The 133,109-nt window shown below is 38.4% G+C and overlaps 1 protein-coding gene across 1 annotated transcript; it reads right to left on the bottom strand.

The window, feature by feature from the left end:
* Positions 1-13,166: 13,166 nt before the first annotated feature.
* Positions 13,167-130,396, bottom strand: SEMA3C (semaphorin 3C; the record flags this gene model as incomplete). Its single annotated transcript, XM_080638929.1, has 17 exons — positions 13,167-13,580; positions 15,477-15,607; positions 18,768-18,835; positions 21,803-21,960; positions 23,249-23,290; positions 27,152-27,240; positions 36,392-36,614; positions 40,052-40,196; positions 42,848-42,917; positions 44,082-44,196; positions 46,279-46,421; positions 47,796-47,915; positions 51,755-51,845; positions 55,744-55,863; positions 59,679-59,741; positions 62,134-62,294; positions 130,294-130,396. 17 exons carry the CDS (start codon positions 130,394-130,396, stop codon positions 13,167-13,169), a joined length of 2,256 nt encoding a protein of 751 aa, XP_080495055.1.
* Between the last annotated feature and the right edge of the window lie 2,713 nt (positions 130,397-133,109).

Here is a 133,109-nt window from a genome sequence, read left to right as displayed (position 1 = left end):
TATAAAGCAGGTTTTATTCTTGCAGTGCTTGTCAGGCCCTCGACTTGGAACCACAAAGCTTTCTGGTTGCCACGCTTTTCCAGGCAGACAATAAAGCTGCCTGCTTTGTGCAGTTTGGTATGACAGCATGGCTCGTGCGATTCTTTTAAGCAATGAAAGTATGCCTGAGACCACAAGATTGTGTCAAAGATGAAGGAGATCCCTCTTGCATTGTTTTCTTTTCACAGGAGCGCTAAGGGTATCAAAATGCTCCTGATTCACACACATATGGTCCCTTATTTATTGGCTCTGGAGATCCAGTTACAGCAAATGACATTATATGCCCTCCTCCCTAATTACTTAATGAAATCCCCTTGGGCTGCAGCAATTTCCATATCAAAGTGGGTGGTTCATGCATAAATATAATGACTGGAGCTGAAGCAATCCTTTTAAAAGCAAAGGCATAAGGCCAAAGGCCATTTCCTGCAATTAAATGAGATAATTTAAAATCAAGTTTGATCAGGTGGGTTGCCGTGGTCATAAAGGTGTGCTGGGCAGTCTGAATTGCTCTCTCAGAAAGAATGTTAAGGTTGTACCTCCCATCTGCTTGTGGTGGTTGGAAGCTGGAAAGGATGGAGGAGGCAGTTCCTCAGAGCAGCTTCCCAGCAGCGCAGGGATTTCAATGAACATCCAGGTATATCCACCAGCATCACTCAGTCTCACTGCAGCCTTTGAGCTATCCTGCCCTGTGACTCCTTTTGCCTCTTTTCTTCCTTGTTGGCCTATTACTGTATCTGAAGAGGGCCAAGAGCAAAAGACTACTGCTCTGACCTGGAGCCTCTAAGCACTGTTGCAGTACAATGTGCAGGAGGTACATACTTTTCAGAGTATGCTGCCTTTCACACAAAGCTGAGGGAAGGGGGGAATGAGCCCAGGGCCCTCACTGTGCACATGTCCCAGTGCATGCCCCTGAGTGAGCTGATACATATGAAGACTTTTGATTGGTCCATGGTGTTGATGTTACTGCTCTTCCTCCATTCTAGTGCTTGACTCTTCAGTCATCCCAGGAGGCAGATATGCTGAGGTTTATCTCAGCTAATACGACATACATTATATTACCAGAGGTTATATATGGTTATAATATCAGCACATTACACCCTCTTTATAGTTAATGAGCAGATAGAGGTACTTGTGAGTCACGATTCCTCTAACCTCAAGGCTTGAGATGAGATATACCACAATTAACAAAGGCTTATTTCTAACTCTTTGACGGAGAAATTGAAAGAAGTAGCTCATATGCATGCTTCCCTTTATGATATTTGGTGTGTTTAGGGCTGCCCAGCACTAAAGGGGAGGTTTTGGGTTTTATTTTGGTACGTGTGCCAAGGATTAAGCTTCAGGAGAACTGCCTCTTCAATATGTTGCATCTGGTTTTGGATGCTTAAATCAAAACTCCCACTGACCTAAGTGACATTTCTTGAAGCTAATCTTCATTTGCCCACATGTGAACATACCTATTACCTAAGCTTTTGGGATTTTTGAGGATTTCCATAGAAGATATAATTCCAATTACAAAACATGAGCTTGTAGTTGTTCTCAGACTATGTGCAACCTCAGTTAAGCAAATCAAGAGAAGGATGACTCCCCTCCTCCCTTTTCAGTCACAGACTCCTATCCTCCTCCCTTTTCAGTTAAATCATGGGCCTAACTCAAATGCCAATCTCTCTCCAACCAGAAGAGATTTTAAACTGCTTCTCTCCACCAACTTGAGGCTAGCTCCCTCACTGCATCTTAACAGGGAGGATCTAAGTCTCTCTTGCTAAAGCAAGAGAGCATCCTTGCTAAGGATGGTTGGCTTTGCATGGAGAAGAGAAGAAAGGTGAAAGAAATCTTACAACCCTCAATAACACAGTGCTCAGGACTGTCACTTAGCAGAGAAACCAGCACGCTGCTCTCTTTGAGCATTGAAACCTCTCTTTTGTACAGATTGCACTGAAAATCCAACCCAGAGCCTACTACATGGAGCAGCTCAACGTTGAATCCTGAGTCTTGCTGAACATCTGGCTTGCTCAAGAGGGAGGACTGACAACAGCAAAGCCTACATGAATGAATCAACAAGTTCTGCATTCACAACACAGGTCCTTCTGCAATAATTTGAAACTTACTCCTCCAGAAAGTGTGTTAATGTTTGTTTGAAAGCCCTTTTATCTCACAGAGGTATTGTTTTCCTCAGTAAATACGGCAATAAACAGCTGCACCAATATTTACCTTAGCAGAAAAGTGTTTTCTCTCTTTCAGTTGTCTTCTTTTCTGCATTTTCTCCAGCAAAAAAAAAAAACCTTATCTTTCTGTTTCTCCAGTTTTCAGATTGGAGGGAAAAGGGAATGTCCTGCTATTTTGCAAATATGCAACCGCATTCACTGCAATGGCTGAGCTGTGATCAGCTTTCTTGTATGGCTGGAAGTAGCTGTGCAGTGGTGGGCATGCGGCTCCTGCAGGCTTTACAGCAGTCAGCTAGCACGTACCAGGAAAGGTCCAAATCATTTCCCCAAGACTAGTTATAAAATGCCAGCAACTGTTTGCTTACAAGCAGAATATTAGGACTGTATTGGTACACATTGCGTTTATTTGCTATAATTCATTTTCAGCAGTTCAAACCCTTTTTTTTTCTTATCTTTGTGGAAAGGCCAGTAAGCAATGTGGGGTCAGTGGTAATAAGAGAAGTTGAATGTATTGGAGGTTAAATATTAAATTAAATATTAATTTCAGCTGTTGCTGTGCGTGTGTAGCTGTCCACAGAACGGAGTGTGAGATCTGGAGGACACATGCATTTTGAATCGTAACCAATTTTCTGACCAGCCAAATGAAAATATAAATTCAGGCTGTGCTCAAATATCTCTGCAGCTCTCCCATATTCATTACATCACATGTTTCTTCAGCTGGGAGACCTGAGTGAGTTATAAACAAACAAACGATAACACAGAACCACCCTGCAAAGACAGCCAGGGAGAACAAGGTCAAGATTTGTGGTGGCAAGGAAAATTAAACCGCAGAACTGGTACTACTTCTGATAGTGAGGAAGACAAAATAACCTTCAGAGATAGAAGCACCAGTACATTGCTAAGCAGCTGTACACTATAGTAATGGAAGGGATTTAATTATTATTATGATTTTAATTTCTGTCCTTAAAATCAGCTCAATATTTAGTTAATGGGCACTGTGAATAATCTCTGGTCCAGGGCTGGACTGTAGAACTGGCTCACTTTACAGTTTTTAAGCGTGGAGGCATGCTGTAACAACAAGTTTTAAGTACTCTGTGACCAACAGTAAGGAGAATATGAGCCATATGCTCGTTAATGTAATGCAGGAGCGTGTTCTAGCACCACCTAGCCAACTTCAAAGGCAACTTCAAGTCAGCAAACAGGCCCTGACTGTCACAATTCATCAAACCGGCAGTTAATGGTGTTGGTACAGTTGCTGGACTAATCAGCATAGTTACAGGAAAGCCAGCGTTGCAAACTCATGTGTGCCTCCCAGCTTGGTTCAGGGCTGCATCCACTCATGAAGAAAAACCTTGTCCTTTCCACTAGAGAGAACCTCCAGTGGAGAAACTATTTAGTTGTCTTATTACTCAGTGTGGAGGAAATAAACCAGTTATTTGGGGACCTGAGTGGTTTGGGGTATGGAGATGAATAAAATTGTCACAGTTCTGACGCGATTTAGCAAATAAAATCAACAGTAGGGTGCATTTTCATTTCTGTTTTACTACATAATACCAGAATCTGTAGGGGATTATTTAATTCTGATTTTGGTTTTGATTTTTTTCTTAACACTGCTAAGCCCATTTTTGTCTAGTTTTTTTATTTTTTAAAATATATCAATTGAATAAATTCTCATTACTGTGTGTTTGCAATGTCCTGATTTTGTTCATGGTTACTATGGCCATAGTAACCTAAAATAAATAACATCATAGAAAATAAATCACTCTTCTCAGTGACTTGGAATGAATTTATGAAGAGGGGATATAGAGCACTCACGATCAGGTGGTGAGAAAGATTTCAAACTCAGAAGACCCTGGACAGGGGGAAAAGGAGGCTGAGCATGATTCCCTGAAAGGCAATTCCCACAGGCCTTGTTCAGCCCTCACTCATCCAAGCTGAGTAACTAACACCAGTAGGAGTTTTCACTAGGAACCTGGCTTAAGGAACTGAGAAAGGGAGTACATTGGACTGGGCTGCACTTTAATATGTCTTCAAGGAAGTACTTGCTGGATCTTTCCTAGGATCTGGGGATGGGAATTGCTAGATGATGTGTGTGTTAGCCAAGGAGCTTATGACATTACACAAGAGTCAGGGTATTTTAGCATGAGCGGCTTTGACTTGAATTCTACTTCTTTTGTGAATTATACTTTTCCTGCTCTTTTTCAGTAGCTAAATTTCAAGTTCAGGGTGTGATGTACCTTAAGGAGTGTCTTGTTTAGTGAAACACAGGTGTGCAGCATGAAGAAAGCATTACAAAAACTATTCTCCCATCTTACAGCTGAAAGAGGTCACTATAAAGCATTGTTTGCAAATCAGAGCTTTCCTGATTATGGCATCAACCTTACCAGTGCTGTGTCCTTCTTTGGAATGCCAAAGTCTTGAAGTTGTCTTTGTGCAACTTAGTGGCTTGTTTGAAGGGACGTAAAATAATGGCCTAGATCCAATGGTTGCTTTGCAAAATTCTGGTGACGAAAAGCAGCTGTGAACTGACTTAATTAACCAGTTAAATAGTATTTATGGCTGTTTCAGCTTTCTGAGATGGCAGAGTAGCTGGTATGAACCAAAGGAGAGGCTCAGAGTTGCCAGTCTGAGGCAAAGGAAGGGGGACTTACTACACAATATCCTCTTCCCACACTGACAAGGCCAAACCTGGTGTAAATGGGGCCAGGGTGGGGATGCAGCATCTGTTATGGCATGACACTGTCTGCCACACTCAGCTCTGCCTTCACAGCCAGTAACAGCTCAGTCAACAGCAGTTACTTCAGAGGTTTCCCTCAGAATGAGATTTATTCTTGGCATCCAAACCCGAGTGTTCTCAATGCAGCAAGGCTTGTACCATTTCCAGGATTTCTGCTGGCTGACTTTACAGTTGGCTGGAGGATGCAGGGGAAGTTTCTGTTCAGCTTATGTGGTTTTTGCCATCGTGTCTCTAGCTCCTTTCAAAATAACAGTTTGCCTTCTTGACAGGAACGAATAAACTGGCAAGGCAATTCTTTCTTTGTTAATCCTTAGCTGGTCTCCAGCAACACTCGAAAATGAACCATCTCTAACTCCATTTAGGGCTCTTCAACCGATGGGTACCACACCACAACAGTCCTGTGTGCTGGGAGATGACAAGCATGCTCCAGAGGGCCAGGTGGCTACCAAATGGCAGCAAACATTATTCCCTACTTCTGGAGCCTTGGATAAGCCACCAGGCGGGTTACTCTGCTTTAAGCATTTCCTGATAGCTGCAGACGTTGCTAGGCGGAGGACACAGCACAGGGCAGATCCATGCATAGGACAAATCCATATATAGGTAAATAGCATAAATCTTTCTAGCCCTTAGAAGTCTTGGAAAGGGAAGAAAACTTTTTGTTCCAGATACATGAAGGAGGCATATGGATTTGTTGCTGTGATAATAAAGATAATCTTTCTCTTACATGGCAAAGGCATTTGATATTTGCCCGCAAAGAAAACAGTCTTAAGAACACTTTTTTGTCCTTATTGTTTTGGATAACTCAGACTAGTTCTTTTGATTATTGACCTTTCTGAGTTACCGAGTAAGTTCTTCTCCAGGTAATTTAACTAAATATATTTGTGAGTGGCAATCTGAAAAATAGATCTGTATAATATAAGATATTGATACTTTTTCTCTTCATCCTTTACTTTATCTCAAGTTCCTCAAAACAAAATCCTTGAGCTAGGGTACTTGTATTTTCGGGCATGAAATAAAGAATAATCTGCAATATGAATATAGTGCTGAAAAAAACAGAAAAAAAATATTACCCAAATATCTTTTGAGCGTGAACATACACATCAGAGAAGTAGTCTGGTTCTAATGTTTGTTCAAGAAAAACAAGCAGCTCAAAGGCTGCAAACATCTTGGAAGTACTTTATATTTTGTTTGTTAACTGACACTACGAAGCAGACAAGCTTGATGAAGTAAATGATGTGTGGCATCTTTTGAAGATTGTACTAGGTAATATATCTCAGAGTATTGGAGTGAAGGGGGTTTGTAATTAAATCAGCTAAATTAAAGTAACCCCTGTGGGACTAGTAGCCTGAGTTCAGCTGAGGAAAAGAACAGGAGCAGAGTCCATACAGAAAAGGCAGAGTAAAATGCTAAAGGAAGAAGAGCTTTTGAAAGCTCTTTTTGAAAGCTCTCAAAAAATGGTTGAATTTTTAACAAAATTAAGTGGGGCACATGAAAGCTCTCAAAAAGGCCCAACCAAATCCTTGCTGTGAGCAATGAAAGGACTTTAATCTGACTGAGCTTTGACCTACGGCAAAATTGGACCTTTAAAGCTGAAAGAATCATATTTTTTCCATCATATGCCAACATGCAAGTCAATGTTCACAGCGTTCATCTAAGGACCATGGCATGTTGCATCGCCCTATTTTTTTCTGCGGTCCTGTTCTTCTCTGTCCACCATTTTGAGAAAAGCTTTCAAAAAATTGTAAATTTTTTTTGCCAAATATGGCATCAATTGCTAAAACTGTTTAGGCAGACATCATAGATTATAGTATACATAATACTATTTTTACTAAGGTCTTATTAAACAAAAAGCCTGAAAGGATGCCCTGGACATCACATCCTAAGGCGTCAACTTGAAAGCAAGTATAAACCCTGTAACTCTTGGGTACCTTTGAAATGGAGATAGAGAGAACAGATACTGGGAAAAGAACTACTGCAAAGAGTCAAGGAACAACAAGTATCCAAAAGGGTTGTGAACCTAAGGTTAAGCAAATGTATTTTTCTTCACTTTCCCCATGCTGCATGTTGCAGTACAAGTTGCTCAGCTGGAAAACAGTCTGTCTATTGATTCTCGTTTCCCATGGACAACAAGAATGGCCATTTTTAAATTAGCTTTTTCTAAAGTCCTTTGAGAAAAAAAGAAAAAGGCTTTTAAAAGTGTTGATATTTTGAAATCCCTTGGCCTAAAGTATTTTGAATGTGGAGATCAGCAAACATTAAAATTTGTATATAAGGCTGGCATTCAAATCAGGAGTAATGAAGCTGATACAGTGCAAAGAATACACAAATGCTGTTTGCTTTGTAAAGCTGTATATAGAATCCAATCACGAGTCCTGGGATACAGGACAGTCTATCACTGTAAAGCAATTATTGGTTGACTGCTGAGCCAGCTGTGTTGAATTTGTGTCTTGGAGTATTCAGAATGCCAAAGCATCTTTAAATCTCAGTCTTTAGTTTAGATTAGACATGTTAAATGACAGCACATTTTTTACTCCTTACACTGTGCTAGTCTCCTGATGCTGGAAGGAAATTCTTGTTGAGATAGTGCAAAAGCAAGTAAGTTAGAAAGGGGAGTGATTAGAAGAACGGGCTTTTGTTGACCAGTTACTTGTCTTTTAAAATGTTCTCAGAGAGGGTAACTGCTCTACACACAGGCTATTGATGCGTTGGGACTGTGAGGTCTGATGCTGCCCATGTTGAAACAGAAAAAGAACATTTATGTTCTTTTATACATACGTTGCTGTCGTGGTTTAAGCCACATTAAAGGAAGTTACATGTATGCATAAAATATGTGTGCATAAATATGTATGTATAAAAATATAAAATAACATGTTATATGCATGTATAAAATTACACACATGAATGTTAAAGGAAGCTAAATGGATCAGCAAATACTGTATAGAAAGAAAAGCTCCTTTATATGCAGACAGTTTTATATATGTATCTATCTGGAACCAGTTGGTGAATATCTGTACATAGTTTTACTTGGGCTTATATCACATGAAGTCACTTCTCCCCAGGCCACCTTGGGGTGCACGAGAAAGGCTTAGCAAGCCAGCTGCAGTGCAAAGGATGAAGAAGTATTGGTCTCCTGAGACAGCCCATTGCTTTAGGCAAAAGCCACAATGCCTCAACCTGTGTTTATGGCCTGTCCTGCCGAATTACATCTGTTGGGTTAATTTTGGAGGCAACAATTAATTCCAGAGGTAACAATCATCCTGCAGCACTGGGAGCCACCCCACTCTTAGCAGTGCCTCCTGTTCAGGCAATACTTTTCACTGGCCCTCTCTGGGCTTCTGTGGCTGCATGGGGGAGGCTGCACTTTATACTGACTTGTGCCGTAGGCATCCTACATGGACACATGCATTACAATAGACTGTGTGGGTTTTGCATCCTACTTTCATTTTAAGGACACCTGAGAAACGTCTTGTCACCAGAAGAGAGACCTGAGTCTATCTTCTGTGGCAGTAGCTCCCAGATAGAAAAAAATTAGAAATAGATAAAATATTCCAACATGCATTTGAAAGACAAACGAGAAAGCTCAGACCCTTGAAGATTTCACATCTCATGTCCAGAGAATTCCCATATCTTGTCTTGCCACTGCTTGGAACTAAGGAACCAAAGCAGTAAGTGTTGAACCATGCTGAAACCCTGTGGGAGGGGGAAAAGAACAGAAGGGGGAGAAGATCAGCTAAAGGCAACTGAGCAGGACAGAGGATCAGATCTGGGAAAGGTTTCTCAGAGTATAAAACCCTGTAAATGTCCAGCTTTTTTAAAGCCCAATCCAAATATTTCCTGCAGCATGTGGGAGTGCTCAAAACCTCAGCTTCTGACCCAAGCTGGCCTGAGAGCTGGGCAGGTATCAGTACAGTATCAGCACATCTAGGGAAAAGCCAGTACGGAAATCCTGGAGTGAGGTAACCTTATCCACTCACACCTCATAAAGCCTTGCAGGAACCTGTCTATCTGGGAAATCAAAATCTGGGCTTAACGATCCAGAACCTTGTTGTGAAGGTTAGCATTTGTGACATGGAATTTCTAATTGTTATCCCAAAGAACTGAGGAAGCCATATGCATTCTTATTGAAACCCATCTGGAAAAACAGATGATAGGAAGAGCAGTAATAACACTGCTTGGATGATAGATGCAGGAAAAAAGAGCATACTGTAGGTGTCAGGCAGGTTATTTCAATTCAAGCACAGGCCAGGATACAGGAGGAAGCTGTGGCTCCCTGCGGGCAGCCCCACCAGCCTGCCTCCTCTGCAGAGCTGGTCAGAGTCCCAGTTGAAAGACAAAGCTGAAAAGCACGATTTGTTTCACCAGCAGGATTTCACAGAATGCACTTGGGTTTTGTTTGGTTGTGTTTTGTTTTCCACACTGGAATAAAAGCAGAAAAATATTTACACTTCCCTTTTGTAGTCAGATCATAGAATCATAGAACAGTTTGGGTTGGATATTCCTGATTGAATTTATACTTCTTGTAGTTAAACTGTTTATATGCTAGGTCTTCATAAGGGGTAATATCTGAAAGAATCAATCTCTGACTCTTCATGAATTCCGAGCAGGGCTCAGAACTGATTAGCGGCAATACCTGATGCTACAAGTATTTTCTTGAACTTGTTTAAGAAAGTCTGTGGGATTGCTTTTTTTTAACATACATCTACAAAGGTGAAACCAACAAATTTTTAAGATGTTGCAACACACTTTATTTTGTCAGGCAAATAGTATTTTAGATATTTAATTAAATAACACTATGTTAAGCTACATTTTTTTTCTTTCTTACACACTATATAATGCATATTCACTGTAATGACAGTTTCATCATGCTAGGAACTTATACACATACCTACACTTTTAAAAACAAGATTTTCTTAATAAAACACACATATCTACAGTAACAACAATTGCAAAGAACACATTGTTAGGTCAAGATTTCAGCAAACTTTACAAACTACACAAAATAAAAATAACAAAAAAAAAATATCAGTACACGGTGAAATTCTTAGCAGAGAACATATCTTTACATTTGGTGAAGCTTTGCCTAGAAGTCATTTTGCTTTTGTATTTCTTAAGGAATAAAATTATATACATTATTTAGTAATCCTCAAAATAGGAAGTATTAAATAGCACAATCAATATTACAGTCTTAAGTTTTGGTGTTACCTACAGTAGAGGGGCTGCTTCAAAGAAATAAAAATTGCAGTTTGTCTTTTTTATACACTGAGGGCCAAACCCTCAGCTGGCATAAACCACAGTAGCTAAACGGACAGTGAGGAAGTCACATTAGTTTATATCAGCTGAGCATCTGGATCCTGACTACTCTATACACAAGGGAAGGCTTCTAAAGCATGGTAGCTTGGACCGGTTCCGCACTTACAGAAGCTTATTATATATATGCTGAAGTTTTCATGCAGCAGGAAAAATGTTAGTTTAAGTATAATCCCTTAAACAGTCATACCATAATAATGGTATATGAAGCAGCTTTAAAAATATTATTTTATAATCATATGAAACTCTGAGCTATGCTGATTGTTTTAAAGGAATCCCTTATTGCCAATGTTCTATTACAAAACAGTGTAACTGTAATTTCTGAGGCCTAATTGGTGGCTATTAAAATATCACTGTAGCTAACCACTGAAAGGATAAATTGTACCATTAAATACCTATTAATCACCATATTCCATCTGGAAACAATTATGATCCTTGCAATAGACATTAATATCATCCTAACTCTGCAGTGAACTTGCTGGGGATATAAGAAGAGCATGGCAGCAAACAGAGTATATGCACTGATGTCATTCCAGGAGGTAGTTCTATTTTATGGCACTCAATTTTTGGTTTGTCACTTACACACTTCAGAAGTCACTCATCCTCAGAAAAATAAAAAGCAGTTTGCTGCACTGAAAGTCAGCTGGGGTGGGGAGAGAAAAATAAACAAAAACCTTATTTTTCCTTAACCATCTCATTTTCTTTTTTTTTTTTTTGTAACTCCAAAGACTGCTTTGCCAGCTCTTGGGGCTAGATCCAAGCTCACCAAGCTGTCTAGTCAAAGAGAAAGTTTTCTGACAGTTTCCATAAAAAGGACCTTAAATACCAGTGGCTACATGTTGTAGAAATATGTATTTAGGCCTTGATTAAGGAAAGCGCTTAACTAGATGACAATATATGAGCAGGATGGCATTGCCATCCCCTTTGAAGCAAATAGTAAGCACACAATTTAAATTCAAAGAGCTCCCGCCAGCATCAAAGAGACTGTTTAAGTGGTTTGATCAATCAGGGCCCATTTCCCAGCTGTTCTGCATCACGTGGTGATAAAGTGATACTTCTAATGATAAAGCTACTGATAAAGTAACTGATATCAGGTAAATACCGGAGTTACCTCCATTGCACTAGATCTTAATTCCTACTGGCATAAACCCAGAGGTGTTCTACATGCTGTAGAGTTACTCTCAGAGTATTCTAATAGAAGCAGAATCAAATTAATGCCCAAAGAGTTTCAACAAAGACCCATTAAAATGTTTAAAACTATGTTTTAAAGTACAGTAGCTATCTGCTACTGGCTGGAACTAACAGCTTTCTAAAAATATTTTTTCTTATCTTCTCTGGATCCAGAAATTATTTTCACTCATTTTTTAAACAGAAATATAACTTTTTTTTTTTTTTTTTTTTTTTTGAGCTTAACATAGCTCAGTTTTGAGCTGAAAATTAGTTTATATTTTTGTATACTATCATAAAAGATCATGGAATAAACCATAATTTTTCTAAGGTACTCATATATTTTAAATCCCTGTTATCTATCTCCTTTACACAGATGCAGTGGCTTCTGGAACACTCTTACATAGTGAATGAGAAGGATTTGTCCCAATATTCTGGCATTAGTGTTGCTCAAAACCAGAAAGCGATAGCTTTTCCCAGCATGGCTTGATGCACATTTACTCAACTTTCCATTAAACATACTGATTAGACCTGACAGCTGCTTCTTAAACAAAAATATTTCTGCATAAATTTTGACCCAAATCCATTCTTTATTTTTATTTTTACCTCAATTTTTTTTCCTGATCTCATTTTCATCAGAAAACTAAAAATAACAGGAAATTGTGAATATAACATTGGAAAGAAAAAGGGTACAAAGACTGTAAAATGGAAATGTTTTAATTTAAAAATTCTAGTTAAAATATTTGCAACTTTGAGAAAACAGTTGAAAAAATAACATCTTAAAATTTTCGAAGATGCTCATGACTTGTTTCCACATCACAGACCAACTCCAATTTAATCATGGAATAGATCTGTATTATTCATTTCGAAGCAGAATACCATACAGTATACCCACATTATCCCCTTCGAAAAAAGTGGAGTGTAATTCTTTGAAAATCGCTAAAATACCTAAGTCACTTAGGTGTTCTTCAAAACTGTATGTAAAATGAACAATTTCATGTTAGCTTAGTGCCATTTATAAAGCTATGTAGTGTTATAGGACACCCTATTTTAATAAAAAACAATATGAGCAGAGATATTTTAAGTTACATTCCAGAACTCATTATTAATTTATTACAACTCATACTACGCACAATAATCAGTGTTTCCTCTGACAAAGTATATTTTTTTTGTTTTTCTCCTACTCATTCCTTCATTTGACCTCTGAATGAATGAAACATTTCCACTATACTTTCCTTGTTTCCTATCAGCATGCATTCATATGATCTGAACAATAAGTGAAAGCTGTAAACCCAATATTGAATAGTAAACAAGAAGAAACTCATGCTCTCAAATGCAGAGCAAGGAAATCTTAGTACCATCCTGCTTTGAGCATGTATCTTAACCCAGATTCTTTCACCAGGAGCCTGGCTGGTACAGGTTCAGAGTTGAAATAGAATGCATTGATTTTGTAAAGCCTTCTGTTCAGCTGTAATTAAATACTGAGATGTTAATGGTGATTCTGGCTTAAGATGAATACCCAGTTCTGAATCTAGGACAGAGCCTAACCTAGTCAGTAAGCACCTAGGAAAGAAAATGCTCTGAATTATTTTCTTTAGTTAAGTTACACTGCATTTTTTTGGGAGACGGATCTTTTCCGAGACTTGTTGGATTTTCATTTATATTTTTTATCAGATTTGCTCAAATTTGTTCTCAATAGACAAACATAAGCCCCCTATAGTGAGGACAAAGGAATCTATTGCTACAAAATAAAATTAAGATCCAGGTAACTGATTCCTTCTATTTCTACTTTTCCTGCTATTGATAAGGGCCTTTAATTTGCTGTAGTCCCCTCTCATCTTCTGGGGTTCTTCCCTCTGCTGACCTTGCTGTCTGCTGTCTTTGCAGTATTGGTTAATCATCTGCATTTCTGAGTGGCTGAAAGCTCCCACAAAGTCCTTTGGGTGGAACTGCAGCGCTCTTACTGAGCTGGCCCAGGTCCAAGGGGACCATTTGTCAGTCATGATGGCCACCATCTCTGAATCCAGCACTTTGAAGTTGATCTTTGCTAAGGTCTGCTTGAAGCTGTTCTCTGTTGCAATGCAGTGGTAAAGCCCCCGGTCGCTGTCTTGGACAGAGCGAATGAGGAGTCCTTGCTCAGTAGCTATGATCCTCTCATTCAGCTTGACCTAGATGGCAAAAAGTCAGAAGGAACTTTTTAGGAAATGTTATGGAACAACAGAGCATTGGACCTCCTGTGGCAAGTCTCTCTTCAAACACCTCTTTCTTCCCTAAAGGGTTTCTTAAAGGTACCATACTTTGCTTTTATCACATCTCCCAGAGACCACAGTTATTGCTACTGTTAGGAGAGAAACCACCTCAAGGCAGGTAAGTGTCATTAAAGAATGACTTCAAAACTTTATTCATAATGTTGCAATAGATTTGATCAGGATGAAGACAAAGATGCAAACCTTGAGACTACATGAAAGAAGAGTTTTCCTAATGTTCAAATAGCAGAACTGAGGAAGTTAACTTCCAGTACCAGAGACTGCTGATGAGACTTGATGGGGGAAAAGTGGACAATGGGAGGTTGAGCTGGCATTGAACATAAAGTGGCTGCTAGTTAAATATTTTGACCTTGAGCAGGTTCCTGGGGCTAACTTGTGAAGAACTGTGTCTGCACTGCAGAGTTTATAGTCTGTTATAAACGTTTTCACCTCAGTGGCCTCAGATGGGACTTGGCTCCATGGAAACCAAGAGCAATTTTTCTATTCTCCTATTTCCTTCCTGGCTTCAGAATCTGGACAGTCCCAGGAGAGGGTCACACCATCTGAAGGAAGCAAGGTACCACAGCTTCTTGAGTTATTATCTGACTATAAATGACTGTGCACATGTCACTTTGCATATCAGCTGTGAAATAAAAATTGTTAATTTAACCCATTCTGACAAAATACCAGTGCTGGTATTTTAATGACTGATTTCTCTATTTTGCTGCTGCACTTTGCATTATACCTGATTCTCTTTGGAATTCATTTATTTATTATGCTGTTCTGTTATTGTAAACTTTTGTAGACATTGCAGAGGTAAGACTTCCAGAAATCTGACAGCTTGAAATGTAATTAACCTATTGATTGCTTCAGTTTGTCTTGCATTGATTCCAATACAGTTATTGAACATATGAACAAGACGGGAGATGTTCTGCTGAAGAAAAGAGTTGAAGATTTGCACCTAAATTGGCAGGACATGTCTTAAGTCTTTGAAGAGTAAGTGAGAAAAACAGCATGAAAGCCTTGAAAGTCCTCTCTGATTTTGGAAAATGGCCTGATATGAGAATAATGCTTTTCAGTATTTATAATTTATCAACAGACACTGTATTATGTAATAGTTTTTTTCAAAAGATGTACTTTTTTATTCATATAGTAACTGCCTTGGATTTGAAATGGATTTTTTCCCCTTTTATATTACTTAAGGAAGGCACATGCCCCATAAACAATCATCCTGTGTATTACAGTGCTGAAACTTGAGAGCCTTAGAGACTGCAGTAATGGAAAATGTGATTGCACCATGGTGGGGAAATGCTTTTGTCAATACGTGTTCTTAGCCTGGACTAGTTTCTTGCTAAAGAAATCTTTCACATTTCTCTCACTTTTGCTTTTTATCTCTTCAATAGCATAGAAGGGCTACTGCATTCTGACTTCTTCCTAAACTTTATACAGTTTATTGCTTTTATGCATATTTCCTTGGATCAATAAGAAGTCTTGAGCACTCCAAACCTTCAGTTTGCAATTAATAAGGTGTGAAGGAAAAATTCATTAATTAATTCCCTCACTTTAAGGGCTAACAGGAATTTTGTAATAGCTGTTCTGATCCGATAGAAATCATTGGGGTTGAGGAAAGTCCTATCTATACTGAAAAGCCTGCCCTTATTTACATGTGTGAACTGCTGATCACTGTCCTGCATTCATACAAATTCTCCAGCATCACTGTAGCTGGGTTGTCTGATGAAAACACAAATGTTCCCTCACTTTGGTCTGGGGAGTAGATGAGATGCTGACATATGATGAGCAACTGCTCATTTTGCTCACCTCTTTCCTCCTGTCATTGTCTTTCTGTAGCAGCCATTTAATAGAAGCCTGAGGAGATTTGGGTGTGCATTCAAGAAAGGTGGTGTTGTTTTTCACTCCGTACTGAACTATTTCTGCAGCGTTTCTGTATGCTAGAAAGAAAAGAAAACAGGTCAGGATACTGTGAACGGTGCTTTAGTACAGAAAGCAAGTATCTCTTTGCAATAGAGGTAAAATGTTTGCAATACAGGTAAAATGAAGTATATCTGATCTTGGTATTGGCCAATAACAAGCAATTTAGGACAGAAAAGATTTCAAAGAAATGAAATGTGAAGAAGCACATCCAGTTCCAAATAGCAGTGTTTTCAAACTGACAAGGTCTGTTCTGAAAAAAACAGAATACCTGTGGGCTCTGCTGATGGGATAACTGAGCTCAGGGATATTGTTCCCTGAAATGATCTCATTCTCTACTACTACAAGAACGCCTGTCTAGAACTGTCCAAAGGAGAATGAAGCTTTTAATATATTTTTTCACACTTCACCATTTACGAGCTGGGGGAATATGGTTGTATGACTCAGAACGCAGCAGCATGCCATAAAAAAGGCTATGTGTATTTCAGCTGCGTGCAGTATCACAGGGAGGCGAGAGAGGGCGGATTTGGCTTCCCACTCTGCCGCTCTTTACAAAGCAAGGAAAGGACTTGGCTCTAAATCTGAGGTGCAGTGAGTACGTAGGCATGCCAGCAACAAAGAGCAGGACAGATTTATAGCACTCCAGCAACACCTGGGCAAGTGCTGAGCATATGTCATCACTTAGACTTGTTGTGCCCCTTTACAGTCTCAATAGATGAACAATTGGCAGTTACCGATAGGAACTTTTAGATGCTCATTGCTTGGCATAAATCATAATGCCGATCGTGAAAACAATACAGTTCCAGATTTAAAAGCTGACATCATATATACAATATATATGATGAGAAAGGAGCAATGGATACAAAATATTATGAAAAATGCAAATACTGAGAAGTCTGCATGCCTAAAATCTGACTCTTTTTGCGCAGTCCTTAGACTGATTTTCCTCCCACTCTATCTCCCATTCTTTTCAGCTTCTTTCATCAGCTGATATGTGAAATTGGAATCTGTTCTGCTAAAGGAAGGAGACATTGCTTGCTCCCAATCCTTCAAGGTTTTTAGCATATTTATGAGATTGTACCACAATCAGTTGTACCTTTTAGGGGAATAATGTGGAAATGCTTGTATTCAAAGACCATAAGCTAGCAAAGCATCTGTCTGTGGGCTGACCTATCCGTACCAGTGGAACACTGAGAATCAGAGCTGTAACACAGTGTTATTTTTATGCACACTGGAACTAGGTGTACCACAGAAAGGCATTTTTACCTGTTTAATTGATCAGTATATAACTTCTTACCCACTACATACTACTGTATACATGCTAAAAAAAAGACTGAGAGAATACAAATGCATTTTTCTAATGGCCATAAGGGCTAACACAGTATTAACCAGAACATTTAAAAAGCAGTCAAACAAGCCCCTTAGTTCTTGATATCTATTTGAAAATTGCAATATGCCAAACCCGCTGAATTTATGCATGCTGAGAGCTTCAAGACATGCAACCTATACTGTTTAAAGTCTTCATTTCAAGACTTTGGTTCCCCATAAACTTGGATGATTTCTTGCTATTGCCTGATTCTCTCCTCTTTTGTCCTTTAGGTAGATATCATTTTCCCTCCAAACAGTAGTTTTGCTATAAATGGTTTTAATTATATTTTAAAAAAGTCTAAGTTGCTATTTCTTTTAATCTTTTTTTCCACTGAGGAAACAATTGCCATCTACCTATGCTATATGCCACTGATGTCATAAAAACATCCTTTATGAAGTTGCTAAAACACATGAACCTATAAATACATCCACAGAGAAAAAAAAAAAAAAAAAGAAAAATAAAGGTTGGAAAACAAGAACCTGTTTCTCAAGGCAGTCAAGGTCTAAACATTTGTCTCCCCTCAGACCAGAAAGCAGACAGTTGACATTTTCACATTTTCCACCTCAAAAGAGGAGACACCCACCCTTGGGAAAGACAATGGGTGGGTGGTCACAGCACATGCCTGCAAGGCAGGACACGCAGCTCAAGTTACTTCATGATTCGGAGCCTAAGCTTTAAAATGGATCTCAGAGCTCAGGTGCATGCTCTAATGGTGGGGTCATCTTTTGTAATTACCTGCTCAAGCTGTTCAGCTTCATAGAAATGACCTAATACTGAGTCATGGGGAAAGACCCTCTGGCACTGTAGACTGGCAGCTAGAGAACAATTAGCCACGTCTGGGCTGAGGGACTTACACCCAACTGACTATTGTGGTCTGTTTTGATTTAGGAGATTCTTCTGAGACCATTTCAATGGAATTATTATTAACTGAATCTTTCACAGGTAACTCTTACAGCATTGTTTCCAAAAATTCAATAAAAAATTTACCATCAGGTCTATTTTTTGGTCTCCAGATGGTACGGGTAAGAATGCACTTCAAAACGCCTACTCAGAAACAGTTGAAAGGAGAAGAATTCTCTAATGTGTGCCCTTAGTTTCATGGCATACATTGCCACTGTCAAGCTCACACATGCATGTGGCTGAAGAGGATTCAGATGCCTTTATGTATGTGTCTATTATTAATACGACTTTGGCCATATTTGACTGGTGTCCATCAGCCTGGAGAAAGTGGTAGCTGGGAGGGCAATGTTGGCTTCCCAGTCCAGACATTCCATGCCAAAAGAGTTGTACAGCTAGAAGGAAGAGACTTTGTAAAAAGATTTGGAATGGTTTGTTTTCCTAAGTAAAGGGAGAAGGGAATAATCATAGCTCAAAAGACAGGCTATGATGAGCTAGAACCTGCTGTTTGCTGAAAGATGTGCTCCAAAAATCAGTACTACGTCAAATGCTCAGAATAATTCTGAGGTCCAAGAATTAAATGCATGAAGAAGCATGCACTAATAAACACTGAAGGTATTTAGAAGTAGAAAAGCCCTCAAATTAACTGGACCTTTTCCTAGTAAACACTGTCTGTCAGCTTCTCATTTCATGTATGCTGACCTATATATTTCATGGTTCATCATTCTATCACCTATAGGCAAGTTTCAAGTAACTGCAAGGAAAAATGCTAAAATCAAATCAAAACAAAACTCAGACTTGGAAAATAATTATGCTTTACTGGTAAACCACACAGATAATGTGAGTTATGATGAATCACATAAAGGAAAGCCATGTGTTCTTTATATAGCATGAGGATCTCCAAATTATAGTACCTTTCAGGTTGAAACCTCGGCACTGAGTCAGAGGGTTTCCATGTCTCACGTCTTGCCTACGACTCCTCCTGAAATATATTGTAAAAACAAAGTGTTATTCCAGGATAGTTATACTGCAAATAAATGCTCTTTTATTTTGGGGCTTGTCTGGTTTTTTTTCTGCTATCAGCCATTAGGGATAGTTCATGACCTACTGATGGTGTTCTTTACTCTTTGCAGGCTTGCTAGAGTGAGGATACTGTTAAAGTGAATAATCAGTTTGATGTTTATAAAATGGTTGTAATTTTAGGAGGCAAAGTAGTTTTGTAAAGGAGGTATAGAAAAAAGGTTAGAGGTGATGCATGAAATACACATTGGTTTACTGTTGCAAGAGCTAACATTCAAAGCCAGAACCCCCAGCTGGTTCTTAGGTGCAAATAAGCACCTAAGAATGAGATGCATGAGTGACAGCGCTCATATCTAATGCACCAACAGAACACGATGATATAAGGCATGTGACCACCTTGATTCTAGCAGGCACCTTATTTTTGGTGCCTGTAGCCACCTTGGTAGCAGAGTGAACTGAAATATAAATCCAGACAGGTAGAGAGCTAAGATTCAGTTCTGTCCTCTACTTGACGGTATGTGACTATTTTCAAAAAGTACTCAGACTCACCAAGTCTCAGAATACTTCTAAATGGAACTTCATTATATTATTTGGATGACAGATGCAAAGTCACAGTTTTGTAGCAAATGAGCTAAGGAGCTTACTGGGGTTGAGAATACTGGCTTTTCAGTCCTCCTCAGCTAGGGGGTCATAGCTCACAGAATTCAGTGCATGAAAATCTGGTACCTGAACTTTTTATTGTTAAGTTATATTATTTTGTTTGCTGAATATTCTGTAAGGTGGTTCAATATTTATCAAGTGTAACAAAAAATGTATTGATAATAGCTGGAAATGGATGCTTCTGGGAAATGTAACAGCTGTATTCTGAACTATGCGCTAGTGACTCGCAAGATAAGAACACACGAAAAGCCTCTAGAGGTCCAGTACCACTGAGTGAAGGGTGATGCCCCTACGGCCACAGTATACCAGCTACTGCACAAGCACCCAAGGATGGTGTTTATAACCCTATGTCATCTGATCCTTCACTGCGTTGTTTTAAAAGGAAACCTCTGAAAGGTGATGTTTCAAAGGATTAATTTCTGACATTCCAAGTATATTTTTGATGTTTACCATCAAAAAAATTTCATTTTATGCCTTGGGATGTTAACTCTTATGAACTAGGAGACAAAGAAGAGTTTCTGAGTGAATGTCAGGATTCCTGTGCTACTGTGAATACTGTGAGCTGCTCCACACTCAGAAATGGCATGCCGCTTGCATTAAGTAGTTCTGAAAATGGAAACTTAGAGTTTCATATTTATAAAACATAAAAGGTTGAGAAGGTGGTGGTTAGAAAATAAATACTGTCAGGTGTTTTGAGGTAAATCAACGCTGGATGAGGAACCATGAGTAATCCATGTGAGACAGAAGTGTCAAAAGAAGCAAAGAAACAAATATGTCCAGCAGATACTACTGTCTAGACTATGGGATTTGGCTCTTATTACTAATGTTTTCTCCTTCATAATCTTTCTTTGTTAGATAAAGGGACAAGTCATTTCCTTCACATATGAAAAACAGATTATTTTTTTCCATACCTTTTTAGGTTTTTGTTTTGGTTTGATATAAAAAGCAAATTGCAAACAAAATGTCAGCAAGAAAGCAAGCCTCAGCGGAAATAACCCCGGATGTATATAATAGCGATTGTAAAAAAACCCTGGAAACTGCACAGACGGGGTATACCTGACTGCTCATTATATCTTTCAGCAGCTATGTTAGTGTAGGAGTTAGGTGGCCTGAGACCTGGGGAATTTTCTGTTCATTCCTCCCCCTGTTTTCTGACCTTTGTTCCACGGATGAAAATGATCAGTTTGCAGACTGGAGGCTGAATATGCTGCGTGAAAGCAGTAAAAACCCCAGGTACTTTACCAATTGCTACATGGCCAGGTTGGGCTTTACCTTTTAATCTCAAATAAGGAATGAGTCAAGAAAACTTTGCAATAATGCAGTAACTGTCTTTAATCCCAGGCAATGACACTGTCACCAGCTGGCTGGGTCACTGGAGCAGAGTTAAGCTTTGCCTGTTTTTGTCTACTGTCTCCCTCCATGTAGGTAGAGTAAAGCCTATTAATTGCATCTGGTCCTCTGCATCTGCAGCTCAAGTGCAGGCAGTGAACAGTGGCACGTAGTGAGTAAAGCTCTGGTGTACTTCTGAAAAGTTTGTCTCCTCTGCAGTAATACCTCATTGTGTATTCTGTAGCGTTGTTTGTATATGAAGTAAAATCTTAGTAATACAAGAGCTCACCATGGCCTCCTGCTATTAAATATTTCCCTTGGGAGGAGGAAAAAGGCTCCTGTTTTGCATAAGAATTATGAGATGGACTATTAGCTCTGTTGTAAATTAAAGAGAAATTGCTTTCCCTGCCTGCTTTAATAAATCTCATGTCAAAAAACCCAAATCTGCAGGCATTACATGGAAATCACATTTGACTAAAATTTCTCTGGAAATAATTCTTCTCTCTTAGGAGCAAATGAGGAAATAAAAAAATATTTTATTTAATTCTTCAGACAGCCCAAGAGATATTTTCCTGTATTTAGGGCTATCATAATTACATCCATAGTGAGCAACTGAATTTAAACACAGGGAACAAATGTTTCACTGATTTTGTGTGCATGAGACAGAAGGATTCATATTTATGATAAGGAATGGGGGTTTTCGCTTTTTTTCCATGTATTACTTTAAGTACGAAAAGGCAACCTCTTTGTCATACACTACTGCACCATACACTCCTAGGTGATGAACAATGCCAAGCACAACAGCTACAGAGGTATTGTTTGTACATGCTCCTGAACAGAGTGACATCCCATTTTATCCATCATTACTGCACCCCCAGGCTCCATAGCAAAACAAAAACCTTTCCTTGCAAACTTCACTGGGCTGTTTAATACTGCTCACCTTTTTCCTGTGGGATAAAATCTGGAGCAGGAGTTGCCATCCCAGGCACAGTACGGATCTCGGGCTAAGCAGCAGTCAGCACAGGCGGTCCCATAGATGTGGCAGCGATGTAAGGATACCTGGGTGACCCCTTCATCTGAGCTTACGTACAACTGTTGCTGTAGAAGGAAATGCAAAGATTTATTTCAGATGTTGAGAAGTTTCACTTGAGACTCTGCTAACACACCTAAAATCCTTTCAATTAATTTTAGAGTTACCTCAAGACCAAGAGGGAAGCCACTAATATATATAAAGCCAAGATAAATAGAATTCTCCCAGGTGAATAGGCCTATAGTATTTCTACCTTCCTGTTAGAAAACATTTAGAAACACTGAGGAATGTTAATGGTTTTTGGACACTGAATGTCATTGTTCTGTTCTGGAACAGACATGATGAGTTAATACTGCCCAGCTTTGAGAACTTGGTTCTTATTCAGTAGGCTACTGGCTCAAGCCTTTGAACTAAGTATTTTCTCTGCATATAGTCACTTCAATAAATATTATGCAGAGTTCCTAGTTGGATTCTCCAGTGCATAGATTTCCAAGACACAAAGCCTAGAGATTATGTTGAGGCTTATGGCCAGATTCTGATAGCCTTATATACCTGGAAAAATAAGACAAAAGAACTTCCATAATAAATGACAGCTTTTGCAAAAGAACTTCAAAGTGCATAGGTCATCAAGAAAATCTGGACCAAAATGGCTGTTTTACTCAGAAACAATTATTTAATTATTCTTAGAATATAAATTAATATTGAACAAAAACCTTGAAAGTCCCCTGATCTTTTTGTCGTAAAACTAAAAAATTACAGTGAATTCAATTTAGTGAATAATATTTATTAGCAGTTTTGTAAAATACTGAGCAACGTGTTGCTTGAAAAGTCATAGAATACATAGCTTTAGTTTGGATGTTTAGCATTTGGAAGCAATTTTCTCAGCTATTTTCATCAATTCTTATTGTCATTGTTTGTTACTACTAAACCAACATGCACAATTACATGAAGAACCCACCAGCCCCCAAAACTGCCTTTCTACATGGATCAGACTTCCAAGGGAAAATTTCTATTTAGGACTTATATAAAAAATGGGGAGGGCAAATTTTCTCTTTTGGTACACTTTTTTTCTTTAATTGTCAAACAAAACAAAAAGCTTACACATTCAGTGAGTTAGAAATGATACAGAATGAATAGAAATTGGTTTATCTTAGTGGCTCTGGGGCATATAAATAGCTCATGCAACCTTCAGTCAAGTTTCGCTATATTCATTGTGGAAAATCTCCTGCCTATATTCAGTATTCTGCACAACAATTGCTATTGCTATTGCTATTGTTGGAATTGCTATTCCAACACCTTTAAGTCAATTTTCTTCTCATTTAATAAGCATTAAGTTAGCATTCCACTTTTCTTTACCTTTTTAGATGAAATCTTCATTGTTGTTATGGGAGAATTACTCTGAAAGACAAAATTACAAACCACACTTATAAGGACTCTCCTGTTAATATTGTCCCAAAACTTCAATTTAAAATTCAGTAAAACCTAAGTCACATCTAATAAACTAAAACTTTTCATATCTTGGAAAAGTATCACTCACTCCTACTAAGTTTTTGCTATTTTCAGAACTAAACAAATAACATGCATACATAATTAATGTCTCACAAAATGTATTGGCTAAACTCAACTGTATCATTATTGTTCCTATAATATTAAAATATGGCATGTGTGTTATTGAATGTTGCTTTCCCAGAGACAGTACTATATACTACTGTGTGTCATCACAGCAGTTTATTAACATGTGTCCAAACCAAATGTTAAAGAGCTGGAAAAGGAATTATCACATTCATCACCTTAAGCAAGTGAGGCAATTTATTACCCAAACAAATGATAAAATTGATGGTAATAAAAATGTTCAGCACTTTTTCAAGATTTAGCATTTGTTCAGTCACAGAGGAAAGCCATAACAGTGGGCTAGAATTAATTGCAAAGGATTACAAGCACAGCAGAGAGGTCAAGACTAGAAAATCTGGATGCAAATCATGTGAATTGCAAAGGTTTGAAGGAGTTCTGATTAGTGGCACGGAGTCTAGTTGTAGATCTGTGACTAGTGGTACCCCCCAAGGGTCAATACTGGGTCCAGTATTGATTGGCTTTTCATCAATGACTTGGATGAAGGGATAGCATGCCTCCTCAGCAAGTTTGCTGATGATACAGAACTGGAAGGAGTGGCTGGTACCCCAGAGTGCTGTGCTGTCATTCAGAAGGATCTAGACAGGCTGCAGAGATGGGCAGAGAGGACCCTTCTGAAACTGAACAAAGGCAAGTGCAGGGTCCTGCCCCTGGTGAGGAATAACCCCATGCACCAGGACAGGCTGGGGGGTGACCTGCTGGAAAGCAGCTGTAAGAAGAAGGACCTGGGGGTCCTGGTGGACAACAAGTTGTCTGTGAGCCAGCAATATGCCCTTGTGGCCAAGAAGGCCAATGGTATCTGAGGTGCATTAGGAAGAGCATTGCCAACAGGTCAAAGAAGACGATCTTCCCTCTCTACTCAGCCCTGGTGAGGTCTCCCCTAGAGAACTGTGTCCATTTCTGAGCTCTGCAGTAAAAGAGAGACATGGAGCTCCTGGAGCAAGTCCAGTAAAGGGCTACTAGAATGACTTAGGGTCTGGAGCACCTCTCATATGAAGAAAGGCTGAGAGAGCTGTGTCTGTTCAGCCTAGAGAAGAGAAGGCTCTGGGGGGATCTGATCAGTGTGAAACTGAAAGTAGGGTGCCAAGAGGATGGGACCAGACTCTTCAGTGGTGCCAGGAGACTAGACAAGAGGCAGTGGCAATAAACTAAAACACAGGAAGTTCCACCTGAACATGAGGAAGAACTTCTTTACTGTGAGGGCAACTGAGCAGTGGAACAGGTTGTCCAGAGATGTTGTGGATTCTCTTTCCCTGGAGATATTCAAGAGTTGCCTGAACACAGTCCTAAGTAATGTGCTCTAGGTGATCCTGCTTGAGCAGGTAGGTTGGACTAGATGACCTCTGGTGATCCCTTTCAACCTCAACCATTCTGTGATTCTGAGTTTAGAGCTGCTGTAGCATTTCACGAACTGTCTACGGATTCGAGATCAAATACAACATTAGGTCTGATGTCACATTCTCCTTTCCTTGCTTATACTCTGGAAAGGAATTAGTGCTTTGCTTACTTTGGATATTTATTAACACATAGCCTGCTGTCTTGGAGAGTAAAATACTGCCATGCTGCCCACACAAACTGCAATGGCTGAGGTTATGATTTCATGATTTTTAGAGTTCAGGCTAAAAAATCTGTGCACAGTGGCTCAGAAACTAGGTTTAATGTGAGGATTCTTCTCAGCTCACCTATCTTCTTGCTGTATTAATTTATGTTTCAGTAAATGGACGTACTACTTGGTTGAAGGGTACTCTTTAGGTAATATTACTCACATATGTCTTTCTTATTGGGAAGTCTTCAACAGAAGGCCAGGAAGACTAATTATGCCTTTAGGAGGGTTAACACAGAGAGTATTAATTTTCTTAAAGTAACTGTTAATACTGCTTGTCTAGACAAAAAAGCTTAAATTTTCCTTTTTGCATCCCTTCAATGAAATAGAGAAAAGCTCATGACAAAACTCTTAACTTAGTTTATAGACGCATACTACCATTTGACCTGAGACTACATGTTTTCAAGAATAGCTCATTCAAAATCATAGAATCATAGAATAGTTAGGGTTGGAAAGGACCTTAAGATCATCTAGTTCCAACTCCCCTGCCATGGGCAGGGACACCCCACACTAAACCATGTCATCCAAAAAAGGCTCTGTCCAACCTGGCCTTGAACACCGCCAAGGATGGAGCATTCACAACTTCCCTGGGCAACTCATTCCAGTGCCTCACCACCCTCTCAGTAAAGAACTTCCTCCTTATATCCAATCTAAACTTCCCCTGTTTAAGTTTGAAACCGTTACCCTTTGTCCTATCACTACAGTCACTAATGAATAGTCCCTCCCCAGCATCATTATAAGCCCCCCTTCAGATACTGGAAGGCTGCTATGAGGTCTCCACACAGCCTTCTCTTCTCCAGGATGAACAGCCCCAACTTTCTCAGCCTGTCTCCATACGGGAAGTGCTCCAGTCCCCTGATCATCCTCGTGGCCCTCCTCTGGACTTCTTCCAACAGTTCCATGTCCTTCTTATGTTGAGGACACCAGAACTGCACACAATACTCCAAGTGAGGTCTCATGAGAGCAGAGTAGAGGGGCAGGATCACATCCTTCGACCTGCTGGTCACGCTCCTTTTGATGCAGCCCAGGATACGGTTGGCTTTCTGGGCTGCGAGCGCACACTGAAGCTGGATCATGTTCATTTTCTCATCGACCAGCACCCCCAAGTCCTTCTCTGCAGGGCTGCTCTAAATCACTTCTCTGCCCAACCTGTAGCTGTGCCTGGGATTGCTCCGACCCAGCTGTAGGACCTTGTACTTGGCATGGTTAAACTTCATCAGGCTGGCATCAGCCCACCTCACAAGCGTGTTAAGGTCCCTCTGGATGGCATCCCTTCCCTCCAGCATATCAACCGAACCACACAGCTTGGTGTCATCGGCAAACTTGCTGAGGGCGCACTCAATCCCACTGTCCATGTCACCGACAAAGATGTTGAACAAGACCGGTCCCAACACCGATCCCTGAGGGATTCTGAAAGGGTTTTTCCAACATGAGGAAGAACATTTTCTTTAGGTTATTACAAGCTGCCACATGTCAGGGTGATTGACAGAGGCTATTCCCTTATTTCTCTGTGTAGTTGTTTGTGTTTCTTTTCAACTTGTGTTAAGCTTGTAGCTTTTTTGACTCCAGAGGCATGTGGCTTTGAAGAACTGGAGTTAAGCAAAAACAATACTGGTTTGCTTCCATTCTGCAGCTCAGAATCACGAAGATTATCTGATAATCAAAGTACAAAAATTTTAGATTCCATCTGTAATTAGCGACAGTCTCAATACATGATGCCAATGATAAAAGTTGCCTTCTGGCAGCTACTATAACATGACTTCGTAAAAATGTGATTATCAAAATCATTCTAGCCAGTATAACATAAAAAATAAGCAACTTAGAGGAGGGGAAAAAAAGCCTTAAGCTAGCTACAGCCTTCATAAAAATGGGCATTTTATATTTCTCTTTGGGTGGGTATCAAGCTGATAGTGTGCACATTTACTTGATCTTTTGTCAAGTCACAGTTGTCCTTGCCAAAATATCTTAGAACAAAGTGTTTGTGTGAACATAAACATTGGAAGAGTAAAAATAGGAGCAAGCCAAACCTGAAAAACCTCCAGCTCCTCTAAAATGAGTTCTCCACTTGCAGAGAAGTTGGTGGGTAGGACGACAACTTTTTGTACGGTTCCTTGATCTAGGAAAGATGAGAAAAAGTGAGATCGCATAACAGAGAGATAAAAAAACAGATTAATTATTAGCAATTATGCAAAGAAAGCATCAAAGCAAACACTATGACACAGAGGAAGGTAAGAAATGTTCAGTAATTTCCAGGGTTTTGGGGTCAGAAAGAACCATGAGGTGATTCCTTATATAGGAATACTACATATGATATTATTCTCATATATGAACACAAGGAAGTCGTGGTAAGATTGGACAAACTAGCATTACTGTTAACATTCTATCCAAAAAGATCAATGAAAATCAGTATCTTCTGTACTAGTCGCTGTACAGACACACAGACAGAACAGAGGCAGTATCTATCCTAATGATCTTAGATAAACTCACGGCTATATAAGCAGGTAAAAGGGAGCGACTGTAGAAATTAATATATATTCATATTCCATAATCAAAGTGTAATGACAACTGATGATATGAAAGGGAAACCTTTCAAAGAATAACTCTCCATATAATAACTCTCTATATACCTAAACAAAGTAAGACGAAAGCTTTTTTATTCTTCAGGATTAATACAGACATTAATCAAGTCCATTATGTATTGGTAGGGGTTAGTATTTTCATCTATAAGGAAAAAAGGAAAAGCCAGGTGAAGATATTGTAACCCTACCATGGCTGCCCTCTCAAAACACAGTTCCAACCCTCTCAAATCCACTCAGATCAAAGGAGAAAGAAGTAAGAAGGATGGGGTAATGGCAGTGTTTTTGCAAGGCAGATGTGATAAGTGAGACAAAAGGGATATTTGTGATTAGTTTTCCAAATTTGTTGTGTGGAAAGAATACATGAGATGGAGAGGTCCATCTGTGAAGGCTGCGAAAGCCACTGAAATACTTCCGATGTGGCAGAAAAGGCAGACAGGGAGAATCACAAGGGCAAGCATTCTTACTTGGAAAAGCACAGCACATAGAATTCCTCTTGCCTGAAAGGCCTGGAAATTAGTCTGAGTAGAATAAATTTATTTGCTCAATATGAAATTCTGAGGAATGAGACCACATGGTATAGATCCTGTTTGGCCTTCAAAAGTTTTATGCGCAATGTAGACTTGTGCAGTTAGTAAAACATTAATATAGCACAATATAAGTAAGTATCTACATGTATTTTTATGAATTTTTGACTCTGGAAGGAAATATCAGCTTCCTATTTGGCAATTCATGATGTAGACAACATAAACTAAAAAAGGCAATTTTTCTTTTGCTTTAAGGTCAGTGATTAAATTCCATAGCTGGAGCTGCAGGGCAAGTTGGTTACAGTAAATAATTTACATTTTATTTCCTTGGAGGAAGCCAGAAAATAATCATATATTTTATTTTTAAAAAATAAGGTTCAAAGCCAGAATATTGATTTGTAGTGGCCTGACCACACACAGAGACCACATCGCAGCATTTTGGCTTTTAAAAAAAAGGAAAAGAGAAATTGAATGCTGACAAGGCTCTAAAATATGTAACTATTAATTGTACATGCTTAGGGCAGGTTAGGCATGAATTTTTCATGAGGCTTTTCTATGGAGAACATTTATTCTCATTGTACAATGGCACGATAAACTAGTTCCTTCCGAAGAAACTTTACTGAAACTAAATCTTGTGATAGCACAGCTGTGGTCTAGACTGGGTGCCAGTATTAGCAAAGCTATGAGAACCTGAAAGAGATTTACTAACTGCCTGGACCCACCAAAGCTTTAAACTGCTGCAGATGTATCTCTTGGAGCTAAGGAGAAGCATGTGCATGTGTGTGTGTATTTCTGCTCCTACTAGAGGGAATAAACCACTCACAAATATACAAATCTGAAGTCCAGTCTACCTCTGCTTCTTTGCATCCTTTTACCAATGTTCTCTCTTAAACGTTAAACTAAACTATACAAAATGGCACAATTGCAGCATTTTGTGGCTTTTTTTTCAGCTGTCTGCAAAGCGTCAGCTACCTGTAACCCTGACATACAGGGCTCTAAGCATGTTGATGGTGACCTTACCTGCAAAGGAATGTGAGGCTGCTGAGCCTCTGGAGAACCGGTTTATTTCAATGATCCATTAGCACATGCCACACATTTAAAATTCCTAAGTTGTCTTCAGTTCCCAAGCATAGCCTCAAACTGAAATCAGAACCTGAGGGGAGATTTTATCCTGGCCACTGGCACAAAAAATACTGATAATGCCTGACGCCAAGTCCTTCTTGTCCTAATAACCTTTCCTATTTGAAAAGGAGGTTCCTATCTACCTTTTTGTCACACTCCAGCAAAATACACAGAGTTAAGGACTGTTTACCTTGGTATTCATTCCCTTTGACTCAATATTTCACCATTTGCTTTGACTCAGTATTGTATCGTAAGACACATATCCTTTCAGAAAGGAATGTTCCATTGTTTTAAAGGAAACTTAATACAACGTTTAAAATAAATATTCACTTTACGTAAATAAGGCAATAGAAAGCTATTCATTAAATAAAATCACTTAAAGCAGGGGATTCCAATCAGCTGTATATACATATAAACATACTTCAAACAATACATGGTGTATAGGTTATAGCCCTCCACCAATTCTAAAACCAGTTTTTCTACTATTGCTCAGACTTTCCCTTAATAAATGAAAGGCAAATATTTATGCCCGAAAACCACTTCTTATTCCTTTCTCAGTAGCATTGGTGTCTCCACTATAAGCTCAGTAGCTGACAAATCAAGTCACTTACTTACTTTCATGTCAGAAAGCTTATGGTACATCTGAGTTGTGTTGAAAAACTTACTTCTTTAATTGCAAGGCAGCAAATTAAATTCCCTGGGTCAGAAGAAAGGTTGGAAAGGATGCAGTGCTGTGCACTGCAGGAGAAACGTGCAAGTAGCAGTGCCTGAGTTGTTTCCCTGTGTATTTCACAATAGATAATTTTTTTTATTGTAAGCCAGGCATAACAGATCAGCAAACAAGTTTAAGTAAAATTTTTTCACATTTAGGTCAATGTATGAAATTATAAGCTGATTCTGTAAAAAACATAAAAATGAACAGGATGGTTTCATTGGCTATTTACTTGTTACTTACAGATATCCACTTGAAAAGAGTTCAACATTGTTATGATTTCACATAGTTATGAAAAAAGCTATAGTTTCTCTAGAATATCAATCCACCACTAGAAAGCATGAAGTGAAGAAACAGATTTATGCTCACCACTTCCCTGACTTTTCACTGGGAGCTGTTCACAGCCTCACATCAGCCCAGCAGCCTGTGAGTTAAGGGCAGATGGAGAAACGAAAAAGAATCTCTCTCAAGGTGTTGTCAAGAGGATGTGAGCTGCTCATAATGTTTTCCTGTTTCAAACCTGCGTGAGTGACTGCAGATCTCTCAGCTTGACAAGCAAGAAAATCTTACTGAGATCGTGTTCCCTCTGAGAGGACTGAGAAACAGGGAACAGCAAGGGAGGAAAGTGCTTAATATCCCGTAGACTGAAAAATGGTATAGAATATGTAGAGTTGGAAATAGAGAAGGAAATTGGTCCAATAAATAATTCAAGGAACAAGGAAGAGACAAATAATAATAATAATAGTAATAAGTATTATTAATAATAATCCTTGATATTCAGTGCATGATTCTGGGCTGGTATCAATCAGTTATGCTTCACTAATGCCAGTTGGACTATGCCTGATTAGAGTAATTCCTGGTCTGGCTAACAATGGGCAATGGTCAACAATGCAAATGAACAGCAATGCAAAATGCACAGATGTTCGGCTGAATCTGCAGGTCTGAGTTTAAACCTCGTTCTCTGGATTTTGACTAGCTTTTCTTTCCCCAGCCACAAGTAAACACTGAAGTTGTCAGTACTGTGACCCTCAAAGAGAGTCACAACCCATCTACCCCTGAGCCACATCATATGCACAAATTGAACAACAAATAACCCCTCTGACTTTTCCACACCATAAAGAAATTACTGCAATGGACATTGAACTGCTATTCTGACAGGAGTTTCATAGGGAGGCTTCCTGATGTGTCTGAGACCCTCTGAAATATTTACTCCGTGTTGTACCTCTCAGCCTAATGGTAACTTAATTATTTTTGGTCTCTGATCTGAGTGGAACCTGATGCAAAACAAATAACGTTACAGAGAGAAAAAGAAAGCAAAGAGTTGAATGAGTTGATCACTGAAATGTTTTGAATGACTCAGACACTATGACCTAGAGGAACAAGCAAACTCTCTCTGCTGCCTGTTGTGCCAGTGTTGTGCAACATCATCTTGCCAAGCTAACAGTCACGAAGCGGTAGCCAGCAAATCTATGGGAGGCAAAATTGGTCTTCTGACCAGATTATCTCTTTCCATTAGAATCTGTAGCTCATTGCATGATTTTGGCTACTGCATTATCAGAGGCTACTGTTGTCAGCAAGGGTTAGTTTTCCAAAAAGACAGCCATCAAATTACACCATGAAAATAACTATTACAACCTTATGCTCTGAAGGGACTTACTACATCCAGACTTTGAAAACAAGTGTTGCATCAGAGAAGAAAAGAAAATAAGAAACATCAATGAACCTCATGCCTCATCAAACACATGTGGCCCAGATTAATCATCTGAGTAAGTCACACTCAAGTCTGACGTGCCTTTTCATGACAAAAACTTAGATCTCTTTCCACGAAAACATATCCTATCTTGATAGGAAGGGGCTGAAAAAAGTCCTATTGGTGCCCATGGCTGTTTAATGTACCCAAGTTTGACCCAGACATTTAAATAGTTTCATAACACCAAGAGCAATAAAAAACCCCATGCGTAATCTTTCGGTTGTGCAATCTGCGTGTACTTTGACCGAAGGCTTTCGTACTGCAAGCAGTAGGTGGCATGCTTAAAAAATAAATATTAATCTCAGGAAAACGTTCTCATGCTGCTTTACTGCTGCTTTAAAACTCAGATGGAAAACAATCTACCCAAGGATAAACAGAAAATATTCAAAGCTTGGGTTCTTTATAAATAACTGAAATGAGTAAAGTAATTACAATAAAACTCTAGGGTGAATCAAAAACTTCAGGACTGAGTCCTGGCCTACCACATAAATTGGACAATTAAAGCAGAATTCTAACCCCAAATTCCTGAACTAAATATGTTATTACCTATTGCATAGGGAAAAAGTACCATCAGCATTGCCTTTTTCAAATATGCAAATGAGAGATTACATTCTATCCAAGTAAATTATCCCTCTGGTTTCTGTCTGGGGAGACGAGTTCTCTTGTAGCACTGCCCTCTACCATTAAAGACTTGCTCGTTACTCCAAATCAGCTCTTTTCAGAGGGGTGAAGAGATCTCTTTGGGTGGACTTAACAAAACTAGCAAGTTTTGTTAAGTGCTTTGGGAGACTTCATGTTGAAAAATATAGGGAAAACAGATCATTATAATTTAAAAAGCGTGTGAAATACTGCAAGAACAATGTCTGTCTGTGGGATTAATTTTGTTAGCTATGTAGGTGAGGGAGGGAGAAAAGCAGTGTATTAACTCTGGGCATGGACCAGCTCCTGTGAGCTCAGCACTTTTACGTGGGGGTGCAAAGGCAACACTACATTTTAGTTCACATTAATGTGAAAAAATGACACAGCTGCCAATACCCTCCCATGCCATAGCTGCATGATGAAATCCACTGGGGTTCTTGGAGCTTTATTCTTCTGTTATTCCTCACTTGCATTCAGGAACTGATTTATTACTAAGTCTATAGAAGAGGGAGAGGAAAAGCTAAACATTTTGTGTGCTCCGCATCTGGCAAGACATAAAACACTCCAATTTCAAGCATGAGACAGGTCACTGACAGTGACAGACATGGCTGGCAACATCTCAGTTCAGCAGCAGTAACTCATCATCTGAGCTGAGTGTAATTGTCACCAGGTGTCAAGTCCCATTGTCTCTGGCTGTGGAGCTCCAGACTCCCAAGGAAATTATCACATGAAATTCTTCTATACAATGTGGTTTTTGCATTTGCTGGGACGAACTGACACCAAAGCAAATCTCCTCTGCATTCCTTTTGACACTTAATATCTCTATCAAATCCTCCCGAGCAGAGAATAAAGAAAACAAATTTCTCCTCTCAGTGGCTGAAACTCGATCCCTTTTATTTAAAAGGGCTGAGAAATGCAGTAACTTGCATTGTACCAATTTCTGTTGAGGAAGACCTTGGAAGCTATTAATATCTTGTGACCTACTCAGGAAGAATACTACCTCCACTCCAACTAACTAGAAAGCAGACAATGACCCTCATCTCCAATGTAATGCAGAAGATAAAGCAGTGAAAGTAAAGTATCAAGAGCCGCAGTTTATGTGTTTGATCCATAATAAATCCCATGCTGATGCAGAAAAGAGGATTAACAAGCTGAGGTATGTTAATGTTTTTAATGAATCACAGGTGTATGTGTGAGGCCACACTGATCACTTATAAACAGTAAGAAGCTAATCAAAATATAAAATGAAATTATCTATATTTATCTCTTGCAGAATTACTAAAGTGCTATATATCAATATTATGATTTCATGCAAATTTCAGATATCCAATACATTTCCAGTAATAACTACTACTGCTACATTAAGCATCTTATATTGGTTGGAAACTTACATATCCTTACCTTTTCCACTAATCTTTCGTAGAATTTTCCTCTAATTAATATTAGGTGTTTGTAGAGTATTTTAGAACAATGGCACCACTATTTAAAGAAATGCATAGAATGTTTGTTTGAAAGATCTGTGCTAACCTACTCAACTTATTAGTCTGGCTAAACATAGCGATTTGCAGGAATAAACCTAACAGAAAGCCAAACCTAAATTTTTGTGCAGTTGTATAACAGTAATAGGGACAGTAATTACAATTCTGATATATCTACAATAGTGTACAAAACCTCTTTTCTTCTGTAGGAAAGCAGGAAAATAACCCTCAAGGGTCCCAAAGTCAAGAACTATAGCTGCATTTATTAAACTAAAAATACAATGTGGTTTCAGGTTGGGGCATGTTTGTGTGAAAATCGCCTTGAAGAAGGTCTTGTCCTAATTAATTTGTTAGTTTACAATAACTCTGCAAGTAGGATCAAAGATATATTCATGAACACCTTAAAACTCATTTATCAAGTGCCAGCCAAGTATACAAAAAATACCCAGCTCAAAACCTGATGAAATTCCTAATGTGATTCATTACCCAGAGCTTCCTCTACCCTGACTATGCCTCACAGTATACTAGGCATTCACAGTACAGGAGATGGTGACCTGGTAAAGGTTTGACACAAGAACATTGAGTCCTTTCAGGACTCATAAACCCCTTTCAGGTAATTGTAGACAGTGATAAGGACTCCCCTGAGCCTTCTCTTCTCCAGGCTAAACAACCCCAATTCCCTCAGCTTCTCCTCGTAAGATTTGTTCTCTAGATCCTTCACCAGCTTCGTTGCCCTCCTCTGAACCTGCTCCAGCACCTCAACTGTAGGGAGGTGCCCAAAACCAAACATGGTGTTCGAGGTACGGCCTCACCAGTGCCAAGTACAGGGGGATGATCACTACCATAGTCTTGCTGGCCACACTATGGCTGAGGATGGAGAATTCACAAACTTTCTAGGTCCTTCTTCCAATGTTTGATCATGCTGATGGCAAAAACCTTTTCCTGTATATCTACTTGTAAATTGCATTCAATCTCTCTCACCCTGACACTGAGCACTTTGAGATGAGTCCAGATATCCTTTTTTTCCCGTTAGCTAGTAGTACCCTCCCATTAGACAGCTGTCAACAGCAGTAAGATCTCCCCTTTGCTTTCTCTGTTTAAATCAAATTCTCTCAATCTCCCTCAGTTGATCTTGTTTCATCAGGTCAAAATATTCCTTGTACTGGGGAGCCCACAACTGGCCATGGTACTCCTAACAGGAGCCAAATACAGGGGAAGAACCCTTTCCAGTAACCTGCTGGCTGGATACATTTTTGCATGGAATTGCCCTCCTTTGGCACAAGGGCACCCTGCAGATTTTGGTAGCTGGGAGGTTTTTATAAGAGTGAAGAGAGTTCCCTTTAATCCTGCCACTGTTGAAGCCTGACATTTTTTTAGCACCAGCTTCCTAAATCTATTAGAACAGGATGGTTATTCCCAGCCGCATGTGAGTTTGTTTGCAGACATGGTTATTCTATAAGCACAAAACAGCCAGGACCCCAATAATATGTGAACTGTAAAAGTAATGCAAGCCATCTCTGTAATTATTTTCTGATGTTCAGATATGTATTTGTTCTCCTAGAGTTCTTTTCCTTTGTTCTACTTGAAACCATCTGCAGTAAAAAAGATTAGCCTTTGTGCCTATCAACCTATAATGCCCTGTTAAGCCAGTGGGAGTTTCAGACATGACTGAATCCTAGGGTCTAACCAGAGTACCACTCTGCCTGTCTGCTTCAATAAGAAGAGTGTGATTCATATCTGAATATTTTAAAATATCAAAACTGATCAGTATGAGAATCACTTGACCTGTTCACTGCAGACTTCAGAAGCATTAGACCAGATTCAAATTTGACGTAACTAAAACCAAAATGTAGGTTATATTAGATAGAAATTACTCTAGAACACTTGGACCAAATTCTGTGTCCACTGCTGTTAAGACTCCATTTGTTTCTTTTGTTCTACTACGTGGTTGCATATTTTTACTTGTTTTACCTTTTCTTTTGTGGAGTTGTTATTTCTGCTTTTGTATTATCCTGATAAGATTGTGTTTTTCTTCAGAAGTAGTTTATAGAGAATATATTAAATGATGATGATGAGAGCACACAAAACAATACAAAGCCAAACTTTGGTAATTTTACTTGTGTTAGAGAGCATCAAATTCTAATGTGGAATCATGTTGCAGACAAACCATATTCAAAAGAAGTATTACAATTTAGATTAAATACAATGCACATTAGTACAGATTTTGGTCTCAAATAAAATTCCTATCAATATATTGTCTCTCTTGCACATAATTAACCTCTACAGTAAACATAAAAATGCACAGAAAGTAAAAGAATGTAATTTATGGATTACTACAGACATTTTTGTAGATAGAAAATATGTTTAAACAAATGTGTCTGAAAGCTGTAAATTGTACAAATCAGAATTGATTGCAAATTATAACGCAATAGGGGGGAACGACTGCTGCTAAGTTTGTCTTACCTGTTCCAAGAAACAAAACATGGTATCTCCCATCAGCAGCATTCACTCGATCCACAGCAATCTTTGTATACTTGTAGTCAGCTCCTATCCGGATGATTAATGGCCTCTTGTGTATTGGGTAAATGGGATTAAACATCAAAGGGTGGTTCCTGATGAAGGTCACAACATCATCTGGAAACTCTTTGGTTGTCCGCATATTAGGTGTGAAGGCTCCTCCTGGACACTGTAAGAAACATGCACAGTAATGCTTAACAATACTTACCATCTTTCAGAGAGTTTTCTTCTCCAAGTCAATTACAAATATTGACAGACAGTTGACAAAGTAAGCTCCCAAAAGAGCACTTCATACTCTGACTGAAAGTAATTATGTTCCAGTAAAGGGAATGAAGTGCTTGAATAGATATTCTTTGAACTCCCATCAATTCCGACAAAGCAAACACAAATGTATTTTTGCATTTTCAAAACTCAGCTTGATGGCAAAGATCCATACTTCTGGACCTATTTCCACATTCTTTATGCTTCCAAACTGCCTGTTGAAAAAAAAAGATTCCAAGTGATTGGTATTGGAAGATATCAAGCTCTTGCACCTAGTTTGTTACAGAATTAGTACAAAGGTAAAAGGTAAAATCTGATACTTAACTGTACTTTGGTCAATATCCCTCTAGCTATTACATTGATTATGAGATGGCAAAAGGGCCTGTGACTCATCTTCATTTGAAAAAGCAATAATATGGAGTTGATCCGGGGGTCCCAGGGCAACTTATTTATGTCTGAAAAGATTGACCATTCACAGGATCTTGTCTATAGGTTCCCCTATGCCCCAGAAATAACAGTGGTCCATGAATACTCTGGATGCTTCTTTAAATGTCATGAAGAACCATCCAAACAATCAGCCTTGAGGCATTCTGGACCTCATGAGGAAATAAAAACAATCTTAGAAAACTCGAGTGTTTTGAAACTAAAAGAAAACTGTGGGAAATCAGGAGCTATGTCAGTAACTGGTACAATAGTCTGGATGTTAATTTACATGACTTTTTTTCAGCTACCATTACCTCACTTATGGCTGCTCCTGAGCTTTTATCTCCCCCATTACCAGACTTCTGAGCTGTGAAATTCTCCTCAGAGTATTGGAGCTATTCAGAAATGTTTCAACATGGTATTTTTTCCAATTGGAAAATGTTGATTTCTTTAATATGAAGCATTTCATGGAAACTTGTTTATTTTGATGAGGACCATTCTTACGTCTAGGATAGAATTTCTGGCCAAAACCACAGACACAAAAATAGCTAGTAGCTTAGGGAGAGATTTACCTTACCTGACTTCTACTGTCTCAAAGTCAGACATTTATTCTTAGTTAGACATCTAGGTTTCCTCTGTAGTTAGTAATTGAGACTAGATGTCCTGCTTTTAGATGGCTAAAATTACAGAAAATGAATCATACTCTGAAAGACTACAAAAACTCACTGAGGATGTGTGAGTCATGTGTCCAGCCTACCTGATGCAAGTAAGTGCTAGAATCTGGGACTTCACCTCCCAGGGGATCCCTCTAACCATCAGGCAGGAGTGCCCCTTCTACCCTCACTTCTAGAAGATGTTCCATCTTGTGAGCCTAATAATTTTTTGAGCAATACCAGAAGCCAAGTAGAGAGGAGACTGCATCCTAACACCAGTCTTTTGAATCATCTTCTGGCACAATTAGGATTTAATTATTTATACAAAATAGGACAGGTCTAGTAGGAGTTCTTTAAAAGAAACTGCTCTGACATCAGTTACCTTTAGGCAGAAGAACTGGGACTCAGCTCAGATATGGGTCTCTTCCCATCTGGTGTCCTTGACAATTGATTCTTCTGGACTTTGATTTATTCTGAGGATTTTGGTATGGTTCTCATTATAAATGACTCTACAGGCTAGCCCTCTAAGATTGCCCAAAAGAATCTAATTTTTATCATCTTGCTTGCTCTACTCCTTCCCTCTGTGGCACTTCCATCCACAGTCTTCCAGGAAATGTATGGAGCTATCTGCTAAGATTAGTAACAAGTGCTGAAAAACGAACCGTGTTCATAAATCTGTGGGCTATTAGCAAGATTATTCTACTTGGTAGTGATATGCCAGACCCCAGTTCCTCTCAAGAGGGATTCTGTTTCACGAGCAGTTGAAATTAAACTTTCCTGTCCCACACAGCTCAGTTAAAAGAAGACTTTTTTTGATACTTTCAGTCCTGCCATTCTTGAACTGGAAATTGTAAGACTTTTGTGACTTCCTGCAAAAATGTTTGTGCTACGGTTCACCCCAGTATGACCCTAAAAATTTACATTATATCATTTTCTCAGCAAAGGTTTAACAAACATCTTTAATCAATTAATTCTTTTGCTATCCCCCATATAAACCAATGGCAAGCAACAGATGTTACTGAAGCACCCTATAAGCAATCCCTTTCCTGAAGGGATTGAATGTGTATCCTTTACACCTCATTCAAGGACTTGGATATATAATTTTTAACGTTCACAGTTGATACACATGCAGTTAGACTGGAGAGAGAAACAGAATTCTTTAACTTATAGCATATTCCCCAACATGCTGTAGGTACAATAACTATTTCTGTAAACTCTGAAAAATGGAAACTATCCTCAAACATCACTGAATTTAGTAGCAAGGTGCCAATTATGTAATTTCTTTTTTCCTTTCTTTTTCTGTAAGTAAGGTTTGCTTGTGGAAGAAATAAGAAACCATTGGTATTTAGTGAAGGGCAGCCAAACACTCCAGAGTTGATTATGGCCAAATGAATGTATTGCTTTATTTAATCCTACTGAAGCCATACTGAAGCCTTTTCACTGTTTATCCAATGTACTGAGACACAATGAACATTCATTTTTGGCCAGAGGTTTAGTATCTCTTTAGGCAATAGTAAAGTAGGATTTTCCGTGTCCTATAAAAAGGCATCCCTGTCTAGTTCAGCATCCCAGAAGATGCCATAACCCCTACGTTCCATGGGCACATGCCCCATAGCCTACAAGCAGGGTTATTCATAGTTAACCCTTTGAACACAAGTTCTGAGCAGCAAAACAACATCCACATCCTAATTTTTACAAATGCTTTGACATAAGTGAAAAATAGAGTTTGTGGCATACATTTAAAAGTGGAACTATTTGGCAGTGAAATAAAGCAAAGACAAACAAGACCCAGCTTAGAAAACATACTTTTAAGATACTGTGTTGTGGCTGAATTTTGAGGAAGCACAGAAAAGCCAGTGATCAGAAAACCAGCAATGACCAATGATCATCTGAAAATAATCTCTTTTGCCTTTAGTCTTTGTGTGAGCTACAATCTAAGGATTTATCTTCAAATTCAGAGCTCATTGGCACATCTGAAAAACATAGATAATTTCTGTCACCACGTCAAATCCAAATCTGAATTTTCTTTTTTCCTTTCCATTGGGCTGCTCAATTTCTTTAGGCCCATCTGGAATACCTCATAAGCCTCCATGAGGTAAACCAAGAATAACATGGCAGTGGTTGAGGAAACAATATTCTGAAGCAGCAAGAAACTGTAACTAAGTGTCATAGTCACATACAGTCCATTATTCCAGAATAAATAATATTTATTTATGGATTAAACATAGACAAGTAATTGGCAAGCCTGCATAAACATCTTTATACTTACGGTGCCGGGTCGTGGGTAAGGAATTCTGCCCTGATATGGAATCAGCTGGTGGTTTGGGCCCTCCTTGTGTGCAAATGGCCCATTGAACACAGTCTGGATGTCAGACAGATGATACACACAGACGGCTGAGCCTTTAAATATGGAGCTGAGACAGTAGGAAAAGGTTAGTATTGCAATCTACCTACTTTTGTAGAGCTTTCCCATCATTTTGCTTTCCCATCATGGTCCAAGGATGAAATAGATCTCTAAAATAATATATTTAATACAATCTAATGCTTCTATAGCATGGATTTAATACATTTTAAAATAAACTCATCTAGTTTCCCAATATACACCATTACTCCTTAGAGACCTAGCACCTTTTTGAACACTGAACTATAAAAAGAGGAAGGAAGGCACTGCACTACTGGTGGGAAAAGAAAATTTCCTAATGTTCAATATAAAAGAAATATAATCTAGCCCTGGTTATATCAATGCCAAAAATATTGCTGACTTCAGTGAGACAAGAGTTTTATAAACTTTGTACTGCCAAGCTCAGCACAGGTTTCCAGAGCTCCCTACCAGTATATTAACCACAAGACCTCCACGAGCCTTTTAAATACATGGATACAATATTAATCAAAACATTAAGTGCAATTGCAATTGGATAGATTGTTACAATCAGTTTCCAACTTTTCTAAGCAAAATAAGGGCAGGTTGTGGCTGTAAAGGCATTACTCCTATACAGTCCTCAAATCCACCCACAAAACTGGTCTTAAAAAGACCTCTTCAAGAGGGTTGAAGCTTGATATTTCCTGAATAGAATCTGGGGGGTCACTTATGAGAAGGGCCTGTTTTTTCCACCACTCTGTGTTCAGCAATGGTCTCAGATGGTCTCAGGCAGCATAAGCCCTGAATGGCCTCCATCACCCCTTAATGATGAAGGGTACTAAGGCAATAATTTCCACAGTGATGCTAAGGTTGACTGTAGTGAATTAACTCCCTTTTTTCTCTCACTGCATATAAGGCTTGAAATATGTATCCTAACAAAGTGGAAACTCCAGATGGTCTAAAATCTGCCTGATGTTAACTGCAGTATGAAGATAACTAAAGTAACTCTGTTTCCAATTGAAAAAATAAAAAACCACTCTAGAAAAAACCTAAAACATTACACATAATGTCTAAACAAGGAATGTGCAATCCACATTGCTTTCAGTTGTATATGGATTAATAAGAGGAACCTTTTAGGTGGATTATGGTATTTGTGGAATTTTAGTAGGCATTAATAAGTTTTAAGAAATTTATTTCCAGATGGTTTATGTTAGATTTACAGCAGATTATGCCACTAAAATAACTTGCTTTAATATTACTTAGTTTCCCTCTGTATGGTTTAGATAAAAATACTAATAATTATTTGCTGGGATGTTTCTCTCTTGCTACTGTTATAAGTTGGAGGTCTACAGAGGTGAAGCTAAAGGAACTGTTTAGGAGTAAAAATCCTCGTAATTGCTGTATTCATCTAGGTAACACATTCAAGGTACTGAACAAAGAAAAAGGACACACAGACCATGTGATTCACAGTAACAGAAATGTATGAGTGTAAAAACCTCAATAAAGAGAGAAAACAGCTTGAGATCCAGGAAAAAGTGAAGTTTTCTCTTTGTTGTCACCGTATATGGTCCTGTGATTCAAACCTCATTTCCACTGCAGAAATACCAGGAGGATTAGGTAAAAGTGTTTCTAGGTCAGGCATGTTGCATCCACAACCTAATCATAAGTGTGGTTTTACTGCTAAATATAACATCAGCATTTTCTCCTTTTGTGTAGTAGAAAGCATAAAATGTAGACAGCACCAAACATTTACAAGTTATGGGATTCTTTTTCTCTCAATGAAATATCATAATATCATATTCACATATTTGGGACAGCAGATCCCTGGATCCACATGAAAAAAGCATTTCGGGAAAAAATCTTTTTTTATGCAAGAATTTTTAGTAGAAATTATAATTTCAGCAATTTTTAGTAATAAGCTAAATAATTGCTAATTTGATCAAACAAAAAAGGCAGAAAACTTTTCTGAAGGTAATAACAGCTAAATAATACAGGCTATCAGAAATCAGCAAGCTGCAACTATTTCTACTCTGTATACTACACAGAAAAGTGACAAAAGGAAAAGGCAGAGATTAAAGATGGCACAATTTGTTGGTCTACCTGTTGCTCTATCTTTGTGGAGAGTTTCATCATAGTAAGCCGTAGCTAGTACTTCCACTGTCATTGGGAGCTCACTGAATGCTTTCTAAACTGGATAGTAAGTGAATACTACTGACTGATAATGGCAGCTTAAGGCTGCAAGCAGGTAGCCAGCTAAAGCCGACATGGGTCATTTGCCATCTGTGCGATCATCTGCCAGCTGAGAGACAGGAAATGATTTGTATGAGTTCATGTAAGAATTCCGGGTTTGATACTTCAGGGTGCTGGATGTCCTTCAGGAGGTGTTAAGTACTCTCAGATGCCACATGAGTTCACTGTGCTGAAGTCATTTAGCTTTCTGCTGCTGAACAGTAACAAGTAGCCCTCCATGGAAATGTTTTCCCAGTGCCAGATGACAGTATGTCAGGGAGCAGCTTGCACCAAGCAGCGCAGCTCTAACATGGATACCAACAGTAGTGATACTGAGACTCTTACTCCCGCATGTCAACGGCAGCCACAGCAGACATACAAAATTGCACAGCACAGCCTCCACCACAAACCATCGCTTATCATATAGAAAACCGGGCACTTCAGAAAGGTAATCCTTTTCAGAAACTCCCCAATTACCTTGATGTTGTAAAAATTCCATACACAAGCGTTGTTCTGGGGTTATCAGTCTCTAGAAGAAACACATCCTCTGTAAGAAAGAGAAGGAAAAGAAAAAGATTTGAATACTAATAAAAACTTTATTTTCCAGTTTAATTTATAATTTTTTTTCCTGCTAAAATCAACAGTAGTTTTGTCTCTGACTTGAATGGGGAAAAGCAGACTTATCATATGAATGGACCATATGCATATATCTAGCATTTGAACATTCAGAAGCAGATCTGGAGATGAGATCCCTGCCATCTAGCCTTACGAAGACAGAAGGCAAAGATTTTCAAATATGTTGAGGATCCATGTCACGCATTTCTCTCAGCTGGATCTTGTTTCAGCAGGTTGTTTAACAGTAGGCAAACCTTTAAGTTGCAGTAGGTCAAAGATGAAGAGTTCCTATTGATTTAATCTAAAGCAGGACAATTAGGTGTTTTATTGTCCAGTACACACTCCAGATGCCCTCACTAGCTCATTTTCAACATATGAATGATACACAGCTTTGCAGTGAAGACACTGAGAGATGTAAACCTCCCAGCTCCCATTGTGTAGGGATTTACTGACTGCACTATGCAAAATTGTACCTACTCACTGAACTGAATTTGCCACCATTGTGTCTGCTGTATGGATCATTCACTGGATATCTGCCGTGTTTCACATGGTTAACTGAAAATCTAGTGCCTGAATGAATCCTGAGAAACTGTATTTATTCACAGTACTATTGCTGGTGCCAGGAAAACAACTTATTAGCATTTATTAGTATTATTTTGAACTATTGAGGCCTCTACCCAGTTATCAAAAAAGAAAAACTGTATTGTAGAAAAGCTGTGTATTACACAGTGGTATAAGAAACAGTTTCAAGGAGATGCATGTTAAAAAACCTCTATCACAATCCTAACTAAGAGCAAAACAAAAATAGACTTCCCTCACATGTTCCCTTCCTAATATTAATTATTTATAAATATAATTCCCTTGCATAGTCAAGACTAATTACTTTTATTTCAAAGTTAACGATTATTACCCAGAGAGATTTATAAGGCTTTTTACATTTCCTGTCACAAAACTGCAAGGGGAATTTCATCATGAATTTCTAGAGCCAAGATTTCACCATCAACAACTTGACTAAGGGGCTGTGTGAACTTCAATAATTAAATATGCACAGGGTGTGAGATATAGATAAAACTTTTAAGGGATTTTATTGTCATACCTAATTCATCAAAATACGTTTCTGTTCCATCTTCATCCATTACTGAGCACACAAGTCTTGCTTTCAAGAATGTTGTCCACTTGTTCACGAGGCTGCGCTGACCTCCTGTGTCATTCTGGAAAGGAATACTATTTTCAGAAAAAAAACATACAACACAGCTCGCATTTTACTGGGCTTTTACACATTTTCCTGAGCTTAATTTGACTCATCACTAGACAATTGTGCTGGGAAATTAAATATAAAAAATAGATAGGCCTAAACCAAATCCCTTCATCCAAACACCCCAGATACAGGATGAGCAAGAACTGGGCTTTTTGAGCAGAGTTTCTGTGCTAGGATAGCAGTCTAGGGAGGGTCGGGCAGTAGATCGTGCAGTAGGTGGTGCAGCAGCAGTGTGTGTAGATAGGTATGACTGGGAAGGACTGTGGAGGTCTGTATTACTCACTGACACCTAGTGTGAAGAAGTCCATGCTATCTCTAAAAGTTCTAATAATCCTATGGAGAGATGTGTCTTCCAGTTGTGACAGCAGTATCGCCACATCTGATGTATTAAGCCATGCTGGCCCATGAGGTGGATGCTCTGCACTAAATTCAGCAATGATGGCTAACGTGGCTCAGGCTCATCTTGCACTGTTGGAAGTCCCGCTAGCTTGGTCCAGAGCTGGCTTGGTCACAGTTCACTCTAGGATCTTCCCATCTCTCTCCATTGCAAGGTGGAAACTGCTACTGCTAAACCAGATGGTGCAGCACAGAGGGGACAGCTCCTGCCTCATTTCTTAGTTTCCTTTTTCCCTACTGTTGTGTGACATTGTGCTAGGCAGTTTGGAAGATACTGCTCTTATCTATGGCGTTCACCAGTCGAATGAGGAAACTCAGAAGCTAGACAAATGTGATTTCAGTGAAATACTGTGCATGCCTCATTGGTGCTCTTGGACTTTGTAATCCAACTTTCTGGGTGACCTATAAGGAGTCTTTTGGGGGGTCTTTCTTGGCACCATTGTATTAATATATTTGGCTAGTCTCAAAGGTGTTGATATATGAATATGATGGTATACAAGTATACAAATACGACTGACTCAGATTTATTTTCATTGCCTTTGGGATTCTGCCACTGACTTCAGTGTAAGCCTAAACAGGCTGAGGCCTTTCAGAAATCATCTGGGCTTCATTACAACAGTAACAATAACAAATACAGCTATAATTGCATGAAATGTCTTTTTACAAAATACCCAAAAAGGCCTTTAGGCACCCTCACAAAAATATAGAAAATGGGGATTATAAAGGAAATCACATGTCTCATCATATTGCCAGACAGAGTTCAACACAATCCCAAAGATGCCCTCCCACCCATACACAACAACATCACAGAGCACCAAATTCTAAAGAAGACTAAGATTAAAGACAGAGACTACACAAAAGCTCACAATTATCTTCCTGAGCCTTTCCAAAAGAAGGAATGAAAAGGCTATCAATAATTGTGCATTTACAATTTTTCTCTCCTTAAAAAAATATCCATTCCACCAGAGATGTTAAGAGCTGCTTCAATAATTTTTCATCTGCAGTTGACTACAGACATGAAAAAGGAAGTAGAGACAATGAGAGCTGTTACCGTAAATTAATTACAGCACAGGAGTAGCCATAACTCCTGAATTTAATTTTCCTGTGCGCATTTTTTAAATTAGACTCACACATACATCAATGCAAGAACTCAGAAAGGACAGATATTGTAAAAATGAAAACAATAACTGAAAGTTAAATCGACCCATTTAAAAGTTGGCTCCAGTATTCCCAATGTGTTTCAAAGATTTTGTGTGTGTGTATGTGTTTGTGAAAGACTTCGCTGTCTTACAGTTCAGTTTTCCTGAGCAAATAATGTACATCATTTGGGCAAAGGACAAAAGTTTGGAAATTCAACACTGGTTGAGTTGTTGATTCTGTTGTCAATTCTGACACAGAGAAATACACAAATCCCTGAATCTCTAGAATTCCATATCATTATAGGTATAGCCAGAATACATAACGTGTTCGGACCCTAGCTGTGTGTTCAATAACAGCTCTTCTTAATTATGACTGTGGAAGCTGAAACAGGAAATTTGTTTTGAGTATAAATCAAAGGCCTTTCAATCATTTAGTGTTTTAGCTTATCATGTCACACTAGCAGCTTGTCCAACAACCTGTCAAACAAAATAGTTCTTACTGGGCATATTCTTGCAATCATGGAATGAATTTGCTTTGTGCTGCCGCTGTTGTCTGTGAGTTTCTCTTTGAAGAAGAAGTAGATCTTGGCATCATTGGGGTCAGTGCCATCTGGGATAACATGAGCATCCACAAAAATAGGCTCTGAAACGAAACAGTATACCAAAAGGATGAAACCAAAAGATGTATCAGTATAAGCAATTAATGATTTGACAGTTAGTGACTGCTTCAAGGAAACATCATATAATGCATATAGAAGTATTGCTGTGCCAGTATTGCTCTAGCCTTATGTCGCTATACACCAGATAACACCAGGTAAATGGCTTATTGCTGTTAGCCTTCAGTTTTTGCATCCTTGCATTTTATCTCACAGCAGATTTTAGAAAAGCGATTCAAATGCAGAAGCAGAAGTATTGGATTACTGCAGAGATTCAAAGACTTGGAGAAAGAAGAGGCAAGAATCAGTGTGTTATAAGGGGCACTTAAGGAAAGCCTCATTGAGGCAAAACATAAAATTAAACTGTTAAAAGATTCATTGGGAAAAGAACAAATAAGAGAGATAAATAAGAGAGGAAAACAACATGGAAAAGATAATCAGGGTAGACAAATGCTTGAACTGCATTTGAGTTCCTGTCACAGGTCAATAAACATAGCAAAGTGTACATGCATAATGCAGCAAAGAAGCACCAAGGGGAAAGCAAAATAATTTATATCCTTAACAGCAAGCATATAATGGACAGTAGAAAAGTCCTTCTCCTTTGTCTGAATGAAGTGGACCATCTTCCTGCATGAAGGCTATACCTTTTAATTATCATGCAAGATTGCTTGATTGGTTGAAATTCAATAAAAATCTTGAAATAACCTGATACAAAGGATGGATGTCTGACAGAAAACTCAGTAAGATAAGACTGCAGCATTTTTCTGTTCACATTGCCTATTCTCAATGGCAACAGCAGAACAAAATCTTCCCTTCACCACACTGAGCTGCAAGTGGTTTGGCCCACTAAGAGCGTCCCATACCAAACATGGGTAAACAGAAGCATGTACACGGAGAGGATAAACATTTAAGAGGGATTTACATCTCCCAGAGCACTGCCGCACACATTTTGAATGCAAGTGGCGGTGAGTCTTCTGAGGTAGGTCAGTCTGAATTAACTGAGTCCTAGAATCAAGCATCTAATTTAAGGCAGTGTTTGATGCATTACAGGTAGAGAAGGCACTTCCCTAGAAGTCCAACTGTGTGACCACTTGCCATTTGACAAGTGCCATATCAGTTTGGTTGCACTTTAATGCAATAAAAGCCATCAGGTGAGGTGGCCTAAGGGCTTAGCTCATGCAGTAAACCCTTTACATCTGTGCATTGTCTACAATGTATTTACACACATTTCTTTATGGTTCAACTTCATAAATTCAATTCAGAGAAAAGCTCTGTAAAAGACAAGCTTTTTGTTTTAAAGAAAACAGAGCAGGATCTTTGTAAAATCCATTAAAAGCTCTGGTAAAAAAAAGGCATCTCACCACTCAGCCACTTGGAGTTGTGCTGGTCCGTTCGCACTGCATTCCTCCTGGTCAGACTCCGAAAAATGGCCGCATCTGTCCCCATGAAATCAATATACATTCCTGAGAAAAGCTCCTCATCTGCAAAGAATTGAAATGGACAGGAAAAAGTAAATGCATTGTTATGGCTTTTGGGAAAACCGTATTTGCAGATCTATTTTTATTTTAAATTCGTCAGCCCTTTACACAGGAGTGCATGCAGATAAGTTTTGGGTCATGGGAATGGGATTTCCCTCTGATTTACAAAGACACAATCTAGAATGCACAAGAATCATCAGATTTTTCTTAAAGACTTTAGAGAACTGCATAATTAAATGCAGCAGCAGAACTGCATATGTGGTGAACCTTTCTTTGATATGAAGTTTGGCTGCTCAGCTTTCACTGCAAAGGATCACTGGAAAATCGGCCTAGTGTTATCAAACAAAATCACATTCAACTTTTTAAGTACATACTTCAAAAAGCTTTTTTTTTGTTATGGAAGTAGAGAAAACGACTGGGCTGAATTTATTGCTGGTGTAAACTGGCACAACATCTATTGCAGTCAATGAGTCAGCAGCAGTTTTTACCAACAGTATTGTCAAGGCTGCCCCAGGCAGCCTCAAGCTGACTTCAGTATTGCAGAGGCCAGACAATCATATTATTGAACTTTACTCTGAGTAAGATGGAGCAACAGTTGTCCCCTTTTATGTACTTGATTCTAAGTATAGGGTCATTATTCTTGAACAGAATTAGACACGCAACTCTTACGTTAACAGAACTGTGAACTTTTGCTCCCTGTGCAGGGCTGAAAACTCAGTCCGTCAGTTAGGATGCATATCTGTATTTGTGTGCATAAATATTCCTATGCATAATTATAATCATAACTACATATACTATCATTTTCTACTCAGTGAATAACTAAGCAATTTCCACTGACTAATGACAATGAAACCCCAGAGTATAAAACAGTAGCTAAAATAAACTCTAACTCTCAGAGTGGGAGTGGTGGCTGAATACATTCCAGTACAGCTGGGTCCTTTGATTGATGTTTTTGTCTGAATTCCTGGACTGCACAGAGAGTGTGGTCAAGCTGGCAAGAGGTACAGGTTCAGAAGCGCTTGAGGCTATTTTTATGCTCTCTGTGTGTATGCATCAATATGGAAGACTATTGGCTCATAAGAGAATTAAAACTCTGGAGATTTTGTTTTTCTGCTGTTGGCTAGAGCCTGAACTGAACCCCTGCAGCCACTCTTCTGCTCTCATCTCTCCCAGTGATGACAAGATTCATGCACAGGGGATTTAAACAATGCTTTTGCTGTATGTTTGTGAAGCATTTACTTCCTGAGCATGTCCTGATGGAATGATGTTAGACCTATACTGATTTATTACTGATTTTGTATATTTGTCTCATCACCTCAATCTGTCAGAGCTTTATTCTTATTATGAAATAAACTGGTTGAGGGAGATCAGGCTTATGGTTCTCACTAAACATTATGTACAGTCCTATGCATACACATGCACACACACTTTAACAACTGCACTACACTATGTAATTTTAATCCTATTACACATCAACTTTATTAGTTATATCTTAAGCATCCCTAGTGTCTGCTTGCTAATCACGTATCAGATGATAACTGTCAGCTTCACTTCCTTTTGGTTAAATTCTTAAACTTTGCACAGCACTTGGTCTGCACAGCACACTAGTTCACACTACTTCTCTTTGTTACTGGGGGGAATTACTGAATTGATGAGGTATGTCTGCTTTTATAAATATATCAGAGTCTTGGCAGGGAAAGAGACATGCATCCTGCACATTAGTTACGACAAGCTTCTTCAAAGCACATTTTTCATTGCTTTGATGCAAAAGTGCTTTGTCCAATGGTAAACTGCACCAGGTTCGAATTTATTTCTATAGCATCACTTTCCTCTGAAGGATGAATCAGCTTTCCTGCTGCATTCTAGGCTGGTGATGCCCAAAACTGTCAAGAAAATGTATCTATATTTAAAACTGATTCTTTTGTTGTGGACGAATTATCTGGTCTAGCAGTATTTCCCATCTTCTGAAGCAAGGGGAAGGAATTCCTCCTGCAGAAGAATGCTCAAAGAAGAGTCCAGTATATGGGCTTCATCCTCTCACCATAACTCAAGATACGACTTACAAAATCTTCCCCCTTCTGGCATGGATATTGAGGCTAAATTCATTCACGCGTAAAGTTTTTGAAGTGACTGGACTTTGTAGTAAGAGGGAGAAAGTATAAAACCCAGTCTGTGTGACTCTTTGGAGAAGGAATGTGACCTTTGTGGAATAATTTAAACTTTGTAGATGAATTATGTCATGAAAGATAAGTCAAACACTAAGGAAGGTCTCTTCAGTCACATAGCTGAGACATCAAGGAAGATAACATAAAGTCCGCTAAGATGAACAAAGCTTCCAGAGATCCACTGCAGAAAAAAAGACAGCTTACTATATATACAGCAATTCAGAAACAGTGTACCTTCATGGTGCTTTATAAAATCCAGAAGGAAAAAGGAAAGGAAACCTTACTTTTTAGTGCCAGATGATTCATTTAATAATACCAGAATAACAATGAGTGGATTAATCCATCACTGACTTTGAATAAACACTTTCATTATGCAGTGAGTATCTGTAAACACCGACCATAGATCACTAATGAGATAGAGACATAAGCGCAGCCAAGGTCCAGAGAGGTATCTAGGTAGTATTTTAACTGTCTTATAACGATGTTTCAGTTCATACCTCTGAATGAAATTACCAGTCATTTGCACTAAATATATTTGCAATAAGGAATACTAACAATAAAAAAATAATTCGTATTTCAAACAGGCCATGTAGGGCACGCTATGTGACACTTCCCTTAAGCTCCATGACTTAAAACTCAAACTTTAAAGGAAGTATCTGGCACAATAGTAGTTGCCATCGGCTTCAGTGGAAGCTGAAAGGCAGAAACACCATGCATTGTTCCCTTGTAAACCTGGGGTGAAATATGCAGTACCTGTGTACTAAGCTTTATTTACTAAGGAAGCCTGAAAAATCTCTTCAACTGCTGTTCCCTTCATAGCCAAAAATATAGGAAGGAGTAGGCACATGTTTTAAAAACAAGGCTTTGGCACTAGAAGTCTGTGAACATGATGCAAATGCGAGAGGTTGGATTAAACTAAGTGTATATAACGTATCTCCTGGCTGGAAAACAAACAAACAAACAGTGTTTTACTGATGACTTAGGTTGCACAAAGCATATGCGTCCTTTGAGTCTTCAGTTAGGTGTGCAATAGGCACTGCGGTAATTCTTTGTCATAGTCACTGACCCCAGTCACCACCAATTGACAAAGAGTATTTGAGGTGTGTCAGTTGTATCATTTTCTGGCCTTTCAAGTGGAAGAAATTTGCAAAACTGCTTGGATTTAAAGCCAATTGAAGAATGAAGAGGCTTGCAATAGCTGGTGGGCTCTACAGCAGAGATGACAAAAAAAATGAAATTCAAAGTAACTAAAGTCTTCAGGCTTTCTTTCCCTGGCTACTCTGAGATTCTACAAATAATAAAATGAGACACAAATGCTGTCTAGGATGAACAAGGTCAGAAACTCTTCAAACATAAAATGCTAGACAGGCTAATGTATACTTGAAAACAATCCTGGGAAAAAATGTGTAAGCTGGAAAAGGCACAATCTTTTGTTTTCTGTTTCTCTCTCTCCCGCTTCCAACAACTTCTTTCTGCATTTCATTTGTATACTCACCTTTAGCTTCCCGCAAACCTTGGAACAAGGATGGACCAAATCCTTGTGCCCATCAACCAGACACAGGTACTGCTTCTTGGAGGCTGAATTCTGTGTCCAGCTCATTTCAAATATCCCATTAATCCACACCATGCATGATCATATGGCTTTAGACATCAGCAACTTGGAGTATTTTTACTTACTGATCATAACAGACACCGTGTTCACATTAGGATTGAAAGAACAGCGTCCCTTCCCTGATTCACACTTGGAGTCGATCTTGAAGACCTGTTCCTGCAAAGTAGATTTGTGTGTCACTTCTCATTTCAGAAACCATCAGATGTGAAGTGATTTTTATGCTTGGTTGTTTCCAGCATTATTAATGTTCAGCATTGCCGAGCACTTTTATTGTACTATCATCAGTGTAAGTTGCCTATTCAGAATTTCATCATCTTTTTAAGACAACCTTTTCATTGCTACCCAGTTGTTTTCCAAGACTTTTGTTATAAATTCAAGACATTGAAACAAAGAATTTTCTGTTCTAGCTCAGTTGTGCTTTGGGGAAGTTCACTGGTCTCTGCAATAACATTTGTGGAGATTACTTTGGTGACAGAACACTGGAACAGGCTGCCCAGGGAGGTTGTGGAGTCTCCTTCTCTGGAGACATTCAAAACCCACCTGGACACATTCCTATGTAACCTTATCTAGGTGTTCCTGCTCTGGCAGGGGGATTGGACTAGATGATCTTTTGAGGTCCCTTCCAATCTCTAACATACTGTGATACTGTGATACTTCTGTGTTTTTGAAGTTATTTATCAATTATTTGCTGAAAACATGGTGATAATTATCCTAGTCTAGGACATTTTAATAAAGATACTAGAACAACAAAACATATTAAATAAAAATCTCTTCTGACAACTATAATTTGGTGCTAGTACAAATAATCTGTTCTTTACTGAGCTATCAGACCTCCGAAAATACCCTAAATAATAGTTATTTTCTTCAATACCATCTCTTATATTATGTGTACAGCTCAAGATCCATCTAGTGATAGATGATTTATCAAGCCTGAAATAGCTTGGAATTTCTTTGTTGCTTAAGAATCTTGGTATGGGGATTTGTTTATATTTTATGTGATTTATAAATAGGAAATCCATTTGGCAAAGTAGAAACAACCTGGACTACAGCTTGAAATGCAAACAGTCTGAATATCTTTAGAAAACTTGCCCATCTCAGTGTACCCCTTCACTTCTTTGTTCCTAGCAATACTGAAGAGGAAGAAGTGACTCTGGTTCAAGTCTATTACTTAAAAATAGTGGCCAGTTATGGCAGGGACATTGATCCATAGTACATCAATTCACATACCACTGTATACCAAAGAAATGACTTGTTCCTAGCCTCCTATAGCAAACTTCTCATCTTTAATGAAAGGCCAAAAGGCATAATTGCAAAACCAAAAAACAAACCCAGCCATCCAAACTTAAAATATTTATTTTTCAACAGAAAACCCAAGACACTGACAAAACTTCCAAAGAAGCCTTCTGTGATGTGGATGCCAATGTATCAGTTACTCGACTAAAGGCAGGAAGTCTTTATATTCACTTTAACAATTTACATATATCTCAGGGATACGGGGATGTCACACAGATCTCTGAGCAGCCATTTGATGACAAGTTAGAGACTGCCCCAACCTGACATACTAAGCTACAGCAGGAAGTTCATTATCCCCGATCTCTTTTCCCCCTCTTCTGTTTTGCCTAATTTAATCACAGAGATCTTATCTACTGTTCCAGTCATAAGCTCTCTAAACAATGTTAAAACATAAGTATGAAGTTTCTAATGTGATCTTGGTTTTATTTTTGCTGTTGTTGTTTTACTTCTAGATTAATGTGCAGCTTGATGTTAATCCATATTTACTATATTACTTTGCTATTTACCAATTTTAAATGCCCATTACTGCACTATTAAACTAGCTCCAGGATTACACTTGATTTTCATATATATTAAACTACTTTTTAGACTATAATTAATTCACATAGTGATTACTTTTCCTTCTGTTTGCATTTACTTTAACATTAGAATATATTTTGGTTAGTAAAAACATCATTACTAAAGACCACAGCATCAAGTGTGCCAAGCAAGAAAATTAATTATTTTTTAACCTCTGTTTCAATGCCCCATCAATGAAACCGCTTTTTCTGTGAGATTATGTGGAACCTGGAGACAAAAGAGAAAACAGGCCCAGGTCTTAACGATTGCTGGATATGACTCTGACTGCTTTGCAGCTTCTAGAGAAAAACAGATGTGATTTCTAAAATATCCATTTTGCACGTGCAAAACCAGCCTTCTGTGCATGGAAAACTGTACTAAATTAAAGGTGAAATGATAAAAGCAGAGAAAAAAATGAATTCTCACTAGTCCCATAAGTACTACATAGTTCTTCATTCTACCCTATTAATTAGTCATGCACTGATATATGCAGTGAGTTCAGAAGGAAATGCTTGGTTTTAAACTGTTATGCTATTGTTGGCCTGTACAGTAATAGCTTTGAGCATGCAATGCCTACAGTCAAGTGTCTGACAGACTCCAGACGTCTGAAAACAGCAGTTTATTTAATCAATTGATCATAGGCATGTAGCTATACAGACAGGCTAAGTGAAGCCAGTTCTGCTCTTCCAAGACATGTATCTTTATTTTTAACTCAAGAAATTTAACATCTTGCATCATCTGGAGGTGGCGTTTCCTGCCCTCCCTCTCCCCCCCACCATCTCATTTGCAAAACCCATAAAAAAATGAGATTCAGGCTACAGTACTACTGCTTAAGCTGACAAAGGAAAATTGTATTAATTAGACACAAATGAGATAACTTTCCATGTTTTAAATAATTTGTCAAGAAATAGGATGATGCTGAGGAAAGCTGACCTCTGTTTCAAAATACATCCAAATAAATTAAAGTATAGTCCATTAATCAGAAGGATGGATTTGCTTATTCAGTTCTGCTTGCTTGTGCTTTTAAATCCAGGCCTATGAAACTCTACTTTTAGTCTGTTCATTAGGACCAAAGGTATAGTGATTCAGGGGATACACTTTGTTAAGGAGGCTGATGCCAAGTAGGGATCTACCCAAAGTCACCTACCTGGAGAAACAATGATGTATCACCTCCCTAGCAACCTCTGCAGTAGTCTTGGGTTTTGGCCAGAACTCCCATCCCACTCCCAATGAAATCAGTGATGAATTTCCCAGTGTCTTCCCTAGCAGCTAGCCCAGCTTTTAAAGCTGCCGTTGCATGGCGAAACTCCAGGTAGCATGCTCGGATCTTTCTTCCCAAAACATCTGCTTTCACATTGTTCAGGAAAATATACTGCACACCCCTGTGCCTGCAGACATTAATCTGACCAAAAAGCTACTGAGGTTCTGGGTCTCAGTTAAGTGCCTTTCTTTCTCCTTCTGGTTGCTTAATTTATTACGTATTATATTTGCACAAAAACAAACATTTCACTTTCAAATCAGGAAATTTGGACAATATACTTCTGGAAACATCTGGTACTTTGTGCACTTAAAATACACACTGAAACTGAATATAGAAAAAAAACCCCAACAACTGGAGACCCATCTAGAGAGAATAAGATTTACACCACGATGGTAAAACTTACTTACTTTACCCCAGCAGAATCTAATGGGACAAAACTTGTGCAGCAGATGAAAGTTACCTGTACTGGGACTGCATCTAGTGGATATTAAGCTGAAGTCCAGCAAACCTTCATATACCTGAGCAGTTAGCTCACTTAGGGACTTCTCCCAGGAATCAGTAACACATGGAAGTTATTAAAAGTGGACTGCATATTTTACTTTTTATCTAAATGGCCATTTCTTTTCAGGTATTTCCTGGAAATTTTTCCAACAAATAGCAGGAATGAATTCACCAGACAATGTCAAAGAAAAAGTAGTATCAAATGTAGCCCAGCATTTGATATGACTGTGGAATTTTGGATAACCGTCGTATTTGAGGCATGGTTTTTGATCATGGCTTTGTTTCTAGCTGCTAACAGGTCAGAAATCTCTGGATCTTTGCTCTTTTTCTATTTATCATGGGTGAAGGAGCCTCCGTGGATCACCGATTTTTGCATTTTGTGCTTTGCATAACTGATAGGATGCACCACAAAATGGATGGATAAAATGCAAAAGGACTTACCTCCGACCGGCGTCCTCTGTTGACATAGACACACACGGGGCTGAAGGCACCACTGCCGCACACATAGAGGTGTGTGCGATTGTATGACTGTATCACACGCACAAAATTTCCACAGCCATGCTGCAGGGGATACAGGAAAAAAATCATTTCACATTGGCAAATGTTGTTGGATGCTGGGAACTATGGGAATAGACACGGTTTATAATTTTAATAGTATCATGAAAACAGCTACTGAGCGTGGTAGTCTCTAGGCTTGAACAGCTGTAGACTTCTGTTTTCACACCATTTTGCCTAGTCTGGGAACTGGGCATTGATAAGGCACTATAGAGGAGTTACAAAGGAGTGTGTATAACATTCCCATTTCCACACAGCAACCTAATTTTCATCCACAGACTCCTCTGTATCTTGCAATGAAGGAAGCAGGGCCTTTGCAGGAACAGTCTCTTTTCCCCCCTAATTTTCTCATCATAGCTGGAGACACTTAAAAAACAAAGCAAGGCCAAATCTTAGATCCCATTATTTTTATAAACAATTTCTTTCAAAAATTTTAGAACATTGAACAACACAAACGAAGTTTAAAGTGAATTGTTCCATAATACTGAAGATTAACAGTAACATCTTCAAATCAACATGAAAACTAAACCAGAATGTTAATGGCCACACAATTTCCTACCACTGAATTTACAGTTTTCTCCTTCCAGCATACCCCTTTCTTCTCTTGCTTTTTCCGTTTTTGACTATGATCAACTGTTAATTTCTTACTGTGATCCCAGAGCTGCCTTCATATTCAATCATCCAAACCTTCACCACAGACATTGAGAATTGCATGTGTTCTGTGAGCACAGGATTGGAAACTGTGTCATTAGTCATGCTCCTGAAAATCAGTAGAGTTAATCCCTGTATAGCAGACTGCACAGTTTATTTATATTTAAAGTCATTCACATTTTTGGTTCAGCAGGAGCTGGTACTTTACTACATCTGAAAAGTAGTGCATAACTGTAGGTAGTTCAGCGTTCATAGAAGGAGTTTCTCTACAGGGAACACTGCATGCCCTCAATTGTGCTAGCTCTAGCTATATTTGAAAAGACCTTTAACTCAGTCAAAATACATTGTTTCTCTAAAGCTGAGGGCTGTTCCTAAACATTTCCATTTTCTCATATCCAGCTATCTTAGTTTGGCACAAAGATGGCTTTAGTAATGTCCTGCTATCAAAATCATGTTTTTCCCAGCAGTAATGCCACATTACTGCTGTGGAAAGAGAAGAAGGATGGGTGAAGGTATACCACTAGCTTATATACGCTAGGGTGTAAACTGATTGCTTTCTTTTCTTGCTGTCTGCAGCAAGATTTATCTAAAAGACTCCTAGATAAAGGGTTATTTCACGCTGAGAAATCTCAGAATGAAAGTCTTCCAGGATCAGGACCAGGAAATAATGTCTACACGAACAGCGCTGGTACGTGGCACTTGCTACTCTGCTTCATGCCATGGCTTTCCAAAGTGTCTATGGCAAGAACATAGGGGTGGCTTTATGAATGGTTCTTTCAGGACAGCCTTCTGGGTAACCATGTCTCTTCAGTGGTGATTTACAGACAAATAACACAAGTTGACTCAATATCAATATTCTCTCATTTTAATCCTGTCTGCCAGTAAGACCATTTTATGATCTCCGAGTCTTTGCCCATCTCTCTAGTGTTGAAACACTGAACTCCATCTGCAATTTGTTGCATGTTTAATCTGTATACTGCGCTGTGCAAGAAATTGCTACTTCAGAATATATTCTGTAGGAATGCATTCAAGAGCACCTATGCTTAGTTTATTTCCCTTTCCTTGATACTGGAGTGCTTTGTCCTTTCAAATCAGTCTGGTCTGAGGTGACATGATATAGTTGTCTTTAGGATGGACATTTTTTAAAGGTAGATATTCACATACTACCGGTGCTTCCCTTGGAGTTGATACCAAAACTCAGTGCCTGGGGAACTCCCTTACCGTAGAAATCTGGAAGTCAGACATCTATGCCCTAGGATCTCATCACAGTAAATGGAGAGAAATAGATGTCATACTAATGTAAGCATCTAAGTTAGCCCAGTGAACATACTATTGAGAGGTGACAATTTCTTTTCAGTAACGACAAAAGCAGCCAAAGAGGAAAAGTCAGACACCTATATTTGTCTAGAGGTAGGGCAAACAACCACCCTCCAAATCTCCTGGGAAAAGAATTCATTGATTGCATTAAGTCCTTTACTGGTTGTTCCAAGTATATCTATTCCTCTTTTACCTTGTGACAATCACTGTTCTCTGGTAGGCCAAATGTTATCATGCATTCCCTCCCTCTCCTCCCCATCACGCCTTTTTATTAAATTTGAAACGCTTAATTCTTCTGAATTCATTCTCTGCTTCACCCATACTATCAAGAATGCTGTTAAAACGAACTATATATTTTAAGTTGCAAGCAGTGATTTAGCATTGGTTTCTCTTTTTCTCAGTACTTCAGTGAGCTTTCAATAAGGTACATCACTGATTCTAGTGAGAGCAGCAGCCGCTCCTCAGTACCCTTTTTTTTCCTCTTTTAAACTCTTGAGGACTAATTCTAAGAAACAGTGTGAACTTCTATCATTGAAACTTAATTTTTCTTCTGCAGTGCACAGCTGGGATAAAAAAATCAGTTGAAGCTGATGCACATAGACATGCTTAACTACGTTACAGGGTATTAGCTGTACTCACAATTAAACTGTTGGAAAAACAGATTCTATCCAGAAATTTGTCCACTAATGCAGCAACATTTGGGTACTTCAATATGATTAAAAGCTAGGAAAGTCTCATCACTAAATACCCAAGATTAGAAGTCCTTCAGAGAATCCAGTACTTAGTAAGGTCTTAGGCTTTTTTCCTGTGGATTACATATTTTGCATACTACTTTCTGCTTAGTGTGTACATTTTTCCTATTTTTGCCCTAGAAGAATGTTATCATATCTTGTAAACATGACTAAGGCTAATACATTTTTGCATTTCAAAGAAAAGAAAATTCCTTAACCAGTCTATGACAAGTTGATGATGCAACTGGCAAAATAACTATCCAACATTAATCACCATTAACAAAGCTGTCTGTTTTCTCTTCACATTCAGTGCAACCTAATAGGCCGCTAGCTGTTGAATTTACTGCATATTGCAATAACTAGAACAATGTAAAAATATATATATAAAAAAGGATATTCAGTAGGAAAAATACTTGGCTTTCACTGTTATAGCTATCAGAAAAGAAAGTAGATAAGCTTCAATACCAACCATAATATAGTTATTCATTAAGAAGCATTCTATTGCTCTGCATTACTCTCCACAGTAATTTGAAATAGTCTTACAGCAGTACTGCAGTAGGCCAACTTTCTGTTTTCCTTGCATTCATCAGCATTTGCAATTGATTTTCAAACTAAAGCCTGCACATTTTTCCTATAGAATGGGCTCAGGTGGATTGTTGTAAATGTATTGTAAACTGGAAAGAGGTGTTTGGAGTGTTCCTGCATCTGGGGTCTTCAGGCTCCAGACAGTAAGAACCACCTGCCTGTAGAGTCTGTTCCTGCGGTGAGCAGCCAGGCAGAGCACCTCCCCACCCTAAACAACAGCTTAGCAGGGCTCTTCAGCATCACTCCCAGGAAATATCTGGAAAAACACCACCTAGTTTGAGTAGTGACAAGAGAAAAAGGCAAGAAAGTGGACAGTGCATTTCTCTTTCCATCTGTCATGGTCTCAGAGTACATTCTGTTTACATAGCCTGTTTTTCGTTCCTTCACTTTATTGGTTGGCCTGCAGAGCATTTCAAAGGCATAACAAATACTTCTTTTGCTTCGTTTTGGCTGCATTTAAGATGCTGTTACTTTACTGCCAACTATGTAATTTTCGTATATGTGTGCCTGTGCATGTTCACGTGGATTATAACTTACTGTAGGATCTTTGCCAGCCATTTTACACTCTTCAACCTTGTTTGCCGATGCTGGCCAGAAAATCTGTGAGGAAAGAAATATCTTTTAAGTAAAATAATTATTATATAATGTAAGTAAAACATTTTGCTGCCAAATTTAAGCTAGTAAAATAATAATTTGATATCTTTCATACTTTGTTTATAAGGAAAAAAGAATTTTCATTGATAAATGAAAACAACTTTCTGTCTTAGCATGCAGTAAACAAAATAAAGCCCCAGGTTTTTTGCTGATATAAATTAAGTTCGCTGTATATTTTTAACATAATTTATTTAGACTTCTTTCTTCTAAAAAGGAGAGATGTGTCGACTAATTATTGACTGATTGTGTATTTTTGACTAATTCATTGCCTAAACTATTGTCCAGTTTTACTTTTTTGCTTTTACTGAACTAAAAATTATTCACACTAGAAACCAGAACAAAATATTGCAAGAAGAGTTCTTGTAGCAATTTGTTGGTTTTAACAGCAAAGGTTTGCATAGATTATGATCAAACCTGATAGAAATCTTAAGATTTCAGGCTGATTTCTTTCAGACAGTTTTCCAACAAACACCTCAATGCCTGAATGTTTTATCTGATCTATACTCAAACTTTAAAGATTTTGAACTTCTTCCATTATTTATTTTGATTTTGAAATAGAAGACATCCATTAGAAATCTCTCCCTAGAAATTTAGTAGGTGACAGAGTCTGATAACTGTTAGCCTTAGGATAACATAAATAATAAAGATAGAAGATCTCTGTATACATATACACATACATATAGAGAGTTGTAGGCATGCATGCATATGTATAGAGGCATAAGATCAGCAAAATTAATCTGTTATGAAAATAAATAAATGGAAGAACATGTGGAATTGCAGAGATTAATTCTGAGCCTAATACTGGGTTATCACATCCACTGCCAGAAAATTTTGGGTGTTTTTGCTTTCTATGCTTTCTGTTGACTTTTTTTGTTCTTCTTTTCCCACATTGAAATGCTTTGCAGCTTTATACTGCAGAATATATGTCATGCAACAAAGGCCTTCCTATCTAACCAAACTCTGCACAGAATTAATTAAAACCATCCTGCTAAGGGAAGGCTGGAGTGTGCCATGCAGGAGCACAGCAGCTTCCAGGTAAGGGTGCCTGTATCAATGGTGGTGAGATGGGAATTAGCAAAAAGGTCACACAAGCTATTTCAGATCAGAAAAGGTGGCCCCATTTCAGAGGAAGTTTTCTGTACCATTAGAAGGTGGAAGGGTTCATGCCATCACACAAGAGGCATTTAATTTAAATGTGTAAGTTAGAGTTAACCTCCCTGGACTGCCTGCACAATCAATTCAGATAGACAGGCATATCCAGAGGCTGATTCAGAGCAAAGCCTAATTTAACTGCGCTTAATCACCCTCTAGAGGGGCCTCTCTCACTCTCTTCTGACACATTAAAAGCCTTGCCTCTTAAGGAAAGCATTTATCTTCACTGCTGCAAGCTGGATATCTCTGCCTCTCAGTACTCCTGAGGTACAGTAATAAAGCCCATAGATTAAAGGATCAGATGAATTTGGTAGAACAGGGCCTTTAAGGCACGCTTTAAGGCAGTGCTGTAGCTGTGATAATCTCAAGATACGCAAGGCAAAGTCTGTAGAGAGGTAATATCTTAACAGACTTCTGAGCACACAAGTTCTTCTGGAGGCCACCTATTTTAAAAGCAGAGAAGCTGGATTTGAACTGGCTCTGCAGACAAGACAGGAATCTGTGAAAGTAGTTTAATTTGATTATTTTCATACACAGGTTGCCTACTACAGTCTGGGGAGGTGGGACACAGACAGTCCTTAGAAAATCATGTCTTGATAAGTGAGAGAAGGAGCTACAAAACAGGCAGTGTTGAAAAGGAGATGTAGGTCATAGTGTCTAAAGAACCCCAGACAGGAGGTGTCTCAGCTACTGAACTGAAGGGCTAGGGCTGACACAGACATAACAGAAGATTGGAAAATAGTTTGGCGATCAGGCTGTAGAGTACAAAACAATAATAAATATAGTCCAAGGTTAAAGGCAACTCTATCCCTGTTGGTTTTTTGACCTGCAGCCAGAAATGATAGTATGTATCTTGTTCTTCCTTCCAGACTTCTGTTAGAAGTGCATCTCTGAATTTTCTTAAATCTTGGGAGAGCTGCAGAAATCATCAACCCTTACAAATTTTCTTATGGGGCCAACCCATGCTGAACACTTCAAAACGAATAAACAAGTGTTTTTAAACAGTGTTTGAGGAGCAGCCATGCTAATAGCTTGTTCATCTTGCATTAAACATAAAACAAGGACTAACGATTCAGTCAGGGTCTGGGCTTTTGCCTGTTGCAAAAGCATGAAATACACATTCTTTGTCTTAAGAAGAAAGGCATGTAGTGAAGCAACCTTGGGTAAAAATAGATCTGGAACTTACACTGAGAGGGTCCTGGCTTATATTATTAATATTCAATGACAGAATATGATCTTTGCTGCCCACATAGATCCGATCCTGATCTTCATCCATGAATAATATCCTGTAATCCAGGGGACTGTGGGATATTCTGTGATATTCAGAGGTCTTAGTTTCTTGCAGCTCTGAAATGGTAAAGGCAACAAATTAGTAAAAAATTTTAGCTGACTTACTTGCATTGCAACTGCATTTCTTTCTAAATAAAGGCATTTTTGAACACAAGTGGGGTCAATAACAGAAGAAAAACTCTCATCAAACACTTGGTAATAATATGATAGTTGAGTTAGAATGAATTTTCCTTTCCCAGTTTGAGTGTAATTCTTTTATACATTAAGTAGCTAGACCTATCTAATAAAAATCAGGCATTGATGCTATTCATTCATCTAATTAATTCTTTTTGTAATGGATAAAATTATTTACACCTCTGGCTTTTAAAGAAGATTATATATTAAATTAATCAATGTGCTTAATACGCTTTGAAATTTATGACAGCAGAAAATCCACAAGATCAATGAAAGCTACATAAGAACAGTTTACTTTCTTTCCCTAACAGGGGGCTTCACTAGGAATAGCTTTATTGTGTTCAAGGTCAATTTTATTTTCCTTATTTTAGTTCTTCATCACCATGCATGGCTTATTTAAAAGAAAAAAAATAATGTATTCAAGCTTAAATGTGTCCATTTATTCAGTTGTTCGCAAATGAGATTTGGACCAAACTATCAGAACTGTAGAACTAGTTCTATATTTCTACTTAAAAATTTCTTCAATGAAGAGAAGTGAAAAACATCCTTTGATGTCAGTGCAGGATCAGGCTTGTTAGAGGAAAAGCATAAGCATCTGCAATGCAAGTATTACTTGCTGCCCATGAGAAAGCTCAGCCTTCCTGTCTTTCCTTGGCCAATATGTTTTGGCCCCCACTCAGATATTTTTCTTTTCAGTAATAACAGAAGAGATATTTCTCAAAAGCTGAGAATGGAAAAATAAAAAAGTAATGATCAATTTGTCCTTATTTAAATATTTAACATATAATTATCTTTTCTTACCTCATAAACATTATTGGATTGTTTTTTCTATGACTCTAAAAGTGTGGCAAATACACAGTATATATGAAAACAAAGCCTCGCTATAATATTTATTCATAAATCTAAGAACTGAATCCACATCCCTTTTGCAATCTGTTTGTCTGGGGCCATACTTGTAACTGTTACTAAAGCCCAGTTTTTGCTTAAAGCAAAGTTTTTGCTCACTAGTTCTCTAAGAAAACAGCAGATGTCTTATCCAAAATTAGTTATCTAAACCTGTTAGATGACTAGCTTAATGTGGTCAAATGTTATCTTGGAAAACAAAACTCTCAAAGCAAAAATATTTCTGGATATGTGCTCTTTAATAATAATAAAAAAATAGTGCCTAAAGTATGCACTTTCTGCAAAACACATTTAGCTGGAAGCATAATTTACTTGGAGAGTAATTTTTGACAAGCTGTAGACAGCATAAAGACAAAGGCTGCAGTCTTGGGACTTAAACCTATCTTCTAGAGCTCTAATGATGAAAATAACATATCAGAATATAATTTGCATACATAAATATGGTACATAGCTCTACTTAATTATTATAACGATTGTTAAATAGTTTCATTGAAAGATGGAAAATATCTTTGATTAATGAAAGATATGTAATTTTGATTCATTTAGGTGCCTATGTGCATTTACTTATGGTAAAATAAAAAAAACCACAAATAAATAATACTTCTATTTCATAAGAGAAGGCTGCGTGGAGACCTCAGAGCAGCTTCCAGTATCTGAAGGGGGCCTACAAGGATGCCAGCCTTATGAAGTTTAACCATGCCAAGTGCAAGGTCCTACACCTGGGTCGGAGCAATCCCAGGCACAGCTACAGGTTGGGCAGAGAAGAGATTCAGAGCAGCCCTGCGGAGAAGGACTTGGGGGTGTTGGTCGATGAGAAAATGAACATGAGCCGGCTTCAGTGTGCGCTCGCAGCCCAGAAAGCCAACCGTATCCTGGGCTGCATCAAAAGGAGCGTGACCAGCAGGTCGAAGGAGGTGATCCTGCCTCTCTACTCTGCTCTCATGAGACCTCACTTGGAGTATTGTGTGCAGTTCTGGTGTCCTCAACATAAAAAGGACATGGAACTGTTGGAACAAGTCCAGAGGAGGGCCACGAGGATGATCAGGGGACTGGAGCACCTCCCGTATGGAGACAGGCTGAGAAAGTTGGGGCTGTTCATCCTGGAGAAGAGAAGGCTGCGTGGAGACCTCATAGCAGCCTTCCAGTATCTGAAGGGGGCCTACAAGGATGCTGGGGAGGGACTCTTCATCAGGGACTGTAGTGACAGGACAAGGGGTAACAGGTTAAAACTTAAACAGGGGAAGTTTAGATTGGATATAAGGAAGAAATTCTTTACTGAGAGGGTGGTGAGGCACTGGAATGGGTTGGCCAGGGAGGCTGTGAATGTTCCATCCCTGGCGGTGTTCAAGGCCAGGCTGGACGCAGTCTTAGGTGGCATGGTTTAGTGTGAGGTGTCCCTGCCCATGGCAGGGGGGGTTGGAACTAGAAGATCTTAAAGTCCTTTCCAACCCTAACTATTCTATGATTCTATATGTCCCTCAACAGAAGATGAACATACAAGCAAGATTTACAGTCTGCACCTAAGCACTTCAACTGGAACTGTACTCATTAAATGTAGATGAAAATTGTCCACATCACCTTTAGAAGTCTTTCTTCAATGCTTGAAAAATCGTTTTACTTTATTAAAAAAAACCAATCCTCCCTGTAAGCTTTTAGCTAGAGTTTTTAAAGGCACCAGGGAGACTCAGCAGCACAGTGCCATTAAAATGCAATCCTTTTGCCTGCTCTGAAATTCTCAGACTGACCTTTTATTAGAAGCCTGAGAAGCTAGTGCTCATCCCTTTTCCTGGTGCCCTTATTAACTTTACTGTAATATTTGGCAGCTAGAAGGTAAACTGAACTTTCTCATAACTGTATATTTGATGTACAAGGAAAGCACAGATAAACTGTGAGAGGCAGCAGTTTCCTGCACAACACCAGGTAAATGTGAACACAGTGATTGCACAGAATAATGCCCCTCCCTACTGCTTCAGTGAATGACAACTGACAATGAATCATAGAATCATAGAATAGTTAGGGTTGGAAAGGACCTTGAGATCATCTAGTTCCGACCCCCCTGCCATGGGCAGGGACACCTCACACTAAACCATGTCACCCAAGGCCTCATCCAACCTGGCCTTGAACACCGCCAAGGATGGAGCATTCACAACCTCACAAGTGCACTTGGCAATGAATAACCCATCAACAAAGATGATCAAGATCATGATGATTCTATTTAAGGAAGAGACATAAATAGCATAAGATACGTGATTTCCACACCTTTCATTTATTAAAAAACATTATTTTCTGATATTAGTAATATCTTTGCAATGGTATTATGGTTTCTAAGTCACCTGAATATGTCTCCTTCAACCTGCTGAGGAGAATACCTTATGACATGTCACTAGACAGACTATGGAAACTCAACACCATTCACAAGGGGAAGGAAAGCCCTGAAACAAATACTCTCATACAGATTTATTAGTTTTATTTCTTTCGGTGCTGAGGCTTCTGGCTTATTAGCCTCTTAGGGCTACTCAAGCAAGTGGAGAGGGAATTTCTAACTGATCAAATTTTCTTTTCATTTAACAAAATTTACCACTCAATCATCCAAGAAAATTGTGTTTTTTAAAGATTTACTATCTGGGTGTTGTTACTTGGAAAAAGTGGTGGCTGGAAATATTCTGTAAGGTCTTCCACATTCCTTTTCATCTCCAAAATGTTGTGTAAAAAAATGATTCAAACATTTCCTGACCTTCAAGGCAAATTCTAATCCATGTTCTGGGAATTTAACCAAATACTCAAAGCAGTAAACTCTCCATGGAGAATGATGTTGCGGACAGCTCCCTTTGAATATTAACATTTTTTGCTTGACAGTAAAACAAAAATTACAATATATTCCACATGCAAATAACTGTCATTCTTAATGATACGAGAACAATCTTTGTTCACCCTTTTCTCATCAGTCAGTGAGTTATTTTTGGCTTTCCTCAATTATAAAGCCAATACCAACTTGATCCATAGTGGCAGTAACCTGATCTAGAGGACAGGTTGTATAGCTCTTGTCCCTTTTAATGAAAAAATAAGAGCTGCAGTGAACTCTCTCCCCAGAACTATTATTATTAATAACCTACACATTTTGGAGATGCCAATGACTGCGAGTTTTCTCCATTCAAACTGTACAGCTGACAATTAGGCAGTTTAACACCTACTCTTTAATTAGCCTTCTAATTCACCACAAAAAAAGTTAATGCAAGTATTATTTTTAAAAAGTTGTGTTCCTGAAGGAGAAATAACACAGTATTTGAGTAATATCTATAATTAAGCCTTTGTAACACTTCAAGCTCATTGTGTTGCCCTTGACAAAACAGATTACAGCTACCAGAGACTGGAAATCTAGGAAGGTGAAAATATCTCACACACTGTGTTATACACATATTGTCCAACCTGCACAAGGGTATATAAGCTGTATCTACCCATCAGGTTCTCTGAGTGTCTTCTTTAATCACAGAACGTCAACCTTTCATCACTCCTTAATTCAAATTCCCTGGTGTCACAATGCTGAAAACACAGCCTGACTTTCCTAACATAATATAATAATACCTAATATTAAGAACCTAATATAAGTGACTTCTTCAGTAGACATCTTATACTAATATGTATGTTTGATGCATATGTCATTTAAACTAATACAATTTTTAGCAGGACCTTTTCAAAACATGATTATTTTATATTTGCAGACCCATACAACCACTTGTTACTGAGAAGTTCAACATAATCTGCTTTACCTTGCAGGGTTTGGTAAGCTACAGCCATGGTATGCAAGCATCCCCAGCCCAAGTTCAAAGCACCGAGTTTATCCACTGATAAGCTGTGGATACATGAGAGAGTGCACAGTTGTCTCTGCACTACACCATCACTGGGTTTCCAGCTTAGCAGGGCTTCTTTGAGCAAATCTAGAATGCTCTGTCAAGCTTTTAATTTATGATCCCCTGTGGTAATGTTCAAGAGATAGTATGTTTTCCTCCTCTTTCCTGCTGGCATAAGGATTCATCCTCAGAAGGTTGTTTATGGAGAAGTTCAGATCAGAAGCAGAGATTTGGTGTATGTGCCTCAAAAAAAGCGAGGAGTAAAGCATATTTATAAAGTATCCAGTTTCAAACGCAGCACCACAGTGAAGGGGACAAACATAGCTTTCCATAAAGTTGGGCTACCTCTCCCCTGGGAACTTCTGCTGCCCAAATTGGTATGGATTTTACGTAGCCTTAGTGATTTGGAAGTCAGCAATACAATGCTGTTTTATTTTATTCCCGCATGGGGTATGGGATGCACCAATGACAGGCCTTGTGTAGACATAGTAGTAGGCTTGACATTAGCTTCTAGTTAAGGAGGCTGTAAGACTCTCTTAAGCCTCATTAAGCCTTCAGCTTGTGCCAGCAGATAAACCAGCCCATGCCAAATGTGAAACTGCAATGTAAAATCTCACCTTCTAGGAACTGTAATGAAACCAGTTTTCTTTTTTCTTCTTTTTTTTTTTCCCTCAGAAATAAATATTTAAGTAGAATGATGCTTTTGCTTACAGCATCAGATGGAACTGGCTCCCTTTTACTCAAGAGGTCACTTTTCAACAGGTGAAAAAATAATCTGCATGCATAAATTTTGTAAGACTCTGTATACAAAGTCGGTAGCATTGACAGAAATGGTTGTATCTTAAAAAACATATGAATAGAATCAGAGATACCTGCAAAGTTGCAAAAAATCATTTAAAAAACTGCTTCAGCCAGAAAAAAAGCTCCATTTTATTTCAGTTTAAATATTTTCCCTTCTACTTTGTGTTGACTAACTTCTCTGTTTTGTACCTTATTACTAGGAATGACTGGAAAAGATCTAGATAAAGGATACCAGATTTTGTAAGAGTCTAATGATTTTAATTATTGTTTCCATGGCCTTATTTCTGATTTTTCAGTGTAAAGACATGCATTATTTTTATAGTTTGAATAGGACCTGTGGAAAAATTATGCTATTTATAACACTGCTTTCAACTCTGAGGATACAATCATAGAATCATAGAATGGCTAGGGTTGGAAAGGACCTTAAGATCATCTAGATACAATGTGACTATTTGTTTAATTTTATATATGGAAAGAGAACAAGGAAAGTCTGAATATTTCCTTTCAAGCCTTCAGAAAGAGTCACCTTTGCACTGCCAATATTCCTTTTTTTTGAAAAAAAATCTGTATTGATTCCTTCTACTTAAGGGGGTGAGATAAAAGAGCTGTTAAAGCATTTTTCCACTGCTCATGCAGTGTTCAAACTAAAATTCAATCCTCAGCCAGTTCACAGGTGAAGCTGATTATAAATGGGTACGCAGACATTTGGCCAAAGAGCCATAGGCAGCCAGATGTGCTACTAGTGAGTCCCTCATGTGCCTTAACCACATGGGGCCCAAAAGCTCACGTGGACCTTTGACCTTTTCTTTATCTCTTTATCTCTTCTTCATGCATAGAAGTCTTTGCACTTTTCTTTAATGCTGTTACAATGAAATTTGGCTTTTTGTAAAAGATAATAGGTTTATAAGGACTGGAAATCACAGATGTTCACACTTGCAAGCTTCTGAATCTGTTTGAAAGGGGTTTAATTGCATTTTTATAAAAAAATATTAAGATAGAGTGAGAGAGGAGAAAATAGATTTACAAGTGCTCATAAAATCATAGGCTAACTAATTAACAAGATCATTTCGAGGATAGGTGAAGGGGAGGTCAGACAGTACAGGCTTAAACAGGAGCCCTTTTGCTCAGAGCGAAAATGTGTAATTTGCTAGAAGGAAATTTAATTGCTGTATTTGGAATAAGAGTAAATAACACAGAAATGTCAATGATATCTAAATAGGATCTGGTTTAAATATAAACCTTGAATACTTATTGGCATATTTGCTGAATTAGTTGAAAATGGAATTTAAACACTGCTGGAATGAGATAGTGAAGGTCTTTCATAAATAGAAAGAATGGCACCAAGGTGAAGTCTTTGGAGAATCAGGCCCTGAGGTAGCTCTAGTATGTCTGAAGAACAATCTTTCACCTTCAGCAGCTCAACATACACATTAGGAGCAGTAAAACACTCAATAGCTCTTTGTGAAGGGGACCATGTGTTGATATGAAAAGACATGCCAGTTAACAGTTGACCTTAAGCAGAGCATTCACATATGCCAGTTACATGAGTCTTTTTTTAACAATTCACAAGACACACAGAGGTCCTAAAATCCTGATAATTTGTAGAATTTAAAAAGATCACAATGAAGTATTAACTGGTTTTTGATCTGAGGGCTTTTTAAAAGTTGTGCTGCAAGGGGAATCACTCATGAACAGAGTGTGTTTCATTAAAATTATTAAAAACTATGAGAGATTATTTCATCTTTGATTTGCTACTTTGAAGAATAAAAGAGGGGAAGATCCACTGAGGTGTGGGCAACTGCCACTTTTGTGCAGAAGGAATGGGCTTTCGAAGCAAAGGCAAACACACAATGGAAGAAAGTCACTTACTTTTGTGTGGCAAAATGTATTAAGATGACTCTGTGGCACATTCATCAACCCGACATACCCCACAAGGTTAAGTGCATTTTTACTGAAGCTTTACATCATTGAGAACAGACACTATTCAATGTTGATTCTTTTTTACTCACACAGATACTGTCATGATGAAATCATACCACATTCCACAGTAGAAGCCCCACTCCAAAACAGAGGAAAAATATGTCAACTTTTTCCAAACTGCAGTTGCACAGCTATCCTGAGTCTTGCCAAATATTCCAGTATTGAGGTTCCTTCATTGAGAATTATGCAAGACCACCCACACCCTCCAGCCAGCCAGTCTCGCTAGGCTGTAGACACTTACAGACATCATTTTCATATTACTCCTTCACTTGCCTCACTGTAAACCTGGAATAAGTCTATATAGGTATTTCAATAAAAACATTGAAAAGTTGGCTTCTTGTTTTTTAATAAGTAGTGTGCAGTTATAATTTTATTGGTCATCACCTTTATTCCTTTTTATAATTGCTTTTTATAATTCCTTTTTATAGTTTATAATATTTATAATTTGAGAAGACATCACAAATACTGCCACTCTACAGAACTTACCAGAAGTTATCTGATTTTTCAAATACTACCTTACTTATTTCTGCCCATTTTTGACCTGTCCAGGTTTTTAGTCCCAAACCCAGAGAAACATCTTTTGCAAGCATGAGAAGCCATAAAGACAGGCCAACTGGGTTTAAGGTTACTGCAGCTGAGTCAGCCATGTCAGATGAGAGCCAGTCTCCTTCATGTCTTGTGTATAAAGAGCTTGAGTATGACAGCCCTGCAGCATGCAAACTGCTCTCCAAGAGCTGTAAGCTGCATACTTCGAAGTCTGCACAGTTAAACAGAGTTTACCCTTTTGTTTCTTCCCAAAAGACATGGAAAGGATCGTTGCCACATTGCCTAAGACTGCACAAGCTCAAATCATCTCACCCTCTAGCCTGGGTGCACACAGTGGCTTTGCCATTGGCACTCAAGATGGATTTGGTTTCCAGATGCAGGAGTGAGAAGCTTTTGGTCGCCAAGTATGACATTATTTTTGAGACAGAGTAAGAAAAAACACCACTCCCGTGGAGAAGTCAGACAAATTCCACATAATTTTACTTCTTCTGGGAGCAGTATATCTTTTCATCATAATCTCTTGTGTTTTCTCTCATGCTTCTCTTTCTAGTGGACAAACAATCACGTCATGGGTGGAATGGCTGTGCTTCCTCCTGCAATGCTTAGTCTCACAAAGAAATGTTCCAAGTAGCTATCAGACTCACTGCCCAGCTGAAGCCCTGACTGTATGCAGACACCAAAGCTCTTTGATCCAAATTTAAAGAAAGTTATGAGAAATGAAAGTGCATTATTGTAATTGTCTGTCTGAAAACTGAATTAAAACCGCAGCTAGTGCTGCTCTCCAAGTCAGAACTGGGCAACAACATGAGACTTCAGAGCTGTTCTCCCAGTTCATTCATCTTCATCCCATTTGTCACTAGTGGGTTGACCTCTGGGTGTAGCGCGAAGTCTGAGTGGACTTCTCATTAGTTTTGCATCTCATTCAGGCTGTTATTTTTGTGATAAAAAAGCAAACCTTTTTAGGCTTAGGTTTGAGTACCTGACTGCTTCTCACAAGTTAACGTGACAGATAATGTCAGCTGGGATGTTTTTGAATATTGGGGAGCAAGGGAGAGTATAAGTAAGGTTGAGTGAAAGGGAGGTTATTTCACTGCTAGAGTTGTCTTTGCAAGTTTATCTTTGACTTTCAGTGTTAAGAGTGTAATCTTTAGGCTTACTGAGGTAGCCTGTAGACAGTGAAGACATAATCTGCCCTTTGCGGAATTGACAGAGGCAGTTGCTCTCCAAATGTGCAGTTTTGAGGTGTTAATACATTTTCATTGATGTACTGACAACTGTGCCTCTGAACTCTAATGAAGAACTACCAAATGTTGCAAAATAATCAATACCTTAAATATGAAAGTATGATAGCAGTCTCTTAACTTCTTTTCTGCCCAAAAGAGCTCTTCACATCAACTCACATGCAGTCTTTCTTCTTCTCTCCTAGCATACGGTTGCTAAGCTGCCGAATTACTCTTGTTGGCAGAGCTAATAAAAACTCATTGAGAAAACACAGTTCAATCACTGCAATGTTTCATTATGGTTTCTTTAATAAAGTAAGAACCCACTTCACTGTGGCGAGGCAGAGGAACTCTTTTCATTATATTCCTTTCTCTCCTTCAAAGAGCAACCTCCCCAGAGATTCAGACAATCTCTGTATATCTAGGATTGGCATTACTGCTCTTGCTGCAGTAATCCTTGCCTTTATTGATGTTACCAGGTTCAGCTGCAATTTTGGCCATGCCACTTTATCCATAGGTTTTCTTAAAACATATTGGCCCTTTCTTTGGCAGTCCCTTTTCACCCCTACTCTGTATAAAAAATGGCAACTTTGTATATGAAGGCTTGGTTTCAGTTTCATTAATATTATCATCATTTTAATCAAATTAGGATTAGCTATCAGGCATAAAGAGATCCAGCTAAATCCCAGTGCTTAGCTTTTATTCATTCTTCAGTAAAATAATGTAAAATTTACTCAGCTATGAGCTGAAGAAGGCCTGGAGGGCAGTATTTCATACTCAAATTTAATTAGTAAATTCATTTCAGTGGACTGATGAATTAACAGGTAGTGCTTTTACACACAGACAATTCTGAAGGCAGAGATGCTCGTAAAAGAAGTCAAGTTTGCTATGGCAAAAATAAGGAAACAGCTATGTGGAATGGTGAGTACAGCATACAACTAGGGAAACTACTGCTTCCTTTTTATAGTGTTTTTTCTTGTTTTCTATCAGTATCAGCATCCGTATCAGTATGGCATCAATGGTATGCATATACCAGGTGTCCATACACTCTTGTCGATGTACGAGATATTAATCTCCATATATCAAGCCCAGAAAGTTAGCAAGTTCTGCTTTTCATCTGGGAAGGATAAAAGAAACATTTATTCTCACTCCACTATGTGAGAAAACAAAGCAGCCAGAGGTCAACAAATGGCATCCCCCCTTCAGTGAACCTTCAATGAACCCCTAGTCCAACATGATGCCAGAAGGGTCATTATATTGGAGATAACAAACTTTACCAAATGAGACAGCCACACTTGATTCCACAGTTCTATCACAACTGTATTTATCCAAATCTCCTCTTGGTATTTCTACTTCTAGAACAGAAATATTAGAATAGTAAAATACTTCTCCACAACATTCTTCATTCCTTTTCCTATATTTCTTTGTTGTTCTATATGGTTAAATTACCCTGTGTAGCCTAATTTGGGCTCTTTGATTAAATTGATTCTGCATCCAGGAGGCCACCCAGCCTTTTACATTGACAGGAAGCAAGCTGATTTCTAATCGTGGGTGTTTGGGATTCCTCCTGAAGCCAAGGAAAGTTTGGTTTGTGAGAAGAGAGAAGGTCAAGCCTATCCTTAAATGTTTTCCTCTTGTTCTTTTCCCTTCAAATTCATTTCTCTGGTATATTAAATGAAGTAACTCCCATCAGGGAAATAGCCATTTGATTTCATCAGATTGTACATTAAGGGTTGTTTTTTTTTCTTTTCAAATTACTGTAATGCCACAACTTGCTTTCCTGGACACAGGGTTTGGCCCTGTCCCCAAGAGGACTTCAGAGGATGAACACAACAGCAGCACTCTTTGTGCTGCTGAACACCTAGGATTGTTTTGAATACTTTTAATATTAAATTAATTAAGACGTAGGGTTTTTTTAGAGTCAATTTCAAAACAAAAATATGTCCAAGCATGTGTGCAGTGAAAATGATTTTATTAAGCTTACTTTATTTCTGTACAGATCTGGAAGCTGGAAGTGGATCTGTGACTGATAGATGTCATTTATGAGATGTGGCTGTCCTTAATGCTGGCTCAAAGGGAGCACGAGTGGTGCACACAAGTCCCGCAGGGGGATGTGTTCAGTGCGTAGCATGCTTGCTGTTTAAACACACAGAATATTACTATATCTCACTCTTTTTCACACCATGAAGACTGACACAAAGACTGAATTTAGGACACATTCCTGAGCTGCATGCTACCATCAATCTTCAAGTGATCACCAGCTGGTATTTGGGTGCACAATAAAAGCCATGTTTAGTGGGCTGAGCACAGCCTGGTGGATTAGAGTCCACTCAAGGCTAAATCCTACTCTGCTGGTATTTTGCTCTTTGACGCGTCACATAAACTCTCTTGAGTTATATATGCAAAGTGGAAGTAACAGTTTGGCAGTTTATTTGACTGGGTTGTTCTGGGGCTGCGCTTGGTAATGTACAGAAAAAAAGCCTTTGAAATTAAAATGAAAAGGCTGGAAGAAGTTATTTCAAGTGTGTTTCACATGCAAAAAGAGATTTTTGTTTGTTTGTTTGAAGTCCAGAGCCTTCAGACTTAATAAGCTCAGCCAAAACTCTGGTTTGGATTTAAGAGATAACTTTTATGCTTTTCTGTTTAGATTTCATCTGAATGGGAAGACATTTAAATAAATAAACCTTCTGCAGTCACTCACTCTGTCTTTGAATCAGACTTGCCTTATTTATTCAGCAGGATGACCATTTAGTATTTGGCCAAAAGAAGGAAAAAAAGTATATGAATTCCCCCTCTTGCATTTCCACAGATAAAAAAAAAAAAAAAAAAAATTAGATAAAACCTAGTTGTTTATATTCAACTCTCAGTTATAAAACATCTCATGATTACTGCTTTTAGATAATGGTAGACTTTAACAGGGGTGAGCTGTTGGTTCATTGAATGTGCTGAACATCAGCAAAGAGAAAAAAACAAGATAACTCATTGCTTCCAGGTAAAAGAAGAGTCAAGAAGAGTAATGTACTCTGATAATCAAAGTACTGTATGGACACATTCAGCATAGAAACAATATGTTCAAGGGAGGAAGGACTAGAACAGCAATCCTAAACTGAAGGTTATTTAGGTTGCTGACAGAGTTGCACACTGCAGGTATAGGAAGAAAGTGGTAGCGGACAGTATGGGATAGAAATCAATAGAAATCAACCACAGTCAACCACATAATCTTCATAGCAAAGTACCAGTTGTAGCAGAGGAAGATGCAAGCGTCATCATTATGTAACTCTTGTGTCCTTGATCCTGAAATACAATCAAAGTTGTGCTAACTTTAAAGGCAAAATTCATAGACTGTGTCCTTTGCGTATGCCCTGTACTCATTTTGGAAGCACAAGCAAAATAACATAGCTATTCATTTAAAGCATAATGTACAAATATCTAGAACAAAGGAGATTTGTTTCATGATCAGAACAGGAAACTGTAAGTCAGAACTCCTGGGCACTTGCTCTCTGACCTTCAACAAATCTCTCACCCTCCATTTATGTCAGTTTAACCATCTGCTATATGTTTATAACAACACTTACCTGTCTTTCAGAATTACTATCAAGTTCAGCTAATGTATGTTTGCTAAAAAAAAATAAAGAAAGGCATTTTTATGTTCAAGGTATTAGTCTAATTCGTGTTCCTGATACCATTTAGGCTTATTGCATAATATATTTAAATTATTCCATTATACAAGTACACATGCTTTAGTGTTTGTGTTGTATAAAGTAATTCCACTTAATGCACAATCCATTTCAGCTCCTTTAAATAGATAGTGTCATGAATTCTACTGCAGTGGAAAGGAAATCTCTACCAAGTGGTTGTGATAGAGCAAATAGAGACAGTTCTGAATAGCTTTTAAGCAGAATTTGTTTGCTGGAGGCATGTAAACTTCATTGAATTTGCCCACGAGGAGGAATGTCAAAGAGTGACCTTTTGAACTCTTAAGTTGAATGCAAAATATTTTTAACAGGTTTAAGTCTTTTAGCTAGTGTTTATTTAATAGGGCTTTCACTATTATGTGAGACATATTTTGAATAGTTCCACTTAACAGCTTCACTTTTGTAGCATTTCACAGTATACTTCAACTGTTTATTAAGTTATGAAAAACTGAAAGCAACTGTAATAACTTTTACCTTTGTTAAACTGATCTCTCATAGCTGCTCCTCTTCCTTGTCTCTGCTTACTATTCAGTGCTGGGTTATTGGGTGGTTTACTGGCACTGAAAGTAAAGCTTGGGTCCCCTCCATAAGATACGTATTGAGTGTAGAATAAATAATTTCAACTTATTTGTATGCCTTTTTGGTGGCAATCTACTGTAAAGCCTAAGTATTACTCACTGAAGACACTACAATCTAGAGATACTTATCTTTATCATTTGAACTGCAGAAGTTATAAAATTTTTCTTACTAAAACTCTTTCTGTAAGACTGTAATTAGCTGGAGAATTGCTACATTTTACACAGCCCTGGGTTTTATGATCACTGACCAGTAGTCTGCTGATCTAATTTACCACTGAATTGCTCCAAATGTTCCACTCTCAACACCGATAATATCAACAGAGAACCGGTGGCGCAAAATATGGTTAAAGTATTAGGAATCAATTCTTATCTCTTCAACCGTTAGAAATGCAGACTCCAAATTTATCAAATTTACCACCTAACTGCAAGTAAAATTCCAGAAATTACTGAAATATAAGCTCAGGGTGAGAAATGACCTAGAAGTTCAGACGTTTGGGCTCTACTCCTGGTATTAATATTGAGCCAGAATGCAGACAATCACTTTCAGAAATGTGAATCTCAGCTTTGCAATACCTGTCAGACTCTTTCTGGTACAGCAACCATAAGGCAGAACTGAGGAAGAGCACAAGTACCAAGCTACTTGCAGGAATATTTCACTCATTAGCTTTCTGCCACTTTTTTAAGGCTACAACAGGCCATTTGGTGCAGACTGGTAAGGTCTGACCATGAATATCCAGCTCAGCAAAGAATTTAGGGAGAGAAATGACTTTGCTTTGCATGTCAGTAAACCTTAGGCAGCCACTTCCTTTGTCAACCTAATGCAAAGAAAAACACTGTGCAGGGCATGCTTAGTAGTACAGATTTCATCAAGGTAGATTTCTGAATATAAGCTAGGCGGGATTTTCCTGAATTAATAGTCTAAACTTAGGCTCTTAATTCCCACCTAGATGCCAGTTTAGGTGCATAACCGGTGTATTGAGTATGTGTCTTGATATTCTTCCTTTCTATACTTCACTTACCGTACTCTAACTCTGGGCATATCACAACTACTGTCATCTCTTCTATGGGTAAAATCAGTACAGCAATGTCACTTTATATTCCAAAGTAGGTCTAGCAAAAGAATTCACCAATACCTGTTGATTTCATAACAAAGAAAACATTTTGGAGTCTGATGAAATATTATTATTATCATTATTCCCTTTGGTTCTTCATCCTGTTTTACATCCACCACATTGAATGATCACGCAGATACAACATTGGTAAGATCAGATGTCTAATCCCTAAATCTAATCACAGGAAGAAAAGTGGGCTGTCCTGGACTTGTCACTGCTTGTCAGATGACCCATCCTTTTACCACATCAAATCAATGCACGGTAGTCCAGAAATAGAAAAACATAGAAATGATTAATGATTTACAACCTGTAAGATAAAGAACACATGAAATTCATCCATCAGTGTTTCTCACACTGAATGACATGGTCACAAGTCTTACACTGCCATAAAATATATACTCTTCAGGCTTGAAACACGACAAAACAATGAGTGCAGTGTATTTTTTAGGGTTGGGTATGAGAAAAGGGAAACTTAACAGTCAATGAGTATTCTGAGGAGAACCATTCTGCTGAAGAAGGGAGAAATAAAGTAATTGTTCTCAGGTGTTTTCTGGAATTCTGGGAAGGACAGTGACACAAGAACCTAACTCATCCACACTGACAGGATTTTATTTTCTGTCATTAATTTCAATTTTTTTCTGCAGGTTTCTGTTTTATTTTTCTCTTGTGATTACAAAAGAAGACTGGATGTCTAACTCAGACTAAATATTTAACATTTAGATGACAAGACTAGAAATAGGCGAACTTCCTCAATATGGTAAAAATACACCTGGTATTTACTCACCTGGTACCTCAAGGGACAAGTGTAAGAGTAACAGTAACAGTAAAAAAAAATAAAAATGTCTGAAAACAGTTAACTAAAGGTTTTGGGTTCTTTTCAATGACTGACTTTGAACCATTGAAATAAAAAATATCTGATTCTTTATAAATATGCTGAACTCAAATGTAATTGCATCAAAATGCTCCAAGCAGGACAAAAATCACCGAGATGGGAGTGTAATAAATTAACTTGTTGGATTTATCATCTTAGAAAGCAAGTGACACATAAGGAGAGGAAGAAAGGGAAGACAATAACATATCTGCAATTTGAATACATTTACATTAATTTCCTTCTACCATTGAATGCCACCTAATATCCCCCTGCCCCTCACACACTAAACCAATGCAAACCAAAGGCCCTAAACCAACCATTTATAGAAGCAATCAGAATGTGATTTTTCATAGACACAAAAAAAAAAAAATCAATGAATAAATGTTTGCAAGTCCACTCAGGCTGCATTCTACAAGTATTTTGCTGCTGTTCACACAGAGCCCTGTGCAGATTATATAATTAATACATTTTCTTTTTCTCCATCAGTTCTGCTATCCCTTCTCCACCTCTCTAACAAGGCAAATAACTATGCTTTTCACTGTGCACATCAACTGAGATAAGAGGCAGTCCAGGTCCAAATGTGAACTATTGAATACTTCCAAACATTGGTTAACATTTCTTCTTCAAAATGATAAAATGCAGTTGCTAAAGGACAATTTTTGTGCTGTGCATTGGCCCTCGATTTATTAGCACATTGCAAGCATTCTGCTTTAAGTAGCTAACACTAAAAATCTGTTCAGTTGTTCAAATATATTTTAAATATCTGACAAGGTTATTTATAACTACTGTATTATTTTAATTAAAATAAGATCTATCAATTACATTAATGAATAGTGGTAGAGTGTGGATGTGTGCCTAACAAGTGAATACAGAATGTAATTTGTTTGAACTGCTTTTTATGCTGTAATGATACTGTTACGCAGCAAACATTAATACTTGGCTATATTTAATTGAACAAAGGAAACTGTGTCAATAGCCTTGGGAAAAACATTCTGATCAAAAATGAACAAGTATTTAAACAAGCTTGCCTCTACTGAAAAAAAAAAATACGAAAGGCATAAAATAACTGCTGGCAATTAAGATATGAGGATATAAAAACGTGCATTACCATTCTGGAATAGAAAAAATATTAAAATATTCTTCCCAGAATCTTGTCTCTTTTGCTGTATGTCAAGGTAAAAGCACTTAATTATTGTGGATGCATATGTCAGAATACCACACTATGATAAGGGACATGTTATTTCTGATTCCATTTCATGACACAGGAGACGATGCTCCTAGATCTTTTGTCTCAGTTTGCAAATTCATTAAGTCAACGCATATTTGCCTGTGTCTTGCCTTTAAAATTACAGTGAGTAGTTGCTGAAAACCAATGGACCTGGCTTTTAGCTGGCATTACCCAGGCTTTTCTTATGGGAAAAACCTGTATTTCTGATGACAAGGATCTTTTAGATTAATTTAGCTCAGCTACTGGCCAGCTGCATAACAGTAGGTGCATCATTTCTCCTTCTGGCTTTGGTCTGTCTTGTTTATTTAGATTACAAACTCCTCAACATGGGGCCACAGACAGGTTCTGAACCTCTGTGCAGAAGGGCATAGACAGCGTATTTCATTATCTCTTTTTGTTGTAATATCAATGCAATAGTGGCTTAAACAATTTGAGAGCGTGTTCATTCAAACACCTGTTCTTTTTTTATTAGTTTTTAAACAGTGCTTTTGACTGAAAGGTTTTGAACAGCGTCAGAGCAATATTCTGACTAGAAACTTTCCTTCAGGTTGCCTCCTGTCTGTCTGCTTCACTCTGTTGGGAGATCCAGGATAAATATGCTATCATTGCTATTGAGTCACTCAACCACATTAACAACTATAACCAAAGCCAAATCCTCTGTGGCTGTTAGGATTACAAACAATCTAAGCATAATTTTGTGGAGCAAAGAAATACACAGGAAAGTGATATGTGACAATTACCTTTGAATATTAAACAAGGTCTGTCAGTGGAAGGTCAAAACTACTTTGTATTGCATCACAAACCCACAGCCCCAGCTCAGGATGGCCTTTAAATTACAACAGACATGCAAATGTTATAGGAGGAGGAAAAACAAGGGCATTCTTCCAAAACCTCATTTCCATCACCCTTTCTGACTCAGTGAATATGTAAGCAATTAAGAGGGGTGTCAGGAGGTCCATTTTAAGAATTTCAGGTTATCTAAAGGTAGGCACATGGCTTGCACTAGTCTTTCTTTTCCATTAATAGAGTCAAATCCCAAGATATGAGTTTGTCCATACACTGATCAGGCAGGCTGTATAAACCCATACAGTCTGCTGCAGGCATCTTGTTTGAAGTACTGAATTTAGGAACCCAGTTTCTAGAGGCTATGTGTATTCTCACTGAGAAAGAAAAAACAGAGGGTTAAACAGAGCAGAGTAGCTCAGATTCTCTGAAGCTCCCTCTGAAGGAGCCTGCCCTGATTTATTGAGTTGAAACAGCCTTGAAGAGGTGAGGTTCTAACTCCAATTAAAAATAATTCTCAGTTTACTTGATCTGCACAAGGGCAAACCTAATAGTGTTGATTTCCTATGAGATCTCAGAACAGCTGGAAAGCATACCTCCTTGTAGAAAAGATCATGGACATTTTTCCAAACACCAGGCCCATAGGTCAGTGGTTATGTATTTTTTCTTGCACATATTTTAGAATACTGCAATGTCATGCATGTCTTTTAGATGTATCATTAACAACACAAAAGTAACAACTTGTAACATTAATTAACAAAACTTTCATCTTCTTTTAAGACCTTCCAAAGAGATTAAACACTTTCAGAGCTGATCTAGCCTCTGTAGATCTTTATCCCTGCACTAACCTCTTCTGCAATTAGTGGAAATCACAAGATTCTAATGAAAGATTAGTGGCTGTTATCTTCTATAGGACAAAGCTAAGAGGTTGCAATAGAAAAGGAACTTCTAAAGAACTCAGACAAGGTGCAAGAAGAAAATAGGGGCAGATTTTCATCTGCTACAGTTGTAATGTGGTCTACTCCAGTAAAATATTAAGCAATTAAGAGCCCACTAGGACTTCTCAGGAATGCAAGTTAACAATCGTTAAATGATCTGTTGGACCAATTTTTAATTTCAGATTTAAAAAAAAAAAGTGAAGGAAGACAATGACGTATCAGGGAAAAGAAAGAAAACAAGCATGGAAATGACAATATTTGGGTTAGTTATTACAAATGGCAACAGTGATGTCAGTGTTTTAAAATACATGGCAAATACTAAAAGATAGGAAGTTAAATTTTAGCTGGAAGTGTAAATGAACACTGGGCTGCCACAATTATGTATTGCTATTCCAGCATAGGAAATAATCAACAAGCAATAACAGGGTTATAGGGGTAAAGGGGGGAAAGAGAGACCAAGAAGAGGAGAAAATATTGTTCTAGAAATAAGATTGCCAGTAAAGTTGAAAATTGGTTTGCACGCTGTTTTCCTCCTCCTGCCTCAACGCAGTCTTGCTTAGATACGTTTAAGAGCAGCCATTTTCAAGAGGCCTTCTCAGTAAAGGAAAAAGGATGGTGGAAGGACATTTCTCATACATTTAAGATGTTAGCATATCTATCTGATAATTTATTTGTCAGACAGCATTAATATATTTCAGATTCAAAGCAAAATTGCAACTCTTTGTGGAACATAAACATAAAGCAGAACACTATCTGTCAGAAACAGTTGCACCTTTGTAAACAAGTCAAAGAAGGGAGATCAGAAACACAAAGAGTGAAAGTGACCTGCCAAAAGTCATCCAAGACCATTAACTGGGAAGCATACATACTGCCAAGGCCCACTTTCATATTCTGTAAGATAAGGGTAGTATTTTGACCTCTCCTTATGCAAAGGAGAAATGATTTGGGATCGGTCATCCCTGAGGAGGCTGTATGTGGCAGGGCCATGATCCCTTCTCATAATCCAGTGCAAGTTGGCTCCTCTGAAACTTTTCCAGTGTCCTTGGAGGAACCAACTATTCTGGCTGCATACTTGCATGGGCAGCAACTAAACAGCACATGCTTGAGGGGAAAAATGTGGAACCTCCTACTTCAAACAGACATTAATGGTTTGTGGTTTAACTAAAAATAACAAAGGCTGAAAACAAATCTGAATTTGTTTTTTTTTTCTTTATGGGTTCCAATTTTGCTGTGCAGTGACCAAGACATTTCATGAGATTCAGTCCAAAGAGGTTCAAATTTGACTGTCCTGGGAGGATAGGTTGGGTTGTATATCCCCAGAAATCCTGTCAGAAGGAAGTTGGCTTTTATAAAGCCCACGCTAATAGGTTTCACTCCCAACCTCCTACATTACAGAAAATTGAGCTAAGATATCACTCAGCCCATCTGCTTCTCCTACCTCCTAAGGATGCTTCTGTTGTGTTTTAATGGGATGTATTTCACTTGGTTAACAGCTACTACTAATAATAATAATGTTTGAGGAACAAGGGAAAGTTTGATGTGGGCAAAAAGAAGTACATTTTATCTTGTAAACTTAGAGGAAAAAAGATGCCCAAACACAGATATTCTAGAAAGAAATAAGTGTGCAACCTAGCAACCCAATTTTTAGCACACAGCAGCCTCCAAATACAACATGTGAAATGGCAAAGGCTTGTCACTGACACTGAAGTCCGCTGACAACTCTTAGGTTTTCTGACTTTTCTTATTTGACATTTGTTACTCTTGCTACATTTAATATGCTTTGCACTGAATGTATATGAAGCTATTTGTTGTTTCTGTTTCCTATTAGCAAAGGATTTATGTCACTGCATTAGAATGCTATTACAATGAATAAACTCATCACCACCCTGCAAACAAAAACAAAAAAAATCAAATAATGAGGGAGAATAGGAAGAAAATAAAAAGAAAACCCAGATGCACATCCAGAGAGAAAAAAGTTCTACAGTTCCCTAAAAAAAACCCCATGTATTTTGGCCATGTATGTATATCTTGGCGAGTCAACGTCCCAAATGCAAAATGTAAGGGCTTTGGCCCAAAAAGTAGAATTTTTGAACACTGACATGTCCAATAGCAGAGATGTTCTTCAAAGAAAGTTCAGAGAGGAAGAAGAATGTATGTTTGCCCCTGTGTGCTCAGAAGGAAGCAGCAGGATATGCTTGTCTCCAGTTAACCCTGCCACTCTCTTACATGTCATCAAAAGAGGTGCAAATTTTCATTACTCTTATAAATATCACTGCCTTAAGAAATATTACACAAGTCAAAAGTTCAGAGACAAATAAGTAACAAACAAACAAATACACTTGGCAAAGAAGTGTTCAGAGCAATCTGAATAGTGAGATGAATGCCGTAATTTTTGCCAAACATTGGTTTACACTGACAGGAATGAGGAGAAGCATGACTAAATCTAATTCAATGCCATTTCTGCTAAAAGAAATGGGGAGTTGAAGATTTAAGAAAAGAAAGTTACTGATACTGCAAAAATCATAAAACAATCTTGGAAACTAGCACATTATTTCTATCTTATAATGAGAACAGAACAGAAGAAGATGACTCAATCTCTGTGAAATATAACAATAAAACTTTCTCTATTCCTCCAAAATGAGGCCAGTTACTAAGATTCAAAGAAATTTGGTAATTTCTTCCCTGAAACCTTATTGTGAATGTTGATTCCCACTATTCTTCTACAGCTCAGCTAGAAGAAGAGCTGAGCTCTCATGGGAAATGTGGTAGCACCTCCAGTTTGCTTGGAAGTGTCTTGTTATTTCCTGAAGTTCAGTTGCTTTTTCAGAGCCTTTCCTCTGACACAAACTGAAGCATGATTTCAGACAAAGAGGTGGTCAATTATCTATGCGGGCTCACACAGGGCTTGGTCCAAGCCCATTAGAGACCTCCCAAGATTTTGCTCAAGGACACACCAGGCTCCACACACAGGGTCGTGTGAATGGCTGCATCCCCCACATCAGGGCACTTGCAGAGGGCGGCAGTGCACGCCGGCCAGGGCCTGAAGCCAAGGACTTCTGCAAGGGAACATGCTTTACAGAAAGCACTCCTGAGCTCTTGCTAGGATGCAATACTCTGGTCCTTCTGCTCAGCAAGTTCATTTTCCCACTGCAGGGTAACACATCCTGGCACGTATCAGTCCAGGAGCAGTAGAAAACTGTGACATGGCAGCAATTGATGTGAGGCTGACCACCATATGAATGATCCTTCTGATAAAACACATATTACCAGGTATAGTATTAGCAGCAGTAGAAAAACTTCGTAGACAAAATAGAAATGCAATAGAAAACATTATTTTCAATAGGTCAGGGAGACAGTGTACACTTTGTCAAACACGGTGACCCTAATTCCAGGAAGGAGTAAGTCTGAGAAAGGACTGAACACACATAGAATGAAATTTGCTTTCCAAACTTATTGTGTTTACCAGCAGCAAACTAAATCTAAACTTTATTGAGGCTCTGCCCATCAGTGCAACTGACTGAGCTGTAAAAACAGGCCATATAATAATGAGGGTTTAGACAATGTTTCCCAGCATAAATGTTTCACAGAAGTTTCATTTGTTGTCTAACACTGCACAGGGAAATCATAAATACTAGTTAGAAATATATAGGTCTTTATGGAGTAATAATACATTTGTATCTGTTACAACTAGGATTAAGCTGTATACAGCTAGACCTGCAGGCTAAATAATAGCAGGTTTAATTAATTTATTAAAGCCATATAAAGTATTCAGCTTTCTAAGTACAACAATTCCATTCATCCAGGCTGACTGAATACCAATAATTGCCCAACAGCAAATCTAGCTATGAGACAATGCAAGCATTCAAATAGCAAAAATTACATGTACCAATTAGTTAATATGGTAAAACCTGTAATGGAAGTGTTCACAGCACAAGAAAAAAAAGTGATAAAAAATAGTATACAAAAATAGTAAATAAAATGGATGCATTACTGCACTTGATAAATAAACATTTTCTCTCTCAGAATTATTTCTTTCTCCCTCCAGGGAAGCACACAGCCTCACAGCCATCGTCCAGGAACAGCCCTATTCCCATTTGCTACATATATCCAGGGAAAATCAATGGAATTGGCCTGCTTAATTTTTGGAGGATTTAATCTTGAGTAGGAATGGCCTACCTGACCAGACTGACGTACCCTCCTGTGACCAGACAGCTGCTTTGGCATGAAACTTGGTATTCTTTCTTTTGAATTTTGCTTAGGAGAGTAAGATGTGAACTGTTAAGATGGAACTGTTCATTTAGCTTTGTAGGTGCTATAAGGAGACCTAGTAGAAGCTAAGAAGCTGGGCCATTGTACCTTGAAAGAATCAGTTTCTTCTTACATGCCATTTTGAGTATTAGATTTACAAATTTAGGTCACACATACAATGCAATTTAAAAAAATAGCAACCAACATTTATGTTGCAGCAGGTAATAAAACAATAACATGCAGTAACACTGCCCCAAGGATCTCAAACCACTTTAATTAAGTCTTAAAACATATCCTGGAAAACAGTGAACACAGCACAGAGAACACAGCACAGAGAACACATCTCTCAACAACCAGCTCCAAGTTAAAGGGAATAACTGTTTCTTACCACACAGCAAACAACACTCAAGCTTGGGGGTAAAAATAAAAGTAAAGCCAAATCTGCAGATGGTAGGTCAAACACAAAAGTCAGAGGCTTAGATTTTACACAGCTATATATGGGCTCACACTTTATGTCTGAGTCTTCAAACTGTAGTAACCTGATTTCTAACATTTCACCTAAAGGCTAGCACCTCCAACAGCACAAAGCCATCAAACTGTATGAAGGCCAGGTTGGACAGAGTCTTGGGTGACATGGTTTAGCATGTGGTGCCTCTACCCATGGCAGGGGGTTGGAACTGGATGATCTTAAGGTCCTTTCCAACCCTAACTATTCTATGATTCTATGCTTCTATCCTGGCTGCCCTGTGTTAGGGGATGATCAGCCTCTGAGACATCATCCAAACTACAGCAGCAGCTGGGTGTGCCTGGATGTGGATCCAGCTCCCATTAACTCCACAGCCTCAAGCGCTGGCAGGATCCTTGTGCGAACCAAAGCAGCTGCAAAATCTAGGTGGAGTGATGTCTCAAGCTGTCTCTAATGACATTAATTTGCTGCATGTGGAAAAATAGAATGTGCAGTATTTACAGTTAAAAATTTAACAAAGCTGTGTTTTGACAGTGAAGACAAGAGTTCAGTGGCTTCTGAGCATCGACTTGGAAACTTGTCAGCAATACTGGTTTATACTTCATGTCGTTCTCTAGGTGAGAATGACACTCAGGTATTTGGATTTGGAAAACCTTGGCTGGTGCTCTCAGCCGTACTTGCCAAGGCTGAAAATAAGCATTACAGAGATCAGTCTTCAAGATGAACACTTGTTCGTCTAGTAAAGCTAGTAAATGTTAGGAAAACATGTCTGCCGAAAATAAGCAAAAGGGTTTTTTTTTCCCTATTTGTTTGTGGGTTTTGTTTGTTTTATTAAAAAACATGCTATAAAGAAAATGCTTTCCATGTCCAGATCAATTTTAACATGCTGACGTTCTGGACATTCAGATATTTCCTCATTCTTTTTTTACTATTGCTAGGTTTTGTGAGAGGTAGCCTGGCTGCACAGTATTCAGGCCAAAATATATATTTATATGTTGACAATGCAGCAGATTATCAACAAAGCACAACCTGGAGCAGAATAATTTTAAACGATGTAACCTGGGCACATGGACACAGATATCTATTTCATTGACATGATTTGTAACCATTAACAAATATCTGTTGCTTCTCACACTCAAAATAAAAGTGGAATCCTCAGAAAGTCAGAGGCTGGGATGTTGGCAGGTTTTTTGTCTTTTAACGTTGTAGTTCAGTAAAACAAAGCCCACTCATCACCCTTGAAAAATGCCATGTCCTTGAAATCCTTTTTAAACCATCCTTTGGAAACAATGATGACTGAGAAGTAGCGTATTGGCTATTATTCACTGCTCCTTTGTAAGGGAGAATTCAACCAAAAATAGCATGTTAAGACTTCATAGCTACTGAGCACAGAGAACCCACAATAATCTTGGGAATATTTTTGTTAATTCTCAGCATCAGCAAAAAAAGACAAACAAACAAAGAGAAAACTCCCTAAAGAAGCTAAGAAATCTATTGTTGTACACTTGACTGCATTGAGAATATGTTCTTTATTTGTGTGTTGAACTTCTTTAACACTTAACCAACAATGAGGAATTCTGAATGATCTAACAGCCATGTGAGTTTTCTTGTGCATACAACTGACCAAAGCTGTTTTGCTTGGTGGTAAAATCAAGTATAATATACCCCATGGATATAGAGAAGCTAATCGTCACCTGCCAGTCTTCTCTGATAGTCCCAATACTTGCTAATTAACTACACAGAAAAGGTCAAGGAAGGAGGCATTGAAAACGAGATTCCTGTGGTGAGGTCCTACGTACAACTCGGTTTGACCAAAACAACTTACATCTGGACAAAATTAGCACTCATACTGCAGATTCTTTGAACTCTGAGATAGTGGCCAAAGTGGCTTGGATGCAAGTGTATGTATGTGTGTATATATAAACACAGACGCGCACGACTCAGAGAGACTGCCAACCAAGTGTTCTGTGGAGCTAGTCACCAAGACATCCAAGGATCTGTGTCACATCTGTTGCCTCAGTACTTCAACCATAGGCAGAGAAAAAGCACATAATGTGATTAAGTGGAAGATGCATACGTGGAAAAAAAGGAAAAAAGGACATTGTCATCTTTGAGGGCACATTAAACAGTGAAGAGAACTGAGCTTTCAGATGTAAAACACATGGCTAAGCCTTGTAATTTACAATACAAGAGTCTAAAAATGTAAAGAATCTTATTATACCAGCCAGGTTAAACATTTAAATTCCAGAATGGAAAATCATTCTTTTGTTAGTTGTCTTCAGAGCTTTGACTTCTGTTAACTCCTGTACCCGCATCTTGAGTCAGAATTGCCAGGAGCACATACAGCAAGCGAGAGAAAAGATCTGCATATGTTCTCAAATCAGCTTTCCACTATTTACACTAATATTCCCTCACTGATCTAAAAACTTGTTGGTTGACAAGGCCGAGAACTTTAATTAAATGCTAAATATAAAAGACTGTGTATTCAGTATCAGTGGAATAAAGCCAGAACCATGTCACATTACAGCAAAACTGGCACAGTTTCATAGTAACTCTATATAGCTTTCTAAATCCAAAATTTAGGTTTGCAACCAGCAAAAGACTTACTGTTAAGATGCTTGAACACATTTGTCACTCCCCATAAAAGCGTGCAAAGGAAGGACATATGTGACACGTGCTCAGATTTCTTGTTTCCGTACCCTTTCTTCAAAATAGTCTTGCAAAATATGCCACCACCAGCATGATGCCAAGTGCCTTAAGGGTCACACTGGGCTCACTTCACAGGACTACAGTGATTATATCACGGTGGCATTGATATGCAGCCATGTCCAAACAGCTGCTAAAGAGATGACAGGATACCATCTGTCAGGAAAAACCATGCCCAGCTGCTGTCTAATCTGAAGATTACTTCGCTGACATGATGCAGATGGCATGAAAAGCTTCACTACCAGGTTAGTTAACCAAGTCAAAAAAAATCCAGTGCTACACTAGCAAAAGCTTTTCCACGGCTTGTAACAATGAGGCCTGAGGAAAATGGTGTTCACACCAAGGCACGGCAGAAGGCACTGCAATCCACCTGACAGAAGATGAAAGCTAAGAAGATACTGAAAGATCTGTCAGGCTCTGCTGTAAGGCTGCTAATGCTCTCTGCCAGGATAATTTGTTCTTATAAACAAATCATGCCTGACCTCTAAGTTTATCCTCCTCTAAGGCTCCCCATGACTCAGAGGGGTATCATGGACCTCTGAGCAAGGAAAACAGTGGGTCCTTCTGTACAGGCACCTTTGGCTTTGGCCCACAGAGCAAAGTTAATTCTGTGAGAGAACAGATCTCACCCAAAATGCAAGAGAGAGCATCCTATGTTACCCTTGTCACACAGGTGAGCAAGGAAAAGGTTTTTGATTTCTGGAACATCAGCTTTCTCCTTCTTACTATCGAGCTGGATTTCATGTTCTTCATTGCTTTGCCTATTAAGGAAATTGGTAACACCTCTGAAGACTTCAAAGAGCAGAGCCAGCTGACGTTAACAAGCCCACTGCTTTTCTTTCTGCTGCTTCCAAGAAGAAAATGTTTGCTGTAAGCAAAAAGTATCCCTTTCAATATGTTTATAGCTTTATATTACTATGATCTTGTTTTCTTTGTGATTCACATTGCACGTCTGCTGATTGGAATAAATTATACAGATTTCATTGCTGTAATGTGAAAAGTATGAGAAGAATTTTCCATCTAAAAGGTTTAGCAATCCAACTGACTCTCGGTAAGATTTGTCCTGTCAGGCCATAATTGCTTCTGAAAGCCCCACCCTTTATTTAATAAAGAATAAAAGGGTCATTTCATAATACAGGCATACAATATACTGTATTTCACAAATATGTATCATCCTATAGTCTCTGCCAAAATTCATAAAATAAGAAAGATAAGAAGCAATGCCAAATGCGGAAAAGGAACTTTGTTTTAATCATGAACTTAGTTTACAATTAGCAAACGCAGTAATTCCATTTAAGGTTACAAACTGAGGATGCAGAACTCATGAAGAGTGCAGCTAGTAATGAAGCTGGATGAGTAATGTCTTTTCATGCTTTTTCATTTTTTAAGGAAAGGTTTTAAACAACAAGGAATGCAGGGATGGTATCAAAACAATTGCTCTACAATTATATATTTTTTTAGAATGCTTTCTCTAGAATGCCATTTTGATAGGATTATATATAATACTAATTAAATAAACTGTGAACTGTCTCTCTCTCCCAATACACTCCGTGTAGCTCTGTAAGCACAAGTATACAAGAGCTCTCATGATTAGTGATCAGCAAAGTGAAGGTCTAGGAGATGGAATTCCCTTTATATGTTTATGTAAAGCCTAACTTGATACAACTTAAGATTAAAGTAAATAATTGAAATTAAGTCTTGATTGTGAACTCTCTGTGAACTGCATTGACCCTGACTTTACAATACCGAATTCCTGTTGAGATGAATCAGACTGAGTCCAGGCACGCACACTAATAAATGCTGTTCTCGTTCTATCTTACATGCATATAGTTGCCATAATATCTGTCAAATTTGTATATAGCATAGCTGTGATGTAGCAGCAATATTGATCCACTTATGAGAAATTACAGAGTACTAAGGTACTTGCTCAAAGCATCATTGAGAAGCTGTTAAGCAGTAGGGAGGTGAATCTCCATCTGCAAGAGGTACCACCATTGCTTGGTCAGCCTTTCGCCAAAAAGTATCCAGGTAAAACTGAAGGAAATTTGATTTTGCTCCCTTAAGCTTTAAAACCTTGATCAGGGCATGTAACATTCAGAAAAGCAGAGGGGCTGCTCTATCATGCCCATGCCTGTCTAAAGGGCTAGTGTAGCCTCTCTTGACCTTGGACAACTGAGACTATTTCTCTGTGCTTCAGTTCACCTATTGGATAACATCCCCTGAAAAGCTTTTCATGTTTACTTCTCTAAAAACATAATTGAAATGCCAAATATTGTTATTGTAGCTTCAAGTTTTGGAGTCGGCAAAACAGGTTTGAATATGTTATAAAAAGCCACTGTGTTGAAATTCTTTACATACTTCTGTAGTGTAGGCTGGACAAATCCCTGTGAATTTAATGGTTTGGTTCACCCTTTTTAGAAGTTTAAAAATTTTAGCTACTTGTGGGAAAATACTTTTTATATTTTCCAAAACAGTCTTTTCCTTTTGAGGGTATATATGAAATTGTAAAACATATAATAAACTTTCCACTATGGTTTTGATAAAAGCTAGAACTATTGCTTCATTCACATATTAAATGCATGTTGCTAGTGCTGCCAGTCTCAGTGAAAGCTCTCCTTTCTTTTCTAACAGTGTGCTAACAACAAAATCTACCAAGAGTGAGAAACCACACTGCCCACCCAGTTTTCACTTCAGCAAAGTCCAGACAGTATTGGTTGTTGACTCTACAACATCCTAAACACAGGAGGGAAAAGCTGCCAGTAGCCATTTCTCCCTTTTATTTATTTATCCTCCCTGCCACCCCCCACCCTCACCCCCCCCGCATTTTACAAAGAAGCAGCAGCTCCAAGAACAAGTCTCTGGCAGTGTGCTGTACATGCTGACTTGGAAACTCATCTCTGATTCTAATCCAAACCAGCAGGCTGTGAAGAAAACCATAGCCTCTCAAGAGCAGCAAACATTTCTTCCCCCCGCCCAAGCCTACTGAGACATTGTGCCATCAAAGATTTTATTGTCTCAGCAGGTGAGGGTTACATACCTCGCAGTTACCAAAATTTCCAATTACAGGTCAAACATAATGCATTGTTTTTCAAAGAGGTGGGTGTCTTTGTTAAATGGTTCTGCACAGTTAGAGCTGTATGAAGTCATTCAGATAGCAGAGGGATTGGTGTGACAGACCAGGAGCACATCTGTGGTCATAGTTGTATTTTAGGAAGAGTTCCTCCTATAGCTGTAGAACAGAACAGTTACACACATAAATGTTGAAGACATATTTGATTCAAACCCACTGTAATTAAAACAACTATGAAGCCTTAAGGCCATTGCTTCCATCCAATAAGTTAACTTCAAATACTTGCACAACCAAAAGATGAGATTCACATCAGTATGTGCCCATTATGTCATCTCCTTCCACTTCCTGCGTTACTGCAAAGTAATTTTATCTTCAAAAATATGCTATTGATATTTTAAGTCTATGTTGATAGACTTTTTGAACATATCTCTGCAATTAAAAGTAAACAAGCGAGAAGACATCTATCCTACCCTAAGAGTACAGTGTGAGGTACATAATTATGTTTTGATGCTTATGCTGTTTTTAAAAGCATAAACCCACCTAGAAGTGCAAGGCCTGTACCCTGTTGCATTTCTGGTGCAGCAACCACTTCTGATATAATCTAGGGATCTTTAATTATTGATGGGAAAACCCGGTTTCCTGGAGCACAGGAGAGGGCTGAGATAAGAAACATGATGCTGCTCCCGGATTATGGTTTCTCCCTTTTATTCCATATGGATAAGTTTAATCTAGCACTTACATTCAGAATTGCAAACCTAGTCTGAAGCTTCCTTTATTTCAGTGCTTTTTAGAGGTACACTCGATTCTCAGCTCTAGGGACACATCCTGGATCCAAGCTATGCAAGATTCATGTTACCAGAACTAAGGCTGTTAGAGGAACTGTAGCAGTTTCAGACAGTCAAACAAATATGTTCCCTGCAGGTCCCTAATACTTGGTCATGGAAATATTAAGTGATTTTACAGCTGGAATCCCATCAGAAATAGATACTGTCTATATCCAGCACATTAAGTATTCATTATTCTTTATAGGAGTAGCTGATAAGAAATGCTAACAGACAAGTGGATTTGGCACATGTGTGAGGGAAAGTCTGACTTTCACAAAAATGTGATTGATGGAAAAAAAATAAATGCATTTACAGCTTACACTGGGGATGCCTCCCCTTTCTGCAGGTCCAGCAGTGTTTTTAACTCACTAATGTTTTAACCAGATGCAGTATTTACCTTTCACTTCTACTAGCCAAACCCACCTCATCATTATTAGTTCCCTGTGGCCTTTATTATTCTTGATCAGCATAATGAATCACATTAATCCAACATGACAAATGCATCTAGCTTCCAGTCCTGCTGTGCTTACCTCAGGTGTGGAAGCATGGAGAGGTCAATTCAAGTAAAACATACGTGTTAAACCTCAACTGAAAAGTAAAACCCAACTACAAACCCTCAAAAGACCAAGACCTGACCTTAGCCAGAAGCTTTCACATCCTTCCTGTCCTTCCTGATCAGTGAGGGATGGTGGCTCATCTTGGCTCATTCTTTCACAATCAGCTTCATTAGCTAATTATTCATTCCACATCTCTGTGAGGCCACCGCTAGTTCAGACCAGTCTTGGCTTAGAAAGTTACATACAGGTACCGTAACACTTCCACAGAAATGTATTTTGTGTGTACATGAATTAAGTTGGCTAAATCCCTCTTGTATTTATTGTCAAATCTAGGCAGATCTATGCTGGCTCAGCTCTTGGCAGGGAGGTCACTTATAGGCACTATTTGCAGACATAAAGAAGTGATATTCAAGCAGCTGGTAAATACCAGTCCAACTTCTATGTCCTTTCAAGACAAATTCACTGAACCAAGTAATTAATTTTCTGTTGTATGTTCATATTTGATGCAAATGCGTAGTCTAATTTCACAAATAGTAAATATTGGAGTTAAAACCTACTCCAGAAACCGGTTGTACAGTGACATTGCTTACTGAATTTTTGTAGAAGTGAAGCCTTTTGAGATACTACCAAAATGCCACTACAGCTGTTATAGCAAGAAATTATTATTTTCCTGGATTTCTTTTTTCATGACTTGTTTGTTTAAGGACCTACTACATGGAAGCAAAAACTTTCTTTTGTATGTTTAGACTACACCAGCAGTAGTTTTCTGGTTTTAGTTCTAGCTAAATAGCTATTGCAATAACCACATTTAAGGTTGAAAAGGATGAATAGCACAAAATTAAGTTACTTCTCTTTGTACTTCCCAGGCTGAAAATGTGATCAATCCACTTAATTTACTCTACACTTTACAGAAGAGCATACTCACTATGAAGCAAAATGAGACTACTTATATACTCATTTGCGGAATACTTAAGATACACTGGGTGGGAGCCAAAATCTGATAATTTTATTCATTTTAGAAAGGATTGTGGAATCCATGGGATTCAATGAACTTCATCTTAAGTCAGGGTACAAAATTTCTATTTCTTCTTGTAGTACATTGCTTTTTAACCTTTTATCAGCTGGCCTTTAAATGTGCTGCCCTTTCTTCCTCCCTGCCTTGTGTCACTGCATTTTTATTCACCCTTAAAGCCCTGCTGCTGCATCCTCACCAGCCTCTGCTTTCTTTCTTTTCCCTCGGGGCGCTGATGTCTGCTGGAGACATACTCAAAGCCTTTGCCTAATGTGCCCAGAGAGCTCACAAGCCTGGACTCCACTCCACACCATATCTCACCTCCAGTAGTGAAGGTGGACTGGCGCACTTTTACAGATGTGTGTGAAGCAGTTCAATATTCATGTTCATTTAATATTAATGACCAAAGCCACTCAAGAAGCAGTGAGCAGCAATTAAGGGTAAGCAAACACTTGAGATCACAAAGAATGCTCTAATGCACAAAATCAAGTTACAAAGCCATGAAACCAATGGAATTGCCATGGCAAAACCTATTGGCAGCAACAATGGAACTGTATTTCAATTTACATTTTCATTTTTGGTATATATGGTTCATTCCAATAGCTCAAATTGCATTTTCTTTGGGCATACTGTACTGCTCTGTTTAAATTTCCTCCTCAGTCAAAATTAGGGTAAGAACATGGGACATCCCTAGAGGGAGTCCAGAAATATTAATAAACACCTTCAGTACAGAAAACTCAACTCAGCATAGTATGATAGGGGAAAAAAATAAGGGGGGGGGAAGGGAAATATGAAAACTGAATGAAACGTGGAAAATACCGGGCTTATAATACTATGCACCACAACACAAACAATGGCATCACTCACAGATGGCAGTCATCCCAGACCTGTATCGGGAAATATGCAACTTTCAAAAGCAACTGAAAAGTTAATTTTGGAGCTCATTAAAAATATCTGTCTTGTTTCCACTGGGGCTGGTGGCAAAACGCTGCCTGATTTTATGGACCTCAGATAGTAGGTTTAGGTTTGCTCATTTTCACTTAGAAAAAGGATCTGTAATAGAGATAAAAATTATGGCTACTAGTGCAGTTTTGGAGGAATGGTTTCATTTGTAAGTTTATGTAGACGCTTGCTTCTAGACATTCAGCTTTTTAATAAGTAGTCCATACAGCCCTAGCATAGACTGTGGTGGAGAGACCATGAAAATGAGGTAACTTTTATAATATATATTATGAAAATATATGGAATATGTGGAATATACAGAAATGTATGGCATATTATTATTCATTTTCTATATACGGAAAATGTGTAATTTATCATTATCAAATATCAACATGTTATCCTCTACAATACTACTGGAGAAGTAACAGCTTTCATTAAAAAATGTTAATGGTTATGGGTTGCTGCCAATTACTTGACTAATTTATGTTTCAGCAAAGGCAAGAAATGCATGGGGTTTTATTTATTATACCACTTACATGGAAGATAATACATTGGACCAAATCAAAATGGAGAAGCAGAGTTGGTAAGGATCACAAAGTTATTACACTATCCTGCTAAACTGAAGAAGGATCAATATATGTAGACAGGTTTACAGTGATTTCTTTTCTGATAAATGTGCAATTCTCTGGGGACCATCACTCCCATTCTTCCAACAAAACCTGTTTAACTCTGCACAGTTGAAGTTTCTCCTATGAATCCTTACTACAAATTAAGTCAGTAGCTGCCTGCCTTGTCCTGCATGGATGTGGGGAACAACTGATAATTACCATGGCTGTAACAGTTTTGAAGACTGCTATCATGTTCCCTTCTCCCACACTGAGTCTTCTCCTCTCCAGACTAAACAAACCCACTTATTTCAAGCTTTCCTTGTAGGTCGTATCTTTTCTACCTCTTATCATCCTGTTGCTGTCCTCTAGACTTTCTTCACTTTGCCTACATCTTTGCTAAGTGCAGTGACCAAAACTGCACTCATCAGTGTGAAGTACAGAAATTGACTCCTGTGCCTGAAATGGACATTTCCATCAGTTTATCTGACACAGTTATGTTATTACTTACTCAGTTACAAGGTAGTACAACCAGCTCCAGTTCTGTGATGTTGTTGCCCAAGTTTTTCCATTTTGATTTGACCATTTAATTTCTCCTCCCTAATTGCACATACAGACTTGCAGTTCTCCTGATTGAATTTCAATTTATTGATTTCAGACCATTTTTCAATTCAGTGAGATTGTTTTGAGCTCTGACCTTATCCTCCAAAAATCTTACGACTTCTCTCAGGTTGGTGTCATGTTCAAATGTGGAAATTCTATTCCATAATCCAAGCTGCTGCTGAAAATGTGTAATAGAAATAGATTCCAGGCAGACATTGTGCAATCACACCACTGAAGTCTTTCCAGTCTGACAGCAAAACAGTATCCTTAAATTATTTGCCACCCACTAAGCATATATTAAACTAATCTAGACCTTAATTCCATAGTTTGCTTAAATGAACTTGAAACAAGGCAATGATAAGTGAAGCTGTAACAGATGCAGTTCCTCACATCCATAAAAGCAGTCACTCTATCAAAGAAGAAATTTGGATCAGACTAAAATCTACTTTAGTCCTTATAAATCCAGGTTGCTTGATTCTATTCATCTCACTATTCTTCCAAATGCATTTAAACTGACATTACAAAATTTCTGGTTAATTTGGAAGATTTTTGGTTCCAGTATTATTGACAGGTCTGTTCTTTTTAAAACCCTGTTTGCATCTTTGCAAAGAGCAACCTTATCTTTGCTGATGCACCATGCTCTGACCCACTTAGACATCACCATTCTCCAAAGACTCTTGAAAAAAGTCACTAATGCTGCACTTAGGAAGTAAGAAAAAGGTCACCTATTATGGGATTAAAATTGAAGACACAAGTCTATAGTGTTAAACTGTAATAACAGGAGCGTGGCATTGTTGGGGTTGGTGCCAGGTAGCACTGTCCCAACCAAATGCCAAGATTGGGTGCAGTATAGAAAATTCCAGGATGATTCCCAACAAACGTTTTGGATGCAGATGCCCTGTTTTGGAGACAAAGTTTTTAGTGGAGACCTGTACTGTTTCATGCCCCATGACATCAGTACCCAGGAAAGTTCCTAGAATGTTGTATTTGATAGTACAAACATAGACTTGGAACTGAAGGATTCCTTACACTTCCCTTAAATTTGTCTAGCATAAACTTAATCAACCTCTCACAGCTGAAAATATCTAGCTTGTATAAATATCCTTTAACTTGTTCTTCTTGCATTATGATCAATGTTTCTCTCTTTCTCCATGCTAAAGTAAACTGTTAAGCTTGTAACCACAATATGCTTATCTGCTCTCTTCTCAGTCAGCTACAGATTTGTACTTCTCTTTTGCATTTCTTACTTGTATCAAGACCCACAGGATAAAAAAATCTCTGCAGCACTCGATTGCTTCAGAATCAGGCTTACAGTAAATTGTCAATCTGCTCTAAAGTAACACTTCTGAATAAGAACAGTTCATTCACTGACTCGTCAAGTAACAAGCAGTGTTTCTAGGCCAAAGTTAGTGGATTTATTATTAAAACACACATTTCAGAATAGTTTTGTATCATTATAAAAGCCTCTATTTCAGTTTGCTTAAAAGAACTACAACATCAAAAGAAAGCAAGGATACTACCATTCATTTGCATTTTTGGTCAATTTATTTGTAAGTCTTTCCTAAATTACGTAGCTAACCAGATTTTTCTTCCGATCTACTTAGTTTAGTAGCCCGAAACGACCACCCTATCATAGTCTTACATGGGGTTTAGACTATTCAAAGGTTACTCACACTTTTGTTTTCTATTGCTTAACTGAAATTGTTAGGGCTAAATTTCTCCATTTTGGCCCTCTGCCTTGGGCTGAAACCCTGGAAATTTTCAGCTACACATTTCTGCTCTTCTATTAAAGGAGGCTAAGGATTATATGTCATCTTGACCATGCTAGCGTAAATAAGTGTAAATAACTTTTCATATAAAGGGTTTGCGCTTGAGCATCCTTTCAAAGGATGTTCTGAAATTTCACTGTGAAATTTCCTCTTCTGTTTTCTGGAGGAAGTACCCATGCGTGCCCAAAATGTGCACCTTCAAGAAATTATACTTTGCCTGTTCCCAGCAGAGACATATTCCAGCCTGGACCAAATGCTGCATGTCAGGGCAAGATGCTAGACAAAACAGAAAGAAACTTGTCTCAGATGAACCCTTTCAACAAACTCAGTCTCACACCTTTTCTGCCCTTCCAACACAAGATCAGGCAGGATATGGACGAAAGTCATTCTGCAAACTACAGTAAGTAACACCAGGAGGGAGCCTGGCCTGCGGTCAAAAGGAACTTCTCTATGTTTGGTCAACAAAGGTCATCTTACTGCTTTTGCCACTTAAATGTCAGAGGATTAAATGACCTCAAAAATCATATGTGGCTTATGATTAAGCATAAAGACAATGGTAGAATTTCTGCAGAAGAGGAAGGAGGCACTCGGAATGCTTTTTAAAACACTTGTGACGGTTTTCATTCATTCATTCATTCAGCTTTACTTTGAAAGAAAACTTAACACCACAAATTCAAGCACTCAGAAGACGGAAGCTGCCTGAATAAAATCTAATTTGACCTCTACGTTATTGCGAATTATAGTATTATAAATTCTAACATGTTTCATAACTACAACAGCACATTTTTCCTTAGTACTCCAATTAACTCATTTAGTGCTTGGAATATTGAATAATCTGGAAGTAATTCAACATTTTTTCATCATCATTCCTCTGTGATAGGAATTATTCAACCTCTCTTGAAGAGAATATTTTTAATTCCTCTGGGGCTTTTCAATGCTGCTCAGTAGCACCTTAGTGCTTTTAGAAATGTTAACTACATTACTATTATAACATGCCTATTAACTTACAGATGAAGAATTTAAGAAAAATTTGGGTATGCAACTGAAGACACAAAGATATATTTCTTTATAGACTTTATTATTGAATAGCACTTTTTATGTTCTGTTGTATGGTGTTTATTTTTTATCCTCAAGTTTAAATATTTGTCACTTCTGCAACAAACGGGAATCTCATCCCTGCTGAAAGCAGTTTGAAAACAGCTGAAAACACTGCTTAACTGTCCAGTCTGGCATTGTCAATGTGGGACAGACAAGAAGAGGTCTCAATTCCCTCAGAAACATGAAGCTGAAATTTTTCCTTTTCACTTTGTACCTTCTGCAAATAAGTGACAGAGATCCACAGTTAGGAACTGTATCTCAGGCCCTGATTAATTCCAAACATGGAGGTAGCCTACAAAAAAAAGGCATAATAATTTCACAATACATGATCAAAAAGCAGCTGAGATAAATTTAGGCTCCTATTTTCTAGTCTTTAGTGATTTATTTGATCCTTCAGTAATGCTCTCCTCACATAGTTGAGTTTTGGATGAGTTTTGTAAGGAGTCTAATTCTCACCCGTGCTCACTCATCAGTTCTATTTCCAGGCTAATGTGAAGGGGGAGCTCTGTGAATAGCTGACCTAATATAATAAAAGACTTCACATTTCACAAGCTCTTATGCTTGCTGATCTTTGATAATATAGTTTGTCAGATTTTCACGTTTTACCCAACCTGGGATCCTATCAGAAAATGATGACAGGCTGCCTCTGAGACGAGAGCGTCCACAGCAACATTTAGGTCATGGGAATCTTTCAAATGACTTCAAGGGATAGTGGATCAGATTTTAAAAAAGAGGCCAAAAGTGGGTGTTTCTCTACATTTCACAGTGATCTGAAATCACTGTTCAGACAACAGGCAACACTCTAGTGTATACACTTGTGACAACATCAGGCTTAGTCAGCCAGGCCAGTGTGTATATGTAGGAGTTCTTGACCTGCTCATACATTGACAGAGAGATTCCAAGGCTCAGAGCTAAGGTAACCAAAGCCTTTGAAGTAGGCTATAAACATGCATAGTGCACAAATAACCTGGTGGTTTTATTTCTTGCTAGAGGAAATTTTCAGTGTATTTATAATGTCCTTTGATGCTCCCTATAAATGTGAAAACAAGAGGCCACATGTCCTCTTGATGAAACTTCTGTTATGAATATATGTAAAACAAGCTGCTGGAAGAGTTTGAAATAAACAAACAGAAAGAGTTACACATACATCACCAAAACACGGCTTAGTTACATTTTAAAAGCTCAACAAAGCAAGCTTTGGCTCCCACAAGTTACAAAGGGTTGTTTAAATACCTCTTTTTAACTAATTATTTAAACTAAGAACACCATGTCTGAACAGGAGATTAAGATACACGCTGGCTATGCATTTCAGCACTTTTTAAACAAACCCCCACAAGCTATGCACATTAGAATTAAACAGACACAATCAGGAATCACATCCCTTTCTCCTGCAAACAATTTTGCTCATTTCTAGGGCTGAACTCAAAGAAAATCCAGTGAGTGAATCTGAAATATTCAGACACGTCATTTTATCCTAAAGAATGGAAAAGGATTGGAAAGGACTGTCTCAAGACCTCTTGTATTAGATGGAAGGAAGTCTAGAGACCCAACTTATCTTGAAAAGGTATTGACAGAAATGGGAAGTAGGTTCTGTAATGTGGGCTATGTACTACACGCTATGTAGGAATCTAAATAGATGGCAGCTTAACCTGTAAGTCTGTATATTTTGTTGGTCACCATTCATGATGAGAGGACAGAAATCTTATTTGACACCATGAACTTGCATTTTCTAGCCAAAATCTCACTCTTGTCCTTGCTAACTAGAACACATACTTGAGGTGAAAAAATACATTATGGTTGTCCCAAGCAACAGAAAGAAACAAGTCTCTGAGCATTACCATATAGCATATGAAAGGAAAACTGTACATGTCTTCAACAATGTACGTCTGCAGTTTTTGTATGTGACACAGAGACTGCTTTCCACTGCTCTGAAAGACATAGTGATACACTGCACTGGGAGAGTATTTTAACTCCTCTGAAAGACACCAGGGTATGATGTATTAGTAGCAGTGGTTGAAATAGCCCTCTGCAGAAGCAAGCAGGATGTCACTAGAGGCACTGTGAATGGCTTTGCAAGGGCACACAGCATAAATACAGTTTGTTTCATCAGACTGATCTATATGACTTGTCATCATTGTTCTTCACAACAAACCATGAAAAAAGTGGGATTCTTTTAAAAATCCCCTTTATTTTAGGTCTTTCACTTAGGCTTTCTCTTTTCAAAGCACACATTAAATACAGGTCTTGATGATTTGTTGGTATTTCTATCATCTATTGAATTTCACACACATATTTACAACTTTGTTCTTCTGCAGGTTTCTTCCAGCTTAACCAAGTTCAGAGGGGTCAATACTCAAGCAACAAAAAGCCTCAATTTAAAGTATGTTAATTTATGATGGATGATAGGGTAGCACCAGTCTTTAGATCTTGCAGAAAAATCTCATGGAGTAGTGTACACTGAATGTATTCCATGGTAGGATCTCCAGTGTAGTAACTATAGACAGCCTGCTCATCAGTGAACAAATTATCATTTTGATTAGCTTTTACAAACATTCATCTTTTGCTGCCTTAAACATTTGAATGAGACTAGGCAACCCTTTCATCTAAATGAGCTGCTGTTGCACAGTGTACCATTAGCTTATATAAACCTGCTGCTGTAAGCATCCATTACTACAGCTTGGTAGTGGCATATTGATTTTCAAGCTGGAACTACTTCCCTTGGGAACAGAGAGCATATGGCTGTTTGTTAGACCTGCTGGGTAAAACATGTTGATTGCTAAAAAGAAAAGGATTGAAAAAGTAGGTGTCTTAGTGATTTTTTTTTTTTTTTGTAAACTATTACAATTCTTAATAACTGTGTCTTAGTTACTGCCTTTTTTTAGACCAAATGATCTTCACACTGGATCTTTCTGTGTTTGTTACACAGACATAAAATCCTTGGCACTGGAGTTACAATCAATAGCAAAACAAGTTGAAACAATACAATCAAGTTGAAACCATTAGATTTTGAGCTAAAAGAAAGAATAAAGAGGCAGCACGAGGAACTATTGGCATATATGTGACTGAGATCATAATTAAACACCTGTTGTGCAGAGCCTGGCCAGACAGCTGGACAACCATGCAATCTGTAAGAGTCTTTCTGTGACATGCTTAATGGGCTTTATGTTAGAATATAAAGCAAGCTGGTTTAGCTCACACCAAAGGTCTGCACAGTGTCCACCTCAAAATAGCTACAGGGGCAGAATGTAACGGAAATGATTTTTCAAATGAGATTCCACCTTTTCCCTGTAAAATGCCTTCACACATGTATCGGATCAGTATTTGGCATATCTGAAGTTGTGTTTAGCAGTAGAACAAGTCAGGTATATTGAAACTTTTTAGGCTGGACATGTAAAATAAATTACATTAAGTGGCAAAGTTAAACATTTCAAAGGGATTTCAACTGAGGCACCTCAGAAAAGCTGTGTCAAACTCTTTTAACTTCCAGCTTTTGATGCATTAATGAGTCACAATTCTCTCTATGAATACACTCATAAACTCTGCTATATGTAAATAGTGTCCTGTTCATGGCAGATACCCAAAACATATAAAGAAAATAAACAGTTACAAGAATTAGGTGACTGCTCAGGAAAAAATATTTGCAAATTGTAGCCTAAAAACAAAGGTTTCATCATTCAAACTGTCAAGTCATGCACTGGCTCCAGGGATTCAATATCCAGTCTTCTCAGATTTAAGCGAATTGAAACTTTACTACCCATTGAAAAGAGTGTTCACTTCTGGGTTCAAAGCATTTTAAAATCAATACAATGACAGAAAGCAAAAACACAGTTATCACACAGAAAATGTAAAGGACCTGTTCCTATATTGTACACATCTATCAAGTAGGCTGCAGGCTGTAGTGATTGAAGTCCCAGTTCAGAAGCTCATATGATGAGAAGAACATTTAGAATTTATTAAGTAATCCTGTTTTAGTAATGATTAAAGACAGTCAATCATCACTGAAAGGTAAGCCCTGAAAGGAACTGGAGCTTACTTATGACCACTGTAAGGAAGTGTTTCCTTTTTCTGTCCCTAAATTTAGATTTGCAGCTCATGAGATTCTCACAGTAATCTGCTTTGCTCCAAACTCCATTTTATTTCAGGAATTAGATTAGTAGCAGCCTGCACTAGTTGCAATCCAGTCTGGTCTCACTAATACTTTTAATATTTAGACTGAAAACCACTTTTTACTCAAAAATGCCCCAGATCTTTTTACCTGTCTGTTCCAGAGCTTGTTCAACAAATAAGAGCTAATCTGTTTTCCAGAGCTTCTTTTACAAATAAGCAAGGCTTATTTGAAAAACAGAAGGAATTATCAAAAGAAAACCTGCAGTCATTTATGTTTTAGAGAGCCAAATATTAGCTACAAAATAAAAATACATACACTGGATGTGTTTATGTATGGGTGGACAGATCAGAAATCACTGCTCCAAGAGGCTTTAGAAGTTCTGCTCCAAGCAGAGCTCATCACAAGTTTTCAAGTTGTTTGCAAAAGTAAAACACTGCATTATCGTGTTTTAGTAATTTCAGTGATTTAATGATTTTTGAGCTTCCACTTTATGGGCACAGAGAAATGGAGGCAGCTAAAGCAGTACCCATTACTGGAGAGTGGGCACAAGGGTGGAGCAGGTACAGTGAAAGAGCAGCACACACCGGGCCCTTAGCAGGTGCCAAATGCATGGGAGGAGAAGCAAAAACTTGTTGTGAAAAGACAGCAGCGACTGTATTGTTCCTCACAAATCTCTCTCCCCCAATCAATCTCTTCAAAATGCTCCTGTAATACCAAATCATGAGACAGTTATGTTTCTGCACTGTTACATGAATGCTAAATCCCCTGAGCAGCAAATGAGTCCCTCGTGGGAAATACTTTGGAGCATTACAGAAAGAAAAGGTGGAATACGTGAAGCAACAGGAAATTTTTATTCATCTTGAACATGATTTAATGGATATGCAATTTTTCCTTCCTTGGAAGATGATAAATGGCCCACTGAGGTTAAGTATATTAGACTCCATGACAAACAAAAGCTGTTCATCGCTCATTTTCTGGGAAAAAGAAAAGAAAACCAAAAAAAGTCCTTCCCACTTTAATTCAGCTCAGTACTTTGCTGGCTGGTCTGCTCCTTCTATAGCAGAGTCCTGTTCTGCCTTCCTCCTGCCATCATTCCCCACTCCTCCTCTCCAGCCTCCTTCTCATTCCACCACTGCTGAGCAGAGCCCAACTGCAGCACACTCACTGGTGGTGCCCATGCTCACTCAACCCACATTATTCCAGGATCTATCACAAGTCTCTAATCCCTGAAAAAATGATATTCCTAAAAGCTCTCCTTCATTAGAAACTTGAAAATGCATTTTAATCTCTATTAACAAACAGTAGGAGTTTCTAAAGAGCAGAAGTAATTGCTGTGCATGAGGTAACTGAAACAAACTAACCTTAGCTATAAGCTTTATCCACTTAAATTTGGTGAAGGACTGTCAAACTCAGTTTTATTAACACTGTCAGACCAGCAGGTTACGAAGCAAGCGCTCAAGTGCTCAGTGCCTCCTGAACTTTTCCTAACTAAGTCTGGCACATCTTCAACTGTAAAGTTCAGAGATTTCCAAAAATACACTGTGTGAGATGCAGCTGCCCACAGGCAGTGGCATCTCCAGCTGGGAAGGCTGCTCTGGACTGTGCCATGGGCACAAGGGGACAGCCGTGACCCTGGAGCAGCTCGCAGGCAGCTCTGCCATCTGGGAATAAAGCCAAGGAAGCTCATCCCCGCTATGGACAGTGGCACTGCTCTCTGCAGTGTTAGATGCTGCGGCAGCCTATAGGAAGCCATGCTGCTCTCATGGGGACGCAGACAGTAGGAAGTGATGGTCATATTTTCCCCATCCATTCACCACACCAGTAAAATCTAGTTCCCTGTTTAGACATGGGTATGTGAAAACATGAGAAGCAGAGGATCAAACTAGCCTCGGGAATAATGATCATTACAGTTGCTGTAGCATTATATACAAAAATCTGCATTTAATTTTGGAAAGTAATAATAGAGAGATGCTGGAGAAAAAATGACATAAAACTGGATGCTGGAAGGATTGATTTCCCCTCTCTTATATTCAGTTCTGACGTCTAATCCACATTGTAAAGTGATAGTAGAGCCTTGCTTTCCTACACATCTTACAGATCTTGATGCTGTTTCTGTAGTTCACTCAGTGGCTCTCACATGTAGAGCCTTCTGATACACTTAATATTGTACAATGGGCTCATGCAGGTGTTTGGGGTTTTATGTAAAAACTCTTCACAGCAGGTAATGAAAAACTGCTTTAAAATCCAAGAAAAGATTCTAATGATTCCAATAATAATATCAGCTTCTTGGATTTTATTTCAGACTTGTTCTAATACTTCTTCCAAATTTTTTCATACCTTCAAGGAAGTGATAAAGCTAATGGGCTCAAAAGGTGCAGCCTACATTCATTTACTCTACTTAAACAGCAGCATCAAATTAATTAAACACCAGTAATTAAACACCATTCCCTATTGCATACCTAAACACTTCAGCACTTTAAACCTGCCTGCTGCATGGCACACAGAGATTAGACAACCATAAAGAAAGCAAATGAACAAACCAGAAATTCCTCTTATTTTGCATATACCATATAACTGATTCTACAGTCCTTTGAAGCCTATGCAAGTTAAAACTGCCTTCAGGCATCTTATGCACCTAAAATGAAATAAAAACAAACAACACATATAAGTCTAATTAATTTTGTTAGTTTGATTTACCTGGATTGTATTTTGCAAGGATACATTTGCTAGAAAAATAGCATCTTAAGCATTACAGAAAACACAAGCTCTTCCTGAGCATCAGTGGTGAGTCTTCCTTGGTTTCTATTGTTCTTTAACAAAAGCCCAGTCACTCCCCCCAAGACTTGCTTCTCGCTGCCCCTTTTAACTTCAGCTCAAAGAACTGTGGATCAGCTAAACTTTTTCTTCTTAGGACTGCAAATTCCTCAGCAGTGCAACTTCTTCTTTGTTATATAGTAAACAACAGTCATAAGGAGATGATTTTACATGCAGATTGCACAACAGCAGTAAAGATTGTACTGCTGAACTACATTTTCATCTCCTTTCCATCACTATCTTCTTTCAAAGCATGCAGAGAGGATGAAATGTGGAGGTTGCTGCCTCTGGAATATGCCTTGATATTGTAAGAGGGGAAAGGAGGCAGCAGATTTCTAAGTTGTGTAATAAGCAGAGTTGGCACCAGTGACAATTGTCTGAGTAAACAACATTACAGCAAGCCTGAGGCTTACACAAACCTTGAGAACTAAATATGCTTGTTGGTTAAGTACAAGGCTGTTCAGAGCACAAGTCTCTAAGAGCAAGTCAAATCCCTGTTTCTGAAGAAAGCCCTCAGAAGAACAGACATACCCATTCCCATGAAGAATATATAGAGAAAGGGTTCATAGTTGGCAGCAAGTCTCTGTTACAAACAAATCTGATTACATCTGCTTTCACTGGAGTTTTCTAGCACTGGTAACAATACTGATAATAGCAGTCATGAAGTGAGAAATGCATAACTGGTTCCCACATCATGAAGACCTTATCCTAGTATTATAACACTGCATCTGGATCTCTCTGCTTCTTGTCTGCATGTACCTACCACAGGAGACTGCCTTAACACCTAAAAGCAGAGTCAGAGTCCTGCAGGGAGAAGGGGGAAGACAAATCCCTGCAATGAAAGAAGCCTCATGCAGCACTGCTGCCTGCTCTTACCAGTAACTCTACTTAGTATGGGTCTCCTAACATCACACCTGCCAAGGTAGTCCTGTCTCAGGCATCAGTAAGGAAATTTACTTGAGTGCCCTTCTGGTGTGTGATTTAAGGTATCATTTCCTTTTGTAGGTAAAACCTGAGATTTTCATCTCCAGTTAAACTGAATGGCAAAATCCAGGGTGAATTACCAGTCTGGAAACCTCTGGAATGACGTATCCTCTAATTTACGCTTCTGTCCTACTACACATGTGGTCTTTAGAGGGCAAGAATAGGCATGTGCCTGAATATATTAAAATGCTGAGAGTGCAGCCCTACGCATTTGTACAGCTGGTGAGTCAACAGCAAAATGACAAGCTTCAGGAAAAAGCATGCACATAAGCATGTAAATTGAGTTCTCCAAAGTCTTGGCTCTATTACTTCATTAGTACTGTGTCACTGGTGATACATTAGTGTGCCTATGGATTTCACTCACTGTATTTTTACTATTTCAAATCTAATCCCTTAATACACAATTAGGAAGGTGATGCATATTCACTGACTTCAAGGGCGTAAATCTGGATCTGCACACACTAAATTACCATTAGAACAATGGAAGCATACGCACCTGCAAGAAATAAATTAAAAATGCACTGAATTGTATTTAGCATTACTTTGAACCCTACCTGGAGGAATCTCATCATAGAACACCCCCTTACTACCCTGAGATTATCCATGGAATAATGAACTCCCTTGCTAAGCTCTTCAGTATTAGTAATGGGGAGGAAAACGGGCACAAGTTTGGAACACTCTAAGTATTCAAGAGACTAAAGAGACCGAATTATGAAGGAGCATCAAGAAAACATGAAAAATCAAACCAAAGAATGGCCAGCAAGGCCAAAAATGATTGTAAAGCAACATAACAATAGTTCTGTGTGAGTGCTCTGTGCTCAGACGGAATAGGATTAGGATGGTGCACGAAAGTATAATTCTCTGCTACAGAGTTTCAAAACAGAAAACAAAGGCTCATAGTTAGAAAATAATTCTTCTTCCTGAAATAACAGCTCAGAAAAAAGTTTCTGTGCTTAGGACATTCATTACTGAACAAGAGAAAGCACTTAAAATATGTGTTGAAGCAAACATTTTGTTATTAAAATGAGGTGGATTAGGGGAGTTAATGATTTCTAATATTTCCAGTTTTCAAGATTCCTACATTTATAACACATGCATTTTCATTAGGACTGGATTTTAAAATTGATTTGGTCTATTTCTTTAGACTGAGTAAAGGTTGGGGAATAACCTATTAGAGAGCAGTGTAGGGGAGAGGGACCTGGGGGTCCTAGTGGGTGGCAGGATGACCATGAGCCAGCACTGTGCCCTTGTGGCCAAGAAGGCCAATGGCATCCTGGGGTGTATTAGAAGGGGGGTGGTCAGTAGGTCAAGAGAGGTCCTCCTTCCCCTCTACTCTGCCCTGGTGAGACCGCATCTGGAATATTGTGTCCAGTTCTGGGCCCCTCAGTTCAAGAAGGACAGGGACCTGCTGGAGAGAGTCCAGCGCAGGGCAACTAAGATGATTAAGGGAGTGGAGCATCTCCCTTATGAGGAAAGGCTGAGGGAGCTGGGTCTCTATAGTTTGGAGAAGAGGAGACTGAGGGGGGACCTTATTAGTGTATATAAATATATAAAGGGGGAGTGTCACGAGGATGGAGCCAGGCTCTTCTCAATGGCAAACAATGATAGGACAAGGGGTAATGAGTACAAACTGGAACACAAGAGGTTCCACTTAAACTTGAGAAGAAACTTCTTCTCAGAGGGTGACAGAACATTGGAACAGGCTGCCCAGGGGGGTTGTGGAGTCTCCTTCTCTGGAGACATTCAAAACCCGCCTGGACACATTCCTGTGTAACCTTATTTAGGTGTTCCTGCTCCGGCAGGGGGATTGGACTAGATGATCTTTTGAGGTCCCTTCCAATTCCTAATATTCTGTGATTCTGTGATGTCTCATAATGACATTTTGTGCCTGTCTGTATGTGTGTGCTATATGTGTACATGCACACATAGACAACAGGCTAGAGAAGTGTGTGTACATATGTACATATTAGGAAGAGAAAGATATTCAGATCTCTTTCTTACCTGAAGCAAAAATTAAGAAGTGTTCTGAATTCACACATATCTTGAATTGATCTCTATCCTGTTGCTTGAGGGAATGAGACATAAAAGCTCCAAGAAACAAAGTTATTGAAACAGAGCCAAATTCTCTGCTGGCATAGATTCATTAGAGGTAAATGCAGCTGCTCCCACATACATAGCTGAGAAGGCTACTTGAATGACGAAAAGAGAAGAGGGAGTCAGCCTAAACGTGTGGTTTCAAACTATTTTTCCTGTCAGCACAAACTGTAATTGCAACATAGGGCAATTTTTATTAATTACACACTTCGGAATAAGCTTTTAAGCATGTATTGCTCTGCATTTCATGATTTTTAAATGAGTATATTCAGGATTATTCTGATACACATATTGACTACGAAGTATGCCTTATCAAAAAAATGCACTATTTTCACCCTGACTCTAGATTTAGCTCTTTTTTCCCCCCTTTACTTCTGCAAAACTGACCTACAAAACTAAATTCATAGGCTTTGCAATTTTATAGTTGCATTTGGTGCAGTAGTTTCCTTCAAGTCCTATAGTAAATTGTCCCTACAAAGAACCAAACAACAATTTAATTAAGCTCATCAATGTTTTAAAGGAGATATAGACCAGGGCTTAAATGCATTTCAGAACACAGGCATCTCTGCATGGCTGTATGCAGCATTTGGGGATCACTAGCATATAAAATGGCAGATTTGCTCACTCATAGCAGCAAGAATTTAAACCCTGCAAGCACAGGAGTATCTTCTGGAAACACATGCAAGATAACTCAGTTTTGGGATCTGTGATCCAGCCTAAAGCCAGGCCAAAGAGTTAGCAGTCTTCTAAAATGAGAGGTTTCCCAACATCAAGCCTTGGAAATACAACACAGCTCCTGATCTATGAGGCCTGATCTGCGCAGAAGACAGAGAAGATTCTGGGGCCAGGTGGCTAATGCCCCTCTTCAGTCGGCTACAGGAATCATCTGGTGTATTCGAGGAGTGGAACAGCGGCTGCCCATACCTTCAGTCTTCCACCATCCCAAAGACTGCTCCTAACAGACAGTCTCTGTTTTACAGAGCTACTAATTTTAGTAGTCGCAACTATGAAAACAAGAACCTACAGCTAGGACTCAGACCTAATCTACTGCCCTTTATGCTGCTCAGTCTAGTTCATTTCATTCTGAATTGCTTTTTGTGTATAGTGGCAGATCTTAAAGAGAGGAGTGAAAAGTACACTTCTCTGATTAACTCACCTTATATCTCCTACTTACAACAGTTACTTAAGAAACATGATGACCTTTGAAGGATGCTTCCAACCCTTACTATTCTGTGATTCTATGGTCTGGAATTAGAACTTCTGCACCTTTGCTTCCAAATTAAGATGGAAGTTAAACCTTTCTTCTTTTTTTATTACGTACAATGCAGAAAAAAGAAAAGCAATCTCTGCTCAGCTCTTTCAATGTAAACTATGCAAACATTTCTCTTCAGGCAATGACCCTTTGTGTGGATTCCAGGCTGATGGAGGTATCTCCCTGCAGACCTGAATAAGTCAACTAAATACCAAGATTTGTGTCCTATTATTGTACTCAAAGATTCTCCCCCAGCTATTTCCAGGTAACGTTTAAAGAAGTATAACTATTTTCAGCAGCATTTGTTTATTTGACAAGGTTGCTTCATCTCCCAGTCTGGGCTGCCTAACACCCCTCATGGGCTCAAAAGCAAGCACAGACACCTAACACAGGCTTTGAATTCCACTCCAGGAGACAGTCATGTCATGTGTTTGCCAGACATGTATTTCAGCATGTTATTCCTTTGTGGTTTTAGCCTTCACTTTGCAATATTGTTTGCATGCAGTCACTATTTAGTATGTTGTGCATTCCAGCATATACCATATAGCAAGTAGCATCATTCATTGGTAATTTGTTAAGTTTCATACGACATATATTAACAAAATGCTTTATGGTATTAATGTTAGAGATCTTTGTCTATGATTGTGCCACTGCATGTTAGCCATTATACAGTTTGCTAACTGAGTGAGAATAACTTCAGATCTCAAATCACGGCTCATCAGTTACTACAGGTATCTGTCACTCAACTGCAATGATCCATCCTTTATCCTAGAGCTAGCAAGGCCTGTGAAAGTGTTACTATATGGATGCTTGGGTGAGAATTTAATGTTGCTACAGAAAGCTAGTCCTATCTACCCAGACATAAAATGCATTCATTCTTGTTTCTTTTAATCTGAGCCACTAGTGCATCAACCTAAGTATACTATGAACACATATTCTTGTTCCAATTCTTATTTCTTGCTCTAAGGTAAATACTTTATAGGCATATTTTTATTTATTTAATGAGAGAGATGCATGCTCCCAGTGGTGCTTAAGTGCATTAACAAAGCCTTGGTATGTGGCTTATTGGGTATGCAAACCGGACTGTGAAAAGCAATTGTATTCCCACCCAGTAGTTAAGGGCACAAAAAAACTATGGGAACCTTGCTCTAGCCTTCATTTTTGGCTTTAGTAAAACAAACCCCAATTCTTTATTTGTCAAATTACTATCTGTTACAGTTTGAACTTTCCTTAAGCTTTACTCTCCTAATGAAGTTTAATCTGCCTCTGGCTTGAAGCAAAAGACCATTGTGTGTAGGCAGTGTGAATGTGGTTTTGCAGAAAAGGAAGTCTTCTGAATGTTGGGGGCTAAAATCAATGGAAAATGGAAACCAGCCTATTGCCCTTGTTTTTCCAGCTGTCAAATTTTACTCTAATAAAGTAGATAGTATTTCTTTACGACCCCACTAGTTTTTCCTAAGCAAACTGACAATACCATTCACTGTTCTGTTAACTCAATCTCCATAATTTATGCTATTCTTCTGTGAGAAATACTCTGAACACTTTTGTGCAGAAAAAGGAACCTTTCAGCAATGTGTTCAGAGGCCCAAACATCTCTTATACTTTATTTTTTAACTTGGACAGGGGACTAGGTACAGAAGGAAGCACATGTGAATCAAATTGGAGGAGACAGTATCTTAAGAATTGTCAGGGCAATGCACATGTTAGCATGGCAACATAGTATTCAATCTCTTAAACAGCTTACAAATAAGTAACAATAGATTTTATAGAAAGAAAAGGATGTTAAAGAGTTCAGCTCTATGAAAACCCTCTGTAATCATAGTATTTGATTAGCAGACAAATTAGGGATGGGGGAAGGGTACAGAAAGAAGGAACTCCTTCGCTACATGAGATGATTCACGATTTCATGTAGGATCTTCATCTATTAAACCTATATTTACAAAGCGGATCATCAGATTTTTGACCTATGGTTTTGTAATGTTTGAAAACTGAATTTTGTATGTTGCAGTGTTCAAGTTTTCAGGAGGTCTGCCTGTTAACAGGAGTCAACATCAGAGTAGGAAGAAAAACTTTGCAGATATAAAAATGTGAATCTGTATTTGTAGAGAACACGGTTGCCCCCTCAATAATTATATGGTTCTCATAACTCAAGTATTTGCAAGTCTCAGAGTCACTAATAACTTTAATTTTTCTAAAACTCCTGTGAATAAAGAGGCAGCATTAGCACAAATGGCCACATATGTACTAGCACTTTAAAAAGCTTATAAACATTTCTAGATATCTCACGTTTTATGAATCCTTGTGAGATTGTTTTCATTAAAGACACTCTGAGCATTTTGGTTTTTTTAATTTTGAAAAATCCTTATTTTATTTTGATTCTGCATAATCAAACTCAAGCTACTAAGACTGGCACTTTTGGTTTACTTTTTCCCTTCCTCTAATGAGTTGAGATGCTGGGAGAAACAGTCCTACTCTTGGTCTGTTTCAGAAGAATCTTATTATTATCATCATAATGGAAAAAAAGGCAGCATTAATCAGTTAGGTATGAGGTATATTTAATTGACTGCAGGAGAGACAGTAATGAATTACTGCTTCTCATCCACTCCCATATTATTCCCACTGACTAATAAAAGTGGTAGCACTGCTGTGCTGAGAATTGGAGTATTTTGCATTTGATTTCACCTTCTCTTCTGAACTGTAGTGCAACATTCCCTCAATTAGGAAAATTAAATATTCTCAAATGTGACAATATCAACTAACTGTATAAGACAGTACGATTACAGAGAAGGTCATTTCTTTAACCTTTGTCTGAACTTGTAAATTAGTGATTTCTTTTTGTGGTAGTTGCTTGACATGCCTCAGTTCAGTTGCTGCCATTTGTCGTAAGATGGCAAAGTACACAGTAATCTTTAATTCTGCTTCCACCAGACAAACCTCAACAAAAAGCTTGGGTACAGTCGTGTGGGGTAGTGGCTAAAAAAAAAAGAAGGAAAAACCAAACCTGAAAACCAACTCTGCCTCTATAAATAATACAAAGTGACAATTACTGCCATGGGCAGTGAAGAAGGGACAGCAGCAAACATATACCCTTTTCATCTTTCTAAAGGGAGCAGCCAGGCCTGTCCTGAGATACGTAACTGCCACCCTCTTAATGCATCCCTACTTCCACAGGCTCTGAAACCTCTGATCTGGATAAATGCTTCATGCTGAAATTGAGACATAAGAAGAACTCGTAAAACGTAGAAACTGATTCTAATCTTTCTTGGTTTCATTCTAACTTTAATTGGAAATTTGAATACTTTCTTACAGTGAAAAAAAAATCACTGTATCACTGTGCTCATAACTGCACATATTCTCTTAGGGTGGAGAGTGAGTAAGTGCAGATTTCTAATTGAAATACAGAGCCCACTGGAAAACATGATCACAATTCAAAGTTCATTAACAACACTGGACTTCAGAAGGAGTTACTCTTTGCTTTGTCTCTTTTTCCCCCTACAAAACAAAATTCTTTTTAGCTGTTGTTTCCTTCTGCTTTGCCAAAACCAAATGGAAACATGTAAGGCAGAGGCTGCTGCAATGCAAACTATGGATAACCCTCTGTGGACCATTCTGAAATTAAAATGCATCTGTTTGAAGTGTATGGAGTCACAAACATGAATGTGCATATTTTTTTCTTTTATGCTTTGTACCGTAAGGTTTTGGAACATACAGTTCTGTAACACAATCTTACTTTAATTTGTGTGTCACATCCATAAAATTGAACTCTGAATGAAAGCTGGAAGAAACAGCCTTTCCACGTCCCTTGTCTCCTTACAAGTTTCCTTTAGTTTTGACCTTTTGGCTTGCTTCTTTCTGGAGGCCCTTTCTGTCTAGACTTCCCTGGTTATGCTGGAGGAGCAATTTTCAGTTGTTACAACCTTGACTTAACAGTGAAAACAAAATCACAATAACAAACCTTGTAAGACTTATTCCTGCATTCTGGATTACCGCTGTATGTCCCTATTTAGCCAAAACCACAGTGACAGACTATGCTCTCTTCCCTGTGCTAAATACTAGGGTGGCATTCCTGTCGGGTGGGATATGTACATGGAAGCAAAAAGTCTTAATCCTGTAATGCCATTTACATTCATTATGGTCTACAAGCAGAGCAGCACTAAATCTGTCATTCCCTTTACCTTGCTTTCAGCCTCTTTTTTCACGTGCAGAAGGAGACAAGGCAGAGAAGGTGTGGCAGCTGGGCAAACAGAGGCGGCATATTTCACTATGAACTGTGACCCACAAATCCTAAGCAATATTTGTGGAAAAGAACAATTGCTTTATCCAAGAACAATCTTGTTGGTATTTTCTGGCACTAAGGAAATCATCAAAGGATTTTTTTTTCCCCGTAACTTAATTTAGAAAGAAAACAGTTTTATTTGTTGTTTAAAAAAAAAAAAAAAAAAAAAATCTTCATCTTGTCTAGTCATTTCTATCATTGGCATTTACTATAGTAGATAACAGCTGCTGAAAGCCTTCCAATCACAAAGCTTTTGAAGGATGATGGAAGCATCAAGCTAATATTTTTGATGGCTTTGGGATGTGAACCCATATCCTCAGGATTAAGGCAGATCAAATGAGAATGAATACCTCTTTACAAAGAAAATCCACCTATCCTTTACCACACAGAGAATTAATCTGTCTGCACAAAGTCTAAAGAAGTGAATTGAGATACTTTTTCTTTTATTATTCATATACAAGCTATTTTGGTCTTATTTTGGTATTATCAAAAATGACACAATGCTTTGGCTCTTTGGCTTGGGAACTAATGCCCAAAATGTAAATTAATATGGAGCTTTTCCTTTTAAGTTGCTTATATGAATTACAGGTAGGAATCAAAAGGTATCCCCTCAGAAAATCAAAGAGAAACTACTCTAAAAACAGCTGGCAGGTGAGTTCCTCACAATAGCATGATATCCAGCCTCAAAAAATACTCAACTGCCATGCAACACCACACTCACATTTGTTCACACTCTCCAGAAAAAAACCTCTATAGTTGACTCTAACCCCACTGGAACCAATGAAATCCTCCTTTTTATTCCCCAGCTGGACTCTAAAACAATTTAGAAGTTATTAAGTGGATACACAGGCAGATATAGTCCCAGTTCTGATCATACTCAGTTTTAAAGTGGCTGAATGATGAGCTATTGCAATACAAACAGAGGCAGACTGTTCCTATAATATGCCTGGAGAGAGGTGAAGAGATGGTGGGCAGTTACTAAAGTGAGCAGCTCACCATCAGAATGGAAGAATCACTTTCTGAGACTAAAAATAAGCCAAAGAACAAATAAAGTTTCTGGAGCACATAGCGTACAGAGAGATGAGAGAACTGGGTTTGTTCAGTTTTAAAAAGCAAAGGAAAAGGAGGAATCTTATTGCTGTGTACAATGTCCTACTGGGAGGCTACTGGAATATTGACATTAAAAGGTGGGATTTCCACCCATGAAGTTATTCAAAACTGAAGTGGAAATGTGTCAAAGCAACCTGATCTAATCAGACCTGCTTTGAGCAGGATGTTGGCTGGAGGTCCCTTCCAACCCACAAGATTCTGTGGTTCTGTGAATGACAAGAAAAGTATAGTAGTTTTGTTAAACGTTGTCAGTAAGAGACAATTACAGACTTTCAGAGAGTTTAAAGAAAGTTTCCCCAAGTCTGTATAGCCTAACAATTAATGAACTTTTAATGACCTTTGCAAATATTAAATATAATACAGTGTCAATCACACAACTGAAATCAATAAGCTCAAAAGCATATATCATATCACTAAATTTTCTGTGCGCTGATTGTGTATGCATGTGTGTGTGTGTATGTACGTTTATCATTAAAGAACACAGATAAACCTTGCAAACTCAACCACTGAAAAGAAAGAAAATTCTATAGCTTGGGCAAATTTGGTTTGATACGCACATGAAACAGGATGTGGCCAGGTAGTTTAGAATTTTTTACCTTTTAATTATTATTATTTAATAATTATATAACCTTAATATAGAATTATATAACTATATTTAAATTATAATAACTATATTAATAACTACTAATAATATAGAAATATATTTATATATAAATATGTATATTTATATATAAAATATATATTTTATATATTTATATATAAAATATAAATATAAATATATAAATATTATTATATTATAACTACTATTATTAAATAATAATTATTGTTTAATAATTGATAACCATAATTATTATTTACATTTTAATATCATTTTTGCAAACTTTTTTTTGCTATACATCTGCCATACATCAGATAACATAAAACTTGCCCAGAAGTAGACACATATATATCCACAAACACAGTATATATTGTAGAAGTCTGCTTTATCTGTTCTATGTAACATTATACACGTGCACAGATACAAACTTTGAAATTAAACTAGAACCAAATGTCACAGAATCATAGAATAGTTAGGGTTGGAAAGGATCTTAAGGTCATCAAGTTCCAACCCCCCTGCCATGGACAGGGACACCCCACACTAAACCATCTCACCCAAGGCTCTGTCCAACCTGGCCTTGAACACCACCACGGATGGAGCATTCACAACCTTCCTTGGATACCCATTCCAGTGCCTCACCACCCTCACAGTAAAGAATTTCTTCCTTATATCCAATCTAAACTTCCCCTGTTTAAGTTTGAACCCATTACCCCTTGTCCTATCACTGCAGTCCCTAATGAAGAGTCCCTCCCCAGCATCCCTATAGCCCCCCTTCAGATACTGGAAGGCTGCTATGAGGTCTCCACGCAGCCTTCTCTTCTCCAGGATGAACAGCCCCAACTTTCTCAGCCTCTCTTCATATGGGAGGTGCTCCAGTCCCCTGATCATCCTCGTGGCCCTTCTCGGGACTTGTTCCAACAGTTCCATGTCCTTCTTATGTTGAGGACACCAGAACTGCACACACTACTCCAAGTGAGGTCTTACGACAGCAGAGTAGAAGGCCAGGATCACCACCTTCGACCTGCTGGTCACGCTTCTCTTGATGCAGCCCAGGATACAGTTGGCTTTCTGGGCTGCAAGCACACACTGAAGCTGGATCATGTTCATTTTCTCATCGACCAACACCCCCAAGTCCTTCTCCGCAAGGCTGCTCTAAATCACTTCTTTGCCCAACCTGTAGCTGTGCCTGGGATTGTTCTGACCCAGGTGTAGGACCTTGCACTTGTCACGGTTAAACTTCATCAGGTTGGCATCAGCCCACCTCACAAGCATGTCAAGGTCCCTCTGGATGGCATTCTTTCCCTCCAGGGTACCAACCGAACCACACAGCTTGGTGTCATCGGCAAACTTGCTGAGGGCACACTCAATCCCACTGTCCATGTCACCGACAAAGACATAGTCATAGTAAGTAAAGACCTAATATCTGTCCTGAGACCAAATGCATACTGTGGAATTTGGACAGAAATGCCACTTCTTTAACTAAAATTTTAATTTGGTATTAAAGAAGTTGCTGAATTTTTAATATGATTAAAGTCTGTACCTGTAAATCTAGTTACATTCTGCACACTCCATCATAAAGTGTAGTCGTTTACTCATCATATCATGAATGATCTCAGTTTAACAAGAAGGTGATCTCTTTTTCTTAAACAAGAGAACAGAGGAGATTATGTACAGAAAATACAGGTGGAAGTATCTGACATTGCTTTCAGATCATGTCATGTAATGTTGCACATGTAGGATTTCTGCCATTACTTAGAAGAGGAATTTTTGTATTTTATTGAGTAGCTACAGACAAATCCATGTTTTTCTCTTTTACACTAAGGATATCTATTGCATTAAACCATAAGAAAACAATTTACACAACATGCAAAGTTTTAAACTTGGAAATCCACACTTTGGGCACAATAATTTGCAATAGGCATCTAAATAAAAATTCCTGATGTTGAGTGCTTACAGCTTCCACTGTGGACACAGGCTGCCAGGTCATTTGGGTCAGATTACTGACCTTTTTGAGAAAAGTTAACTCTCTTCTTCAGAAGTACTTCAGTAGATAAGCTGTGCTGGAAACACTGCCAAAATAGATACCAACATCTGAATACTCACACCTGCTGATCCCTGATAAAATCACAGAACACGAAGCACACAGGTTGGAAAGGACATCTGAAGGTTGTGTTGGCTAAAGTCCTGCTCACAACAGGGCTAGCTACTGTAGTGAGATGGGTTTGCACAGGACAGTGTCTAGCTGAGTTTTTAATACCTGGGGAGATGGAGAATCTCCTGCCTCCTTGTACAACCTGTCTCAATCTCTCACTACGTTCATGGTGAACAAAAAAAAAAAGTCCTACGACCTAAACACAATTTATGATGCTAAAACTCGAGACTTTTGCTTTGTGCATTTCTGAAAACAGTCTGGTTCTTTCATCTCTATTCTCTCCCATCAGACAGGTAAGGACAGCACAACATGCTATTTGGCCTTCTCTTCTCCAGGCTGAAGAAACTCAGATGTCTCAGTGTCTCCTTATCTACCACATGCTCTGGCACCCATAACAGCTCAGTGGCCCCACACTGGGCTTCCTCCAATTCACCAGCACCTCTTACGCAGGGAGAGCACATAACTGAACACAGAAATCTCCATCCCTGATCATTCCTCTCCACAGATCAAAACTAATAAATTGACATGACTGCAGAAACCTTTACATATAAATGACACATTAGGCCAGAACCATGCTTAATCCCTGTGTAGAAAATCAGTATTTTGCCTCCTAACTGAGCCTAAAGAGAATAGACACACGTACTTTCCTCAGCATGAGAAGATCTGGTATCAGATCTGAAGTCAGCTTCAAACAAACTGGAGATTACCTCTAGAGCAGACCTTATGGCTGAATGTTCTCATACAAAGCGAGCTGGGGTAAAATAACTTTATCCCAACTCCTTGTGCCTGTGAATAATCTCCACAAGACCCTTTCACCTCTTGGTAACTGCTACATCACCCCTTCACTCTCCACAGGGACATAGTTGCTTTATTGAAAGGGCCTTTCAAGAGAAAAAGCATCCCACAATCTGCTGTTTCTCTCTCACACATTTCCAGATTGGGCTCATACCCATCAACAAAGAGTGAGATCCACTCTGTACAAAACTCAGTTTCAACTGCTCAGCAAACAGGTTGGGGCTATCACAGACACAGAGCAGGAAAAATAAGCAAAGGGAACAGTAAACAGTGAGTGGCCACCTTGTTTATTCAGAGTGCTGTGGTTTATTGATGTTACATACAATCTCAAGTTTAGTTGAGCTTGGATGTTAGATGTTTTCTCTTACATCCAACCTGAACTGAAAGGGAGTTTTCTTCAGCTGGCTAGAGAAGCTTTCATCAGCCATAAGCAAGCTGTAAACTTTTTCCAATGACATTGTCACCTCATGTGTAGAAAGAGAATAACCTTAAAGCAAAGGTTCTTCACAGTCATCATGCAGAGTGAGAAGGAAAAACTTAGTTGTGTGCCTTTGGACAAGTCCAGGCAGATTTCTTTTATCTCTTTCACCACTAAGGACAAGATAAGAAAGGAACTGAATATACTAGGAGAAGGACAGGCTGCTTCAAAACCAGTAATCAGTACCTGGCTCCTGTACCAATACCAATGGTAATACCAATACCAAAATACCGATACTAATAAAGCCACACCTAGCACAGGCACAATAATAATGATGATGATGATGATGATGATAATAATAGAGAGGGATCTCATTGCTGCACTGCAGTGCTCCATGCATCTGGAATGCTTTTATGAAAGCAAGTTCTTTGGCAATAACACCCTGAGAATCTGGAATGAAATGTATCTTCTTTTTGAAATAGCAAATGGAAATTAAGTCATCATTTGTGGCAGATTCCTGTATCTGCAAACAAATCAAACTCAAGAAAGGTTGTTTTTTTTTAGAAAACAAACTTAATTCTATTAGATCACTCCCCCCAACACATCTATGTAAATTACCACACAAGTATGAAACCTGCCCTAGTATTGATTCAGCTGGCACAACCTCCCCTATAAACCCCTCCTCAGAGCTCCTGCGTCAGGGTGGTCTGTTCTCCCTAGCTGCTAGGGAGATGCTGAATTCCTGTGCTTACCCCTCTCCCCCAGCGCCTGGTTTTACTGACGTGGACACAGTAGCAGCTTTAATTAGTCCAGTCACACATATCCACACGAACGCAGCAAGACTCGTGCTCTTTCTCTTCTGTAAGAGACGTGCTAGGTGTTTCATGAACTCACTGCTCATCTTCAGGGTGCTGCCGTGGGAGGAAGAATTCATCAGCTAAGGAAGCACACACTGTGCAAGCAAAGATTCTCCCATGGCTTGAAGGAAAAGGCAGCACTAAATATAAGCCTGTTGTTTGTTGAACCTGGCTGGTGGGCCAAAGTGTGCTGGTCAAGTTTGTAACTCTTCTCCTTGCTTCACTTCGTGAACACTGCTAGTGCAGATAGAGGTATACCTGACCACACCTGAAAGTTTCAGGTTATTTTTGCAATTATATGCAGGTTTGCCACTTTAGGAACAGACTTCTCCAGCTGTTTACCTGAGATCAGGAAGTGGCAGAGAGGGAGTCTGAAGAAACATCCAGTGAGATAAAAATCACTGACATTTGATTCTTCTCTTACTCTACTTTTGAAAATTGAAAGTCTTATGTTTGCAAGTATCTATAAGAAAAATAAGATTTCTACTGGAGAAATGAATGGCTGACACCCTTCTCATTTTAAAGGGACTTACCAAAGCTATAAAGACAAGTTATTAAATCAGAGGTTATGGCTTTACAGGCATATTCATTTTCGTATTTTATAGCCATATATGCACAGCTTTATTTCTCTAATGCAAACCACAGTAAAGCACCTCATGTGGGCTTTAAACTCTTTTGTCTTTGCTGTAGGTTTGTCTGCTTTAGGAAAAAAAGAAATAAGAAAATTATGGTGCATTATTTTCAATAGTGGCAGGAAGTGGGTTTTTAGCTGAATCAGCTTAAAATATTCCAGCTGTGTTCACGCTGAAGCATTGAAAATTCTAAGCCTGGGATCAGCTCTCAATGCCAACAAAGTCTTTTTCAGGCCTCAAAAAGTAAATTTTTGAAAAAATGCCAAGCCTCTTCTTGAAAAATAACATCTTAATTGGTTGATATTAAAAAAAATACAGAAAGTGCCATTCTGAAGATGCAAGTGCTCACATTTTTGTATACTAATTTGATATTGTGCCATATAAGAGCACTCAACATATTAACGGAGAGGCTATCTGAAAAACCTGTAATGAAAGGCATGCAGGCTGGTTATTTCAGACAAGGAAGAATTTCTAAGAACTCTAGAAACTAAATGTGTTACAAGCTTTCTTGTGCTGTTGAAAAGCACAAGAAAGGCCAAAGAAGTATGTCTTTTGCCCCAAGAAAAACACAATGTTTCATTCCCCAGCTCAATTTGGCTCAATAAAGGGTAAGAAACTTCACTCTTGTCTTATAAGTTCAGTAGTTGATTCCATGGAATTTCTGTATCAGTTTTAGGTTCACACCTAGTAAAATGTTTGGAATCAAAAAGCAGAAATCACAGGCATACCTACTGATGCATGTATGACACAGTGTTTTGAATGCCCTTTTGCATTAAAACTAAATTAGTGCAGGATTATGAATACAGATACCTATTATCTTTCCCTCTTTGTTTATTACACTATTCATTCCTGTGTACATATATAGTATGATATTTATCTCCTGCTGCTGCTGTTCAAAATTATGCATTTTTGGTCTGTTACATGACAAGGAAAGAAAACGAATCTCATAATTCGCAGCCACCGAACTGAGTAAGTGATCAGACATTTGCCTCACATACTTCCCTTATCCCTGTAACTTCAACTCTGCAGCTCCTTTAAGCTGAGAGACTGAGAGGTATAGCCTGATTTACACAGATGTTAAAAAGGAGCCAAATATTTGCCCAATTTAATTGATTCTGAGCTGACAGAAATTGATTTATTCTGCATAACATGAAACTTTTAAAAGCAAATGTATTTGTTATTAAGAATGGTAAAAGAAAATGGTATTAATCAAAAGAATAAAAAAATCAAAGAAACAACAACAGATGATCAAAACAGGTGACTGAGAAAACCTATTACTCTCAGGGAAGGATGGTTTTTTTCCACTTGCTTTGCAAAGCAATGCAGGAACTATGAAATTGCAAAGGAAATACTAAAAGGAGACAGTAGTTGAGACATCCGATAGTTGAAAATGAATTTTAATATACCACACATTTACTGTGCAACTCTAAAGCAAAGTTCATTTCAGAACGCCTGTCTGACCCCCTTAATGTCTGAAGGTGATGCCTTCAATTAAAGAATTTGGCTTCAGCTTAATTTTGTATTTTCATTTTTTCAAAAATAAAACCAACTGCCAAGATACATTTTTTCCCCATTAAGCAACTTGGCAATCTAGGGTGATTCTGATATCTCCTCATCCACATTCTAGAAGACAATCTTGGTGAGGCAATCATTTATCTCACAGCAGTGAGTATGATTAAAGAGAACATTTCAATAGTCTGGGCAACTGTTCCAAACTATTTCTAAAGGTTGCATTTCACAAAATCATACGTGCACTTGAATTTTGTACACTAAGTAAAACCTGCTCATAAAAATAGGGTCTGTTTTATATGAAGTTTTAACTTAGCTAAAAAAAAAAGGCATAAAACAACAACAAAAAACCCCAAACAAACAACAACAACAACAAACCCAAACACAACAAACAAACCCAAACCATTCTTTCTTCCCAGATTACTGATGTCATTAAAAAGTCATATCACTCCTGAGATGGTGGCCAAATTAAGGACTGGCCAAATTCAGAATTAAGCGCTAAACCCCCAAAGTTGTTCATAGCTCTAAAGCTAAACCTCAAAAGGTGCTCATAGACCTAATTCTAAGATCACAGTAATTTGAGGGCATTCACACACCAGGTCTGAAAATCACTTTCTCTCCCTAATAGCACACAAACTTCTTAACAGATCCTGCATTTCTTGGCACTCCTTGATTGAACTCACTGGAGTTGTGTACTGGTGAAATGTAGTTCCAGAGATTTTTCTATCAATCAAGATGGTTTGATAGAAAATAAAATAAAATAAAATCAGGTAATGATGAAATACCATGAGCCACAGTTACTTGCATATAAGATATAAGAGGGAAGCATGACATTTCTCCAAAATGTTCTCTCCTGTTTGTATCACTGTCTTGGAATATAAAATAACTATTTTAAGATCATTAAAAATATTTATACTATGTTTCTGAAAAGAAACATAACCTCCACCAACCTTATACACTCAAGAGGCAAGAAACTTTTCCTCAAGGACAGACAGTTAACATTATATTCACAAAGATAAGAAAAACTAAACTCCTGAAGGGCAAAATGGTCCCAGCTCAAGAGTGGTTTCATGGGAGAGTCACAGCTATCACTCCTTATCTTCTTTCCACTGTGATACCAGTCTTAGCTTCAGTAAACCAGTAAGCAGGATATCTGCTTCCAGGAAGAAGCCATATCAATGATGGATGAAGTAACGTTGCAAATACAATTGTACCAAGATTATACTGAAAAAGGATGGAGGTATGAAGGGAAGGGTGGAAGAGCAGATGGCATAAACTCTCCATTAATTACCATTGTTCACTTCATTACTGGAAACATGCATTTATCTTGATTTGCACACTTCACAGTGGGAAAATCCAACATCACACTAATTCACACAGGTAATAGAGTATTTTTCAGCCCTCTGTTGCACCCCTGAACCCAAGTCTGTAGTCAGATGAATAGGAGAAAACACACAGTCTTAACAGTGTCTGCTGCAGCCATTGCTATCTGAATGTAAGATGAGATGCAAAGGCACACTGTGAATCAGCAAACTGTGTCCCTGTGACAAAGGCCCTTCCCTGAGAAAGAGTGCCTAGTCTTTTTATTAAGGAAATTGAGAACAGTGAACAGTCAAGCACCGAAAAGAACAAAATACACATGTTGAGGAAATGGCCAGTTCAAATGACAGGATAAGGTCTTGCTCTATGTATTTATTCATGGCAGGATCTCAGTCAACGCACTACAATAAAATGAGTAATTATTGCTAGTCACGTCACTAATTACATCTGATACACAAAAAGACTTGTGCAGCACCACATATCAAAGTGCACTGTGAACTCATCCAATATGGGAATGGCTCACAGAGGAGCTCTTGTTACTGGTGCTTGAACAGCCCTGGAAAAGATAGGGCATTAGAAATGTCGATGCCGTTTTTCTCTCATCGCATTTTTTTAAACATAAAAGAAGATGTGTTATACAATAATGGCAATATAACAGCCTATGTAGGGACTTCGGCATTTGCCTTGGACAGGCAACACAAGGAAGAATTGTAAAGAGAGAGCAGTGGAATTGGCCAAGATAAGCTGCTTTCTTCTATGACAAGTAGAGAGCGCCAAGATGTGTTGAATGTGTCAAAATGTTCTATGATAAAGTTTGATTTTTCCATACCAAAAGGAAAAAAAAAAAAAATGACATGGTTCAGAGACAGGTCAAATTGACTGAGCTGCGGAACAGAAAGAGATTAAATGGAATAAGTAATCAGTCAGATAACAAATCTAATTTTTATCATGGAAGAAACACTCACGTCTTCTCAAACTTAGCAAAACTTGGATGAGTTCATCCAAAGGTAGGATTAAATTTCTAAGCTTTTCCCCTAAATTTGGAGGCTGATAATTAACTTCCTTGCAGACCATGTACTTATTATGTGTGCTTTCCTATGAAGGTACCTCTTGTGGTACCTTCAGAGAACAAGGAAAGAACTGGACCAGACATTGCCTGTGGCTTCAGCTTTACTGCATGATCATTTTCACAACTGAAGCCAAAGCACATGGCACAATCTAACTAGAGAAACAACATATGAAATTCTCCTCTCCTATACATTCATGTCAACAATAATGACAGTGAAGCCAGGTCAGAGACACTGCTACTGAACAAGAATGAGTGTGAAAACAAGCAGATTTAATGCCATTTGGTATGTGGGACCTCTGCCCATGGAACTCTAGAAATAATACTGATTTTTTTATATAACACTTCCTTTAATATAAGTTTTAATTTTTTTTTTTTTTACATTTAACTTAATCTATTCAAATAACTCAATTTCTATACAAGTAAGACACATTCCATTATGTCTCTGCTTATTTTAACAACAGAAAAGGCAAAAAAAAAATTCCATATACAGAGAAAAAGTCTACAATAATAACCCCTGAAGACTTCAATTTGTAAATTAGGTATTTGTCTTGAAGAACAACCAAAGGTGTCAATTCAACCAAATGTAAAAATATCAACTTTTATTTTTAGTTGACAGAAATTAAGTGATTTCAGCTTTTACATCTCCAGTGTGAGACAATCAAAGTGGAAGAGTTTTCACATGGTTGGTGTTCAACACTTTATAAACTAGTATGATTTAAGATCTATGAAGCTGTGAAAGCCACAAATCAGTTACTTTTGTGAAAACCTGACCCACAATTTGCTGAAAATTATGCAACTATATAAACAGTCAAGAGATTTCTCTATGAATTTTGCATGTAAACAAGAATAAAACTTTGGTTCTCTCTGTCTTTCCCCTCCACTTTGTTTTAATGCTTTACCTCTACTTCATTTTTCAAGTAGCTTTCATTCCATGGACATCACCGAAGAGCCAATCAACTATTTGAGCATAAACCATTGCCTACTAGACTGTCATCAGCACAAAGTCCCCCAAATAATAAATGAACTTTTTATTAACTGTGGTAACATTAACATTACAATGAGGGATTGTTTAAAAACAAGTTGTACTTCTGTTGCTCAAGAGCTCAAAGAAATGGTTCTCAGTTCCTTTATTTTTCCTTGAGGGTAACCACAGGGGTTGCATTAAATCTTTTAAAATATGTTGACAGTTGAATAAGTGCTGCTGTTGCTCTGGTGACATTTTATGCTTTTTAATTGTCATTAATGAAGCTGACTGATACTTTCTTAAAAGTGCTTTAGGTGTTCTAGCAATTTCTTGACAAAAAGAAGAAAAAAAATTGTCTGCAAATTAGCCTTGATTTCTCATATGGAATTTTCACTGGAGACAATGGGAGAATCTGCATGGGAAATATCTGCTTGACCAGACAGTTTAGGTAGGAATGCATGAAATGTTCCCAGTAAATTATGAAATTATCACTTGTTTGTGTGTCTCCATATAAATTCAAAGCTCAAAGAAGATTTCTTTGAGCTTAATTTCAAAAACAAGTACTGGAACTGCTTTGAGTAGTTCAGAATCTGCTGTTAAAATGGTATGGCCCAACATTTTAGGGTTGCAATAAACCCCAAAATGTAAATATGGGTTTGAATAGAAGTCTAACTCTATCCTAGAGTCTAATAACTCCTTTCATATTTTGATAATACTCCCACTGATTTGAGAAAGGCTTTGGCCCTGTAAAAACAGAAGGATATAGCTCCCAGTTATCTGTTCAGGGACATGCAGTAATGAGGAGGAATGCATGCAGCTTGAAAAACAGCAGGCACTATACTTGATAGTTCATAAACAGATAAGGTACATTGTTTGCTGTGGGGAGAAATAAACTATGGTGCTTTAAATTATGATGAGTGATTTAAGTGGATTAAAGAAGATCTAGTCTGCGGAGGAGCCAGAAGAGGTAAGAAGAGGGGGGGATAGTACACTAATAGCATAGGGAGATGTCTTGAGCGCTTTACTTCCCCTGTGCCAGGTTCCCTTGCTCTTACATCCTCCATGGTAACACAGCTGATGACTTTCCAACACTAACGCAGCCTCTGCACCACAGGCTTCACATCTTTGCAATTTCAGAGTCAGAAAAAGCTGGAGCCATCTTTGTTTCTTCAACTGCAGCAGCTCTTCAAGTGGGGATATACAAATACTGATGGTTCGAGCCATTGCAGTTGAACAGGACAATTAGGTCATGACAAATCACTCCAAAAAAGCTGAGATCCCCTTTGTTCAACTCTCCGCAGGCCTAGTACCATGTATAACCATGTATACCTGTGCAAAGCAAACAGTTCAGCTCCAGCTTGACCTTTCCCTTCATCCAAGTAAATGGCCATACAAAGTGCAAAGCAATAGAAATCAGGCCCCAGGGTTCTGTATGGCACTCCAATTTCCAAGACAGTCAGGGTGCAGACAGCAGTAAGTTCCATGCTCGCATCAGACATGCATTTAACAATCTCAGCTCATGAACTACATTTTAATTAGACAAGAGGCCAGGCTTTTGATTTCAAAAACAGAAGTTAGGGTTGCAGTCCTTCTTCCATTGAAGTTAATTGCACAATCCCTATTATCAGGCTCTTGAGGTATTACCCAGGCTTACTTTTTAATTACATTTGATTCTTAATGAAGTAGATGGCAAAGAGAAAAGCAGCCCATGATTCAAATGATTCGCATTTTTATCTTTTCTGATGAACAACAGAATAGGTCAAGATACTTGCTGGATTTTCCCATGAGAAATGCCGCAATGTGAATAAGCTCAATTGACTTGATCCTGAAGGAGCAGGTTAGCTTTGAAACGCATCACTCATTTTCTCCTCCTGTATACATTCTATCCCCAAAACTTAGGCAATGTAATTACAGACACCAAGCCAAATCTAATTCAGAACTTGAAAAATATCATGTAAGTATCCTAAGCTTGAATGACTTGTCTTTATTGTCTAATGTCATTTAAAACATAAGGAGTCCTAATTATAGTTTTATTTTCAAATCATGCACTTCAAAAAAGTGACAATTCTCCATAATAACTGACAACTTCTCAGGGCATGAAGACAGTCAATAACTTGGTATTTCTACATGATTTTAAAACAATAAGCTATGAAGCAGCTTACGCAGAAAGAGTATGTTACCACACTTGGCTAGAGAACAATTCAAAGTTTCACTTTTTTCTCTTATATCAGTACCCATGTAAATAAATGAAGATTTATAGAACAAAAGTTCATACTACAGGTGGGGCCACTACCTTGTTATACATAACAACCTGCAAACTCTTTTCACACTATGTTTCTTACCATCTGGTAATCAGGCTTAAAAACAAAGTTACTAGGTGTGTGTTATACAAAAAGCTCAGCCCTTTATTTCAGATATTATTTGTCATCTTGTAAAATGCATAATTAATTTTTTATTTTAAAAAATAAAAATCAAGGACTTTAAAACATTTTAATGCTTTAAGATTGAATGTTGAGATAAGTATTAGAGAAAGTAAAATGTCCGGTTTAAGATAATGCAATAGTATTGCAAGGCTCTAGTGACAATTTCCCCTAAATTCCACTGAGCCTAGAGACTCAGTTCTACCCATGCAAAGCATTACTTTAAAAATCAAGGAGAGGACACAGGATATACAATATCACTGTACATAGTATTGCAGAAATGGATGTAATTGAGGCAGCCCAGCAGGAACTCCAGTCTGGAACTGGAGAGCTAGGACTGTATCCCCAGGGCTGGCTGGCATGGTGTGGCAGAGCTCTTGGGGCCCAAGAGCCTCACCAGACATAAGGGTTGCTAGAACATAAAGCTATCATAACCCCTTCTAAAGGATGGAGGGACAACCTCCTTTCGCAAAGAAAATTAAAGTTTCCATTCACCTAGCCAGTATTTTCTCTAAATCCCTAGGTTTGGGTTTTTTTGCCTTATGGGTGGTTCTGTGTTTCAGACCTGCAGGATACCTGTGGTGAGCCAAGGAATGGAACACAAATCTCTTCAGTCCAGGTTAAAATCATTTACCTCTCATTGTGATTCTTTCCCATTCACAAGGTTGGATACCACAAAACCTGGCTACTTCCTTCTTCATGCTCATACCAGAGCTCAGGGGAAGCCTAGCTTACTTTCATGGCCACCACAGACATGACGTGGAAATATGAATCAGCCTGTTCTGTGTAACTGAAACCTGCAGGTGTAACACATAACCACAGCCAAACTTGACTGTGTGTCAAGTTGCACTGAATCAGTACCATCTACATTAAGTCAGCATTATTTAACCAAGGAAAAGAAATTCCCACCTACTTCTTCATTTGGCAGTTCCCCCTTGGAATGCAATATCTACTGTTGCTTTTGCTGGAACCATGCCATTTTTTACCTATCAAGTACTACACTCATACGTTTAGGGCTCTATACAATACACAGTATCTTGTAATGTGTTCAGCCTGATGGCTGGCATTTGTGGAAGGTCTAACTTGGAAGCTGTTTTTCATGATGTCTCTCACACGTGAGAGTCCACAGTTTTGATCACTGTGGCAAACAGCAGTTTGAGATACTTATTAGCTATGATTATTTTAACAGTGATTCTGTAAAGACTATTCAGAGCACAGAGACTATCCCTATGGCAGTTGCAGGGCATCCCTGAAATAGTAAACCACAAAACCATACATCCTAATGCAGACAGTATTGGTGCAGCGAATAGCCCTTATGTCTCAAAGACAGTCACAGAAAAGGCAGAGGGCTGAACAAAGCCAATGACCCTATAATTAGTGACAGAAAAATTCTGCTCAGATATAGCAGAAACTGTAAGCTGAAGAACACATGCTGAAGTGGTGGCTAAAATCTGCATTTAAGACTGGGATTAATACTAGGAGAATAAGCTACCTTACTATTAAAAGTAATATTGGGGTAAAGACAGCAATAAGATACCACTCATCACATCAGAAGAAAAAGCACCTTTCTGATAACAATAATAATCTTGATTGCTTGTTTATAATATGCAGGCATCTGTGATTGCTCTATGCGATGCAAATCTAACACACTGTACAAAGAGCACAAAGAATGATATTTTGTCAAAAGGCCCTGTGCCTTGCTAACTATCTTGGTAAGCCTTCAGGCAGCCTGATTTCCCGGGGACAACATGTCTCAGTTGGGAACTGAATGAAAGCAACTCAAGTGATTACATTTTCACTACATGCCATGTGCTATCATCTTTCCCAAACAAAATTAAGTATGAAAAATAAAAGCTTTAGTTGTTATTAATCTATAATAACTCTCAAAATAAAGAGAATGTATTGTTAATTATGTACCTATAGCTACGGTAGCAATGAACTTCAGGTAAAAATCAAACTTAGGCTGAGGGGTACCTCAGCAACACAAACCACAAATAATTGTGGCCGCAGATCAAAAAGACAATTTCTACTCTATTATTGAATTTAAAGGGAAAAAGAAAATGTTCAATCATAACATTTGCTTCAGAATGTTTATCTTCTTTCTTACCATTGAATGTTAAGAACACCCTTGCTTGAGGCTGAGAAGATCCTTTTACACTGTTAAAGTAAATAAATATCCCAATCAACGCGTGCAGTGCAAGAGATGCCATCTCTTCAGATTTGCAACTTAATATCCAAGAAACAAAACCTGAAAGACAGATATCACATTACTGTTACACCGTTGTGTGGAGCAAAAACAACACTACAGGAAGACCTATGTTAGAAAGCTCTTCCAGCTAAAGCCATAATACATGACAATGTGAAGGAGGTACAGCACTTCTGTTTTGCCTTTGTGCAGTTAAGAACGGTTTTCCCCAGCAGTCTGCTATACTGGCACAAAAGGACCTCTCTGCCTGTTAGTATGAACCAACAGAGCCTGAGTTTTGGCTAAGGCAGACTACGTCATTAGATTCAGTTTATTTAAAATAAGGACAATTCCACCTGCTGGAAAGATAATTATACTAAATGTCAAGGCAGAGCAAAACAAGGACAGGAGATAAAGTTTCATGAATAAAAAGCTGGCTGATATTTTTAGGTGTCTCTCCTTACTTTACATCATATTTGATCTCCCTTGTGTCTGGGGGGAGGGAGCAGGTTTGGGTTGTTCTTTCTTTGTTTTTTCTTTTTTTCCTTTTAATATTTGAAATCAAAGGTGCTTGGAAATGAGCTCTAAGTTTTATTAAGCTCTCTAATAGCCCTCTAGGTCTCCTTTTAAGATGAAATCCTGACCATGTACGTCACTAATTTCAAAGCCATGGGGACCAAAAGTATTTCAACATGCTTGAAAGCATTAGTCAACATTTGCTTTTTGGGTGAGCTCCTTTCGAGGTACTTACCTGCTCTCATAGACTTTTATGGAGCACTAAGAATACCCAGTGTTGGACAGTGCATTGCACTTAATGCTTCTGTGCCTCCTCCTGCACATCTGCTGAATCTACATTAATTTTATATGGTTTAGTTGCTGAGAAAACTGAGCTCCTCAGAAAATCAGAAAACATCCCTAAACAAATCTGCATCTTTTCTTAGCTCAGGAAGAGTTTTTGCTCATGGGAGTCAGTGGCACTTTGGTATCAATTTAAATGGACCAGACCCATAAAACCCAGAAGGTATTAGATGCTGAATATTGCATATCTATAAGGCTCCTAAATGGCATCTCTCAAAAAACTGAACTCCAAATTCCACTTCACCATGCTAACAACTTTGTTCTTCAGCTCAGATGCAAAATGCGTTTTATTAACACATCCTCATTTTGGCCCATTTTAATTCCCTGCTATATGTACATTTTCAGCATCAACAGCCCTTCTCCTAGACACCACTTACTGGTTAATCAGGTGATATATTCGGTTCTATGGTAACTGGAAGCACTTTGAAGGATACAACCCCTACAGCTTGAAGACAGCACTAAAGGCTATACATTTATTTCATTCATTCCCCATGCAATTCTCTTACACTTCTTACCTTGGTTCTGCTTTAGCACTACAGTCCCTCCAGTGGAAGCCAATATTTCTACATGCTTGTTCATTTGGCCCCTCCAAGATTCCCACCTGTCCTAAAAGAGCCGGCTGTAACCACCACAGCACAGCAGAAATGAGCTGTCAGGCAGGGATGACTTCAGGACACCAATTTGGGCCAGATCCACACCACTGCCTTAGCAGTAAAAGCCCAGTATCTCATTACTACCTCTGTCATTCCCTACCCACTCACTGTAAATCATTTGGAAGGTTTCCCTTTGCATGAGAACTTTATACTAAGTTGGAGGTGGGATGGAGCAAACACATAGCTCTGTAGCCCACAATCTAAACTCCCCATTATTTGTTCTGGAGTATCAAGAAATGCAGAGCAAGTAATGCTACAAGTCTGCTAACTGACAAAAACACCAGCGTCAGGAATTTGCCAGCTACAGATCTAGCCTACAGGAGAAACATATCCATACTGGCCCCATTCCAAATTATCTCTAAGGGTCTGTTAACTAATAAAATGATAGTTGCTGCATTTTCGCCAAGAATAATTTTTAAACAGGCTGCCTTAACTCCAGTATTAATGCTGCTTTGTGGGCTTTAAATTTAAAACCTTGTGACTAGCCCATGGGATACCCTTTAACTTACCCCTCTTCTAAGAGAGAAAGGCCATTAAATCCAGATAAAATTTCTCTGTCAGGCCAAAATAAATAGCCAATCTTACAGAACATGTGATTTAACAGATGCAATGGGATTAGTACTTTACAGTAGTAGCACTATGCTTTCTTTGCAATAGAGATAAAAAGTCAAAGAGGAACAAGTGTGTGGCTTTCCTCTCTTCCTTTAAATAATATTGTAGGAAATAATAATAGTAAAAAAACCCTTTCAACGCTCTTTCCCTCCCACTCTCATGCCTCCTGCCAATTCTAGTGCAATCAGTTGCAGGAGTGAAACATTGCTACATTTCATTGCTCAAATTGCAGATCTTCACCGTTAACACAGAAGTGACAGGCAAATGTAAGATTCAATTTCTGAGCTGCATGGTTCCTACCCAGCTGTTAGACACATAAATGAAAAACGCACATGGTGCCAAAAAAGGTACCTCAGGGTGTCTGACATATGAGTTACCTCATGGAAATAGGTTTAATTTCAGAGATTTACATAGCTGGTAACTGAACATAAACTCAGTGCAGGTTTGACTCTTGGTTTGGGCTTATATCCCAGTTCTGAATTTATCTCAGTAAGTCATGATACTATATTCAGCATGTCCCATGCACATGATCTGGGCTGACAACCCACAGACCTTAAAACCTTCCAAGTACTTTTAAAGTATCTTTCAGGGCAGACAAAAAGCAATGTCTAATTA

The sequence above is a fragment of the Psittacula echo genome, assembly GCF_963264785.1.
Source record: "Psittacula echo genome assembly, chromosome: 1".
Lineage (NCBI taxonomy): Eukaryota > Metazoa > Chordata > Aves > Psittaciformes > Psittacidae > Psittacula > Psittacula echo.
The sequence above is the reverse complement of the archived record's forward strand: the minus strand, read 5'-3'. Positions and strand labels throughout refer to the sequence as shown.